General features: G+C 44.9%; 3 protein-coding genes and 2 pseudogenes across 3 annotated transcripts in view; 2 read left to right on the top strand and 3 right to left on the bottom strand.

Annotated features, from left to right (window-relative positions):
- The window catches only part of LOC123162847 (benzyl alcohol O-benzoyltransferase), a 1,815-nt gene extending 1,282 nt beyond the window's left edge, over nucleotides 1–533 (top strand). The window contains exon 2 of the mRNA XM_044580603.1: nucleotides 1–533. This exon is cut by the window's left edge and continues 676 nt beyond it. Coding sequence (XP_044436538.1) covers nucleotides 1–227 — 227 coding nt within the window. The 3' untranslated portion in view covers nucleotides 228–533.
- Nucleotides 534–3,292: 2,759 nt separating this feature from the next.
- Nucleotides 3,293–5,361, bottom strand: LOC123162837 (uncharacterized). Its single transcript, XM_044580594.1, has 3 exons — nucleotides 5,055–5,361; nucleotides 4,421–4,632; nucleotides 3,293–4,190 (listed from the first exon to the last, which is right to left on the bottom strand). The coding sequence occupies exons 1-3, from the start codon at nucleotides 5,296–5,298 to the stop codon at nucleotides 3,588–3,590; spliced, it is 1,059 nt and encodes a 352-aa protein (XP_044436529.1). The 5' UTR covers nucleotides 5,299–5,361; the 3' UTR covers nucleotides 3,293–3,587.
- An 82,450-nt stretch (nucleotides 5,362–87,811) lies between these two features.
- Nucleotides 87,812–98,128, bottom strand: LOC123179910 (uncharacterized). Its single transcript, XM_044591819.1, has 3 exons — nucleotides 97,745–98,128; nucleotides 96,970–97,181; nucleotides 87,812–88,707 (listed from the first exon to the last, which is right to left on the bottom strand). Exons 1-3 carry the CDS (start codon nucleotides 98,019–98,021, stop codon nucleotides 88,108–88,110), a joined length of 1,089 nt encoding a protein of 362 aa, XP_044447754.1. The 5' UTR covers nucleotides 98,022–98,128; the 3' UTR covers nucleotides 87,812–88,107.
- A 24,952-nt stretch (nucleotides 98,129–123,080) lies between these two features.
- On the bottom strand, nucleotides 123,081–126,582 carry LOC123162831 (elongation factor 2-like; annotated as a pseudogene).
- Nucleotides 126,583–130,586: 4,004 nt separating this feature from the next.
- On the top strand, nucleotides 130,587–134,524 carry LOC123156960 (uncharacterized; annotated as a pseudogene).
- The last annotated feature ends 9,655 nt before the right edge of the window (nucleotides 134,525–144,179 follow it).

The following is a 144,179-nucleotide window of genomic DNA, read 5'->3' as shown; positions in this document are numbered from 1 at the left end:
TGAGCCATGCCGGGTTCAAGAGCATCGACGTGGGGTGGGGGGAGGCTGTGTACGCCGGGCCGGTCAAGATAGGCGAAGGCCCCATCCTCGGCTTGAGCACATATTTCCTCCGCTCCACCAACGGCAAGGGGGAAGAGGCCACCGTGGTGCCTGTCTGCCTGCCCAAGGACGCCATGGACAAGTTCCGGCTCGAGGTCGAAGGTCTCACCGGCGGCGCCCAGCTCTAGCTATGCCCGGCCGGGGCAATCCGTTCGTCATATATGATGCTATGTATACGTCACCTACATGTGTTTCCTCCGTTCCATAATTCTTCTGGTGGTTTTTGGTTTAGTTTAAATTTAAATTAAATCCAAATCCAAGACTTAGGACCGGAAGGAAGTAGTGTACGGCACAGTAAGTATGTGTACCTTATTTAATTTTTATTTTGAGAAATTGTGTATCTTATAATATATTTGGCGATATTTTATTGTCACAACAGGGCTGTAATTATGGACTTTTTTTGAGGGAGTAATTACGGATATTTTAATATTGTATTTCATTGTTATTCTAATTTTCAATGCTCAGAGAGCAAAACTTGATTATTATTAGTAGCATATATGCCTGTGCGCTATAATGGGAGAGATGTCTTGCCCGTGAACCAACATATTCTCTTTTATTGGCACGTGCAATCTATCATCGGCAAGAATTTATGGAGTACCTCATTCCACTCATGATTCTCGAGACAACTTCCTTATTTTCAGACAACCACTTTATTTCTAGACAAAGGCGACCTATCTCAGTTCATCCTCCTTAGGAATTGGATGAGACGTCGCAAGTTCGATTCCTTACGGCTGCAAAATGTTTTTGCCTCCCTCGATGAGGGTCGATGGGCGAATGCGGAGAAGGCCCAGTAGGGATTGCGAATGAGGCCCAATACTACCTAAGCGACAGAGCAATTGTTTTTGCCTTTTCCTGTTCGAGTGCTCCTAGCCACTTGAACAAATGTGTCCTACTAACCAATGGCCAACATGAATATTTAACAACATACTGCAGCATTCAAATTGAAGCATTTATTGATTTTTTTTTGAACTTTTCAACAAAAAAATTATGAATTGCCGAATATTCTAGAAATGTTATTTTATTAAAAAAATACGAAATTGTTTTTAGAAAATTCCATATATTTTTCAAAAAACACAAACAAAATTTGAAACATGAATATTCTTTGAAATTTGCATAAAGTTGTCAAAACATGATCCTTTTATAAAAACACGAATACTTTTTGAATTTGTCAATTTTTTTGAAAACGAGAACAAGTTTTGAACATTCAGAAAAACATTAGACTATTATTTAATAAATTCGAAAATTATTTTGAATTTGTAAGCATTTCACTAAAACCAGAGTATTTTCTGAATATGGAACATTTTTTTAAATTAATCTTTTAAAATCTCGAATAACTTTAGAAAAGACAAACATTTTTTGAAAAATGGGAACATATTTCTAATTTATTTTCTAATGAGAAAAATGTTAATGTTCCGAATATTTTTCAAATTTGGAACAAATTTTTTAAATTTTTACTATCTTTCGACAATTTGTACAAAAACTGAAATTCTATTTTATTAAAATATTGAATTTATGAAAAGTAGGAAAAATAAAAATAAACTTGGAATGAAGAAATTAAAAAAACAGGAAAAAAAGGAGAAAGGAACAAAAACGTTAAAAGAGAAACAAAAAATAAGAAACGCAAATGGGTGGCCCAATTTTGGGAGCCCCATGCAAAGCTCCGAATATTTCTTGCGTGAAGCGGCAAATAAGATTTTTCCAACTGCTTGGGCAGGAAAATAAGTAGGCTGGTTTCACTGGGCACAGTGCGCATCGCAGGTATGAAATTCTGGACAAACCGGTTTTACTTTTCTGGTAGATGGACGCACAAAAATTTAGTACGACCTCGGATAGGAAAAAAAACTATAATGGTCATGCTCTAAATTATAGAAAGTGAGGCAAAAATTTCTAATCATCATAATTAAATTGAAAATTATATACAATTTTCCATGAGGCACTTCAAATCATTCAAACAAAATTTGCATGGGGATAATTATTTACAAATTTTCAATAAGTTTTATTTTCGAAAATATTGTTTCGTGTACAAACACATTTTTTTTGGAAGTTGCCAAGTGTATAAATTTAGCATTGCGCATGGAAAAAAAAGGAATTGTCATGTTATGTATAATGAACTTGCCATATTGTTGATTGTAGATTTATTCATAACAGCCCTCAAGGTGTGCAAGAACAAAGGACAGCATGAGCCTTTGTTTTTGTGCTGTTTAAATAATGATTCACAGAAAATTGATCAAGTGTTGAACATTTATTAAATTATTTTAAGGAGAAGTATGCCTCTTGATGCTCATCAATGCGTTCAGAACAGCCAGTTAGGCCAAACAATCGAGAGTGTTGCAATTAACTGTTTTTAGAGGTCGAGATGGCGATCATTCAGAAGTTCGGATTGAAGTGGCAAATATTACAACATACTGACCTTTATCCGCTCATCGTGCTAAATCCATATACCCAAGTCAGCAATTCCAACATTTTCCTTCTTCTTTTTTGTGGTAATTCCAACATTTTCCAGTGCACTTCTCATCACCACCAACTTCACGCACTAGCATATTTAGAACAAGAAATTACACTCATGCATAACTTAAGAGCAAAATCATATGCTGTAAAAATCATGAGTTGTTTGTCTTTGGGCTAATGACATTCACGTATGTGATAGGAAAGGCACTAGGTAATATACTTGATTTAGTGGGAAAATAAACGTATGCCCTAGGTTATATTCTTGATTTAGGAGAAAAATCATCACAGATGTCGTAAATTAGCATATCCACATATGTATATGTAGAGGCATTGCCAGAATCCCAGAACCAACACCATTTATAAAAGAGAACATGGGAAGAAAAGGTACCTCTGGTGGCATGGTGTCTGGAAGATCGTTTCCTTTGTAAAGATCCTCAAATTTATTATGTACCACCAAACTTTTGTCTCTTGAACAGGCAACATGGATCTAAAAATGAAGTCACATTTGGGAAGGAGACGCCTTCTCAACAAACATGTGGTTCAGAACTGAGAACATACAGGTGCCTCCTGCCTCCTAGTTGAACCATCTTCCTAGTTGTGCATCAGAAGTTAGTTCAGAATAACAGCAACAAAATGCAATGCAAAGCCACCTTCCAAATAATTTAATTTTCAGGATATTTAGGTAACACAGAAGTTACCATGAGCAATCAATACAAACCATAGAAAAATATGATAGAAAAGTCCCTTAAAGTGACATATATATGTTCATATTTCCGCCTAATACAGGTCTAACAAAACGCCAAGTGCACTAATCTGCTTTAATTATGCAAAGAAATTAAACCAACAAATTCAGTATAACACTCCACCATAATACGTAATAACTTAGTTTGCTACTCATTACTTATAAATTATAATTCATCAATTTACTTAATAACAATAACATAACTTAGTGGACCACATCACTACATCACGACTAACTTAGTTCACTACATCATTGCATCACTCCATTACATCAGAACTAAGTTGACTAAGTCACAGGATTACAGCCTAAAGTCCATCAAGGACCAGACAACCCTGAATCCGAACTTCCCAGCACCACACGTAATTTCCTCTTCATCTGCACCAGTGCGGTGTGGAGTAAAATCAATGGTTCGTTCAGCACAAACACCAGCAGCCACATTATTGATTTGAAACACCACCGTTCTTTCCAGACAGATAGTAATGACACTTCGCCCGAGTTTGATAACTCCACTTTCATCACTTGTAACCACGCCATCTGTCTTGCTATCATGAATCACAATTGTTTGTTCAGTGTCCAGATTGCGAACTTTATCTGAGATGCCAACTATTATATTTCCTTTGAAACAGCCCTCAAGAAGCTTGATTTCAATGGTGCACTCGACTGCATTAAGAACAGTTGCGAATCTCACTTCCGTAGTGCTGAGCCAGCTCTCAAGGGTTTCACTTCTAACCACGACATCTTCCTCTCTAGACAGTACTCGGCCATCAATACTTATTAGACCCTTGCTAAATGGCCTGTCTAGAGACACTCCATCTTCCCTGATTTTAAGATCTATCTCTAGATAGATGAAATCAACCAGGACTAGACCTCGGCTTGGGCCAGTTAAAATCAGCATTCCATCCTATGAAAAGAATTGCACGAGAGATTAGAGTATGCTCATCCAAACACTGCTCAAAATGAAGATTGGAAGCATGCCATAAAAGCTATTCCATTCATATGCAGATGACTATCTGGATCGACAACCACCAGCACAAAGATGACTCTGTTTAGATGTCTATTAACAGTTGATATTAAATGCATCATCGAATAAAACGAAACCTGATTGGAACGAACTTAGAAACAAGGATGTACCTTGTTGAGACGCTGGCAATCATCTCTATTGCGGTGAAAGAGATAAATGCACTTGTAGTCAATGCTGTCTCTGGCAATGACACGGCCGTAGACATTTACTGGGAAGCCTACATCTGAGGAGACTATGCTGACCGAGAGGATGTTCGCAGAGTCTTCTAGCCCAAATTCATCTTCGTAGATACTATCAGTGTATCGCATTGGAGGGACAGACGCTGCAATGAATAAGCAAAATAAATCTATCAAATTATTTTATCACAATAAACAGCCCTTCTTCCCATTTCTATCCAAGTGAGTTAAACCTTCTAATATTCTTATTTCACCTACGAGTTAAATTCGAGAGTAAACTATCGTCCCGCAATTTGTACAAAGTTGACATCAATTTTAGCAAAATACAGTGATCCCTATTGTGAAGTGATACATATGAATCAAAATCCAAATAAATGAATCCAGATTCGTTGTTTACTGCTATGCATTGATATTTAATGATGAGCATGGCATGTCAGAGCATTCTCATGCAGACGATTATACAGGTGAGCCGTACATACTACTTACTGTAACTTAATTCAGTTCGCATACTTCGGAAATTTACAAATATCAGCCAAGGAAAAAACGGAGAAATATAGAGGCTGCTTACACTCTTCGTTGATGTCAAAGACGGAGAAATCTCTAAGAAAGAATCGGGTGTAGACGTCGCGCTCGACCTTGGGATCATACTCGATGATGGAGTCCATGACCGCATGGTGTGCCTCGCGTCTCCGCCGGTTCTCCTCCGTCTTCCGCGCCTTCTCCTCTTCCTCCCGCCGACGCCTCTCCTCCTCCTTCTCCTTGTCCGCCTCCATCTCCGCCCAGTCCTCCTCGTCAAGGAAGAGAAACTCCATGTACACGACCTCCTCCTCCTGTGCAGAATCCCAACTCGCCGCCGCCGCTGCCCGCAGAGCCAATCGTGCTAACCCTACAGCGCAGCTCTCGACCCCTTTCCTCTTTGTTGATTCTTTGGGCTGGGCCAATGGTCCAACTGAAGTGTCAGCCCTTAATTAAGAGAGTTCGAGGGCCCGGGGCAAAACTAGAATCAGGGGCGCTTAGCGTAGAGCATAAAATAATATACAAAAAGGATCTTGTATTCTTCGCTGAACGCAATACAATAATTTTTAGGGGACTGCTACGCATCGGCCGTTGGATCTTTTAAAAAGATCCGCCGCCTAGTGAGCCGTCGGATTTGATAAATCGAGCGGATGCACGTCTTTCTTTACTTCGCAACAGAGACTTTGTTGTACAAACACTTGTAAGACAGATTATCTTGTGGATTTTTTTTGTAACATAGGTTGTGTTGTGAGAATTTTTTGCAACATAGCTCGTGTTGCAGAATTTCTTTTTTGTCTTCATTTTTTTGCAACAAAGGTATTGTTGCTGAAAAACTTTGCAACTGAGGTGATGTTGCAGATTCTTTGTCTTCACCTTTATATGGTGGTACGAAAAAAAGTTTTGCAACATGACTAATGTTGCAGAAATCTTCCTTGCAACAAAATGGAATGTTGCAAAAAAACACCATTGTTGTTCGCCACGAGCTCTCGTCGAACGGTGGTGAGGGGGAGCAGCGCCGCCCATCCTTGCCATCGCGTCGCCGTGAGTTAATTGCCCAAAACCACCAGATTTGTGGCTAGGGTACTCCAAAACCACCAACTTGGTCGAAAATAACGAACAACCACCACTTCTGTGGCAAGTGAATAACATATAGTACTAAAAACGCTGTGACCCGCGGCTAAGTGCGAATCTGACATGCCTGGCCCGCCTGTCGGGACCACGTGGCCAGGGCTAACGGCGGAGGCCAGACGGCCGTTTCCCCCGCTCGTCAACTCTGTTGGCTCGCCCTCTTCGCTGTCCCTCGCTCTCATCCCCCCGTTTCCCATCTTGCACGCGACAATGGCGTCTGCCCCAAACACCGGTGATGTGGACGGTGTGGCGACCACGATGGTGGCGACGTTCTTGGCTTCGACTTCGCGTCGCCCTCGTCAGCTGCTGGCGGCCCGCCGTCGCCGTGTCGCGCGCGCACGGCCTGGTCGGACCCGGCGGCGGCCACGATGGTGGCGCCCGCTGCAACGGGTGGATCCAGATCCGTGGACGACGAAGGCGCCAAAGCCGGATCCGAGGGGGAAGAGCCACCATCTCCCTGCCGTGCGCAGAAGGAGTTTGCGCAACGGGCTGCGCGGGCGCGGGCTGATTCACCAGCCGGCCGTCGTAGTAACACCGGCGACGAGTACGACCTCTATGTGACCTCTCTGTCATTTGATTTACTTGCTGGCGTATTAGGTTAATTTATGGTTTCATTTAGCCTCACAATGTAGTAGTTGTAATTTATTTGCTAGCGTATTAGGTTGATTTAGGGTTTCATTTGATTCAGCATATTTAGTTCAACAAGACAGCTAGAACAAGATAGCTTATATTTACATTTACTTCATTTTGGTATTGTATTAGGTTGAGGTATGAGCAGTGGGACGTTCACATTGATTTTCAAGGGTCCAAATATCTGAAGACTAAGATGCATAGGAAAGACATAAGACATTTCTATTTTATGGCCTTGCTGATTGAGAATGGCTACAGTGAATCAGACTATATGTATTATCTGAGTATTGATGGCATAGGATTGGATGGTTTTAAACTTCTAGACGATCAGATTAAGGTGGATGAAATGCTGAGGGAATACGAGGACAGCAAGTCAATCAGATTGACAGTTATTAAGGGCAAGAGGCAGCAAGCAATTGTACCAGCACCAGCATTAGCAGCAGCAACAACAACAACAGTACCAACAGATATGTACGATGAAGATGAAGAATACAACATTGTTCCTCCTGTACTGTTTGCAGTCAATGAAGAAGGTGTGGCACATAAGGATTTTGTTGATCACATTGGCTATAGTTTGTCAGGCCCAGATGAGTGCTTACTGATGGGCACACAGTAGAGTGTAAACTATGAGCCTATCAAAACAATGCCACCTCCCCAGCTAGAAAAATATAACATTCAGAAAGAAGACAGTGGCAATTATTCAGACATGGAACTGGATTCAGAAACTGAAGATAGTGGAGAGTATGTAGATGCTATAGAAAGTACAGATGATAGCTCTTGTGAAGATGGAGGTGATGCAGATATGAAGAAGACAGCAGCAGTGCATTGTGAGGGTGACACTGAACCAGAGGACATTTATGATGTTCCACATGTTCAAGAGGAGGAAGACCAGACTGAAGAAGATGCAACTGAAGATGAAGAACAACATTTGACTCAAGTGCTACCTGTTCTGAAAATTGCAAAGAGAGTAGGACCAACATCAAACTCACACTCATCAGCAAATGATCCAATTGAGCCAGACTGGTTTCCTTCAGATGATGAAGATTCAAATCTGGGTTTATTGGATTCAGAGGATGATGATGGCAATGAGCCTATGTATTTCATTATTCCCTCAGGAAGGAAAACAAGAGCAGAGAGGAAAAAGGAAAGAATTTGGTATGATGAAGGCAGACTCAATCCAGAGCAGCAATTCTGTTTGAAGCTCTGTTTCAAAGATGTCTACCACTTTAGGTCTGCTCTTGTTAACTTTCATTTCAAGCAACTCAGGTCTTTCAGATATCATAGGAACTGCAAGGACAGGGTCATTGCCTGGTGTGATTACAAAGAAAATGGATGTCCTTTTTTCATTGTTGCTTCTCAGATCAAGCATGAGAAAACATTCTGTATTAAGAAGTTTAGAGCAGAACATACTTGTCCAACCAGTGACAGTCATAGCAAAGTGAGTTCAAAGTGGCTAGGAGACACTTTCCTAGAGACTATTAGATCAGACCCAAACACAACTGTGCCAGCATTGGTAGTCAAGGCAAAGAGGAAATTTGGAATTGAAGTTCCCAAGATGATGGCATGGAGAGCTAAGAAGAAAGCAAAGCTAATTGTTTTAAGAAACAATATCACAGGTTGTCTGATTACATTGAAACTGTTAAGTTATGCAATCCAGGCTCAAGATGCATTGTGAGAACTGTGACTCCAAAAAGAACAAATGAAAACCCACATCCTGGTCCTAGATTCCATGGTCTTTTCTTTTGTCTGAATGCACCTAGGGAGGGTTTTCTAAATGGATGTAGGCCTTTCATTGGTTTGGATGGTTGCTTCATTAAGCTTACTACTGGAGCACAAATCCTAGCAGCTACTGGTAGGGATGCCAACAACAACATGTATCCTATTGCCTTTGGAATTGTAGGAGTGGAGGACACACCAAACTGGAGCTGGTTTCTCACTCAACTCAAATATGCTCTAGGAGGCACAGAGGGAAAATTTGGCAAATACACCATCATGTCAGATAGGCAGAAGGTTAGTGATATGTTATCTTTGCTCTTGTTTAATGTGTACCTTTGCTCTGCTAGTAAGATTTAGGTATACTGTTTAGCTTTGCTCTGCTAGTAACATTTAGGTTTATTGTGTAAGCAGGGACTACTTAAAGCTATCAATGTTGTATTTCCAAACTGCCCACAAAGATTTTGTTCAAGACACATTTATGCAAATTTCCAAAGAGCTGGCTTTAGGGGTGAAGATTTGAAAAAATGCATGGACAGTGCTAGCTATGCATACAAAAAACATGGTTTTGATGTTGCCATGGCCAATTTGAAGAATGAGTGTGAGGATGCTTGGAGGTGGTTATCTGGTATTCCAGTACACACATGGTAGGCATGAAATGGACACAAACTGCAAAACTGACCTAGTGGTTAACAACATTAGTGAGGTTTTCAATAAATATATCCTAGATGTTAGAAACAAACCAATTGTGACAATGATAAATGGAATCAAAGACAAGTTCCTAGTCAGGTTTGATGGAAAGAGAGAAGGTGCAGAAAATTCCAGATGGGAAATAGCTCCAACTTATGCAGGGATGCTGGAGCTCAGCAAGAAGTATGCTAGAGATTGCAAAGCAATTAGGGCAGGTCCAAACTTGTGGCAGGTCACCAGTGGCCCACAGACATATGATGTCAACCTTCTTGACCACACTTGTGGATGCAGGAAGTGGGACATGTCAGGGTGCCCATGCAACCATGCTTGCAGTGCTATTTCCAAAGGCAAGATGCAACCTGAGGATTTTGTCAGTCCATTCTTCAAGAAAGCAATGTTCCTTGAGTCATATAAACCTATAGTGTATCCAGTTCCAGGAGAAGGTGCTTGGGTCAAGACAGAGCAACCTGATATTGATCCTCCTATTTTCCATAAAGAGGACCAGAGTGGAAGAAAAGAAGAAAAAAGGAAGAAGGGCAGGTTTGAAGTGCCTAAACCAAAAGATACTTCTAGGATGGCTACAATCAAATGTGGCAACTGCAAGTTAATGGGCCATAGGTTTACTGACTGTTCACAACCTTTGAGGGCTGACCTCCAGTTAAGGAAGAATAGAAACATGGTAACATCATCAGCTTTGTCACTTTTTTAACTTAATTACCTACCCATGTTTCAATGTGTCTTTTTCTTTGATTGTTAAACTGCAGGAAAAGAGAAGGCAGAAGGCAGAAGCCTACATTCCACCTGATGCTGCTCCTAGGGCACCAACTGGAGAAGCACCAAGGGCTCCACCTAGGGCTGCTTTCACAGCACCAAGGCCAGCAACAAGGGCTACAGCTGGTAGTTCATCTTCTGGTACTTCATCTACATCTACTTCTGCTTTTGCCACAAAGATGAGATCAGTGAGAGGTGGAAGAGTTGGAGGAGTTTCAACAGCTGGAACAGGTAGAAAGAAGAAAGCTCAGAAATATGCAATACTGAAGAGCTACTTCACTGCCAGTGGAAATGTTTGAAATTTGATGTGTGCCTCCTATTTCAAACTTTTGGGAATGCCACCCATGTATATGTCATGTGAACCTGTGTTTCATTAGAGTCATGTGAACCTGTGTTCCATTTGGGTGCTATGAACTGTGAACCTATGTAGTATTTGAGTCATGTGAACCTCTGTTTCATTTGGGTGCTATGAACTATGAACCTATGTACTATTTGAGTCCTATGATACTATGTCAACCTGTGTTTCATTTGATTATGTCAACCTGTGTTTCATTTTATTATGTCATTCTGTGTGTCATTTGAACCCACCCGAAAGTAGGGTTGTCGACCCCTCGACAACTACACAACCATAACGAACCCACCCAAAAGTAGGGTTGTCGAGCCCTCGACAACTACGCAACCATAAAGAACCCACCCAAAAGTAGGGTTGTCGACCCCTCGACAACTACGCAACCATATAGAACCCACCCAAAAGTAGGGTTGTCGAGCCCTCGACAACTACGCAACCATATAGAACCCACCCAAAAGTAGGGTTGTCGAGCCTTCGACAACTACCCAACCATAAAGAACCCACCCAAAAGTAGGGTTGTCGACCCCTCGACAACTACGCAACCATATAGAACCCACCCAAAAGTAGGGTTGTCGAGCCTTCGACAACTACCCAACCATAAAGAACCCACCCGAAAGTAGGGTTGTCGACCCCTCGACAACTACACAACCATAAAGAACCCACCCAAAAGTAGGGTTGTCGACCCCTCGACAACTACCCAACCATATAGAACACACCCAAAAGTAGGGTCATCGACCCCTAGACAACTACCCAACCATATAGAACACACCCAAAAGTAGGGTTATCGACCCCTCGACAACTACCCAACCATACACCCAAAAGTAGGGTTATCGAGCCATCGACAACTACCCAACCATAATTATATTACTCAGAACATGACTAATATGGAACTTTCATCAAACACAAAACAGGCACAAATAAGTCATTAATAGCATAATCCAGTAGCACAATTGGATTCACCAGAAGCACAATTTCAGCACAAATGTCTTGAGATGTCTAGTGATACAAATAGCAGATACTAGTACAACAACATGAATTCATTCATCAACTATCTCCTTGATCTTCCTGATCTTCCCCTTGGTGGCCTCCTTCTCCTTGAATAGATCACCTATGGTGTACTCCAGGTGCCTTTTCTCTTGCTTGAACTTCTCCCTCTGCTCTAACAACATGTCCCTCTCCTGCTTGATCTGGTCCATCTCCTGCAGCAGCTTCAACTTCTCTAACTTCTATTGGTCTCTCTCTTTCTCTGCTTTGGCCCTTAGCACCTGATGGATGTTAGTGTCTGCTTTGACAACCAAGTTCTTTTTCTCAAGCTCTTCCTTCAGGTCACTAAGAGCTATTCGTGCATTGCCTAACTGGGCAATTGCATCCTCTTTGTCAGCCACCATTTTGGCAAAGTCAACTTTAAAGAACCTCAGGTCATTTTCCATCTTTCTCTTCTCTTCAACTACCTTGTAGACTTCTTCAGCATTAAGTACGTTCTGTCTCAACCTGTCAGTCAACTCCTTCTCATACATAGACCAGATCTTATTTAAAGCTGTCTTCAATGGGATTGGCCACTCAGAATCAATCCATTCCACATATGGGCACTTGGGTCCATCCTAAGAATGTGTGAAAAAAATAATTTAATTTATAACCAATGCAGAACCAACTGTTAACAATGCAAAACCACTGAGCTCAAATTTTCTGATAACAATGCAAAACAACCGAGCTCAAATTTTCTGATAACAATGCAAAACCACTGAGCTCAAACCAATGATATGTACCTATTAAATTGTGCTAATGTTCTACTTGTAATAGACAGCAAAAATAATGATATGTACTAAATAGCTCAAATTATTATGAACAAAACTCATGGCACACTTATAAGAAAATAACAATGTTCTACTTGTGCTAATGTTCTACTTGTAACATCCTATTTGCAGACCTAATTCTATCAGTCATCTAAGAAAATAACAATTCACATATTTCACAAAATCAGTACAACAGCCAAGCAATGAAATGTGTACAGTATAACACCTAATTGCACTGCTAATTTACCTTCTGTGCACAGCCTAGAAACCTCCTGCCGCTATCAGTGGATTCAAACGCAACCAACTTCTCACTGGGGAATCGATGCTCACAACGTGCAGGATGATTCAGAGCAAGGCCGCACCATTCCGTGCACTCGATGGTCGTAGGTGCCTAAACATAAGGAAAAAGTGTTCAATTTCTAGAGGGAACAGATATTCCCCTTTCTACCTAGAACCCTAACCCTAGATGCACATGAGCAGAAGCTTACCTTGCTAACTTCATCGTCAGACGACGAGGACGAGCCAGAACCATCAGACCAAGACACCATGACTCCCTCCCATCGGCGGTGCGGCGGCGGCGATGGGTGCGGCGCCAGAGGGGAAGGAGCAAAGGAGAGAACGAGCAGAGGAGAGAAATGCCCTGTCGCGCGCTAGCCAACAGAGTTGACGAGCGGGGGAAACGGCCGTCTGGCCTCTGCCGTTAGCCCTGGCCACGTGGTCCCGACAGGCGGGCCAGGCATGTCAGATTCGCACTTAGCCGCGGGTCACAGCGTTTTTAGTGCTATATGTTATTCACTTGCCACAGAAGTGGTGGTTGTTCGTTATTTTCGACCAAGTTGGTGGTTTTGGAGTACCCTAGCCACAAATCTGGTGGTTTTGGGCAATTAACTCCGTCGCCGTCGACGTGCACCCGACGGGTGGTGGTGAGGGAGGAGAGTCGCCACCCGTCCCCCCATCGCGCCGCCCTCGACGAGTGACAGACCTCCGGCCGCGTGCTTCGTCACCATCCTCCTCACCGGCTAGATGTACGCCATTGATAGGCACTTGTATACAGGGGAGACAGGTTGAAAAGGAGATAAGATGACGGAGAGAGACTAACAGATAAGTTGTGGGTGGCCACATGTCAAGCAAAGGGGCCGACAGATGGTCTGCAACCTAGCATTTGTTGCGGTTTACTTTATGAAATAGGTGACCAGTTGCAGGGATGGAAGTAGCTACAGAAACAGATTACTGATCAACGTACCGCAGAAATAAGGATGAAGGAGAGATGCGGTGTATGGGCCTAATGAAGACGCGTGGCAAACATAGGACGCGGCAGACGCAAAAGAAAAGATCGGTCGGTTGAACACCAGCTTTTCCCTAATTTTTATTTTATACAAGTCTCTTCATTGGGTAATCTTAAATGATAAAGCTACTGGACATAATAGTTTATTCGCTGATAATCATGGGAATTTAGCCGATAGTTACTCATATTTTTATTATCAATGTTGATGTCAGCATCATATAATGTAAAATCCTTGTCTTCTAAAACTATATTACTCTATTCCTCCACAAGATGGCTATCTCCGGCGGTCCGGCCATCCTCCGACACATGCTTCTCTGAAGCCGCCATTCCTACCTCTTGAGCACTGCGTTGGTTTTCCCTTGAAGAGAAAAGGGTGATGCAGCAAAGTAGCGTAAGTATTTCCCTCAGTTTTTGAGAACCATGGTATCAATCCAGTAGGAGGCTACACGCAAGTCCCTTGCACCTACACATACAAATAAATCCTCACAACCAACGAGATAAGGGGTTGTCAATCCCTACACGGTCACTTACGAGAGCGAGATCTGATAGATATGATAAGATAATATTTTTGGTATTTTTATGATAAAGATGCAAAGTAAAGTAAACTGAATAAAAGGCAACGGAAATAACTAAGTGTTGGAAGATTAATATGATGGAAGATAGACCCGGGGGCCATAGGTTTCACTAGTGGCTTCTCTCAAGAGCATAAGTATTTTACGGTGGGTGAACAAATTACTGTTGAGCAATTGACAGAATTGAGCATAGTTATGAGAATATCTAGGTATGATCATGTATATAGGCATCACGTCCGAGACAAGTAGACCGACTCCTGCCTGCATCTACTACTATTACTCCACACATCGACCGCTATCCAGCATGCATCTAGAGTATTAAGTTCATAAGAACAGAGTAACGCTTTAAGCAAGATGACATGATGTAGAGGGATAAATTCATGCAATATGATAAAAACCCCATCTTGTTATCCTCGATGGAAACAATACAATACGTGCCTTGCTGCCCCTACTGTCACTGGGAAAGGACACCGCAAGATTGAACCCAAAGCTAAGCACTTCTCCTATTGCAAGAAAGATCAATCTAGTAGGCCAAACCAAACTGATAATTCGAAGAGACTTGCAAAGATAACCAATCATACATAAAAGAATTCAGAAGATTCAAATATTATTCATAGATAAACTTGATCATAAACCCACAATTCATCGGTCTCAAAAAACACACCGCAAAAGAAGATTACATCGAATAGATCTCCACAAGAGAGGGGGAGAACATTGTATTGAGATCCAAAAAGAGAGAAGAGGCCATCTAGCTAATAACTATGGACCCGAAGGTCTGAGGTAAACTACTCACACTTCATCGGAGAGGCTATAGTGTTGATGTAGAAGCCCTCCCTGATCGATGCCCCCTCCGGCGGAGCTCCGGAACAAGCCCCAAGATGGGATCTCGTGGGTACAGAAGGTTGCGGCGGTGGAATTAGGTTTTTGGCTCCGTATCTGATCATTTGGGGGTACGTAGGTATATATAGGAGGAAGGAGTACGTCGGTGGAGCAACATGGGGCCCACGAGGGTGGAGGGCGCACGCCCCCTACCTCGTGGCTTCCTGGTGGCTTTCTTGACGTAGGGTCCAAGTCCTCTGGATCATGTTCGTTCCGAAAATCACGTTCCCGAAGGTTTCATTCCGTTTGGACTCCGTTTGATATTCTTTTTCTGCGAAACTCTAAAATAGGCAAAAAACAGCAATTCTTGGCTGGGCCTCCGGTTAATAGGTTAGTCCCAAAAATAACAAAAAAGTGAATAATAAAGCCCAATAATGTCCAAAACAGAAGATAATATAGCATGGAGCAATAAAAAATTATAGATACGTTGGAGACGTATCAAGCATCCCCAAGCTTAATTCCTGCTCGTCCTCGAGTAGGTAAATGATAAAAACAGAATTTTTGATGTGGAATGCTACTTGGCATAATTTCAATGTAATTCTTCTTAATTGTGGTATGAATATTCAGATCCGAAAGATTCAAGACAAAATTTTAATATTGACATAAAAATAATAATACTTCAAGCATACTAACTAAGCAATTATGTCTTCTCAAAATAACATGGCCAAAGAAAGTTATCCCTACAAAATCATATAGTCTGTCTATGCTCTATATTCACCACACAAAATATTTATATCATGCACAACCCCGATGACAAGCCAAGCAATTGTTTCATACTTTTGACGTTCTCAAACTTTTTCAATCTTCACGCAATACATGAGCGTGAGCCATGGACATAGCACTATATGTGGAATAGAATGGTGGTTGTGGAGAAGACAAAAAGAAGAAGATAGTCTCACATCAACTAGGCGTATCAACGGGCTATGGAGATGCCCATCAATAGATATCAATGTGAGTGAGCAGGGATTGCCATGCAACGGATGCACTAGAGCTATAAGTATATGAAAGCTCAACAAAAGACACTAAGTGGGTGTGCATCCAACTCGCTTGCTCACGAAGACCTAGGGCATTTTGAGGAAGCCCATCATTGGAATATACAAGCCAAGTTCTATAATGAAAAATTCCCACTATTATATGAAAGTGATATCATAGGAGACTCTCTATCATGAAGATCATGGTGAACTTTGAAGCACAAGTGTGGTAAAAGGATAGTAACATTGTCCCTTCTCTCTTTTTCTCTCATATTTTTTGTTTGGCCTTTTTTCTCTTTTTTTATGGCCTCTTTTTTTCGTCCGGAGTCTCATCCCGACTTGTGGGGGAATCATAGTATCCATCATCCTTTCCTCACTTGGGACAATGCTCTAAAAATGATGATCATCACACTTTTATTTTCTTACAACTCAACAATTACAACTCGATACTTAGAACAAAATATGACTCTATATGAATGATTCCGGTGGTGTACCGGGATATGCAATGAATCAAGAGTGACATGTATGAAAGAATTATGAACAGTGGCTTTGCCACAAATACAATGTCAACTACATGATCATGCAAAGCAATATGACAATGATGGAGCGTGTCATAGTATACGGAACGGTGGTAAGTTGCATGGCAATATATCTCGGAATGGCTATGGAAATGCCATGATAGGTAGGTATGGTGGCTGTTTTGAGGAAGGTATATGGTGGGTGTATGATACCGGCGAAAAGTGCGCGGTATTAGAGAGGCTAGCAATGGTGGAAGGAAGAAGGGTGTGTATAATCCATGGACTCAACATTAGTCATAAAGAACTCATATACTTATTGCAAAAATCTACAAGTTATCAAAGCAAAGTATTACGCGCATGCTCCTAGGGGGATAGATTGGTAGGAAAAGACCATCGCTCGTCCCCGACCGCCACTCATAAGGAAGACAATCAATAAATAAATCATGCTCCGACTTCATCACATAACGGTTCACCATACGTGCATGCTACAGGAATCACAAACTTTAACACAAGTATTTCTCAAATTCAAAACTACTCAACTAGCATGACTCTAATATCACCATCTTCATATCTCAAAACAATTATCAAGCATCAAACTTCTCATAGTATTCAACACACTCATAAGAATTTTTCTTTTACTAATCTTGTATGCCTATTATTGTTAAAGCAAACTACCATGCTGTTTTGTAGGACTCTCAAAATAATCTAAGTGAAGCATGAGAGAACAATAGTTTCTATAAAACAAAATCACCACCGTGCTCTAAAAGATATAAGTGAAGCACTAGAGCAAAAACTATATAACTCAAAAGATATAATGGAAGCACATAGAGTATTCTAATAATTTCCGAATCATGTGTGTCTCTCTCAAAAGGTGTGTACAGCAAGGATGATTGTGGTAAACTAAAAAGCAAAGACTCAAATCATACAAGACGCTCCAAGCAAAACACATATCATGTGGTGAATAAAAATATAGCTCCAAGTAAAGTTACCGATGGAAATAGACGAAAGAGGGGATGCCTTCCGGGGCATCCCCAAGCTTTGGCTTTTTGGTGTCCTTAGATTATCTTGGGGGCGCCATGGGCATCCCCAAGCTTAGGCTCTTGCCACTCCTTGTTCCATAATCCATCAAATCTTTCACCCAAAACTTGAAAACTTCACAACACAAAACTCAGCAGAAAATCTCGTGAGCTCCGTTAGCGAAAGAAAACAAAATACCACTTCAAGGTACTGTGATGAACTCATTCTTTATTTATATTGGTGTTAAACCTACTGTATTCCAACTTCTCTATGGTTTATAAACTATTTTACTAGCCATAGATTCATCAAAATAAGCAAACAACACACGAAAAACAGAATCTGTCAAAAACAGAACAGTCTGTAGTAATCTGTAACTAACGCAAACTTCTGGAACTCCAAAAAATCAGCCAAAATAGGACGACCTAGACAATTTGTTTATTGATCAGCAGCAATTGGAATCAATATTTTATCACGTTCTGGTGATTTTTAACAATTATTTTCGTGAGCAGAAAGTTTCTGGAAATTACAGCAAGATCAAATAACTATCATCCAAGAAGATCCTATAGGTTTAACTTGGCACAAACACTAACTAAAACATAAAAACACATCTAACCACAGGCTAGAACAAATATTTATTCCTAAACAGAAGCAAAAAGCAAAAAAAACTAAAAATAAAATTGGGTTGCCTCCCAACAAGCGCTATCGTTTAACGCCCCTAGCTAGGCATAAAAGCAAGGATAGATCTAGGTAGTGCCATAGTAATAGGATAGATCATTAAAACTCATTTCATATTCTCTATGTTCAGAAGCAAGTTTCCTTTGAGGCAAGCAAAAGTAATCAAAAGGGCTAAATTTAATGGGACAAAAGTCCCCAAGATCAATTTTAGGAGGTACAGGTTCCTCCTTCAGCCCTTCGTATTGCACAACCAATTCATCATTATAAGCATTCTTTTCACAGAACTTTGTGAGCCTATATTCGAGAGAATATCCTAGCTCATTATTTCGAATAGCAAAATCATCATTAAGTTCAGAAATTCTATCAACTAGAATATTGGTAGGAACCTTTTTTCTAAGGTTTTCATTAAAAGCAACATAATCTAGAGATTGAAAACGCATTATTTCCTCTTGATCAAATAAGATAGTTTCTATGGGAGGACGTCCAGCGTCCACCCTATAATGCGCAAAGATTTCTTTGGCCTCTTTATAATAAATCTGAATTCATGAGCCAAAAAGATAGTAGCGGCACGCTTAACAGAAGAATGCTCAATGTTAGAAAATTCTAGGAAAATCCTCTGTATGCAGGGATGCATGTGCATAAATTGTCTTTCAAGTTCAACTACAAGCATGGCAATAGCGTCCGCAAGACTACTAGTTCTATGTAGAATGGAACTGTCCATAGAAGGCAAAGCACCGGCACAAGTAATGAAATCTTGAATAACACCTTTTCCAATAATATTACCACTACCAATTCGAAATTTTTTTGTATGCAAGGTAGGGGGTTCTTCAGCAGGAGCATCAAAATTTTCCATGATATTATTATTGTCCATATCGATAGTAATTTCCCCAATTTCAGACATAACAGCAGAGAGAGCGAGGGGCAAAAAGGAAAGAGAAAAGCGAACGGAAGAGAGAGGGCGAATAAAACGGCAACGGTGAAGTGGCGGAGAGGAAAACGAGAGGCAAATGGCAAATAATGTAATGCGGGAGATAAGGGTTTGTGATGGGTACTTGGTATGTTGACTTTTGTGTAGACCTCCCCGGCAACGGGGCCAGAAATCCTTCTTGCTACCTCTTGAGCACTGCGTTGGTTTTTCCATGAAGAGGAAAGGGTGATGCAGCAAAGTAGCGTAAGTATTTCCCTCAGTTTTTGAGAACCAAGGTATCAATCCAGTAGGAGGCTACACGCAAGTCCCTTGCACCTACACAAACAAATAAATCCTCGCAACCAACGCGATAAGGGGTTGTCAATCCCTACACGGTCACTTACAAGAGTGAGATCTGATAGATATGATAAGATAATATTTTTGGTATTTTTATGATAAAGATGCAAAGTAAAGTAAAGAAAATAAAAGGCAACAGAAATAACTAAGTGTTGGAAGATTAATATGATGGAAGATAGACCCGGGGGCCATAGGTTTCACTAGTGGCTTCTCTCAAGAGCATAAGTATTTTACGGTGGGTGAACAAATTACTGTTGAGCAATTGACAGAATTGAGCATAGTTATGAGAATATCTAGGTATGATCATGTATATAGGCATCACGTCCGAGACAATTAGACCGACTCCTGCCTGCATCTACTACTATTACTCCACACATCGACCGCTATCCAGCATGCATCTAGAGTATTAAGTTCATAAGAACAGAGTAACGCTTTAAGCAAGATGACATGATGTAGAGGGATAAATTCATGCAATATGATAAAAACCCCATCTTGTTATCCTCGATGGCAACAATACAATACGTGCCTTGCTGCCCCTACTGTCACTGGGAAAGGACACCGCAAGATTGAACCCAAAGCTAAGCACTTCTCCCATTGCAAGAAAGATCAATCTAGTAGGCCAAACCAAACTGATAATTCAAAGAGACTTGCAAAGATAACCAATCATACATAAAAGAATTCAGAAGATTCAAATATTGTTCATAGATAAACTTGATCATAAACCCACAATTCATCGGTCTCAAAAAACACACCGCAAAAGAAGATTACATCGAATAGATCTCCACAAGAGAGGGGGAGAACATTGTATTGAGATCCAAAAAGAGAGAAGAAGCCATCTAGCTAATAACTATGGACCCGAAGGTCTGAGGTAAACTACTCACACTTCATCGGAGAGGCTATGGTGTTGATGTAGAAGCCCTCCGTGATCGATGCCCCCTCCGGCGGAGCTCCGGAATAGGCCCCAAGATGGAATCTCGTGGGTACAGAAGGTTGCGGCGGTGGAATTAGGTTTTTGGCTCCGTATCTGATCGTTTGGGGGTACATAGGTATATATAGGAGGAAGGAGTACGTCGGTGGAGCAACGTGGGGCCCATGAGGATGGAGGGCACGCGGGGGGGGGGGGGGTAGGCGCGCCCCCTACCTCGTGGCTTCCTGGTGGCTTTCTTGATATAGGGTCCAAGTCCTCTGGATCATGTTCGTTCCGAAAATCATGTTCCCGAAGGTTTCATTCCGTTTGGACTCCGTTTGATATTCTTTTTCTGCGAAACTCTGAAATAGGCAAAAAAAGCAATTCTGGGCCGGGCCTCCAGTTAATAGGTTAGTCTCAAAAGTAATATAAAAGTGAATAAAAAAGCCCAATAATGTCCAAAACAGAAGATAATATAGCATGGAGCAATCAAAAATTATAAATACGTTGGAGACGTATCAGCCATGCACACAGAGGAGAGATGGATATCAAGTGTCACGCTACTACCGTAGGCGGTGATTTATTCTCTCAACTCTTAGCTGCGCTTCTACCGTACACGGGCTTCTCCCGTTTGTCATGTCCCTTTTTTTAAGGATCCAGTTGACCTGACTGTATACATAGTTACTCCGAAAATTGGGAACACACGAAATGAATTGGGCGCACAATTTTCAGCTGGTAAATTAAGGAACGGAATCAAGAGCATTTTTTTTTCATAACTACCCATATCGCATGCAATAACAGATTACTCCACAATCATAGCTAGTAGGAAGGAAATTGTGGAAAATGATATACACACTCAGTTTTCGCGGAGAGAGTACGCGATACTTCGGCATTGGAACAAGATGTTAAACCCATACAAGAGCAAAACACGTACGTGGGGGCCCCTTGGCATCGGGGCGCCCGAGGCAGCCCCCCCCCCCCCCCCCCTCTCTTAGGGCCAGGCCTGAATACACTTTTTTTATGGTTTCCCTTTCCTCCACCTTATTAGTACTTATCCAACGTGGCACTCCTAAGATAGCACCATTGTACATGCTCTAAGAGAAGCATGTCTTGATATCTTCGTAAGATGGAGGATATAACAGTAGAACAGTTGACCAGTTGCCTCACTAAAATTCATTCGTTATTTTTTCCTATGTAGTGGAGTCTCATGAGTACCACCTTCCGTGAGAGCGTCCCAACTGCCGCCACAAACAACCTATGGTGGGACTCTGGTCCTGCTCAAAGAAAAGGTTGACTTCATTTACATGAACAGTGATACTTAGACAGGCCTCGTAGGGGTGAGCATATTGACCAAGAAGCAAAGTTCCGAACCGAAAGAACTAGGATCGAATCCAATAGACCAGAACAACATGTTCCAATTCCTAATTCAGTTATCATTTTCTGAGAACCTAATTTAGTTCGGGACATTCGGCTCTTGCCATAGTAAGTAAAGGAACCAAAAAGACAAAAGGGACCCTAATCCTTATGATGAGGATGCTATAGCTATTACTATTGCAGCAAAGCATCAAAGTAATATTTGAACATTCCAAACTACACACATGATTTTTGAAATCATTGAAACTTTTTGATACAAATAGATATAAAATTTGCCTCATTTTGTCAAGGAATGAAAAATATACAAACAAATCAAAACAAGAGGGTGTTATGTATTTTTTGAAATAAACATCATTTTAATTTGTTCAGATTTAAAAAATAGTATACTAGCAAATTCCTTTCCATATTCTGACAGAAACACATATGAAGTTTGTCAAAATCGATGCAAGTATGAATTAGTTGTGATTTTTATAAAGTATAACGACCTATTTGCAGAAGTACATGAGGCTACATTTTAAACATTTTTAGAAACATAAACAGAGTGTATATTCATTCTCTATGAAAATTTCTGCCCCAAACTGATATATAATTTCTATATGTTTCATTTTAGCTAGCTCACATTCAACCCTTTCCTTAAAAGAAAAGAGAAAAGAAATAAAAGTATTTCTGCCGTCGGCCGCCGTTAGGGCTGTCGGCAAAGCTTTGACGGCGGTAGCCTTCCGTTAGTCAAAAGCTCGTATGCCGACGTTTAGTCTATGCTGACAATGACCGTCGGTGTATATTGGAGATATGCCGAAGGGTAATCTGTGCCGACGGTAACCATAGGCGTATGTAGGAGATATGCCTACGACAGATGTATGCCGACGGGCCCCGTCGGCATAGCTCTGAATTTGGCGACGACCATTGTATAACGACTGTATCGGTTAGGCCGTCAGCTTATATCGATGTATGCCGATGGGGCCCGTCGGCATATTACTATTTCCTATAGTGCTATTACTATTTTGCTATTATAAAAAATTGGAGGGAAACAAGGGATGAGTTGTCGGGTTTTTTAACTTATGTTACTTGTTGTGTACTAGTCTACTTCGGTTCTATACGGTTAAAACCAAGAACTGGAACAAAATTTAGGTTCAAAAAATTGATTGTTAATTTGTGCAAAAAAGATTCATACATAAATTTGAAAGACTGGTTCTTAAAAAAACAAAGAATTGGTCAAATTGGTTTGGTCTCGATGCCTCTTGGTTGAAGTTGTGATACGTGGATTTGATGGTTGGGAACTGAGAACCTCGGTTGTGCTTAAGAACTTAGTTCAGAATAATGTTTGGCTTCAGGTGTGCGTCGAGTTAACCAAATGCAATATATATCTATCTTCCAGTTATTTGGTTTTTCAGTATATTTAGATAACAGAGACGGGATGGTAAGCAATCAATACATACCATTAATAAATATATGGCAGCAAAAACTTCCTCAAAATACATAAAAAGAAAATGCCAAGTGTATCAATCTGCTCTATTTTTTTTTTCAGAAACTCGAGTATATGGAATCTGCTCTAGTTATGCCAAAAGGCAGAACCGGTAAATAGATATAACTCTCCACGATAATACATAGTAATAACTTAGTTTACTATGTGATTACTTAATTCTCTACATCACTAACTAACGACATAGAGTAGTTCACTACATCATTACATCACAGCTTAAGTTAGTTTATCGCATCGATCATGGTATATATAACTCAGATCACTACATGATTATTTGATAAGTTAAATCTACTGACTCACGCTATATCTTAGTTCACTATATCATTGCATCACTTCATTACATCATAACTAGCTTACCAAGCCCCCGAGTCCATCAAGGACCAGACTACGCTGAATTGGAATTTCCCTGCACCACACAAAATTTTTGCTTGATTATTTCACCAGGATTACCACCAGCCTTATTATCAATGTGAATCACCAGGATGCTTTCCAGACAGAGAGTCGTGACATGACGCTGCAGTTTGATAACTCCACTTTCATCACATGTCACCACCCCATCTACCTCGCTATCATGGATCACAATCGGTTGTTCGATGCCCAAGATGCCAACTGTAATATTTCCACAGAAATGGCCCTCGAGGAGCTTGATTTCAAAGGTGCCCTCGAGTGCATTTAGAACAGTTGCAATTTTCACTACTATGGTGCGGAGCCAGCTCTCAAGAGTTTCACTTCTAACCGCCACATCTTTCTCTCTAGACAGTACTCTACCATCAATATCAATTAGACCCTTGCTAAATTGCCTATCTGGATAGACTCCATCCTCCTTGATCTTAAGATCTATCTCTAGATAGATGAAATCAACCAACGTATGCGCATGCCCGCTTAATTTATACTATCAACATTTCAACCAACATACTCTAATCTCTTCAAGCACATGCCCGCTTAATTTATACATGCAAACGTATGCGCATGCAGCTTCTACTGGATCTTGTTAGACATTAAAGTTCACGAAGGAAAAGTTGAAGTACTGGACTCACTACTTAAAAAAAATAGTGACTACAGCATCGTGAAGGGGATAGTCGACAGGTTATTTCAATCATTATTAACTATATCTCGGCCTATTTAGTTCGTCATTTCCTGATATGAACTATTTTTAATAACCCCTTTATTAATTTTCTTTGCCGGCGGGCAGGGCTTGGGCAAAGTACATCAAGGTGACTCCAGGAAAATGGCGACAAAAGCTATGTTGGTATCGACCCAAGGTAAGTAATTAAGTAGTACTAGCTAGCTAGCTACCATCTCTTTAATTCTTGTTTCAATACCATTAATTAATTAACATGCTTGATTAATTATTATCTGATTAAATTCTATTGTCGTAAAGGCCCTGAAGCAGGCGCCGGGGACTGAAGTGTGTGCATACTACGTTTGCGAGAACATTCGCATGATGGCGTCCGAAAGGAGCAGATCTGATAGACAGGACTGGGTACGTTTGCCAGAACACTATTCACAAATCTTACATGATTGTCGATATCTAGTCACACAACTAATACACATGCATATTGATCTCCTTAACAGTTCAAAGAGGTGCGGGACAAGCTCCTATCAGAGGAGCACATACGAGCACTTCAAGAGGAAATAGCGGGATTTTTGCTCGACCAGGTCATAGATCCCAAAGGAGAATACTATTACCCGCTACCGCCCCATGAACCACTTGTCATCGTGCTCCGAAGGCACCAAGGCAACATGTAGGATAAATTATATATATATATATATATACATGTGTATGTGTGAATAATTAATGGTGGTTGTGAGACATTCGATTATATATATATATGATCAGTTCTGCGAGAAAATCTATTTATATATATGCATAACATGTACAATATGTAGTATCGTAAAATACCAGCAAACAAAAAAGAATTAAATGGAAAACACAAAATTAATGGAAAAATAAAAATTAAAACCAAAACCCCCCCAAACATTTAGTACCGGTTGGTGCTACCAACCGGTACTAATGGTCTACCAGCACCCGGGCCTGGCTCGTGCCACGTGGTGGCACTTTAGCGCCGGTTCGTGCCGAACCGGTACTAAAGGGGGGCCTTTAGTCTCCACTCCATAGTGCCGGTTGCAGAACCGGCACTACAGGCCCTTACGAACCGGTGATAAAGGCCTGTTCTGCACTAGTATTCGCAAGGAGACGAGTACTGAGAGAGCTGCTTCTAGAGAGGAGGCTAAGCTGGAGCAACTGGTGGTAGACTCGAACACTCCATTGTATGATGGTTGTAATCCTGAGGTGACCCGCTTGTGTTTCACGCTCCAACTCCTGAAGACGAAGGCTAAAAACAAATGGACCGACACTAGCCTCGATGAGCATCTCAAGTACCTAAAGGATGTTCTTCTCGCGGGGAATCTATGTCCTACTAGTGTTGATGAGGCCAAGAAGATCGTGTGCCCTCTTGATCTGCCGCACGTTAGATACCATGCATGCATCAACGATTGCATAATTTATCGGAAGGAGCACGCGGAAAAAACAAGTTGTCCGGTGTGCAATGCTTCTCGATACAAGAAGGCCGGGAAGAAATGTCCCCAAAAAGTTGTATGGTACTTACCGATCACTCCCCGTCTCCAGCGGTATTTCGTAGATCCCAAGGAAGCAAAGCTAATGCGCTGGCATGCGGAGAGGAAGAAGCCCGACTATGGAGATGATCCGAAGCTGAGACACGTCAAGGATGGAAGCCAGTGGAGAGCGTTGAACAACTTCTATCAGTATTTCAAATGTGATGCAAGGAACATCGTGCTCGGCGCGTGTACCGATGGCATGAATCCGTTTGGCAACCAGAACACCAACCATAGCACATGGCCCGTGTTTGTATGGATGTACAACCTCCCCCCTGGTTGTGCATGAATTCGAAGTACATTCACATGAGCATGCTTATTCAAGGGCCAAAACAACCAGGGAATAATATTAATTTGTATCTAGGGCTACTTCAAGAGGAGTTAGACACGTTATGGAAAACACCGGCCAAGACATGGGACGCTAGCAAAGGCGAGTATTTCTACATGAGAGCCGCGCTGATCATGACGGTGCACGACTATCTCGGTTACGGATATGTCGCAGGCCAGGTGTGCCATGGATATTGTGGATGCACGCGGTGCATGGATTATACGACGTCTCAGCACCTAACGTCAAGGAAAGATGGCGGGTCTGGGAAAATCGTGTACATGGGGCATCGAAGATGGCTCGAACAGGACGACCCGTGGAGAAACCGTGGAGATCTATTCAATGGTCACGTTGAGCATCAAGGACCTCCACGTAAGAGGAGCGGCGCCGAAATTGATGAGCTGTTGAAAAACTGGAAGGAGTGCCCCGCGCTGGGAAAGATGATGAAAAAGGCGCCGGAGCTGCTGCTGAAGGTATGGAAGACGAGGTCTGTGTTCTGGGACTTGGAGTACTGGCACAAACTCGATACACCTCATTGCCTTGATCAAATGCATATCTATAAGAATGTCCTTGAGAGCTTGCTCGCGACACTGATGAACATGCCTAAGACCAAGGATGGGCCGAAGGCAAGAAAAGACTTGCAAGATTTGAATATCAGGGAAGATCTGCACATGCCGCCCCGTAAAAAGTCAGACGAGACAGAGACGGAGACATGCACGGGAGAAGAAGGGCAAGAAAATAAAGAAAGAGGATTATTGCGCCCCTTCTTGTTTCACCTTAAGTCAGGCTGAGATCGATCAATTCTTTAAGTGCCTTACCGGAGTCAAAGTTAGTTCTGGTTACTGTGGCAAGATAAGCAGATATCTAGACACGGACAAGAAAAGGTTCAGCAGGATGAAGTCCCATGACTGTCATGTGATGATGATGCAGATACTACCTGTTGCCCCTAGAGGGATAATGGACAAGCACGTCCGTGACACGCTTATTGGTCTCTGCAACTTTTTCGACGTCATCTCTCGAAAGTCGATCAGTGTGAAGCAGCTTTGAAGGCTACAGGAAGAGATCGTTGTGATACTGAATGAGCTTGAGATGTACTTCCCGCCCGCGTTCTTTGACGTGATGGTGCATCTGTGTGTACGTATTGTGGACGACATAATAGACCTGGGGCCGTCATTTCTGCACAACATGATGCCGTTTGAGAGGATGAATGGGATCATCAAAGGATTCGTTCGTAACATGTCCCGTCCGGATGGAAGCATCGTCCAGGGCTATCTGACATAAGAGTGCATCTCTTAATGCGAGAATTTTCTATATGGCGCAGACCAGACGCCTGGTGTTAGTGTTGGTTTGCCCGTTAACAAGCACGATGGGAGGCTCGAAGGAGAAGGTCACTCCAACGATCGCAGGGAACTGCACGTGGCATACTCAGATCGACGCAGCGACTTTGACAGAGCAAACTTGGTAGTGCTACAACACCTAGATGAGGTAGATCCTTTCGTGGCACTGCACAAAGAAATTATCGCAAAAGAAGTATCATGACCGAGGGGTATGCAGGACGGACGCTGAAGTTACTAGAGAGCACAACTCCACTTTCCTGCATTGGTTCAAAGAGCATATTATTGCTAATCCCCCGGAGGAGGGCTCTAAGGACGGATTGCTCATATACGCCTTAGCACGTGGCCCCTCGCCCAACCTCGTAACCTATCAGGCATACGATATCAACGGATACACGTTCTACACGGAGGCCAAAGATATGGACAGTGATGATCAGAACTCAGGGGTGACGATGGAATGCATGACCGGCAGCAACAACGGCGCAACTGAAAGATTTTACAGAAGGGTCGAGGAGATCTGGGAGCTTGACTACTCTGGACTGCACAACACGATGATGTTCCGTGTCAGATGGGCTAAGAATGTCGAAAGAGAAAACCGGAATTTCACTACCATGACTATACCCGACGCCAAGAGCGCTACCATGAACGCTATCGCAAAAAACGAGCCATGGGTACACGCTAAGCACGTGACACAATGCTTCTTCATAACCGACCGGCGCAATCCCAGCCGTGTTGTCGTGAGGAGAAGCAAAAGGCACATCATTGGAATGGATGGTGTCGCCAACGAGGAAGACTACGATCAGTACGGCAACCCAATGAGGGAAGATGACGATGATGATGAAGTATACGTCAAAAGAAGAATCAATACTAGATTACCTAAGAAAAATCGTACTCCATGGAAAAGGAAAAGTCACAATGAGGGGCTCAATTATTCTTCAGCGAACAAGAAGGGAAAGAAGCTGACTCAAAAACGAAAACGTCAACGCTGAGGAACCGTATGTTATTGATCAAATGATGTAATATATATGTTCCTAGTTTGTATACACACTTAGCCATTATTATGCATGGGTCCAATGATGTAATATATATGTTCCTATTTTGTATACACACTTGGCCCTTATTATGCATGGGTCCAATGATGTAATATATATGTTCCTATTTTGTATACATATTTAACCATCAAATGATGCAATATATATCGCCTTCCCTTCATTCACTGCTCTCGGAAAAAAAGAAAAGAAAAGTGAGAGAAAATAAAGGAAAGAAAATAGAAGGAAACAAACAGGAAAACTGTTATATAGGTACTGGTTATAGCAGCAGCGCTTTTGTGAGAAAAGAGCTACAGCTAGTCAAGATAGCAGTAGCAGTTTCTACACGAAACCGCTATAGCTACCTGCAGTAGCTATAGCGCGTTTTTTCCTAAACGCGCTACTGCTATGCCCACTTAACCCCCAAAATCCCCACTCCTCTCTTCATACCGCCTCTTTTCCCCCAAATCCCCACACTCTCTCTTCCCCCGTCGCGCCGCCGGAGCCCTGCCCTCGCCGCGCCTCTGCGCTCGCCCCCGACCCCGACCGACCCCGGCGCCGGCTCCGTCCCCGGCCCCCGACCCTGACCCCGACCGACCCTGACCCTGACCCCGGCTCCGGCCCCAGCGCTCGCCCACGGCCCCGGCCTCGACCCCGACCCGGCTCCGGCCCCGGCGCTGTACCCCGACCCCGATCCCTCCCAACCTCGGCCCTCGTCGGGCCTGCACCCTCTGTAAGCCTCCCACCGCTCCTCCTCTCTCTGGTAGTTAGTTTTTTGGTTAATTTACTTAGGTTTTAGTTAGGGCAGATGGTTAATTAGGTTATATATTTAGTTATGAATTTAGCTAGGTTTTTTCTTCAAGTTCTATATTTTTCTTACTTTTATATGCAAATTTGAAGTGGACATGTGATGTTTTGGACATGTCATAATTGGAATTTGGACATGTCATTTGGACATGATGATTATGTGCAGGGTTAATGATCCGAGTGGCCTATGTTACGCCGGAATGTTGATTCATTTCTGTTCCGGTGAATTTCACGCGCTCGATATGTCCATTTTTTAGCAAAGGTCATGCCGAAATTTTCCGTGAATTTTGGCATGATTTGTGCTGGATAGTAGGCATATCGAGTGCTGGGAGTTGCCGGGAAACGACATTCCGGCAAACATAGATTTCTTTTTTATGTCATTTCTCATTTTTTTCATAGTTTTAGAATTAAACGAGGAGACTTAATCATAGGAAACATGTCGAACAAGCATGTGCGGAGACCACCACCCCGCCTACACAATTACCAGCTCCTGTAGTGCCGGGTGAGAGTGGCGGACGACGTGATGAAGGGGGTGCAATAGTACTGGCTGATGTAATTGGTCCTGTAGAACAGAGAATGGATGATGAGACGGAGGTCGACCCAATGGGTTTCCTCAATACAAATGCGTATGACTGTGACTTAGATATGATGAGTCAACCATATGATGAATCGGGCTATCAGCATGCTAATGAGGATATGGATGATCCGCCCGGGCAGGAAGGTCGTAGCAGGGATTGCAAAAAGTCTCTCTTCATGAAATCCTCACAGGACATGCCTGAAGATGCCGCCTCAACACAGGCTCAACTAGCCGGGGTCGTACGGTGCTTAGCCCGGGAACACTAGGGCAGGGGTTAAGGAAGGGTCTGGAAGGTGTGCCCAAGAAAAAGGAGAGGAAGAGATCAGGGAAGATAGCTGCCTCCAAACAAGCCAGAGCACATAGCAGCCAGACGATGGATTCTGAAGAGCGTGTACCCATGAAAGGTGCGGCCATGTTCCATCTCACGGGTGAGCCGATGCTACCGCCGAAACCGCTGGAGGCACTATCAGGGGATCTCAGGAGACTGCACGACCATGCGCTGTCGATTGAGAAAATCCTACTAGCCTCGAAGGATCCAGGATATCCGACATACACGGCTCGTGTGCCTGAGGGGAAGTGCTACGTTGACACATGGCCCGCGGAGGTGTTCTTCCTGCGGTTTGACCATATCTTTGAGATGTTTCTGACAAGGCGGCTCGATTTTACAATCGTCCGCCTTTTTGCGCTACATATGAGCTCCGTCATGAAGACAGAAGAAGTCTCGCAAATCTGTGTGGCGGATCCGTACTACATGAACGAGTCTTTCTTGAGTCTCGGCGACTTTGAGCGTGAAACTGCTAGGGACTACCTCCAAAACTTCATGGTACAGAATAAGGACCAGGAAATTGTCCTCCTGCCTTATCATCCAAAGTAAGTCAGTTCCGGACAACCCTTTCGTACATTTCAATCATTCCTTCTCGCTCATATGGAGAATAATTTGAGGTGTCTTTTCCCTGCAACAACGGGCGTGCCGTCCTTATCGTTCTTTACCCGCGAGTCTCCCACGCCGTGTATTTCGACCCTTCCAGATACTACCAGAAGAAGGACTACACCCACATAATGAATATTCTAGATGATGCTCTCCAAGGCTTCAGCATTAGAGGTGGCCACATACAGATCAGGAAACAAAGGAACAAGAAGACGGGTTTCGCGCATAAAACTAACTTCTGTTGCATCCATGTCCCAAAACCAAGCAAGAAAGATGGATTCTACATCCTCCATCTCATGATTGAGTTCAACACGGATCACCAAAAGCTTCGCATGACAAGCAGAAATGATGATCATATCCACAAGTGGGTAGAATCTCATGGAGAAGCGGATTATAAACTTAGAGATGACTTCTTTTGCATCCAAAGGGACATTGCGACGATCATCATGAAAGAAGTCCTCGATGAGAAGGGGTTGTTCCACCACGGCCCTATATCACGAGCTGACGTCCGAACTCGCATAGGCATGCAACGTCATGATCTCACGCCGTTCAACAAGCTAGGGTCCATCCTCGATGATATGGAAGGATGGAACTTCTAGTGATTTACGATGCCGATGATGATGATATGTGTCGGTTGAACTTGTACACTTTCTGTAGCGATGAAACTTTGTGATGTCCACGGTCCCTGCCGAACTTGCGTAACGCTACTTTGTTAGTTTGGGTACGATGACCTGCGTACCTCTAATTAATTAGTTTGCGTACTGTATGTTGCATCTAGTTGCTAACCCTTTCTTTTTCGTGTTGCTCTAGTATATTTTGTTGCATATGATTGTACATCCTCTTGATGAAGCCGCATCTCTAATAAGTACCTAGTTTCTTGATGGCGAGATGGCAGTGCTATGTTGTGTACAAAGGGAAGGTTCCGGGGGTGTACAACGAGTGGCCTGAGTGTCAGGCGCAAGTGAATTGGGTCTCGGGCGCCAGCCATAAAGGCTTCAAAAGTAGACAAGAAGGAGAAGCTATTTACTTGAGGTTCACGCTAGCGTGAGAGAGGACTCATAATCGTCGCCTCATGTACTGCACAGTTCCGCTCTCACTCATAGTGATAGCTCTTCTCGCGTATACCATTGTTTAGATGGATGACGTTGTAGTTGAAAATATTCGAGACTTGCATGTATTGCTATTTTCGAGATGATGACGAGAGACCACTTTGTGTTGGATGATGATTATGATGATACTATTTGTATGTATATGCTACGAGTATATTTGTGGTGTCGCAGCCATTGGTATGTGTATCATGATGACATTTGTATCTGCTAAAGATTCTCGTATAAAGCCTGTTCAAATACAAAACAAATATGCAAAAAAAAATCAAAAAATACTAAAATTAGCAGTAGCGAGTGGAGAAAAGTTAGCAGCAGCGTGACAGTAGCAGTAGTGCGTCCAGCCAAAGCGTGCTAGAGCTATTAGCAGTAGCGAGCTTCCACGCAGCACACTGCTGCTACACTTGTATAGCAGTAGCACGGGCGTGCACGCGCTGCTGCTACGGGTTAGCTGTAGCACCTTATTAGTAGCGCCGGTTCCCGTGCTACTGATATACCTAGAACCCGCGCTGCTGCTAGGATTTTCCCTAGTAGTGGTACCTCGGTGTTCCTGGCAAACTCCAAGACATGTGTCAAAGGACCACATCTATACCTCTCGCCCATGAGGACCTTTTGGGTTCGCTGCAATGATGAGGGCAAGGTTAAGGCCGGGGAAGTAGGTCTTCAGCGTTACCCAAGCTTGGCGAGCTCCTCCCTGAGCAGTTGAGGCGAGCTCGTTCCCGAGCAGTTGAAGGTAAGGGCGAAGAAGTTGTCTGGGAGAGCTTCGTTGGGCCACAAAGTGAAGAATGAAGGAAATATGCCTTAGAGGCAATAATAAATTTGTTATTTATATTTCCTTATATACCATGATAAATGTTTATTATTCATGCTAGAGTTGTATTAACCGGAAACTTGATACATGTGTGAATACATAGACAAAACAAAGTGTCCCTAGTATGCCTCTACTTGACTAGCTCGTTAATCAAAGATGGTTAAGTTTCCTAACCATAGACATGTGTTGTTATTTGATGAACGGGATCACATCATTAGGAGAATGATGTGATGGATAAGAGCCATCCATTAGCTTAGCATAATGATCGTTAAGTTTTATTGCTATTGCTTTCTTCATGACTTATACATATTCCTTTGACTATGAGATTATGCAACTCCCGAATATCGGAGGAACACCTTGTGTGCTATCAAACGTCACAACGTAATTGGGTGATTATAAAGATGCTCTACAGGTGCCTCTGAAGGTGTTTGTTGGGTTGGCATAGATCGAGATTAGGATTTGTCCCTCAGAGTATCGAAGAGGTATCTCTGGGCCCTCTCGGTAATGCACATCATGATAAGCCTTGCAAGCAATGTGACTAATGAGTTAGTTGCGGGATGATGCATTACGGAACGAGTAAAGAGACTTTCCAGTAATGAGATTGAACTAGGTATGAGGATAGTGATGATCGAATCTCGGGCAAGTAACATATGATGACAAAGGGAATAACGTATGTTGTCATTACAGTTTGACCGATAAAGATCTTCGTAGAATATGTAGGAACCAATATGAGCATCTAGGTTCCGCTGTTGGTTATTGACCAAAGATGTGTCTCGGTCATGTCTACATAGTTCTCGAACCCGTAGGGTCCGCACGCTTAACGTTCGATGATGATTTGTATTATGAGTTATGTGTTCTTGGTGACCAAAGATTGTTCGGATTCCCGGATGAGATCACGGACATGACGTGGAGTCTCGAAATGGTCAAGAGGTAAATATTGATATATTGGACGGTTGTATTCAGACACCTGAATGGTTTCGGAGCGTTTTGGATATTTATCGGAGTACCGAGGGGTTACCGGAACCCCTCGGGGAAAGTATTGGGCCTCATGGGCCATAGGGGAGAGAGAGGGCAGCCCACAAGGGGGTGGCGCCGCCCAAGGGGAGTCCGAATAGGACAAGGGAAGGGGGCGCAGCCCCCCTTTCCTTCTCCCTCTCCTCTCCTTCCCCCATTCCCCCTTCGAAAGAAGGAAGGGGGGCGAGTAGGACTAGGAGTCCAAGTCGGTCCCCCCACTTGGCGCGCCCCTAGGACTGGCCTCCTCCCTCTCCTCCTTTATATACGGGGGCAGGGGAACCCCAAAGCAGATCAATTGTTTCTTAGCCGTGTGCGGTGCCCCCCTCCACCATTTACTCCTCGGGTCATATTGTCGTAGTGCTTAGGCGAAGCCCTGCGTGGATCACATCATCAACACCGTCACCACGCCGTCGCGCTGACGAAACTCTCCCTCGACACTTTGCTGGATCAAGAGTTCGAGGGACGTCATCGAGCTGAACGTGCGCTGAACTTGGAGGTGCCGTACGTTCGGTACTTGATCGGTTGGATCGCGAAGACATTCGACTACATCAACCGCGTTAAACTAACGCTTCCGCTTTCGGTCTACGAGAGTACGTGGACACACTCTCCCCCTCTCATTGCTATGCATCTCCTAGATAGATCTTGTGTGATCGTAGGATTTTTTTTGAAATTGCATGCTACATTCCCCAACAGTGGTATCAGAGCCAGGTCTATGCGTAGATGATATGCACGAGTAGAACACAAAGAGTTGTGGGCGATGATAGTCATACTGCTTACCACCAACGTCTTATTTTGATTCGGCGGTATTGTTGGATGAAGCGGCCCGGACCACCCTTACATGACCGCGTTCATGAGACCGGTTCCACCGACAGACATGCAACTTGTTTTGCATAAAGGTGGCTGGCGGGTGTCTGTTTCTCCAACTTTAATTGAATCGAATTTGACTATGGCCGGTCCTTGTTGAAGGTTAAAATAGCAAACTTGACGAAACATCGTTGTGGTTTTGATGCATAGGTAAGAACGGTTCTTGCTAGAAGCCCATAGCAGCCACGTAAAATTGCAACAGAAATGTAGAGGACCTCTAACTTGTTTTTGCAGGGCATGTTGTGATGTGATACGGTCAAGGCATGATGTGATATACGTTATTGTATGAGATGATCATGTTTTGTAAGTTATCGACAATCGGCAAGAGCCATATGGTTGTCTTCTTATTGTATGAATTGCGATCGCCATGTAATTGCTTTACTTTATCACTATGCGTTAGCGATAGTCGTAGAAGCAATAGTTGGCAAGACGACCACAACGCTACAATGGAGATCAATGTGTCAAGCCGGTGATACGTCTCCAACGTATCTATAATTTTTGATTGTTCCATGCTATTATATTATCTGTTTTGGATGTTTAATGGGCTTTAATATTCTCTTTTATATTATTTTTGGGACTAACCTATTAACCGAGGGCCCAGTGCCAGTTTCTGTTTTTTTGCCTATTTCAGTGTTTCACAGAAAAGGAATATCAAACGGAATCCAAACGGAATAAAACCTTCGCAAGGATCTTTCTTGGAACAAACGCAATCCAGAAGATTTGGAGTTGAAGTCTGGGACTCCGCGAGGAAGCCACGAAGCAGGAGGGCGTGCCCCCACCCTCGTGGGCCCCACGGAGCTCCACCGACCTATTTCTTTCTCCTATATATACCCTTGTACCCTACAACCATCAGGGGGAGCCACAAAACCACTTTTTCACCGCCGCAACCTTCTGTACCCGTGAGATCCCATCTTGGGGCCTTTTCCGGGGCTCCGCCGGAGGGGGAATCGATCACGGAGGGCTTCTACATCAACACCATAGCCTCTCCGATGAAGCGTGAGTAGTTTACCACAGACCTTCGGGTCCATGGTTATTAGCTAGATGGCTTCTTCTCTCTTTTTGGTTCTCAATACAAAGTTCTCCTCGATGTTCTTGGAGATCTATCCGATGTAATATTCTTTTGCGGTGTGTTTGCCGAGATCCGATGAATTGTGGGTTTATGATCAAGATTATCTAAGAACAATATTTGATTGTTCTCTGAATTCTTATATGCATGATTTGATATCATTGCAAGTCCCTCTGAATTATCGGTTTAGTTTGGCCTACTAGATTGATCTTTCTTGCAATGGGAGAAGTGCTTAGCTTTGGGTTCAATCTTGCGGTGTCCTTTCCCAGTGACAGCAGGGGCAGCAAGGCACGTATTGTATTGTTGCCATCGAGGATAAAAATGAGGTTTATATCATATTGCTTGAGTTTATCCTTCTACATCATGTCATCTTGCTTAATGCGTTACTCTGTTCTTATGAACTTAATAATCTAGATGCAGGAAGGAGTCGGTCGATGTGTGGAGTAATAGTAGTAGATGCAGAATCGTTTCGGTCTACTTGACACGGACGTGATGCCTATGTTCATGATCATGCCTAGATATTCTCATAACTATGCGCTTTTCTATCAATTGCTTGGCAGTAATTTGTTCACCCACCGTAATCTATGCTGTCTTGAGAGAAGCCACTAGTGAAACCTATGGCCCCCGGGTCGACTTTACATCATATAAGTTTCCGATCTATAATTCTAGTTTACTTTGCAATCTTTAGTTTTCAATCTATACAACAAAAATACCAAAAATATTTATCTTATTATCTCTATCGGATCTCACTTTTGCAAGTGGCCGTGAAGGGATTGACAACCCCTTTATCGCGTTGGTTGCAAGGTTCTTGATTGTTTGTGCAGGTACTAGGCGATTTGGGTGTAGTCTCCTACTGGATTGATACCTTGGTTCTCAAACACTGAGGGAAATACTTACGCTACTTTGTTGCATCACCCTTTCCTCTTCAAGGGAAAACCAACACATGCTCAAGAGGTAGCAAGAAGGATTTTTGGCGCCGTTGCCAGGGAGATCTACGCCAAGTCAAGACATACAAAGTACTCATCACAAACTCTTCTCCCTCGCATTACATTATTTGCCATTTGCCTCTCATTTTCCTCTCCCCCACTTCTAAAATAATTTTCGAAAACCTTTGCCTTTTCTTTGCCCTTCTTCAGTTCAATCTTTTGTTTGCTTGTGTTACCATGTACCTTCTTTTTGCTTGCATCTTCGCTTGCTAAAAGTTTATGGATCCTCATCCACTTTCTAATCTTTTTAAGATATCCAATTATGATGAACCTATTGCTAGTGAGTTGAGTGCACTAGATTATCTATATGAGGTTTTGCTTGAAATTCGTGAATCTGAAAATTGTGATGAAGTACTTTATGAAGCGATTCACGAAAGATCTTTGAATAAAAAGCATGATTGCAATGATGTTATTATAAATTCTCTTAATGCCAATTGTGTTAATAATATGCAAAACCCTAAGCTTGGGGATGCTAGTTTTTCTATGTCTACTATTTGTTGCAATGATCATGATTGGGGTGATTCTTTTTATGATCTTGAAAATTTATTTAAGCCCCATGATGAATATGAGATTGATATTAGTGTTTGCAATAGTATTGAAAGTAGGTTTGGAAGAGTGTCAACTTTAGACCCCACATATTTGGAGAATGTTCAATCTTATGAAATTTTTGATAAAAGTGGGTTTGGAGAGGTCATGACTTTAGTTAATATTAATCCCACTATTTTGGAAGAGTGTCAACTTCGCATGCATGTGGATCGTGTTGAAAATATTTTATGTGATAGCTACTTTGTTGAATTTTCTTATGACCCCACATGTAATTATTATGAGAGAGGAAAATATGGTTGTAGAAATTATCATGTTACTAAATTACCTCTCGTTATGATGAGATTGCTATTGTTTCTTTCCACTTCCTTGCATATGCTAGTTTTTGCTTGCTATGATAATTTGTTTGCCTATAAGATGCCTATGCATAGGAAGTATGTTAGACTTAGATGTGTTTGTCACGTGTTTCATGATGCTCTCTTTGCGCTTCAATTCTTGTCTTTCATGTGAGCATCATCGAAATATTTATGCCTAGCTAGGGGCGTTAAACGATAGGCAACCCAATTTTATTTTTGTTCTTTGCTTTTTGCTCCTGTTTAGTAATAAATAATTCATCTAGATTCTTTTTAGATGTGGTTTTATGTTTTAATTAGTGTTTGTGCCAAGTAGAACCTTTGGGACGACTTGGGTGAAGTCTTTGCGATCTTGCAGTAAAAAACAGAAACTTTTGCGGTCACGAGATTAGCTGTTTTTTTGCTGGAGAGTGCTTTTAGGTTGATTCTTTTTGCAGATGATTAATAGACAAATTCCTCACGTCCACCAATTTTTTTCAGAATTTTAAGAGTTACAGAAGTATTCGAAAGTTACAGATTGCTACAGACTGTTCTGTTTTTGACAGATTATGTTTTTTTGTGTTGTTTGCTTATTTTGATGAATCTATGGCTAGTATCGGGGGGTATGAACCATAGAGAAGTTGGAATACAGTAGGTTTAACACCAATATATAAAGAATGAGTTCATTACAGTACCTTAAAGTGGTGGTTTATTTTCTTATACTAACGGAGCTCACGAGATTTTCTGTTTAAGTTTTGTGTTGTGAAGTTTTCAAGTTTTTGGGTAAAGATTTGATGGATTTAGGAATAAGGAGTGGAAAGAGCCTAAGCTTGGGGATGCCCAAGGCACCCCAAGGTAAAATTCAAGTACAACCAAAAGCCTAAGCTTGGGGATGCCCCAGAAGGCATCCCCTCTTTCGTCTTCTTCTATCGGTAACTTTACTTGAGGCTATATTTTTATTCACCACATGATATGTGTTTTGCTTGGAGCGTCTTGTATGATTAGAGTCTTTGCTTTTTAGTTTACCACAATCATCCTTGCTGTACACACCTTTTGGGAGAGACATGCTTGAATCGGAATTTATTAGAATACTCTATGTGCTTCACTTAGATCTTTTGAGCTAGATAGTTTTGTTCTAGTGCTTCACTTATATCCTTCTTGAGCACACCGGTGGTTTTATTTTATAGAAATTATTGATCTCTCATGCTTCACTTATATCATTTTGAGAGTCTTTTAGAAAAGCATGGTAATTTTCTTTGGTTATAAAACTAGTCCTAATATGATGGGCATCCAAGATGGGTATAATAAAAACTTCCATAAAAAGTGCGTTGAATACTATGATAAGTTTGATACTTGATGATTGTTTTGAGATATGAAGATGGTAATATTAGAGTTGTGATAGTTGAGTAATTGTGAATTTGAGAAATACTTGTGTTGAGGTTTGCAAGTCCCGTAGCATGCACGTATGGTAACCGTTGTGTAACAAATTTGAAGCATAAGGTATTTCTTTGATTGTCATCCTTTGTGTGGAGGTCGGGATCGCGCGATGGTTAACTCCTACCAACCATCCCCCTAGGAGCATGCGTGTAGTGCTTGGTTTTGATGACTTGTAGATTTTTGCAATAAGTATGTGAGTTCTTTATGACTAATGTTGAGTCCATGGATTATACGCACTCTCACCTTTCCACCATTGCTAGCCTCTCTAGTATCGCTTAACTTTCGCCGATACCATACACCCACTACGTACCTTCCTCAAAACAGCCACCATATACCTTCCTCAAAACAGCCACCATACCTACCTATTATGGCATTTCCATAGCCATTCCAAGATATATTGCCATGCAACTTTCCACCGTTCCGCTTATTATGACACGCTTCATCATTGTCATATTGCTTCGCATGATCATGTAGTTGGCATCGTATTTGTGGCAAAGCCACCGTTCATAATTTTTTCCTACATGTCACTCTTGATTCATTGCATATCCCGGTACACCGCCGGAGGCATTCATATAGAGTCATATTTTAATCTAAGTATCGAGTTGTAATTCTTGAGTTGTAAGTAAATAAAAGTGTGATGATCTTCATTATTAGAGCATTGTCCCGTGTGAGGAAAAAAAAAAGGCCAATAAAAAAGAAGGCCCGAAAAAAGAGAGAAAAAGAGAGAAGGGACAATGCTACTATCATTTTTCCACACTTGTGCTTCAAAGTAGCACCATGGTCTTTATGATAGAGAGTCTCTTATTTTGTCAATTTCATATACTAGTGGGAATTTTTCATTATAGAACTTGGCTTCTATATTCCAACAATGGGCTTGCTCAAATGCCCTAGGTCTTCGTGAGCAAGCAAGTTGGATGCACACCCACTTAGTTTCTTTTGTTGAGCTTTCATACATTTATAGCTCTAGTGCATCCGTTGCATGGCAATCCCTACTCACTCACATTGATATCTATTGATGGGCATCTCCATAGCCCATCGATATGCCCAGTTGATGTGAGACCATCTTCTTCCTTTTTGTCTTCTCCACAACCACCACTCTATTCCACCTATAGTGCTATGTCCATGGCTCGCGCTCATGTATTGCGTGAAAGTTGAAAAAGTTTGAAAAGGCTAATGTGTGAGAAAATTGCTTGGCTGAAAAGGCTAAAGTATCGATATGGCTCACGCTCTAATCTCTTCGTCAACTTTAACACTAGACCTCGACCTGGGCCAGTTAAAATCACATTTCACCCTATGAAAAGAATAGCACAAGAGATTAGAGTATGTTCATCTAAATACTACCAAAATCAAAGACTGAGAGTATGTAAGAAAAGGTATTCCATTTGTATGCAGATGACTATCTGGATCAACAATGAACAGTACAGATATAACTCCATTTAGATGTCTATTACCATTTACGAGTAGATATTAAATGCATTATCGAATAAACGGGGTGTCTCTTCATCTTCATTATCGTTGATGTCGAAGACGGAGACGGAGAAGTCTCTGAGAAAAAACCGGGTGTAGACCTTGCGCCCGGCCTTGGGATCGTGATCGATGATGGAGTCCATGAACGCTTCGTGTGCCTCGCGTCTCCGCCGGTTCTCCTCCGTCGCCCGCGCCTTCTCCTCTTCCTCCCGCCGATGCCTCTCCACCTCCTCCTCCGCCCAGGCAACCCAATTCTCCCGGTCATATATAGAAGAAAGGCTCGAATCCCTCCAACTCCTCCTCCTCCTCCTCAAACTCCTGCACAGACGCCATGGGGAATGAATTCCTACTCGCCGCCGCCTCCGAGCAAACCCTTGAGCTCCGCTCCTTGCCGTCTCCTACTCGCCGCTCGCTGCGGCAAGGAGCGGCTCCTTCGCACAGGCCCGGCCCATTGGTGACGCGACCGAACAGCTCTAGCGAGCAGGAGACGGAGTTTTTGTTTTTGTTTATTTGAGAGCAGAGCAGGAGACCGAGTTGCTGTAATAAGAGCATCTCCAGCCGTTGTGCCCCCCAGGAGGCACATTTTCGGCATCCTGGGGGTGCCCCCGCGCTAACTTTGCTCTTGGGTGGAAAAAAATTCCAGTCGTCCCCCCAATTGCGGTGCTCTGTTTCCTACTCTGCATGGTCGGGCTGGCCATGGTCGAGCACTGCTCCCTGCTCCACAACACCTCCGCCTTCTCCGTCGACGGGCCGGCGGCCAAAGCATCGTGTGGTGGCCTCGAGAAGAAGTCGCTGCAGTCGCTGCCGACTGGGTCGTGGAGGCTGGAACAGAGGAAGGTGGACGAGGAGGAGGGGGAGCGGCCGGAGTGCGTCATCTGCCTGGCGGAGTTCGCGCGCGGCGACTTGGTGCCCCGGACCCCGTGCCGGAGCTCCGCCCCGGCCACGCACAGGTGGGCGCAGGCGAGCGCCGCCCCGGCGGACGGGCGGCGAGCCGGTCAACGGACGGGGCCGGACCCGGCGCCACGGGCGGGGACGGCGGAGTCGAGGACGAGGCGGCGAGACGCTGCTAGAGTCGAGGCCCTCGGGTGCGCCGCGACGCAGCTTCTTGGGCTCCAGCAGGCGAGACGACGAGCCGTGGGTGGCCAAAAAGTGGTCTTGTGGCAGCTCCGCCACGCCCGGGCCGGCGCGGACGAGCAGGGCGGCGACGGCGGCGCGCGGTCAGCAGAGTGAGGCGGTGAGGAGGCAGAGGCCGGCGCGCGGCGAGGAGGCGGCCGCGACCAGCGGCGATGAGGAGGCAGAGGCCGATTGCCGGAGATGTCGAGCGCCCGGAGCGTGGCTTGCGGCAGCGCGGGCACCGGCCCCGTCGAGCAGCAGCGAGGTGAGGCGGTACGCGGGCGAGCTCCCGCGGGATCCGGTCGGAGAGGCGGCAAGCTCGGGTGGCGCGGTGGAGCCCAGGTCGCGCCCGCTCGAGCAGCAGCGAGGTGATGAGCCGCGGTACGCGGGCGAGCTTCCACGGGATCCGGCCGGTGGAGCCCTGACCGCGCCCGCTCGCTGGTCGCACTCGCTCGTCCGGAGGCCGTGCAGGCCGCGACGGCGGATGAGGGAAGGCGGGGAGGCGACGAGACGGGGAGGCGGCGAGCAAGGCGGGGAGGCGGGCCCACGCAGAGAAAAAGGGCGGAGAGAGAGGGAGTGGGAGGCTGAATGTGGGTCAAACGCATGCAAAATCTTCTCTCTCCACCCCCAAGTGCCTCCCGGTGGGCTGGGTTTCGCCTGGGACCGCCGGCTTTATTTTTAGCCAAATCCGGCAAAAACTGAGCTCTTGGGGTCTCGGCTGGGAGAAAAATTAGGCGCCGGCGTCCAAAAAGTGCTCGTGGGGGCATCCTGGGGGGCGGCTGGAGATGCTCTAAGGCGGCACTGTAACATTTTTGACAAAAAAAGTCCCGTTTTTATTTTTCTGAAATTGTGAACAAATTTGGAGAATTTCTTCCGTTTTATAAAAATGGAAACTTTTTTAAATATTTTTAGAAAATGCGAACAATTTGTTAAAATTTTCACAAACACGAACACATTTTTAAAATTCCAAATGTTTTTTCAGTAAACATGAAAATTCTGAAAACTTCAAAAAATCCAAAATCGGGACACATTATAAAATTCTGAACATGTTTTGAAATTCTGAACATTTTTTAAACGCCTAAACAAAATTTTGAATTCCAAAAAATTGGAATTCTGATAGGTTTTTGGAAAAGTGAACTTTTTTGTAATTCCGAAGAATTTTTGCAATTCTAATATTTATTTGAAGATTTTGAAAAAAAATGAGATTTAGTATTTTAAGTAAATAAAAAAGGAAAAGTAAGTAAAATAAATCGGAAACCAGAAATACTTGGGAAGGAATAAAACTGGTTCCAGAACCTTCTAGAAGGTTCCTAAAACCGGTAAAATCTTGAGCTGGAAGCTTTCTTTTTTTGAGGGTGGAGAAACAACTTTATTCAAACTGAAATTGTGTATGGAATACAAGTAATGTGAGGAGTTCCTAGGAGCCAAACATAGCGACTAGGATCTTATGAACTAGCCGCCTTAGCCAGATCATGTGATTCATAGTTGCACTCCCTCTTCTCATGCACTATTGAAATATTGCCAAAGCCCTCATTCTTTTCTATGATATCTTGAATAAAAACCGAGCTAGCTCCCCTATACTGCTCGGCCATATGTTTGAATGTAGCAGTGCAATCAGTGGCGACATGCACGTTTTGAAGATATAGGTCTGCTGCTAGGTTCAGACCTTCACCGCATGCTAGCGCCTCTAGTGTCACCGGCTCGATCAGGCTTCTCATGACTACCGCTGATGCACCCAGATAGTTGCCTCTTTCATCTCTTCAAATAGTAGCAAAAGATCATTTTTGCTCGAGCTGGAACCTTCTGGAGCTCTGTCGATCTGTGCGTTGCAAGGACAATTTGCCGCAACGAGCAGTACATAGGATTTGTTGTCCACTCCTTTTCCTCTTTGTTATTCTTATTATGTCATTGCTGCTTTTGGTTGGGCCAAGTCCAACTGACTTATCAGCCTACGAAGCCCCAAGGCAAAACAACCTCCCTCATCTCTATGGCCTAAAAAAACCTCCCTCGTCTCTATACTACTTTAAAAACTAGAGATGATTATCCTGAAGAAAAACAAGATATAATACTCTATGCTTGCTGCGGGAATTGATTGCAGTTATTTCAATGATATTTGGTTGTACGAAATATTAGTATTTGTATTAATAATATGATAATTATAACTAAAATATATGTAATTTATTGTGTTCGATTATTGTATGCTTGTAGAATATTTATTGAATAAAAGTAGCATGCATGGTTCATGTTGCGTGTTAAGATAGGTCCTCCCATGCATAATGATGATGAGTTGGCATAGTTGCATGGTATTAGAGTTAGTTGTGATTAATTATTAGATTTGGTTCACTACTAGGAAAAGGTCTACTAGTGGCGCACCAGTTTTGCCTACTAATGGCGCACTACTGGTGCGCCACTAGTACCACGCCACTAGTATTTTTTACTAATGGCGCACCACTGGTGTGCCATTAGTATTTGGTATACTAATGGCGCACCAGGCAGTGCGCCATTAGAATAGACCACGGTGCGCCATTAGTATGCCTCCCAGGGGGCCATATTTACCCATGTGCCTAGCCATACTAATGGCGCACCGCGGGGTGATGCGCCATTAGTATCCTTTGGCATACTAATGGCGCACTGCGGGGTGATGCACCATTAGTATCCTTTGGCATACTAATGGCGCACTGCGGTGTGATGCGCCATTAGTATCCTTTGGCATACTAATGGCGCACGTTGGGGTGATGCGCCATTAGTATGTATATTAGGGATTTTTTTTCTTTTCTGATTTTTGCACAGATTATAAAATATATTATTGGACAGAATATAAGCAGCACCATACAGCAACAGCAGATTCATCGAATACAATAGAAGATTAGTCTCCGAATACAATTCATCATATTAGTCTCCGAATTCAAAAGACCGAACGAAGATAGAACATTACAAGTCTCGAGACCGCGAGTAGCGAGTTTGTCTTTACATTACAAGTCGATATCGATCATCTAAACTACCATCACATAGAAGAGAGCTGCGGTCATCACGATGAGCATCATCGCGATGAAACTGGTCTTCATCCGGTTCCTCCAACGCTCCCTCCTCTCTCCCGCTAGATAGCGCGCGTATCTAGATTCCGCCTCCGCCCTAGTGGTGTACCCTTTGTAGCTGTTATCGCTGAAACGGTGAACCTGTCTCCGACACTCCTCCCAGTCGTCGTAGACTCCGGGAACCTTACCCTTGTACACGACATACGACGGCATCTCTATGCACTAGCCAAACAACAGACAATACATAAGCAATATATAAGTATGCAACAAAAGGATCGGAAGAGAAAAGCAAGACAATAATAGCACGATTCATGGTCCTACTAATAAATAGCATCGATTACATCTAAGTTGAACGACTGTCCAAACCAAAGAGACATACAAGTTCATTAATGTTTAATTACAACATGAGCTAATCAATGTTTCAGAACTACACATAGCATCACTACTTTCGACTCGACTCATGGGACCGGAGCGTGGATGAAGCCGCCGTCTGTCGTGATGGTCATGAAGTCGCGGGCGTTGTCAACCTGCATTTGTAGCGTTGTGTCTATCTCACTGTTGGACGGTTGAAATTTGAGGTAGAACTGCCCGAGGTACGCAGGACATCTTGATGGATGATTTCTGCAAACTCCGACTGGATGCGAAAGAATTCTTGTCGGATGTCCGCGTCCTGGATTGCCGCCAAGCTTGCGGCCCAATCTTTGAGATTATTTGGTAGCAGAAGGTGATTATGGTCCCGTACGATCGACCGCATGTGATGGAGGGCGTAGTAGGCATCCTTCTGACCGCCAGGCGGCTGCTTGACGCAGGGGAACGTCGTATTGTGGGTGAACACGTGCCTGCCGTACCTACGAGATGGCCTCTTAAAGGTGCCTCCAGATGCGGCGTAGCCGGGGAGAGCATCATCAAGAACTTTCTTGATATTTGTGTAGTCTATCTTGGAGTCACGGTCCGGGTCGAAATACGTGGCCATGGAATATTTCGGGCTTAAGAGGATGAGTGTGCAATGTGTGTCACTGCACAGAACACAGAATGTTAGAAAAAAAAAGAACGATCGAAATCTAAGAAATCCTATGTTACGGGGCGGTTAGGAGATGACTTACTCGGGAAAGTAAGGCACGAGGAAGTTATCCTTATCTGGGTTTGCTAGAATGACGCCTTCGAGGTGTGAACTCGCGACTTGCCAGTCCCCAGCGCTGCCTAAGATCTTGGCACGCATGTAGAAGGGGTCGACTATCACAATGTCCGGGGTCTTGTCTCTAATGATCCGCATCTCCATACTCAGCGAAAATAGCCGAACGAAGGTGTAGTGCAGCGGATGAAGGTTAAGCATAGCAAAGATGTCATCAAACCGCAGGACGATCGTACCCCCGACGGCGCTATCCACAAAGCCCTTGCCCTCTGGCACCTTGGCCACGAAAACCGGGTATGCCACATCATTCTCTCTGAGACGCCGCTTCTCCAAAGAAAGAACACTATCATGGAGACTCCGCATAGCACCGGTTGCAGCATTGAGCATATTTGTCGGTAGCATCGGCCTACCCGCCACATGCACCCTCCTCGAGATATCCTTAGGTGAAGGTGGCCCATCCTGAGCACGGATCGTACTCGGTGCCGGCTGGCTCGCACTGGCGCCCTTGTTAGTCTTTCGTTTCCGTCCCTTCTTCCTGATCTGCTGTAATGGGATCGAGTTATGCTCACAGACCGCCTTCTTGAGCGTGTTGGGGCTGATAATATTTGGCACCTCAGCTATCTGAGGCTCGGTGAATGCAGCAGCTGGAGGCATCTACTGAGAACTGAACGCCAGACGACGCCTGTTGCAATTGGGTTTCTCCGCCGTACCAGCTAGATCGCGGTCGTCTTTTTCAGGGTTGGGTTCTTGAGAAGGAGGTCCGCAGAACTCGTCACCGTACCCATGTTCGGCAAAGTACTTATCGACGTTGGAAAATGTACCGCCGTCGTTGTCGTCGTCGTCCGGATCCTGTGCCATATGCATGTCCGGATCCTGTGCCATAGGGATGTCCGGCATGTCCGGTAGCGTTGCGGCGTTCTTGCCATGGCTTGGCGCTGGCACGACTGGCGGTCTTGTCTGTGGGGTGGTGTCCCCCGCCCCCAAACGAATCTGGCTCTTCGGCCAAAGCAGGGGCCAGCTTACACAGGCGCTGAGGGTCATCACATCATCTTCGTCGGCCCCAGCGGGTCGAATCGGAGGTAACAACTCATCGCGGCCTGGCAGCACCCGAACCAGTTCAACCCTATACAAGGTGGGTGGCATCGGATTACCGTGGAACACGCGGTTGCCTGGTTGAACGATTCTGCCCTTGGCGACATCGACCAACTCGCCGCCCACGAAGTGCAGGAGAGTGCAAGGAACATCGGTGGCGCCCTGCGAAAACATGTAGGGCGTCAGGGATGCCTAGTCAAAGGCAAGGAGATGAAGTCATCGGCCGAGAGGCTTAGTTACCGTGATGCCGTCGAGCTCGGCTAATGTCGAGGCACCGCCAACGGCGGGCGTGCGCGTGCAACTGACGGAGGGGCCGCTTGCTGGCGAGGTGCCGACCGGCGTACACCCGGGTGCATTAAGCTCCAATGCCCGTGTCGGCGCCGGAGACACGAATACCGCCTCCGCCGGAGACACCAATGGCGCCGCCTGCGCGTTGTGCGAGTTGCTGGCCGTGAAGCTGGGAACCAGGGGAGGCCCCTGTTGGCCGCCCGCAATCCACGTCGTCAGCCCCTGAATCAAGGTAGGCACAATGGCGGTGAGCGTCGTTCCCAGTTGTTGTTGCACTTGCTCTTGGACAATCTCCGGAATCCGCGCCACTTGTGCCTTGAGTTCTTGAACCTCGCGCGACTGGCTTTCCGAGCTGGTCTTTTTCTCCTTTCGCCCACCAGCGGTATAGTATGACGACCATTTTGTGGACAAGCCTTTGCCGGCCACACGACCAGCTGACGACGGCTTACTGAGCTTATCCTTGTTTTTCATTACGTTCAACGCCCTATTTAAAGGGGTGTCAAAAGGGGAGCTCTGAGACGACCCCGCGCTACTGCTTTCAGCCTCCTGCGGAAGGAATGTGAACCATTTAGAAATTTGGCTTCATTAATTAGAATGCAACCATATGGAGCTAATTACGCGGGGGTGTATTCCTTACCAGAACAAGCTCAAGCGCCCTGGTCTTCGGATCCGTGGTAAGCTCCTTTGTTACCGGGTCCTCCTTGTACCGGGCCCTGACAAAGTTCCTGGGCTGCTTGTCACGTAATTTCTCGAAGCGGGGCGGTAGGCCTTGCTCGGCACGCTCCGCGTCCTCCTTGTCCCATATAGGCTCCGCCACTCTGTAACCGCCGGGACCGAGTTGGTGGACCCCTAAGTTCAACTCCCGCATTTATTTCCCCCACTGACTTGATTCGGAGGTTGCGCTGCTCTCGCACTTGATCTTGAACTCCTTGTAGTCATCTTCGCTCATCAAAGGATATTTCGCCTTGATCTTCTCATAACTATCACCTTTTTCAATCATTGCCTTCACCGTGCTTCTCCATGTAGACAGGGCCGTGCTCATCCTCGTGAGGGCGGCACTGTTCACTTTATTCCCTGAGAGGCGTGTGTTTGCAAACTCAGCGGGGAACTTGTATCGTTCGTGCAGCTTCGTGAAGAGGAGGCTGCGCAAATTCCCTCGGTCCTTATGCCTTAGGTTCTCGGTGTTGATCGAGACGGTGCTCCGGAGAATGCACCCGAGCTGAACCGAGTACCCCTTGACTACATGTTTGGGCGCCGTTGGATGCTCGTCGGAGTTCACTTCAGTAAATTCCTCCTTGACGGTGCCGAGCACGTTCGGGCGCCGGTCCTTCCGTTGCCTCTTCGGTTGGCTGCCATCTGTGCATGCGCTGCCATCATCAGTGGTGGCATCCTCGGCGGCACCATCAGTGGTGTCATCCCCGACACCACTAGGGGTTGTGTAGTCAGGATCGGTGTCTTCCGCGGCGGCGTCCTCATAGCGGTGAGGTTCTTCCTCCATCTCCTGGGACAGCTCCCAGAATTGCTTGCCGCCCGAACCGCCGGCCTCATCATTGTGGGCCATGTTTCGCTCTAAATAGGAAAAAAGTTTGGTCAAAAAGTTGGTTATTGTCAAGGAACAAGATCATGGTCTCATCATTTAGGGTTTGTCGACACCGAGGCATCCTAAAAGCTAAGCTTTTATCATTTAGGGTTTGTCGACGCCGAGGCACCCTAAAAGCCTAAGCGTACATCATTTAGGTGAAAAATTCAGAAGATCACATAGGAAAAAATTTCAGCATGACCTTTGCTGAAAATAGGACATATGGAGTACCCGAATTTGCCGGAACAGAAGTTAATCGACATTCCGGCATACTCAAGGGCCTCTCGGGGTACCTGCAAAATCATTATCCCCGCGTAATGAAGTCGCCAATGGGTCATTTCAGAAGATCACAAGTAGCATCATCACAAGTACAACATCATCTATAGCTTTATATTAACAAAGCATCAGCACATATACAAAAGACCACTTATGCCAACAGTATGGTTTATATCAGATTCAGAGTTAGAAACAGGAAAAACTGGTGCTTCAAAGCCTACTGGACACAATTTACATCTATCAGTACAGGATGTCCTGACTAATTTCAAGTGTTCACAGGTGAACTTGTACCATGGATGAGCCTAGTGCTTCATTAGTCACCCTGTGCATGAAATGTATCGTGTATCAAACCATCAATTAACTGCTGAAAAACAAAAACCTTCAGGACAGAGTGAAAATAGTTACCGAACTCAATGACTAAAGATATGTAAAATGTATGACACAGAAAATAAAGAAATCATGTTGATGAATAGTATTGTGTCAAGTTCAGTTTGAAAATTCAGTTACTGCTTGAGTGATTTGACACCAAAAATTACTCCCAAAAATTACAATGACTGTATATTGACTGCATATGCTTGTTTTGATTGTAACTTGGTGAAGTAGTCACTACTGTACTACTAGTGTGCAGCGATTGGGGAGAAAAGCTCATCGATTAGATTGTAACTTGGTGCACTTGCATTCAGTCACCACCACCAAATCCTAGTGCAGCTGTGGTTCTAAAATCCTAGTGCACTTGCACTTGGTGCACTTGGAGAACATGATTGGGCATTCTAAAACATAATTGCTCTAGTGCAGCTGTGGTTCCAATTGAGGTGTGCCCTATGGTCTTATACATAAGCCAAACAAACTAATTAGGGTTCAGCAGCAAGCAGCTGCACAATTGCATCACTCCCTGTCTCCCTCCCTTCAGATACAGCGGCTCAAAAGTCAAGTAAACTGAAGATTAATCTAACAAGCCTGACAGTAGCTAACTGTACCTGACTGTACCTAACTGATGCTAACTGTACCTAACTGAATTTTTTGACAGTAGCTAACTGTATTTAGTAATTTTTCTGTAACAGTCTTGCCCCTATTTGAAGGACAAGCAAATAGATACCTAAAATCCACTAGTATTGCCTCCAAAAAAGCCTAACTGGATTTTTCTATAACTGTACCTAACTGAATTTTTTTGTACCTAACTGAACTGTAAGGAGTTAACTAAAATTCACTAGTATTGCCTCTAAAAAAGCCTAAAGTCCACTATTATCTACTTTAGGCACAATTATACACAATTCTGACTGTACTGTAACAATTGTACTCTATCAAAATGTTGAAATTTTGACATTCGGAGGGTCACCTGCGTGGTGGTGCCCTGCACAGCGGTCGTTGAGCTCGCGCGGTGTGGTGAGCTTGCCGGAGATGGACGGGCCTGCACGGCGGTCGAGACTCAGAGCAGAGGTTGAGGGCAAGAGGAAGAAGAAGAAGAAGTGGAGGGCAGGAGCTCACCTGCAGTCGAGGGCGTACACGGCGCCGGCCGGCTATAGTGGTGGGGGCGCGGGGGTGCGGGGGCGGCGGGGGTGGAGTCCGGCGGGGGAGAATCACGCCGGCGACGGGGTCGTTGCGGTCGCCACTCCTTGTCGCCGCCGAGCTCACGCCGGGGGGGTGAAGAAGAGGAAGATGGCGGCGGTCCTCCTGGGCAGGCCGCGCGGTGTTGGACGGCGAGCACGAGGTTGACGCAGGTGGGGCCGCGGGAGGAGAGAGGACGGCGAGGGCGCGGGCGCGGGCGGAGGGGGCGGTTGGGCGGGAGGACATCGAGGGCGCGGGCGCGGGCGGAGGGGGGACGGCGAGGGAGGCGGCGCTCGGCTCGGGGAGGGGGCGTTGGGGGCGGTGGTGGTCGGGTGCGGCGGGGGCAGCGAGCACGGCCGGGGACGGCGAGCACGGGGGCGGTGGTGGTCGATCGTGGTCGGGCGCGGGTGAGATGAGGCAGGGGAGGGATTAGAGAGAAATGTGAGAGATTGGGGATTTTAGTGTGGGGGGAAGCTTACTAATGGCGCACCACGAAGCGGTGCGCCATTAGAATGTTTTTTTATATAGCAATAGCGCACCCACGATCGGTGCGCCATTAGTAAACTTTTTTTTATATAGCAATGGTGCACCAGCCAGAGGTGCGCCATTAGTAATATTTTTTTTATTATTTTTTTGTTGCATCTAATAATTTTTTAGAAAATGAATATGAATATGAAACAGTAATAATTTTTTATAAAAACATTAATAATATTTATGAATATGAAAAAAATCATCAAATTTATTATTTGAAAATATAATCAAATTTGTTTTTTTTGCAATTTTAGTTGCATTCATTTGTGACGGTGGAGCGGGGCGGGGAGGGTGCGGGGGGTCGTCGGCGGCGGTGGAGCGCGGGAGGGTGCGGGGGGTCGGCGACGGCGGCCGGTGGAGCGGGGTAGAGGGTGTGGGGGGTGCTCGGCGGCGAGGGGGACCGGATCTGGCGAGGTGGGATAGCGATCGAGATGGAGGGGGATCGAGATCGAGTGTCCATGAAATTTAAAAATATTCATGAGTTCAAAAAGTGCCCATGAAATACAATCGAGAAGTGAAGGCTACAATTTAAATACAATCGATCTTAGCTAGCTATCTGTTCACAATCTTCTTGCCCTTATTTTTCGTAAATGGAGTTCTTCTCTTGAACGGACATCCTTTAGGTAGGGTGGTCCTGCTTCTTCTTGTGGTGTATGCTGATACTTCATCGTCGTCGTCATGTTCCATCTTCGGGTCGCCGTACTTGTCGAAGTCTTGCTCATTGGCAACTCCATCCATTCCGATGATCTTCCTTTTGCCTCTCCTCACGACAACACGACTGGGCTTTGACGGGTCGGTAATGAAGAAGCATTGGTCCACTTGGGAAGCCAGTACCCATGGCTCATTTTTTGCGGTGACGTTCGCGCCTGCGGTCTTGGATTTGGCTTCGAGTATAACCATGGTGGTGAAATACCGGTCTTCTTTTATGACGCTCTTGGCCCATCTGACACGGAACATCGGGACCTTCTCTCTGTTGGGGATCGTAGCAGAATTTTAATATTTCCTACGCATCACCAAGATCCATCTATGGAGTATACTAGCAACGAGGGGAAAGGAGTGCATCTACATACCCTTGTAGATCGCGAGCGGAAGCGTTCTAATGAACGGGGTTGATGGAGTCGTACTCGCGATGATCCAAATCACCGATGACCCAGTGCCGAACGGACGGCACCTCCGCGTTCAACACACGTACGGAGCAGCGACGTCTCCTCCTTCTTGATCCAGCAAGGGGGAAGGAGAGGTTGATGGAGATCCAGCAGCAAGACGACGTGGTGGTGGAAGTAGCGGGATCCCGGCAGGGCTTCGCCAAGCGCAAGCGGGAGGGAGAGGTGTTGCAGGGGGAGAGGGAGGCGCCAAGGGCTAGGGTGCAGCAGCCCTCCCTCCCCCCCTTTATATAGGCCCCCTGGAGGGGGGGCCGGCCCTGGAACCCATCTACAAGGGGGGGGGGGCGGCCAGGGGGGAAACTTCCCCCCCCCCCCAAGTCAAGTGGGGCGCCCCCCACCCCTAGGGTTTCCAACCCTAGGCGCAGGGGGAGGCCCAAGGGGGCCGCCCTAGCCCACTAAGGGCTGGTTCCCTTCCCACTTCAGCCCATGGGGCCCTCCGGGATAGATGGCCCCACCCGGTGGACCCCCGGGACCCTTCCGGTGGTCCCGGTACAATACCGATAACCCCCGAAACTTTCCCGGTGGCCGAAACTGGACTTCCTATATATAATTCTTCACCTCCGGACCATTCCGGAACTCCTCGTGATGTCCGGGATCTCATCCGGGACTCCGAACAACTTTCGGGTTTCTGCATACTAATATCTCTACAACCCTAGCGTCACCGAACCTTAAGTGTGTAGACCCTACGGGTTCGGGAGACATGCAGACATGACCGAGACGCCTCTCCGGTCAATTACCAACAGCAGGATCTGGATACCCATGTTGGCTCCCACATGTTCCACGATGATCTCATCGGATGAACCATGATGTCGAGGATTCAATCAATCCCGTATACAATTCCCTTTGTCAATCGGTACGTTACTTGCCCGAGATTCGATCGTCGGTATCCCAATACCTTGTTCAATCTCATTACCGGCAAGTCACTTTACTCGTACCGTAATGCATGATCCCGTGGCTCACTCCTTAGTCACATTGAGCTCATTATGATGATGCATTACCGAGTGGGCCCAGAGATACCTCTCCGTCATACGGAGTGACAAATCCCAGTCTCGATCCGTGTCAACCCAACAGACACTTTCAGAGATACCCATAGTGTACCTTTATAGTCACCCAGTTACATTGTGACGTTGGGTACACCCAAAGCACTCCTACGGCATCCGGGAGTTACACGATCTCATGGTCTAAGGAAAAGATACTTGACATTGGAAAAGATCTAGCAAACGAACTACACGATCTTTTATGCTATGCTTAGGATTGGGTCTTGTCCATCACATCATTCTCCTAATGATGTGATCCCGTTATCAATGACATCCAATGTCCATAGTCAGGAAACCATGACTATCTGTTGATCAACGAGCTAGTCAACTAGAGGCTTACTAGGGACACGTTGTGGTCTATGTATTCACACATGTATTATGATTTCCGGATAACACAATTATAGCATGAACAATAGACAATTATCATGAACAAATAAATATAATAATAACCATTTATTATTGCCTCTAGGGCATATTTCCAACAGTCTCCCACTTGCACTAGAGTCAATAATCTAGTAACATTGTGATGAATCGAAAACCCATAGCGTTCTGGTGTTGATCATGTTTTGCTCTAGGGAGAGGTATAGTCAACGGATCTGCTACATTCAGGTCCGTATGTACTTTACAAATATCTATGTCTCCATTTTGAACACTTTCTCGAATGGAGTTGAAGCGACGCTTGATATGCCTGGTCTTCCTGTGAAATCTGGGCTCCTTCGCAAGGGCAATAGCTCCAGTGTTGTCACAGAAGAGAGTCATCGGGCCCGACGCATTGGGAATCACCCCTAGGTCGGTAATGAACTCCTTCATCCAGATTGCTTCTTGCGCTGCCTCTGAGGCTGCCATGTACTCCGCTTCACATGTAGATCCTGCCACGACGCTTTGCTTGCAACTGCACCAGCTTACTGCCCCTCCATTCAAAATATACACGTATCCGGTTTGTGACTTCGAGTCATCCAGATCTGTGTCGAAGCTAGCATCGACGTAACCCTTTACGACGAGCTCTTCGTCACCTCCATAAACGAGAAACATATCCTTAGTCCTCTTCAGGTACTTCAGGATATTCTTGACCGTTGTCCAGTGTTCCATGCCGGGATTACTTTGGTACCTTCCTACCAAACTTACGGCAAGGTTTACATCAGGTCTGGTACACAGCATGGCATACATAATAGACCCTATGGCCGAGGCATAGGGGATGACACTCATCTTTTCTCTATCTTCTGCCGTGGTCGGGCATTGAGCTGTGCTCAATTGCACACCTTGCAATACAGGCAAGAACCCCTTCTTGGACTGATCCATATTGAACTTCTTCAATATCTTGTCAAGGTATGTACTCTGTGAAAGACCAATGAGGCGTTTTGATCTATCTCTATAAATCTTGATGCCTAATATATAAGCAGCTTCTCCAAGGTCCTTCATTGAAAAACACTTATTCAAATAGGCCTTTATACTTTCCCAGAATTCTATATCATTTTCCATCAATAGTATGTCATCCACATATAATATGAGAAATGCTACAGAGCTCCCACTCACTTTCTTGTAAACACAGGCTTCTCCATAAGTCTGTGTAAACCCAAACGCTTTGATCATCTCATCAAAGCGAATGTTCCAACTCCGAGATGCTTGCACCAGCCCATAGATTGAGCGCTGGAGCTTGCATACTTTGTCAGCATTCTTAGGATCGACAAAACCTTCCAGCTGCATCATATACAATTCTTCCTTAAGGAAGCCGTTAAGGAATGCCGTTTTGACGTCCATCTGCCATATCTCATAATCATAGTATGCGGCAATTGCTATCATGATTCAGATGGACTTCAGCTTCGCTACGGGTGAGAAAGTCTCATCGTAGTCAACCCCTTGAACTTGTCGATAACCCTTAGCGACAAGTCGAGCCTTATAGATGGTCACATTACCATCCGCGTCTGTCTTCTTCTTAAAGATCCATTTGTTTTCTATGGCTCGCCGATCATCGGGCAAGTCAGTCAAAGTCCATACTTTGTTTTCATACATTGATCCTATCTCGGATTGCATGGCTTCAAGCCATTTGTTGGAATCCGTGTTGGGGAACGCAGCAGAAATTCAAATATTTCTACGCATCACCAAGATCAATCTATGGAGTTTACTAGCAACGAGAGGGAAGGAGTGCATCTACATACCCTTGTAGATCGCGAGCGGAAGCGTTCAAGAGAACGTGGTTGATGGAGTCGTACTCGTCGTGATCCAAATCAGCGATGATCCTAGCGCCGAACGGACGGCACCTCCGCGTTCAACACACGTACGGAGCAGCGACGTCTCCTCCTTCTTGATCTAGCAAGGGGGAGGATAGGTTGATGGAGATCCAGCAGCACGACGGCGTGGTGGTGGAAGTAGCGGGATTCCAATAGGGCTTCGCCAAGCGCTGCGGGAGGAGGGAGATGTGTCACGGGAGGGAGAGGGAGGCGCCAGGGCTTAGGTATTGTTGCCCTCCCTCCCCCCCCCACTATATATAGGGCCAAGGGAGAGGGGGGCGCAGCCTTGGCCCTTCCTCCAATGAAGGGTGTGGCCAGGGAGGAGTCCATCCTCCCCAAGGCACCTCGGAGGTGCCTTCCCCCTTTAGGACTCTCCCTTTCCCTTATCTCTTGGCGCATGGGCCTCTTGGGGCTGGTGCCCTTGGCCCATATAGGCCAAGGCGCACACCCCTACAGCCCATGTGGCCCCCCGGGGCTGGTGGACCCCCTTGGTGGACCCCCGGACCCCTTTCGGCACTCCCGGTACAATACCGATAATGCGCGAAACTTTTCCGGCGACCAAAATAAGACTTCCCATATATAAATCTTTACCTCCGGGCCATTCTGGAACTCCTCGTGACGTCCGGGATCTCATCCGGGACTCCGAACAACTTTCGGGTTACCGCATACTAAAATATCTCTACAACCCTAGCGTCACCGAACCTTAAGTGTGTAGACCCTACGGGTTCGGGAGAGACGCAGACATGACCGAGACGACTCTCCGGTCAATAACCAACAACAGGATCTGGATACCCATGTTGGATCCCACATGCTCCTCGATGATCTCATCAGATGAACCACGATGTCGAGGATTCAATCAATCCCGTATACAATTCCCTTTGTCTAGCGGCATAGTACTTGCCCGAGATTCGATCGTCGGTATCCCGATACCTTGTTCAATCTCGTTACCGTCAAGTCTCTTTACTCGTTCCGTAACACATCATCCCGTGATCAACTCCTTGGTCACATTGTGCACATTATGATGATGTCCTACCGAGTGGGCCCAGAGATACCTCTCCGTTTACACGGAGTGACAAATCCCAGTCTCGATTCGTGCCAACCCAACAGACACTTTCGGAGATACCTGTAGTGCACCTTTATAGCCACCCAGTTACGTTGTGACGTTTGGTACACCCAAAGCATTCCTACGGTATCCGGGAGTTGCACAATCTCATGGTCTAAGGAAATGATACTTGACATTAGAAAAGCTCTTAGCAAACGAACTACACGATCTTGTGCTAGGCTTAGGATTGGGTCTTGTCCATCACATCATTCTCCTAATGATGTGATCCCGTTATCAACGACATCCAATGTCCATGGTCAGGAAACCGTAACCATCTATTGATCAACGAGCTAGTCAACTAGAGGCTTACTAGGGACATGGTGTTGTCTATGTATCCACACATGTATCTGAGTTTCCTATCAATACAATTCTAGCATGGATAATAAACGATTATCATGAACAAGGAAATATAATAATAACCAATTTATTATTGCCTCTAGGGCATATTTCCAACAGTCTCCCACTTGCACTAGAGTCAATAATCTAGTTCACATCACCATGTGATTAACACTCACAGGTCACATCACCATGTGACCAACATCCAAAGAGTTTACTAGAGTCAACAATCTAGTTCACATTACTATGTGATTAACACTCAATGAGTTCTGGTTTGATCATGTTATGCTTGTGAGAGAGGTTATTAGTCAACGGGTCTAAACCTTTCAGATCCGTGTGTGCTTTACGAATATCTATGTCATCTTGTGGATGCTAACACGCGCTACTTGGAGCCATTTCAAATAACTGCTCTACTATACGAATCCGGTCTACAACTCAGAGTCATCCGGATTAGTGTCGAAGTTCGCATCGACGTAACCCTTTACGACGAACTCCTTTTCACCTCCATAATCGAGAAAATCCTTAGTCCACTAGATACTAAGGATAAGTTCGACCGCTGTCATGTGATCCATTCCTGGATCACTATTGTACCCCTTGACCAACTCAATGCAAGGCACACTTCATGTGCGGTACACAGCATAGCATACTGTAGAGCCTACATCTAAAGCATAGGGGACGACCTTCGTCCTTTCTCTCTCTCTTCTGCTGTGGTCAGGTCTTGAGTCTTACTCAATACTCACACCTTGTAACACAGCCAAGAATTCCTTCTTTGCTGATCTATTTTGAACTCTTTCAAAATCATGTCAAGGTGTGCGTTCTTTGAAAGTATCATCAGGCGTCTTGATCTATCTCTATAGATCTTGATGCCCAATATGTAAGCAGCTTTATCCAGGTCTTCCTTTGAAAAACTCCTTTCAAACAACCCTTTATGCTTTCCAGAAATTTTACATCATTTCGGATCAACAATATGTCATTCACATATACTTATCAGAAATGTTATAGCGCTCCCACTCACTTTATTCTAAATACAAGTTTCTAACAAACTTTGTATAAACCCAAAAACTTTGATCACTCCATCAAAGCGTATATTCTGACTCCGAGATGCTTGCTCTAATCCATGGAAGGATTGCTGGAGCTAGCATACCTTTCAGCATCCTTAGGATCGACAAAACCTTTCTGATTATATCACATACAACCTTTCCTTACAAAAACTGGTAAGGAAACTTGTTTTGACATCCATCTGCCAGATTTCATAAATGCAGCTAATGCTAACATGATTCTGACGGACTTAAGCATCGCTACGGATGAGAAAATCTCATCGTAGTCAACTCCTTGAACTTGTGAAAATACTCTTTGCCACAAGTCAAGCTTCATAGATGGTAACATTACCGTCCACGTCCGTCTTCTTCTTAAAGATCCATTTATCTCAATGGCTTGCCGATCATCAGGCAAGTTCACCAAAGTCCATGCTTTGTTCTGATACATGGATCCTATCTCGGATTTCATGGCTTCTAACCATTTGTCGGAATATGGGCCCACCATCGCTTCTCCATAGCTCGTAGGTTCATTGTTGTCTAGCAACATGACTTCCAAGACAGGATCACGTACTACTCTGAAGTAGCACGCATTCTCGTCGTCCTACGAGGTTTGGTAGTGACTTGATCTGAAGTTTCATGATCACTATCATAAGCTTCCACTTCAATTGGTGTAGGTGCCACAGGAACAACTTCCTGTGCCCTGCTACACACTAGTTGAAGTGATGGTTCAATAACCTCATCAAGTCTCCACCATCCTCCCACTCAATTCTTTCGAGAGAAACTTTTCCTCGAGAAAGGACCCGTTTCTAGAAACAATCACTTTTGCTTCCAGATCTGAAATAGGAGGTATACCCAACTGTTTTGGGTATTCTATGAAGATGCATTTATCCGCTTTGGGTTCGAGCTTACCAGCTTGAAACTTTTTCACATAAGCATCACAATCCCAAACTTTCAAGAAACGACAACTTAGGTTTCTCTAAACGGTGTCGTCTCAATGGAATTGCGTGGTGCCCCTTTTAAAGTGAATGCGGTTATCTCTAATGCCTAACCCATAAACGATAGTGGTAATTCGATAAGAGACATCATGGCATGCACCATATCCAATAGGGTGCAGTTATGATGTTCGGACACACCATCACACTGTGGTGTTCCAGGCGGTATTAATTGTGAAACACTTTCCACAATGTCCTAATTGTGTGCCAAACTCGTAACTCAGATACTCATCTCTATGATCATATCACAGACATTTTATCCTCTTGTCACGACGATCTTCAACTTCACTCTGAAATTACTTGAACCTTTCAATAATTCAGACTTGTGTTTCATCAAGTAAATACACTCAGCATCTACTCAAATCATCTGTGAAGTAAGAACATAACGATATCCACTGCATGCCTCAGCACTCATTGGACTGCATACATCAAAATGTATTACTTCCAATAAGTTGCTCTCTTGTTCCATCTTACTGAAAACGAGGCCTTTCAGTCATCTTGCCCATGTGGTATGATTTGCATGTCTCAAGTGATTCAAAATCAAGTGAGTCCAAACGATCCATCTGCATGGAGTTTCTTCATGCATATATACCAATAGACATGGTTCGCATGTCTCAATCTTTTCAAAAACGAGTGAGTCCAAAGATCCATCTACATGGAGCTTCTTCATGCGTTCTATACCAATATGACTCAAATGGCAGTGCCACAAGTATGTGGTACTATCATTACTATTTTATATCTTTTGGCATGAACATGTGTATCACTGCGATCGAGATTCATTTTAGGTGCAAGACCATTGAAGGTATTATTCAAATAAACAGAGTAACCATTATTCTCCTTAAATGAATAACCGTATTGCGATAAACATAATCCAATCATGTTTATGCTCAACCAAATAACAATTATTTAGGTTTAACACCAATCTCGATGGTAGAGGGAGCATGCGATGCTTGATCACATCAACCTTGGAAACACTTCCAACACATATCGTCATCTCACCTTTAGCTAGTCTCCGTTTATTCCGCAGCTTTTATTTCGAGTTACTAACACTTAGCAACCGAACCGGTATCTAATACCCTGGTGCTGCTAGGAGTACTAGTAAAGTACACATTCATATAATGTATATCCAATATACTTCTGTCGACCTTGCCTGCCTTCTCATCTACCAAGTATCTAGGGTAGTTCTGCTTCAGTGACCGTTCCCCTCATTACAGAAGCACTTAGTCTCGGGTTTGGGTTCAACCTTGGGATTCTCCACTAGAGCAGCAAATGATTTGCTGTTTCATGAAGTATCCCTTCTTGCCCTTGCCCTTCTAGAAACTAGTGGTTTTACTAACCATCAACAATTGATGCTCCTTCTTGATTTCTACTTTCGCGGTGTCAAACATCGCGAGTTGCTCAAGGATCATCATATCTATCCCTGATATGTTATAGTTCATCACGAAGCTCTAATAGCTTGGTGGCAGTGACTATGGAGAACCATCACTATCTCATCTGGAAGATTAACTCCCACTCGATTCAAGCGATTGTAGTACTCAGACAATCTGAGCACATGCTCAACGATTGAGCTTTTCTCCCTTAGTTTGCAGGCTTAAGAAACTTGTCAGAGGTCTCATACCTCTTGACGTGGGCACTAGTCTGAAATCCCAATTTCAGTCTTCGGAACATCTCATATGTTCTGCGACGTTTCAAAACGTCTTTGGTGCCACAATTCTAAACCGTTAGCATTACGCACTGAACTATCACGTAGTCATCAAAACGTGTATGTCAGATGTTTCGCAACATCTACAGACGACGCTGAGGTTCAGCACACCGAGCGGTGCATTAAGGACATAAGCCTTCTGTGCAGCAATGAGGACAATCCTCAGTTTACGGACCCAGTCCGCATAATTGCTACTATCAACTTTCAACTAAATTTTCTCTAGGAACATATCTTAAACAGTAGAACTAAAGCGTAAGCTATGACATAATTTGCAAAGACCTTTTGACTATGTTCATGATAATGAAGTTCATCTGATTATTTAATGAACTCCCACTCAGATAGACATCCCTCTAGTCATCTAAGTGATACATGATTCGAGTCAAACTAGGCCGTGTCCGATCATCACGTGAGACGGACTAGTCATCATCGGTGAACATCTCCATGTTGATCGCATCTACTATACGACTCATGTTCGACCTTTCGATCTCTTGTGTTCCGAGGCCATGTCTGTACATGCTAGGCTCGTCAAGTCAACCTAAGTGTTTCGCATGTGTTCTGAGGCCATGTCTGTACATGCTAGGCTCATCAACACCCGTTGTATTTGAACGTTAGACTCTATCACACCCGATCATCATGTGGTGCTTCGAAACAACGAACTTTCACAATGGTGCACAGTTAGGGGGAACACGTCTCTTGAAATTTTAGTGAGGGATCATCTTATTTATGCTACCGTCGTTCTAAGCAAATAAGATGTAAACATGATAAACATCACATGCAGATCATAAAGTGACGTGATATGGCCAATATCATCTTGCGCCTTTTGATCTCCATCTTCGAGGCGCGGCATGATCACCTTCGTCACCGGCATGACACCATGATCTCCATCATCATGATCTCCATCATCATGACCGCCATCATCGTGTCTTCATGAAGTTGTCTTGCCAACCATTACTTCTACTACTATGGCTAACGATTAGGAATAAAGTAAAGTAATTACATGGCGTTTTCATTGACACGCAGGTCATACAACAAATTAAGAACTCTCCTATGGCTCCTGCCGGTTGTCATACTCATCGACATGCAAGTCGTGATTCCTATTACAAGAACATGATCAATCTCATACATCACATATATCATTCATCACATCCTTTTGGCCATATCACATCACATAGCATACCCTGCAAAAACAAGTTAGACGTCCTCTAATTGTTGTTGCATGTTTTACGTGGCTGCTATGGGATTCTGGCAAGAACGTTTCTTACCTACGCAAAAGCCACAACGTGATATGCCAATTTCTATTTACCCTTCATAAGGACCCTTTTCATCGAATCCGATCCGACTAAAGTGGGAGAGACAGACACCCGCTAGCCACCTTATGCAACTAGTGCATGTCAGTCGGTGGAACCTGTCTCACGTAAGTGTACGTGTAAGGTCGGTCCGGGCCGCTTCATCCCACGATGCCGCCGAATCAAGATAAGACTAGTAACGGCAAGTAAATTGACAAAATCGACGCCCACAACTACTTTGTGTTCTACTCGTGCATAGAAACTACGCATAGACCTAGCTCATGATGCCACTGTTGGGGAACGTAGCAGAAATTCAAAATTTTCTACGCATCACCAAGATCAATCTATGGAGTTTACTAGCAACGAGGGGAAGGAGTGCATCTACATACCCTTGTAGATCGCGAGCGGAAGCGTTCAAGAGAACGGGGTTGATGGAGTCGTACTCGTCGTGATCCAAATCACCGATGATCCTAGCGCCGAACGGACGGCACCTCCGCGTTCAACACACGTACGGAGCAGCGACGTCTCCTCCTTCTTGATCCAGCAAGGGGGAGGAGAGGTTGATGGAGATCCAGCAGCACGACGGCGTGGTGGTGGAAGTAGCGGGATTCCAACAGGGCTTCGCCAAGCGCTGCGGGAGGAGGGAGATGTGTCACGGGAGGGAGAGGGAGGCGCCAGGGCTTAGGTATTGCTGCCCTCCCTCCCCCCCACTATATATAGGGCCAAGGGAGAGGGGGGCGCAGCCTTGGCCCTTCCTCCAAGGAAGGGTGCGGCCAGGGAGGAGTCCATCCTCCCCAAGGCACCTCGGAGGTGCCTTCCCCCTTTAGGACTCTCCCTTTCCCTTATCTCTTGGCGCATGGGCCTCTTGGGGCTGGTGCCCTTGGCCCATATAGGCCAAGGCGCACACCCCTACAGCCCATGTGGCCCCCCGGGGCTGGTGGACCCCTTGGTGGACCCCCGGACCCCTTTCGGCACTCCCGGTACAATACCGATAATGCGCGAAACTTTTCCGGCGACCAAAATAAGACTTCCCATATATAAATCTTTACCTCCGGACCATTCCGGAACTCCTCGTGACGTCCGGGATCTCATCCGGGACTCCGAACAACTTTCGGGTTACCGCATACTAATATCTCTACAACCCTAGCGTCACCGAACCTTAAGTGTGTAGACCCTACGGGTTCGGGAGACACGCAGACATGACCGAGACGACTCTCCGGTCAATAACCAACAGCGGGATCTGGATACCCATGTTGGCTCCCACATGCTCCTCGATGATCTCATCGGATGAACCACGATGTCGAGGATTCAATCAATCCCGTATACAATTCCCTTTGTCTATCGGTATGTACTTGCCCGAGATTCGATCGTCGGTATCCCGATACCTTGTTCAATCTCGTTACCGGCAAGTCTCTTTACTCGTTCCGTAACACATCATCCCGTGATCAACTCCTTGGTCACATTGTGCACATTATGATGATGTCCTACCGAGTGGGCCCAGAGATACCTCTCCGTTTACACGGAGTGACAAATCCCAGTCTCGATTCGTGCCAACCCAACAGACACTTTCGGAGATACCTGTAGTGCACCTTTATAGCCACCCAGTTACGTTGTGACGTTTGGTACACCCAAAGCATTCCTACGGTATCCGGGAGTTGCACAATCTCATGGTCTAAGGAAATGATACTTGACATTAGAAAAGCTCTTAGCAAACGAACTACACGATCTTGTGCTAGGCTTAGGATTGGGTCTTGTCCATCACATCATTCTCCTAATGATGTGATCCCGTTATCAACGACATCCAATGTCCATGGTCAGGAAACCGTAACCATCTATTGATCAACGAGCTAGTCAACTAGAGGCTTACTAGGGACATGGTGTTGTCTATGTATCCACACATGTATCTGAGTTTCCTATCAATACAATTCTAGCATGGATAATAAACGATTATCATGAACAAGGAAATATAATAATAACCAAATTATTATTGCCTCTAGGGCATATTTCCAACAATCCGGGCCCGCCATCGCTTCTTCATAGTTCGAAGGTTCACCGTTGTCTAACAACATGATTTCCAGGACAGGGTTGCCGTACCACTCTGGTGCGGAATGTGTCCTTGTGGACCTACGAAGTTCAGCAGTAACTTGATCCGAAGCTTCATGATCATCATCATTAACTTCCTCCCCAGTCGGTGTAGGCACCACAGGAACATCTTCCCGCGCTGCGCTACTTTCCGGTTCGGAAGGGGTGACTATCACCTCATCAAGTTCCACTTTCCTCCCACTCAATTCTTTTGAGAGAAACTCTTTCTCCAGAAAGGACCCGTTCTTGGCAACAAAGATATTGCCTTCGGATCTGAGGTAGAAGGTATACCCAATGGTTTCCTTAGGGTATCCTATGAAGACGCATTTTTCCGACTTGGGTTCGAGCTTTTCAGGTTGAAGTTTCTTGACATAAGCATCGCATCCCCAAACTTTTAGAAACGACAGCTTAGGTTTCTTCCCAAACCATAATTCATACGGTGTCATCTCAACGGATTTCGACGGAGCCCTATTTAAAGTGAATGAGGCAGTCTCTAAAGCATAGCCCCAAAAAGAGAGCGGTAGATCGATAAGAGACATCATAGATCGCACCATATCCAATAGAGTGCGATTACGACGTTCGGACACACCGTTTCGTTGAGGTGTTCTAGGCGGCGTGAGTTGTGAAACGATTCCACATTTCTTTAAGTGCGTACCAAATTCGTGACTTCAATATTCTCCACCACGATCTGATCGTAAGAACTTTATTTTCCTGTCACGTTGATTCTCAACCTCACTCTGAAATTCCTTGAACTTTTCAAAGGTTTCAGACCTGTGTTTCATTAGGTAGACATACCCATATCGACTTAAGTCATCAGTGAGAGTGAGAACATAACGATATCCTCCGCGAGCCTCAACACTCATTGGACCGCACACATCGGTATGTATGATTTCCAATAAGTTGGTTGCTCGCTCCATTGTTCCGGAGAACGGAGTCTTGGTCATCTTACCCATGAGGCATGGTTCGCACGTGTCAAATGATTCATAATCAAGAGACTCCAAAAGTCCATCTGCATGGAGCTTCTTCATGCGTCTGACACCAATGTGACCAAGGCGGCAGTGCCACAAGTATGTGGGACTATCGTTATCAACTTTACATCTTTTGGTATTCACACTATGAGTATGTGTAACATCACGTTCGAGATTCATCAAGAATAAACCATTGACCAGCGGGGCATGACCATAAAACATATCTCTCATATAAATAGAACAACCATTATTCTCGGATTTGAAATGAGTAGCCATCTCGAATTAAACGAGATCTAGATACAATGTTCATGCTCAAAGCTGGCACTAAATAACAATTATTGAGGTTTAAAACTAATCCCGTAGGTAAATGCAGAGGTAGCGTGCCGACGGCGATCACATCGACCTTGGAACCATTCCCGACGCGCATTGTCACCTCGTCCTTTGCCAGTCTCCGCTTATTCCGCAGTTCCTGTTTTGAGTTACAAATATGAGCAACCGCACCGGTATCAAATACCCAGGAGCTACTACGAGTACTGGTAAGGTACACATCAATTACATGTATATCACATATACCTTTGGTGTTGCCGGCCTTCTTGTCCGCTAAGTATTTGGGGCAGTTCCGCTTCCAGTGACCACTTCCCTTGCAATAAAAGCACTCAGTCTCAGGCTTGGGTCCATTCCTTGACTTCTTCCCAGCAACTGGCTTACCGGGCGCGGCAACTCCCTTGCCATCCTTCTTGAAGTTCTTCTTACCCTTGCCTTTCTTGAACTTAGTGGTTTTATTCACCATCAACACTTGATGTTCCTTTCTGATCTCCACCTCCGCTGATTTCAGCATTGAATATACCTAAGGAGTGGTCTTTTCCATCCCCTGCATATTGAAGTTCATCACAAAGCTCTTGTAGCTTGGTGGAAGCGACTGAAGGATTCTGTCAATTACCGCGTCATCCGGGAGATTAACTCCCAGCTGAGACAAGCGGTTGTGTAACCCAGACATTCTGAGTATGTGCTCACTGACAGAACTATTTTCCTCCATTTTACAGCTGAAGAACTTGTCGGAGACTTCATATCTCTCGACCCGGGCATGAGCTTGGAAAACCATTTTCAGCTCTTCGAACATCTCATATGCTCCATGTTTCTCAAAACGCTTTTGGAGACCTAGTTCTAAGCTGTAAAGCATGCCGCACTGAACGAGGGAGTAATCATCAGCACGTGATTGCCAAGCGTTCATAACGTCTTGGTTCTCTGGGATTGGTGCTTCACCTAGCGGTGCTTCTAGGACATAATCTTTCTTGGCAGCTATGAGGATGATCCTCAGGTTCCGGACCCAGTCCGTATAGTTGCTGCCATCATCTTTCAGCTTGGTTTTCTCTAGGAACGCGTTGAAGTTGAGGACAACGTGGGCCATTTGATCTACAAGACATATTGTAAAGATTTTAGACTAAGTTCATGATAATTAAGTTCATCTAATCAAATTATTCAATGAACTCCCACTCAGATAGACATCCCTCTAGTCATCTAAGTGAAACATGATCCGAGTTAACTAGGCCGTGTCCGATCATCACGTGAGACGGACTAGTCAAGATCGGTGAACATCTCCATGTTGATCGTATCTTCTATACGACTCATGCTCGACCTTTCGGTCTTCCGTGTTCCGAGGCCATGTCTGTACATGCTAGGCTCGTCAAGTCAACCTAAGTGTATTGCGTGTGTTCCGAGGCCATGTCTGTACATGCTAGGCTCGTCAACACCCGTTGTATGCGAACGTTAGAATCTATCACACCCGATCATCACGTGGTGCTTCGAAACAACGAACCTTCGCAACGGTGCACAGTTAGGGGGAACACTTTCTTGAAATTATTATAAGGGATCATCTTACTTACTACCGTCGTTCTAAGCAAATAAGATGCAAAACATGATAAACATCACATGCAATCAAATAGTGACATGATATGGCCAATATCATTCTGCTCCTTTGATCTCCATCTTCGGGGCGTCATGATCATCTTCGTCACCGGCATGACACCATGATCTCCATCATTGTGTCTTCATGAAGTTGTCACGCCAACGATTACTTCTACTTCTATGGCTAACGCGTTTAGCAATAAAGTAAAGTAATTTACATGGCGTTATTCAATGACACGCAGGTCATACAAAAAATAAAGACAACTCCTATGGCTCCTGCCGGTTGTCATACTCATCGACATGCAAGTCGTGATTCCTATTACAAGAATATGATCAATCTCATACATCACATATATCATTCATCACATCTTCTGGCCATATCACATCACAAGGCACATGCTGCAAAAACAAGTTAGACGTCCTCTAATTGTTGTTGCAAGTTTTTACGTGGCTTGTATAGGTTTCTAGCAAGAACGTTTCTTACCTACGTAAAACCACAACGTGATATGCCAATTTCTATTTACCCTTCATAAGGACCCTTTTCATCGAATCCGTTCCGACTAAAGTGGGAGAGACAGACACCCGCTAGCCACCTTATGCAACTAGTGCATGTCAGTCGGTGGAACCTGTCTCACGTAAGCGTACGTGTAAGGTCGGTCCGGGCCGCTTCATCCCACAATACCGCCGAAACAAGATAAGACTAGTAGCGGCAAGAAGAATTGGCAACATCTACGCCCACAACTGCTTTGTGTTCTACTCGTGCATAGTAACTACGCATAGGCCTGGCTCATGATGCCACTGTTGGGGATCGTAGCAGAATTTTAAAATTTCCTACGCATCACCAAGATCCATCTATGGAGTATACTAGCAACGAGGGGAAAGGAGTGCATCTACATACCCTTGTAGATCGCGAGCGGAAGCGTTCTAATGAACGGGGTTGATGGAGTCGTACTCGCCGTGATCCAAATCACCGATGACCGAGTGCCGAACGGACGGCACCTCCGCGTTCAACACACGTACGGAGCAGCGACGTCTCCTCCTTCTTGATCGAGCAAGGGGGAAGGAGAGGTTGATGGAGATCCAGCAGCACGACGGCGTGGTGGTGGATGTAGCGGGATCCCGGCAGGGCTTCGCCAAGCGCAAGCGGGAGGGAGAGGTGTTGCAGGGGGAGAGGGAGGCGCCAAGGGCTAGGGTGCAGCATCCCTCCCTCCCCCCTTTATATAGGCCCCCTGGAGGGGGGCGCCGGCCCTGGAACCCATCTACAAGGGGGGGCGGCGGCCAGGGGGGGAAACTTCCCCCCAAGTCAAGTGGGGCGCCCCCCACCCCTAGGGTTTCCAACCCTAGGCGCAGGGGGAGGCCCAAGGGGAGCGCCCCAGCCCACTAAGGGCTGGTTCCCTTCCCACTTCAGCCCATGAGGCCCTCCGGGATAGGTGGCCCCACCCGGTGGATCCCCGGGACCCTTCCGGTGGTCCCGGTACAATACCAATAACCCCCGAAACTTTCCTGGTGGCCGAAACTGGACTTCCTATATATAATTCTTCACCTCCGGACCATTCCGGAACTCCTCGTGACGTCCGGGATCTCATCCGGGACTCCGAACAACTTTCGGGTTTCCGCATACTAATATCTCTACAACCCTAGCGTCACCGAACCTTAAGTGTGTAGACCCTACGGGTTCGGGAGACATGCAGACATGACCGAGACGCCTCTCCGGTCAATAACCAACAGCGGGATCTGGATACCCATGTTGGCTCCCACATGTTCCACGATGATCTCATCGGATGAACCACGATGTCGAGGATTCAATCAATCCCGTATACAATTCCCTTTGTCAATCGGTACGTTACTTGCCCGAGATTCGATCGTCGGTATCCCAATACCTTGTTCAATCTCGTTACCGGCAAGTCACTTTACTCGTACCGTAATGCATGATCCCGTGGCTAACTCCTTAGTCACATTGAGCTCATTATGATGATGCATTACCGAGTGGGCCCAGAGATACCTCTCCGTCATACGGAGTGACAAATCCCAGTCTCGATCCGTGTCAACCCAACAGACACTTTCAGAGATACCCGTAGTGTACCTTTATAGTCACCCAGTTACGTTGTGACGTTGGGTACACCCAAAGCACTCCTACGGCATCCGGGAGTTACACGATCTCATGGTCTAAGGAAAAGATACTTGACATTGGAAAAGCTCTAGCAAACGAACTACACGATCTTTTATGCTATGCTTAGGATTGGGTCTTGTCCATCACATCATTCTCCTAATGATGTGATCCCGTTATCAATGACATCCAATGTCCATAGTCAGGAAACCATGACTATCTGTTGATCAACGAGCTAGTCAACTAGAGGCTTACTAGGGACACGTTGTGGTCTATGTATTCACACATGTATTACGATTTCCGGATAACACAATTATAGCATGAACAATAGACAATTATCATGAACAAAGAAATATAATAATAACCATTTATTATTGCCTCTAGGGCATATTTCCAACACTCTCCAGCGCAGCTCAGCTCCTAGATCTCCTCGATCCTTCCGTAGTATCTGTCCTTGTCGTTACCGGTGTAGGATTCCATCGTTACCCCGGAGTTCTGATAACCATCGCTCTTCATGTCCTTGTCCTCGGTGTAGAATGTGTAGCCGTTGATATCGTACGCCTCATACGTCAACAGGTTGTGCTCGGCGCCCTGTGACAAGGTGAATATGAGTTGTTCTTCCGCGGAAGAATCCTCATGCAAAGGGTACGACAGAAGCTTCTGCTTGAACCAACGCGTGAAACATGAGTTGTGCTCTTTGATTATATCTCCGTCCTGTTAGGGAACGTAGTAGAAATTCAAAATTTTCCTACGTGTCACCAAGATCAATCTAGGAGATGCTAGCAACGAGAGGGGAGGAGTGCATCTACATACCCTTGTAGATCGCGAGCAGAAGCGTTCAAGAGAACGGGGTTGATGGAGTCGTACTCGTCGTGATCCAAATCACCGATGATCCTAGCGCCGAACGGATGGCACCTCCGCGTTCAACACACGTACGGAGCAGCGACGTCTCCTCCTTCTTGATCCAGCAAGGGGGGATGCGAGGTTGATGGAGATCTAGCAGCACGACGGCGTGGTGGTGGAAGTAGCGGGATCCCGGCAGGACTTCGCCAAGCGCAAGCGGGAAGGAAGAGGTGTCACGGGAGGGAGGGAGGCGCCAGGGCTTGGGGTGCTGCTCCCATGCGCCTCCCCACTATATATAGGGGTGGAGGGGGCTAGTTTCTTGCCCTCCAAGTCCATTGGGGCGTTGGCAAAGGTGGGGGAAAGAAATCCCATCATTTCCCTTCCCCACCGATTGTTATCCCCCTTTTTTAGGGATCTTGATCTTATCCCTTCGGGATATGATCTTATTCCTTCTAAGGTGGGATCTTGGTGCGCCTTGACCAGGGGTGTGGGGCCTTGCCCCCACTACCCACGTTCATGTGGGTCCCCCCATGCAGGTGGGCCCCACTTCGGAACCTTCTAGAACCTTCCCGGTACAATACCGAAAAATCCCGAACATTTTCCGGTGGCCAAAATCGGACTTCCCATATATAAATCTTTACCTCCGGACCATTCCGGAACTCCTCGTGACGTCCGAGATGTCATCCGGGACTCCGAGCAACTTTCGGTTAACCGCATACTAATATCTCTACAACCCTAGCGTCACCGAACCTTAAGTGTGTAGACCCTACGGGTTCGGGAGACATGCAGACATGACCGAGACGACTCTCCGGTCAATAACCAACAGCGGGATCTGGATACCCATGTTGGCTCCCATATGTTCCACGATGATCATATCGGATGAACCACGATGTCGAGGATTCAATCAATCCCGTATACAATTCCCTTTGTCAATCGGTACGTTACTTGCCCGAGATTCGATCGTCGGTATCCCAATACCTTGTTCAATCTCGTTACCGGCAAGTCACTTTACTCGTACCGTAATGCATGATCCCATGACCAAACACTTGGTCACATTGAGCTCATTATGATGATGCATTACCGAGTGGGCCCAGAGATACCTCTCCGTCATACGGAGTGACAAATCCCAGTCTCGATTCGTGCCAACCCAACAGACACTTTCGAAGATACCTGTAGTGCACCTTTATAGCCACCCAGTTACGTTGTGACGTTTGGTACACCCAAAGCATTCCTACGGTATCCGGGAGTTGCACAATCTCATGGTCTAAGGAAATGATACTTGACATTAGAAAAGCTCTAGCAAACGAACTACACGATCTTGTGCTATGCTTAGGATTGGGTCTTGTCCATCACATCATTCTCCTAATGATGTGATCCCGTTATCAATGGCATCCAATGTCCATGGTCAGGAAACCATAACCATCTATTGATCAACGAGCTAGTTAACTAGAGGCTTACTAGGGACATGTTGTGGTCTATGTATTCACACATGTATTACGGTTTCCAGTTAATACAATTATAGCATGAACAACAGACAATTATCATGAACAAGGTAATACAATAATAACCATTTTATTATTGCCTCTAGGGCATATTTCCAACAGTCTCCCACTTGCACTAGAGTCAATAATCTTGTTCACATCACCATGTGATTAACACTCAAAGTTCACTAGAGTCAATAATCTAGTCCACATCACCATGTGATTAACACTCAATGAGTTCTAGGGTTTGATCATGTTATGCTTACGAGAGAGGTTTTAGTCAACGGGTCTGCAACATTCAGATCCGTGTGTGCTTTACAAATCTCTATGTCATCTTGTAGATGTAGCTACCACGCGCTACTTGGAGCTATTCCAAATAACTGCTCTACTATACGAATCCGGTTTACTACTCAGAGTCATCCGGATTAGTGTCAACGTTTGCATCGACGTAACCCTTTATGATGAACTGTTTTACCACCTCCATAATCAAGAAAATTCCTTAGTCCACTAGATACTAAGGATAAGTTCGACCGCTGTCATGTGATCCATTCCCGGATCACTATTGTACCCCTTGACTAACTCATGGCAAGGCACACTTCAGGTGCGGTACACAGCATAGCATACTGTAGAGCCTACGTCTAAAGCATAGGGGACGACCTTCGTCCTTTCTCTCTCTTCTGCCGTGGTTAGGTCTTGATCTTACTCAATACTCACACCTTGTAACACAGCCAAGAAATCCTTCTTTGCTGATCTATTTTGAACTCCTTCAAAATCTTGTCACGGTATGTATTCATTTGAAAGTACTATTAAGCGTTTTTTATCTATCCTTATAGATCTTGATGCTCAATGTTCAAGTAGCTTAATCCAGGTTTTCCATTAAAAACACTTTTCAAATAACCCTGGATGCTTTCCAGAAATTCTCCATCATTTCTGATCAACAATATGTTAACAACATCTACTCATCAAAAATTCTATAGTGCTCCCACTCACTTCTTTGGAAATACAAGTTTCTCATGAACCTTGTATAAACCCAAAATCTTTGATCATCTCATCAAAGCGTTCATTCCAACTCCGAGATGCTTACTCCAATCCTTAGAAGGATTGCTGGAGCTTTGCATACTTGTTAGCATCTTTCAGGATTGACAAAACCTTCTGGTTGTATCACATACAAACTTTCCTCAAGAAAATCGTCGAGGAAACAATGTTTTGAGATCCTATCTGCAAGATTTCATAAATAATGTAGCTAATATAATTCTAACAGACTCTTGGCATCGCTACAAGTGAGAAAGTCTCATCGCAGTCAACTCCTTGAACTTGCCGGAAAACATCTTAACGACAAGTCGAGCTTTCTTAATGGTGACACTTACCATCATTGTCTGTCTTCCCTTTAAAATCCATCTGTACCCAACAGCCTTACGACCATCAAGTAGTTCTTTCAAAGTCTATACTTTGTTTTCATACATGGATCCTCTCGGATTTTATGGCCTCGAGCCATTCGTCGGAATCCGGGCCCACCATCGCTTCTCCATAGCTCGGAGGTTCATTGTTGTCTAGCAACATGACTTCCAAGACAGGATTACGTACCACTCTGAAGTAGTACGCATCCTTGTCGTCCTATGAGGTTTGGTAGTGACTTGATCTGAAGTTTCATGATCACTATCATAAGCTTCCACTTCAATTGGTGTAGGTGCCACAGGAACAACTTCCTGTGCCCTGCTACACATTAGTTGAAGTGACGGTTCAATGACCTCAAGTCTCCACCATCCTCCCACTCAATTCTTTCGAGAGAAACTTTTCCTCGAGAAAGGACCCGTTTCTAGAAACAATCACTTTTGCTTCCAGATCTGAAATAGGAGGTATACCCAACTGTTTTGGGTATTCTATGAAGATGCATTTATCCGCTTTGGGTTCGAGCTTATCAGCCTGAAACTTTTTCACATAAGCGTCGCAGCCCCAAACTTTTAAGAGAACGACAGCTTAGGTTTCTCTAAACCATAGTTCATACGGTGTCGTCTCAACGGAATTGCGTGGTGCCCTATTTAAATTGAATGCGGTTGTCTCTAATGCCTAACCCATAAACGATAGTGTAATTCGATAAGAGACATCATGGTATGCACCATATCCAATAGGGTGCAGTTATGATGTTCGGACACACCATCACACTATGGTGTTCCAGGCGGTATTAGTTGTGAAACAATTTCCACAATGTCTTAATTGTGTGCCAAACTCGTAACTCAGATATTCATCTCTATGATCATATCATAGACATTTTATCCTCTTGTCACGACGATCTTCAACTTCACTCTGAAATTACTTGAACCTTTCAATAATTCAGACTTGTGTTTCATCAAGTAAATATTCTCAGCATCTACTCAAATCATCTGTGAAGTAAGAACATAACGATATCCACTACGTGCCTCAGCACTCATTGGACTGCACACATCAAAATGTATTACTTCCAACAAGTTGCTCTCTTGTTCCATCTTACTGAAAACGAGGCCTTTCAGTCATCTTGCCCATGTGGTATGATTTGCATGTCTCAAGTGATTCAAAATCAAGTGAGTCCAAATGATCCATCTGTATGGACTTTCTTCATGCATATATACTAATAGACATGGTTCGCATGTCTCAATCTTTTCAAAAACGAGTGAGTCCAAAGATCCATCAACATGGAGCTTCTTCATGCGTTTTATACCAATATGACTCAAGTGGCAGTGCCACAAGTATGTGGTACTATCATTATATCTTATATCTTTTGGCATGAACATGTGTATCACTACGATCGAGATTCAATAAACCATTCATTTTAGGTGCAAGACCATTGAAGGTATTATTCAAATAGACAGAGTAACCATTATTCTCCTTAAATGAATAACCGTATTGCGATAAACATAATCCAATCATGTCTATGCTCAACGCAAACACCAAATAACAATTATTTAGGTTTAACACCAATCTCGATGGTAGAGGGAGCATGCGATGCTTGATCACATCAACCTTGGAAACACTTCCAACACATATCGTCATCTCACCTTTAGCTAGTCTCCGTTTATTCCGTAGCCTTTTATTTCGAGTTACCAACACTTAGCAACCGAACCGGTATCTAATACCCTGGTGCTACTAGGAGTACTAGTAAAGTACACATTAATATAATGTATATCCAATATACTTCTGTCGACCTTGCCTACCTTCTCATCTACCAAGTATCTAGGGTAGTTCTGCTTCAGTGACCGTTCCCCTCATTACAGAAGCACTTAGTTTCGGGTTTGGGTTCAACCTTGGATTTCTTCACTAGAGCAGCAACTGATTTGCTGTTTCATGAAGTATCCCTTCTTTCCCTTGCCCTTCTTGAAACTAGTGGTTTTACTAACCTTCAACAATTGATGCTCCTACTTGATTTCTACTTTTGCGGTGTCAAACATCGCGAGTTGCTCAAGGATCATCATGTCTATCCCTGATATGTTATAGTTCATCACGAAGCTCTAATAGCTTGATGTCAGTGACTATGGAGAACCATCACTATCTCATCTGGAAGATTAACCACCACTCGATTCAAGCGATTGTAGTACTTAGACAATCTGAGCACATGCTCAACGATTGAGCTTTTCTCCCTTAGTTTGCAGGCTTAAGAAACTTGTCAGAGGTCTCATACCTCTTGACGTGGGCACTAGTCTGAAATCCCAATTTCAGTCTTTGGAACATCTCATATGTTCTACGGCGTTTCAAAAACGTCTTTGGTGCCTCAATTCTAAACCGTTAGCATTACGCACTGAACTATCACGTAGTCATCAAAACGTGTATGTCAGATGTTCGCAACATCCACAGACGACGCTCGAGGTTCAGCACACCGAGCGGTGCATTAAGGACATAAGCCTTCTGCGCAGCAATGCGGATAATCCTCAGTTTACGGACCCAGTCCGCATAATTTCTACTATCAACTTTCAACTAAATTTTCTTTAGGAACATATCTTAAACAGTAGAACTAAAGCGTAAGCTACGACATAATTTGCAAAGACCTTTTGACTATGTTCATGATAATTAAGTTCATCTAATTATTTAATGAACTCCCACTTAGATAGACATCCCTGTAGTCATCTAAGTGATACATGATCCGAGTCAACTAGGCCGTGTCCGATCATCACGTGAGACGGACTAGTCATCATCGGTGAACATCTCCATGTTGATCGTATCTACTATACGACTCATGTTCGACCTTTCGGTCTCTTGTGTTCCGAGGCCATGTCTGTACATGCTAGGCTCGTCAAGTCAACCTAAGTGTTTCGCATGTGTAAATCTGGCTTACACCCGTTGTATGCGAACGTTAGAATCTATCACACCCGATCATCACGTGGTGCTTCAAAACAACGAACCTTCGCAACGGTGCACAGTTAGGGGGAACACGTCTCTTGAAATTTTAGTGAGGGATCATCTTATTTATGCTACCGTCGTTCTAAGCAAATAAGATGTAAACATGACAAACATCACATGCAAATCATAAAGTGACATGATATGGCCAATATCATCTTGCGCCTTTGATCTCCATCTTCAAGGCGCGGCATGATCACCTTCGTCACCGGCATGACACCATGATCTCCATCATCGTGTCTTCATGAAGTTGTCTCGCCAACTATTACTTCTACTACTATAAAGTAAAGTAATTACATGGCGTTTTCATTGACACGCAGGTCATACAATAAATTAAGACAACTCCTATGGCTCCTGCCAGTTGTCATACTCATCGACATGCAAGTCGTGATTCCTATTACAAGAACATGATCAATCTCATACATCACATATATAATTCATCACATCCTTTTGGCCATATCACATCACATAGCATACCCTGCAAAAACAAGTTAGACGTCCTCTAATTGTTGTTGCATGTTTTACGTGGCTGCTATGGGTTTCTAGCAAGAATGTTTCTTACCTACGCAAAAGCCACAACGGTGATATGACAATTGCTATTTACCCTTCATAAGGACCCTCTTCATCGAATCCGATCCAACTAAAGTGGGAGAGACAGACACCCGCTAGCCACCTTATGCATCAAGTGCATGTCAGTCGGTGGAACCTGTCTCACGTAAGAGTACGTGTAAGGTCGGTCCGGGCCGCTTCATCCCACAATGCCGTCGAATCAAGATAAGACTAGTAACGGTAAGCAAATTGAACAAATCATCGCCCACAACTAATTTGTGTTCATCTCGTGCATAGAATCTACGCATAAACCTGGCTCATGATGCCACTGTTGGGGAACGTAGCAGAAATTCAAAATTTTCCTACGTGTCACCAAGATCAATCTAGGAGATGCTAGCAACGAGAGGGGAGGAGTGCATCTACATACCCTTGTAGATCGCGAGCGGAAGCGTTCAAGAGAACGGGGTTGATGGAGTCGTACTCGTCATGATCCAAATCACCGATGATCCTAGCGCCGAACGGACGGCACCTCCGCGTTCAACACACGTACGGAGCAGCGACGTCTCCTCCTTCTTGATCCAGCAAGGGGGGATGAGAGGTTGATGGAGATCCAGCAGCACGACGGCGTGGTGGTGGAAGTAGCGGGATCCCGGCAGGGCTTCGCCAAACGCAAGCGGGGAGGAAGAGGTGTCACGGGAGGGAGGGAGGCGCCAGGGCTTGGGGTGCTGCTCCCATGCGCCTCCCCACTATATATAGGGGTGGAGGGGGCTGGTTTCTTGCCCTCCAAGTCCATTGGGGCATTGGCAAAGGTGGGGGAAAGAAATCCCATCATTTCCCTTCCCCACCGATTGTTATCCCCCTTTTTTAGGGATCTTGATCTTATCCCTTCGGGATATGATCTTATTCCTTCTAAGGTGGGATCTTGGTGCGCCTTGACCAGGGGTGTGGGGCCTTGCCCCCACTACCCACGTTCATGTGGGTCCCCCCATGCAGGTGGGCCCCACTTCGGAACCTTCTAGAACCTTCCCGGTACAATACCGAAAAATCCCGAACATTTTCCGGTGGCCAAAATAGGAGTTCCCAAATATAAATCTTTACCTCCGGACCATTCCGGAACTCCTCGTGACGTCCGGGATCTCATCCGGGACTCCGAACAACTTTCGGTTAACCGCATACTAATATCTCTACAACCCTAGCGTCACCGAACCTTAAGTGTGTAGACCCTACGGGTTCGGGAGACATGCAGACATGACCGAGACGACTCTCCGGTCAATAACCAACAGCGGGATCTGGATACCCATGTTGGCTCCCACATGTTCCATGATGATCTCATCGGATGAACCACGATGTCGAGGATTCAATCAATCCCGTATACAATTCCCTTTGTCAATCGATACGTTACTTGCCCGAGATTCGATCGTCGGTATCCCAATACCTTGTTCAATCTCGTTACCGGCAAGTCACTTTACTCATACCGTAATGCATGATCCCGTGACCAAACACTTCGTCACATTGAGCTCATTATGATGATGCATTACCGAGTGGGCCCAGAGATACCTCTCCGTTATACGGAGTGACAAATCCCAGTCTCGATTCGTGCCAACCCAACAGACACTTTCGGAGATACCTGTAGTGCACCTTTATAGCCACCCAGTTACGTTGTGACGTTTGGTACACCCAAAGCATTCCTACGGTATCCGGGAGTTGCACAATCTCATGGTCTAAGGAAATGATACTTGACATTAGAAAAGCTCTAGCAAACGAACTACACGATCTTGTGCTATGCTTAGGATTGGGTCTTGTCCATCACATCATTCTCCTAATGATGTGATCCCGTTATCAATGACATCCAATGTCCATGGTCAGGAAACCATAACCATCTATTGAGCAACGAGCTAGTTAACTAGAGGCTTACTAGGGACATGTTGTGGTCTATCTATTCACACATGTATTACGGTTTCCAGTTAATACAATTATAGCATGAACAACAGACAATTATCATGAACAAGGAAATACAATAATAACCATTTTATTATTACCTCTAGGGCATATTTCCAACACGTCCGTCCTCTGTTGGCCTCGGTCATTGTACGTCTTCTCAATAAACGTTTTGTGCTCTACCACCCAAGGATCGACCACGTCTATGTGTTGTAGCGCGACTAGGTTTGCTCTTTCAAAGTCGGCGAGTCAACCATCGAAGTCGACATGCATTTCGCGGCGACCCTCACGGTGACCCCATCCAGCGAGCCTACCGAGGTACCTGTTGACGGGCAGACCAACGGGGTTCTCGATGCCTAGATAATTCGTGCAGTAGGAGATGCACTCTTCGGTCAGAAAGCCCCTGGCTATGCTTCCCTCTGGACGTGACATGTTGCGAACGTATCCTTTGATGACACCATTCATCCTTTCGAACGGCATCATGCTGTGCAGGAACGTCGGCCCGAGTTGGATGATATCCTCCATGATATGGACCAGCAGATGCACCATAACGTCGAAGAATGCGGGCGGGAAGTACATCTCAAGCTCGCATAGTATCACCACGATCTCTTCCTGTAGCCTTCTGAGTTGCCTCACGCCAACCGACTTCTGAGAGATGACGTCGAAAAAGTTGCATAGGCCAAATAGCGTTTCACGGATGTGCGCGTCCATGATCCCACGGATTGCAACTGGAAGTATCTGCGTCATCAGCACGTGACAGTCGTGAGACTTCATCCCGCTGAACTTCTGCTTCGCTGAGTCTAGGTATCTGCTTATCTTCCCCGCGTAACCGTAAGGAAGTTTTACTCCTACGAGGCAGGTGAAAAACTGATCGATCCCCTCCTGACTTAGAGTGAAGCACGCGGGAGGGAAGTCATTTCCGGTCTTCTTGGCCTTTTTGCCTTTGCGACGACTTTCCGTGTCCTGCTTCGCCTCAGCATCATCATCATCATTAGCGTGAAGCTCCTCCCTGATGCCCATTGATTTCAAGTCTGCCCTTGCTTTCGGCCCATCTTTGGTCCTCTCTGGCATGTTGAGCAGGGTACCAAGCAAACTCTCGCACACGTTCTTCGTGATATGCATAACATCAAGGCTGTGAGGCACACGGTGGATCTTCTAGTACGGCAAGTCCTAGAAAACAGACCTCGTTTTCCATACCTTCAGCAGTGGCTCTGGCGCCTTTCGCTTCTTTCCCGGCTCTGGCGCCTTTTGCTTCTTTCCCGGCAGTGGGCAATCTTTCCAATTTTTCAACAGCTCGTCTATTTCCTCGCCGCTCCTCGTACGCGGGCGTCTTCGGGGTTCGGTTTCACCATCGAACAGATCCTTGCGTTTCCTCCACGAGTCATCGTCACGAAGCCACCTTCGATGTCCCATGAACACGGTTTTCGAAGACCCGGGATCTCTATCTAGCTGGCGATACGTTGTGTCATCCATGCACCTGACGCATCCAGAAAATCCGTGGACCACCTGCCCCGCGAGATATCCGTAACCGAGATAGTCGTGCACCGTCGTGAGCAGTGCGGCTCTCATAGGGAAATATTCTTTCTCTGCGGCGTCCCACGTATTGGCTGGCGTTTTCCACAGCGTGTCTAGCTCCTCTTTCAGCAGCCCCAGATACAGATTGATGTCATTCCCTGGTTGTTTCGGCCCTTCAATTAGCATACTCATGTGAATGTACTTCCTCTTCATGCACAACCAGGGGGGAAGGTTGTACATCCACACAAACACAGGCCAGGTGCTATGTGTGCTTCTCTGGCTGCCAAACGGATTGACTCCATCGGTGCTCGCGCCCAGCACGATGTTCCTTGGATCGTTCCCAAATTCTGGGTGTTCGAAGTTCAACGCTTGCCACTGGCTCCCATCCTTAGGGTGACTCAGCATCTTGTCTTTTTTATTTATCTCCGGATCATTTGCGTCATCTTCTCGCTTCTTCTCCTCCCTATCCGCGTGCCAACGCAGGAGCTTTGCTACCTTAGGGTCCGTGAAATACCGCTGCAGACGAGGAGTGATCGAAAAGTACCACACCACTTTTCGAGGAGCTTTCTTCCTCTTCTTGTATCGAGTGACGCCGCACACCGGACATATGGTAGACTCTGCGTGCTCGTCCCGATAAATGATGCAATTGTTCATGCACACATGGTATTTCACGTGCGGTAAATCCAGAGGACACACGATTTTCTTCGCCTCCTCGAAACTGGTCGGGCACTTGTTCCCCTTGGGAAGACGTCCGTGCCAGAATGACATGTTCTCGTCGAAGCATGCGTCGGTCATTTTGTGTTTTACCTTCATCTCCAGAGCCATGAGCGTTACTTTCAGGCGGGTATCCTCGGGCCTGCATCCTTCATACAATGGAGTAACCGCGTCTATCTCCAGTTGATCCAGCTTGGCTTTCTCTCGGGCGGCAGCTCTTGCGTTATCCGTCTGCTTGAGAAGCAGCTCTTGAATATGAGGGTCCTGCACCCAGCCCATCGATGGTCCATCGTCGTCTGCTCCGCTGACATCTTCATCTTCATGATCATGCCCTTCGTCTGCTCCCGCATCTTCCTCATCATCATGTCCGGCATCTTCTACATGATGACTGTGTATAGCATCACCGTCGTGATCATGTCCTGGAGATTCTTCGTCTTCTCGCCCGCCCGAGCCGCGGTGGTTGTCTTGCTGCCCATCCTCATTTCTTGCCCGACCCCCATGGACGACTTCATAGTCATCTTCATCACCTTGCCACCGATAGCCATCCATGAAACCACGCAAGAGCAGGTGGTCCCGCACCTGCCCGGAATCCGGGTCCGCAATAAGGCTCTTCAGCTTGCATCTTCGACACGGACATCTTATCTCCGTCTTGTTCTTTTCAAGCATCTCGGCCTTCGCGGAGCTCAAAAACCTATTCACGATGCCTTCGGTCATCGTGCGGACCATGGTCGCCTGTGGGGTAGAGCAAAACGATATTGTAGAACCAAGAAAAAATTTGGCATGACTTTCCCTAAAAATAGGACCAAAAAGAATGCATAGTGCCAAAATTCTCGCCGAAACGTAAATGAATCAACATTCCGGCAAAATATTGGCAACTATCGCATTTCAAATACCGGTACCTGCAAACACAAACATATATGCAACACCACAAACATATGCAACACCACTAACATACATAGATCTAGCTAGGCCATAAAAAGTGCATGTGCACGTTGTTCGAGAGGGAGAACAACATAAAGATAGCTTCCCCTTACTTACCTATCAAAAAAAGGTAATTTAACCACTTAATTTGGATGAATTTATGGTGCAAATGAGGTGAGGAGGAGGAGGCAGCCGAGACAAGCTTGGAGGAGGAGGTGGAGAGAATGAAGTGGGGAAAGTGAGTGGGTAGGTGTGGCTGTCCAAAATATCTAGCTCGTCCCAGGTTACTAATGGCGCACCATCACCTAATATGCCATTAGTAACCCTGGTTACTAATGGCGCACCTGCTGGTGGTGCGCCATTAGTAGTTTTGCAAAAAAAAAAGACACTAATGATGCACTGTTCTTTGGTGCGCCATTAGTAGTTTTGCAAAAAAATAAAAAAAAAATATAGTAGTGGTGCACTATGTGGCTGGTGCGCCATTACTAGTTAGAACTAGTAATGGCGCACTGTGCCATGGTGCGCCATTAGTATGTTTGGAAAAATAAAAAAAATTGTTACTAATGGCGCACCGTGTGTCTGGTGCGCCATTAGTGTCTTTCACACTAATGGTGCACCAGCACATGGTGCACCACTGCTATATAGCAATGGCGCACCACATGTCTGGTGCGCCATTAGTGGCCATTCCATCTATAGCCCTTTTCCTAGTAGTGGTTATATGAGACATTACTGTTTGGGTCAGTACTATTATAATGAAAAATACATATAATTTATTGTATTTTATTATTGTATAGTTGTAGAATATTTCTTGAATATTAGTAGCGTGTATGATGCATGGTACATGTTAAGATGGGTTTCTTCCCATGAATGATGGGTGACTAGTGGTTGGGGTGCCACTTGTGGCGCCGCTTGAGAGGAAACTGTGCGTATGTTTCCATTTTAAAAAAATACATAGAGTCCTCGCCTCCGTCTAAAAAACATCTCAAAAAAAACCTCACCTTCATCTAAAAAATAAGTAAAAAAGAAAAAAATAATCACCACGGCCTACCAACGAACGCCACTTTGCATAACCCTCCATCTAAAAAATACCAAAGGTCCCCACCTCCATCTAAAAATATACATTTTAAAAATAATCCGCACCTTCATCTAAAAAAATTCCAAAAGATTTGTCACCGTGGCAAACCAGCTTGCGCCACGTGGCATAGCTGGTTGGTCGCCCTTCACGCGATACTTAATGGGTTTAATGAGTTGGTTAACAAGTGGATTTTGTGTCACTTTTTAGAATTCATTTGTTGCTAGTCAACAACCATGCTACCACCGGTAAATTGGTAGTACTCCATGGTCCTCCACTTTGGATTTGTCTTATCCCCTGGATCCATTGATTCCTCCTCGACAAAGTTCTCGAGTCCTTTTCTCTCCAAAATCAGCAACGTACCGGTTCGATAGAGTTTGTTTCTCGCGCTCGTCACATTTTCAGCCCCGAACGGGCCTGTAGCCTGGCCAACCTCCCCTTAATTAGCATGGGCCACAAAATAGATTATTGGGCTTTCAGCCAAACTCACGAAGCAGAGTGGAGCGAGCGAGGTGAACGGTTTTTCTGGCTCTCACGATCGATCGAAGAGCTGGAATTCACTCCGAGGAGCGGAGCGCAGGATTTTGCGGAGCCGGCGGACTACCAAACAGGGCCTATATATTTTGATGAAATTGTAACATGAATGTTTGATTATTGTATAGACGATGTAAAATATGTATATAATATATGTACTATGACAGTTTTCACAAGCACAGCTGCATGTTGTTGTAGATCTTTTCTCATGCATGATAGCACATGAGTTGACTATTTTGCCCCTACATTGCTGCATGTTAAGGTGGCATAGTTAAATGTTGAGATAAATAAAAGTAGTGGAAATCAGTCTCCTAGATATATAGAAATTCCTAGAGTGGTTTGGATCGGAGTACTACTTTGACTTATAGGGGGGAGGTAGGGACTACTCCCGGTCTCTATTTCTTGAGCAGCACAAATACCGGGGATTACATAACAGTTTATACATCACTAGTGGTTGGGGGCCCGCCACTGCGGGCCGCTTGAGTGGAAGTTGTGCGCACCTCATCTTCATCTCGAAATTAAGAAAAACATTCTCACGTCACGTGGACATCACATCCATCTCAAAAAGAAAAACTAAAATGTTAGAAAAACTTTTCTGGAAAAGAAAAAGAAAAAAGTCTCACTGCCATTCAAAAAAACTCAACAAATTAAAAACTTTCTCACCGTGACAAACCAGCATGCACCACATGGCGTAGCTGGTTGGCCACCATTCTATCGCGTCTTAATGGGTTTACTATGATAGTTTTCACAAGCACAGCTAGATGTTGTTGTAGATCTTTTCTCATGCATGATAGCACGTGAGTTGACTATTTTGCCCCTGCATTGTTGCACGTTAAGGTGGCATAGTTGAATGCTGAGATAAATAAAAGTAGTGGAGATCGGTCTCTTAGATATATAAAAATTCCTAGAGTGGTTTGGATCGAAGTACTACTTTGACTTATCGGGGGGAGGTAGGGACAACTCCGGGTCTCTATTTCTTGAGCAACACAAATACCGGGGATTACACAACAGTTTATACATCACTAGTGGTCGGGGGTCCGCCACTGCGGGGCGCTTAAGAGGAAGCTGTGCACACCTCATCTTCATCTTGAAATTAAGAAAAACATTCTCACGTCACGTGGACATCACATCCATCTCGAAAAGACAAACTTTTCTGGAAAAGAAAAGAAAAAGTCTCACTGCCATTTAAAAAACTCAGCAAATTAAAAAAATTCTCACCATGACAGACCAACATGTGCCACATGGCGTAGCTGGTTGGTCACCATTCTATCACGCCTTAATGGGTTTAATGAGGAAAAGGTGGGAGCTGCCAAAGGTAGTTGTATAGCAGGATCCACTTGAAAGCACAAGCACTGGGGCGGATCCTATATGCACTTAAAAAAAGGCGTTTCCCTCGGGGGTAACCTGAGCAAACGACCGTTCCCCCAGCCAGGTAAGAACTGTAATGCTCCGACCTGAACTCATCGATTCCTACCCATCGCGCTTGCGATCTAAACTGGTCTTACATACCAACTCTAGACTTTTATGCGCATTTTTTCGCTACTCGTGGGCACACTCAACTTTGATGTTCTTTTCGGATGGGCTCCCGGAAAAGAAGATGCACCTTGTTGATGTGAGTAGTCTATCATTCCTATTAAGTAGGGATGTCACATACCCCCCCCCCCCCTCCCCCAAAGGAATCGGCGTCGTTGTCGGCCCAGCAGGAACATACCCTCTTTGGCACACTTTGTGTGTGCCACTGCAGACATCCATATGTGCCCCATGTATGCATCACTGACCCGCACATGCTCGTGTAGCTGCGAGGGCCGATTCTGATGCCAATTGTAATGCCCCGACCAAATCCACTGGTTAGTGGCCGTTGCGACTAGAATCTAGTCTGGCCCCACATACCAACACTAGTCTTTCATGTGTGGTTCCTTTCTGATGGGTCCCAAAAAAGAAGGTTCACCTTGTTAATATGAGTAATCTATTATTCCTATTAACCTTGGATGTCACACGAACAAGTAAACGGTTTCGTTCACTAAAAAACACTCCCAACGAATGCTCAAAAATTGTGATGTTGTTGTATAAGGAGTTCCATGTTGTAAACTAAAAATTGCCATTTAAGATTTGCCATGCTAGTCGAATGAAATTGTCATGCTACATCAACAGAAAAAGGTGAGAATGTGTTCACTCAGATTGACATCCTGAGCGAACCAATTAGTGTTTAGTGTCGTCGTCTCGAAGTTTGCTCAAAAGATATATTAGTAGCAAACACTTTAGGATTCATGTGCGGGACCCAACGTACATGAGGTCGTTCTCAGAATTCTTAAATATCTGACATCAGCCTTTTAACATTTATAGGTTAAAAAAAGATAGCAGGAACATACAAGTGCTTGGCAAATGCATCAAATACAAATGAGCAGAAAAATTGTATATAATGCCTACCAAAATAGTGAAAAGTTAACATCATGTCTCTGCAACATAAACTAACATTTAAACAGAATGCAAGCCCAGAAGCAACCATGTAAATACTGGTCTCAGTCTTCCCTTCAAGCTCCATAAATGATTCAGAGGTTGGGGCGCGTCGCATGATACTTTTAACTTTTTATAGTTAAGACAATGCTCGAGCGACCGTCCTATGCCATGCTGAGACTGGAAGAGGAATGCTAGTTAATATAAGGACAAATGTATTGACTCTTTAGGAAAATTAAGCGCCATCATTCAAGATGAACATCTCTGCTTGCACTTGGATAATGCCTTGACTGAAACCTTCATTGATCACCTGCACGAGTAAAGGTGGGTTCAGATGTTTCCAAATTCAGTTGAACATGTCTCACTAGCAAACAAGTTTCAGACTTGGGGTCATCGGCAATGCTAAGCATCAAAGTTTGCTCTAAAGCATCAAATCAGTATTATTTTTGACGGGCAATAGCAGGTGCTCTGCTTTTTCATTTAGGGGGGAGGTGGGTGCAACATGATATACAACTCTCAGCCAGCCATGGCTTGGAGGATGCTACGAAGAAAAGGAAAGACTCGGACTATGAGCTTGGTGATGAAGCTGAACTGCTGAAGTGGGTTTCTGGACGGACTGTTGGTTGCTCCTGGCCTCTTTCAGGTTGCCAGAGGGTAGAATATTACTGTCAAAGAAGCTGTGGAAATAAATGGTTGGATGTGTGACCTCGTAAGGATGAATAGTGAAGATGAACTTGATCAGTTCATTGTTTTCTGGGGCAAAGTGTAGTCTGTTAAGTTGTCCACGGGCCCGGATAATATTCGATGGCTACTAACAGCGGATGGTCGCTTCGGCATATGGATTTGACTTTGCTGCAAACTCCCCTCAACCACTGTTGGATGGTGTTTGGAAAGTTATGGCTGAGCCCAAAATTAGATTTTACTTGTGGCTTCTATTGAAGAATGGCAATTGGACCACTGACAGACTCATGGCTCGAGGGTGGCCTCACTCTGACAAGTGCTCCCTATGTGATCAGGTTCCTGATGTTTAACTTCTCCTTCACTCGCCAACTGTGGCACCTCTTCCGTCCCTCTGACAATAAGGCGGCTACCATCGGATCTCATGCTGTCACAATAAGCAAGACACTACTGCCCTATTCTGAAAGAGGCCAGGAGCAACCAACAATCCGTCCAGAAACCCTCTTCAGCTTCATCACCAAGCTCAATGCGTGTGCAACAGTGCAAGCAGAGAACATAGCTTTATGCCTTTATCAATATTATCACAGGGGGTAGGGCTGCCAGACCAAGGTCTCTGTGGGTCATTCCAATCACGCAGGCGCAGCGCTCTACTAAAACAAGCAGTAGCTTTCCTATGATGTTCTGTTCTATACTATTTCAGGTCTTCAGTTCATGCTCAACGTACTACAATTCAGATGTTCTATAACATAAGCATTTATTTACTGGCCCTCAAGATCCCTGGGATCCTAGTCCATTTTATTTGTAGTTACCATCTTACCAGTCCACTGGTTTCATAACAGCCCACAAGGTGTGCAAGAACAACAGACAGTATGACCCTTTGTTTTGTGCTGTTTAAATAATGATTCACAGAAAATCAATCAAGTGCTGATCATTTCTTAAATTATGGTCAGGAGAAACATGCCTCTTGGAGCTCACGTTCAAAACAGACATTTAGGCCAAATCATCAAGAGTGTTACAACCAACTTTTTTTAGAGGTAGAGATGGCAATCATTCAGAAGTTCAGTTCGAACTTGAAGTGGCAAATATTAGCATACTCACCTTTAATCCTCTCATCGTGGTAAATCCATGTAGCCAAGTCAGCAATTCCAACATTTTACAGTGCACTTCTCATTACCACCAACTTCATGCACTACAATATTTAGAGCAAGAAATTACACTCATGCATAACTTAATAGCAAAATCATGTACTGTAAAAATCATGAGTTGTTCTTTGCTTTATATATAAAGCGGGGCGAAAGCCTTTTTCGGTTAAAATCATGAGTTGTTTGTTTGGGCTAATGACATTCACATATGACAGGAAAGGCACTAGGTAATATACTTGATTTAGTGGGAAAAAATAAACATATGCACTAGGTAATATACTTGATGTAGCAGAAAAATTATCATAGATGTCGTAAATTAGCATATCCACATATGCATATGTAGAGGCATTGCCAGAAGCCCAGAACCAGACATTTATAAAAGAGAACATGGGTAGAAAAAGTACCTCTGGCGGCATGGTGCCTTGAATATCGTTTCTTTTGTAAAGATCCTATGTACCAGCAAGTTTTTGTATTGGCTTGAACAGGCAACATGTATCTAAAATGAAACCACTTTCTCGGGAAGGACAAACATGTGGTTCAGAACTGAGAACACGCAGGTGCCTCCTGCCTTCCTCGTTGAACCCAGGTTGTGCTTCAGAAGTTAGTTCAGAATAACAGCAACCAAATGCAATGCAAAGCCATCTTCCAAATATTTAAATTATCAGGATATTTAGATAACACAGAAGTGACCATGAGCAATGAATACAAACCACGGTATAAATATGGTATTAAAGTCCCTTAACAGTGACAAATGTTCATCTTTCCGGCTAATACATGTCTAACAAAATGCCAAGTGCGCTAATCTGCTTTGATTATGCCAAAAAATTAAACCAACAAATTCGGTATAACACGCCACCATAATACATTATAATTTAGTTCGCTACATCATTACTTATAATCCATCAAGTTACCTAATAACAATAATATAACTTAGTGCACCACACCATTACATCACAATTAACTTAGTTCACTGCATTATTACACCACGATTAACTTAGTTCACTGCATCATTCCACCACGATATAACTCAGTCCACTACATCTACTTGATCCATTACATCACTGACTCGCGATATAACTTAGTTCAACTTGGTTTATAAAGGCACAAGATTACAGCCTAAAGTCCATCAAGGACCAGACGACCCTGAATCCGAACTTCCCAGCACCACACGTAATTTCCAATTCATCTGCACCAGTGCGCCGTGGACTTAAATCAAAGGTTCGTTCAGCACAAACACCAGCAGCCTCATTATTTATGCGAAACATCACATTTCTTTCCAGACAGATAGTAATGACACTTCGCCGGAGTTTGATAACTCCACTTTCATCACTTGTAACCACGCCATCTGCTGTGCTATCATGAATCACAATCGTTTGTTCATTGTCCAGCTTGCGAGCTTTATCCGCAATGCCAACTGTTATATTTCCTTTAAAAAGCCCCTCAATGAGCTTGATTTCAAAGGTGCATTCGACTGCGTTCAGGACAGTTGTGAATCTCACTTCTGTAGTGCTGAGCCAGCTCTCAAGGGTTTCACTTCTAACCATGACATCTTTCTCTCTAGACAGTACTCGGCCATCAATGCTTATTAGACCCTTGCTAAATGGCCTGTCTGGAACTCCTTCTTCCCTTATTTTAAGATCTATCTCTAGATAGATGAAATCAACCAGCACTAGACCTCGATATGGGCCAGTTAAAATCAGCATTCCATCCTATGAAAAGAATTGCACGAGAGGTTAGAGTATGCTCATCCAAACACTGCTCAAAATGAAGATTGGAAGCATGCCATAAAAGCTACTCCATTTATATGCAGATGACTGTCTGGATCGACAACCACCAGCACTAAGATGACTCCATTTAGATGCCAATTAACAGTTCATATTAAATGCATCACCTGATAAAACGAAACCCGATTGGAACGAACTTAGAAGCAAAGGATGTACCTCGTTGAGACGCTGGCAATCATCCCTATTGCGGTGAAAGAGATAAATGCACTTGTAGTCAATGCTATCTCTGGCAATGACGCGGCCATAGACATCGACTGGGAAGCCTACATCTGAGGAGATTATGCTAACGGAGAGGATGTTTGCAGAGTCTTCTAGCCCAAATTCATCTTGGTAGACACTATCAGAGTATCGCATTGGAGGGACAGACGCTGCAATGAATGAGCAAAATATCAAATTATTTCATCACAACAAACAGTCCCAGTTTGTGTTCTTCCCATTTACATCCCGCTGAGTTAAACCATCTAATATTCGTATTTCACTTACTGAGTTAACTTCAAGAGAAAGCTATCATCTCACCATTCGAACCAAGTTAATTTCAATTTTAGCGAAATCAGTGATTCCTGTTGTTAAGCGATAAACATATGAATCAAATCTATCTATATGAATTGAGATTCACTGTTAACTTCAAGAGAAAACTATCATCTCACCATCTGTACAAAGTTAATTTCTGGTTTAGCCAAATCAGCGAGTTCCTGTTGTCAATTGATACATCTGAATCCAATCCAGTAAACGGATTGAGATTCACTGTTCACTGCTATGCATCAATAATGAAGAGAACATGGCATGTCAGAGGATTCTCCTGATATATAGACAATTATACAGGTGAAACATCCTACTGTAACGTAATTCAGCTCCCATACATACCGTACATCAGAAATGTACACATAACAGCCAAAAAAAAAACAGTACTCCACCTTCATTGAGGATGAAGATAGAGGCAACTTACACTCCTCATCGATGTCGAAGACGGAGAAGTCTCTGAGGAAAAACCGGGTGTAGACGTCGCGCCCGGCCTTGGGATCGTGCTCGATGATGGAGTCCATGACCTTGTCGTGTGCCTCGCTTCTCCGCCGGTTCTCCTCCCGCTTCCGAGTCTTCTCCTCTTCCTCCCGCCGGGACCTCTCCTTCTCCTCCACCGCCCAGGCCACCCACTTCGCCCGGTCGTACAATAAAGGCTCTAAGCCCTCCACCTCCTCCTCCTCATCCTCCAACTCCTCTACAGATGCCATCGCCAATTCGCCAACCGCCGCCACCGCCACCGCCGCCGCCGCCGAGCTAATCGAGCAAACCCTAGAGCGCCGCCGAGCTGCTTTGGGCTGGGCCAAGGTCCAAGACTCTAAGTAACGTGTCAGCCTAGGCAGCCCCTGGGGTGTCCGTTAGCAATAAGAAAAAAAACAGTTTCAAAAAAAAAGCAGCAAGAAAAAAACGTTGCCAAAAATACATAAATTTCATTGGAGGATTTTTTTCTAATTTGCACACAATTTTTTAGGGGTGATTTAGTTGGTAAAATAATGTATTTCATTTAGAATAAGTATACTGCCAAAATTTGATTTTAAAATCAACATTCTATCTCCACTGATTTTAAAGATCTATCTCTACGGGGCTGTTTGGATCGATGCCTTGGAGTGCCCAACAGAAAAAAAAAATGTTGACTACACTTTAGACAACTATTTGGATGGACGCCAATTTTTTCAGCTTTGCTAGCATATTTAGGGCATCTCGAACGGTGTACATCAAAACATACATATCAAACTTTTGTGGACACGGATACGACAAACGGTCATCCAACCCTGTGTACCAAACGTTCGCCCCTGTCCGGGCTCCTCCATTTGAATCGATAGCATTTTTTGAGGATGTATCACAACCAAAAAACATCGGATGCATCACAAACAACAAAATGTCATATGCTCAATAGGCCTGATTGATATGAGCACCACAACATCAATTGATGATGTTACTCAATCTGAGATAGTTAAAGAATTAAGGCATGGAAAAGTTGCAGAAAATAATGACGTGCATGCAGCCATATTTCATCGAGGAAAAGATGATCGTGTGCGTCAGTTGTGTGGACCAAGAATAAATTCTGTAATTAACAGGCCAAAGATCAATTGCGTGGTGCACGCATTACATTCAAGAGATGTGATTGACAAGTTGATGCATGGTTGTATAGTACGAACAGATTTGGACTATAAAAAACCAGGACGCTGGGGTGGATTGAATCAGCAGTTAAAATCATATAGGCTAATGGATCTGCAGCAAAGGAGGAGACCAGAGATAAAATGAGAGCCTTTACGTGACAAGGTGGAGCCAAAGTTTCGTACGCCACCTGATTGGATACGGGTTGGCTCAATTGATCTTAGTTTGCATGGCAAGGGAATTATGTTGCATGCAAGTTAATTAGTTATTTTAGAGTCCAGGTCCAAATAAAAAAAGATATATTTCCTTTTGAGTTGTGCTAGTTTGTCACGTAATTTAGTCTCTGGATTTTTCTTAGCGTACGGGAGTTCGGCCACATAAAAGGCCAGGCTTTGGCCGATGTAAAATCAGTTTTTGAGTTTATTTGTGAGACAGGAATAACACAGTAAAACGTCCAGGTTTTGGGCGGCTATATCTTGTATATCATTTGAGATTTTCCCATCATGGAAATTTCCTAGTGACGAAGGGTTGATCATCAATATCGATGCCTACGTGCTGATCCGAGGGGATCATTATTTTTGTTCGTGTATTTTTGTACACGGGTGAAAATTATTCTTGGAGGTTGCGAGGAGGAACAGAGGGACGAACTGTTGATCAAGCATCGCCGTGAAAGATCGGGCCGTCTACACGCACAAATTAGCGTCTCGCTAGTCCGTGCCTCATCACTGATGGTACTATTGGGGAGTATAATTAAGGCACAACTCGCAACCAAGGGTTATACCCAAAACGAAGGTGAAGACTTCTTTGATACTTACTCACCTGTGGCTCGATTGACCACCACTATTCGAATACTACTTTCACTAGCCGTTCCTCAAATGGATGTTAAGATTGCTTTTCTAAATGGGGTGTTGGATGAGAAAATTTACATAGAACATCTAGATGGGTTTGTAGTGGACGGTCAGAAAAGAAAGGTGTGCAGATTGTTAAAGTCTTTCTATGGGCTTAAGCAAGCACCTATGAAGTGGCATGAGAAGTTTGAAAGAACTTTAACTGATGCAGGCTTTGTTATAAACAAAGATGACAAATGTGTGTACTATCGCCACGGTGGGGGTGAGGGAGTTATCCGTTGCTTGCATGTTGATGCCATATTGATTTTCGAGACAAATTTGAATGTTGTGACGAAGGTCAATGATTTTCCATCTCATTGTTTTGAGATGAAGGATTTAGGAGTAGCTGATGTTATTCCGACATCAATCTATTGAGAGATGGTGATGGTAGGATTACGTTGCTTCAACCTCACTATGTGGAAAAGATCTTGAGTCGCTTTGGCTATAGTGACGGTAAGCCCTCTCCAACACCATATGATGCTAGCGTGTTGCTTCGAAAGCATCAAAGGATTTCTGGAGATCAACTGAAATATTCTCAAATTATTGGCTTGCTTATGTATTTAGACAGCGCTACGAGACCTGGCATCTCTTTTGATGTTAGCAAACTGAGACTATTTGTTTCAACACTGGGAGATGATCATTGGAAAGCTCTAGAGATAGTAATGTGTTATCTAAAAGGCACTGCGAGTTATGAAATTCACTATACTAGGTACCCAATCGTACTTGAAGGGCATAGTGATTCAAACTGCATTTCGGATGCTGATGAGATAAAGACCACAAGTGGATATGTATTCACTCATGGAGTGGCGTTGTTTCTTGGAAGTCTTGCAAGCAGATCATCTTAACAAGGTTAACAATGGAAGCAGATGTCACACACTAGATACAACTATGGTCAAAGCAGATTGGCTTCGTCGGCTTTTGAATGACCTGCCGGTTGTTAAGAAACCTGTACTAGGTATCCTTATGAAATGCGACAATCAAATTATGATCGCCAAAGTGAGTAGCTTGAAGGATAACATGAAGTCATCAAGACATGTATAGAGAAGATTAAAGTCAGAAAATGAGAAACTCCGGAGTTACTGCGTTGGATTATATCCAAACATCTAAAAATCTGGTAGATCTATCACGTACTGTGATAGATAATGCATTGAAGGAAATGGGCATGAGACCCACAATATGAGTTGTTCACAATGGTAAACTACTCTATGTGATCAGAGATCCCTTGAATTAGAATTGGAAGACACGTTGTTGGTCAACCTAGAGGAGACTATCCTTACTATTGATAATACCACTCCACGAAGATGCAATACTCTCCTAATCTGCGTGGTAGCTTGATGTTTATCTTAATGTGTTTTGAGTGGCTTATTTCAGCAGAGATGTTGTCCTACAGAATATATTTTGAAGAACACACCTATATGAGTTTGATTGTTAAAAGTCGCAATCTATGAGAGTAGGGTGCTCTCTAGTAAACTCATGAAAGGCCACGGAGTATGACGCATAATCTCCACCTACGGGGAAGTCCCACAGTAGCGGCCTACTCCATCGTTCAAGTTGCTTACTAGTGTAGCATAGAGTTCTAGGTGGTAGTTCAACTTAACAATCTCCACTGTAGTACCGGTATATAAACAGTGTTTTGGAACCAAAGGCGAATTTTGTGTGCCTCTGGGATCTGGTGATTCAGTTGATTTTGGCCAGCCCGATAATCATTTTTAGAATTCCTAATAAATCCTAGAGGCCCACTTAGCCCATTCATGCAAGGCAAGATGTGGGACTAAAGTTTAGTCTCACATTGCTAGTTTAGTAGGAGTTGGACCTCCTTATAAGAAAGGTTATGTCCCCATATGTATGAGCATGAGAAGAAGAGAGACATACACGCTCTCCTTCGCTATCCGCCACGCCACGACGCGCGCCGTGTCTAAATTTTTGTCACGCATAATTGGTATATGAAAGGTCGCATGGGAGATGCAACATTTTTGTTGTAGTGGAGATTGAATACGAATGTTGCACCCTTCGGCTACTGTTTGTTCGTTTCATCTCCCATTTCTTCATTTCACCTCCTGTCACTGTCAGTTCGCCTCCTCCTCCTGTGCCTATAAAAAAGAGGCCACTCCACTCCAGAGAGACACACCAGAACAAAATCTGCCTCATGTCACCGAGTTGCAAGCAGTGAGCTACTGCTAGGTTCTTCCCCATCCCTGCTAGCGGCGTGTATCGCAGGTCGGGACAGTAGGCCTTTGAAACCCCACCACTTCTATTCCTATACGGGAGAAGGGTGATAAAGTTTTTGGGGAGCGCTGTGCGCGACTACTGAACTCTTCATCATGGACATCAAGGATCACTTTTCCAATGACGACTTCTTTCCCGACATTGACAACCTCTTTGACAATATGGGCGACAACATCAACACCAACGTGAATGGTCACTCTGTTGCATTCAAGATTATGGTAGAGTTTCTTGTTCTAGCTCTTGTTTTGGACATGTTCTGTTCAAATTGACAATTTGAGAAGCTATTCGCATATTCTTTATTAGACTGCGCGACTTGTTCTATCTCTGTCATTATAGTCATGTTTTATTTACTATTTCTATGAATTAAATCATTTCATAAATTGCTCATATTTTCAACAGCGTCTGGGATCTAGAATGGCCCCAGATACCAACACTAGTCTTTTTGGTGTGGTTCCTCGAATGGGTGCCCAAAAGAAGGTGCATCTTGTTGATATAAGTAATCTGTCATTTCTATTAAGTTTGGATGTCACACAAATGAGCAGACGTTTCCGTTCGCTACAAAAACACTCCCAAGGAATGCTCAAAAATTGTGATGTTGTATAAGGAGTTGCCATGTGGTAAACTAAAAATTGCCATGCTCAAGATTTGCCATGCTAGCTGAATGAAATCGTCATGCTACATCAACAGAAAAGGATGAGAATTGCCATGCTCTAAAAACAAAAATCATCATTCACGAATGTGTTCGCTCAGATTGACATCCTGAGCAAACAAATTAGTGGCATCACCTCATAATTCTCTCAAAGGATGTGTTTGCAGCAATCACTTTAGGATTCGTGCGCGGGACCTGACCTGCATGAGGTCGTTTGCTCGGAATCCTTAAAAATCTGATGCCAGCCTTTTAACATTCAGGTAAAAGAAAGATAGCAGCAACAGAAAACTGCGTGACAAATGCATCAAGTACAAAGGACAGAAAAATTGTATGATGCCTACCAAAATAGTGAAAGTTAACATCATGTCACTTCAACATAAACTAACATTTAAACAGAATGCAAACCCAGAAGCAACCATGTAATACTGGTCTCAGGCTTCCCTTCAAGCTCCATAAAAGATTCAGAGGTTGGGGCGTGTAGCATCATCCTTTTAACTTTTTATAGTTAGACAATTCTCGAGCGACCGTCCTATGTCATGCTGAGGCTGGAAGAGGGATGCTAGTTAATATAAGAACAATGTATTGACTGTTTAGGAAAATTAAGTGCCATCATTCAAGATGAACTTATCTGCTTGCACTTGTATAATTTCTTCACTAAAACCTTCATTGATCACCTGCATGAGTAAAGGTGGGTTTAGATGTTTCCAAATTCAGTTCAGCATGTTCAATGAGCAAATAAATTTCAGAAAAGACACATCAACACTGCTAAGCATCAAAGTTTGCTCTGAAGCATCAAATCGGTATTATTTTTGAACGGGCGATAGTAGGTGCTCTGCTTTTTCATTGAAGGACGGAGGGGGGATGCAACATGATATACAAAACTCAGCCAGCCATGGCGTTTTGTTGGATATGGTGGTGTGTTATATACTGAATTTGTTGGCTTAATTTTTTGGCATAATTAAAGTAGATTAGTGCACTTGGCGTTTTGTTGGACATGTATTAGGCAGAAATATGAACATATGTCACTGTTAAAGGACTTTTCTACCATATCTATCCATGGTCTGTATTGATTGCTCATGGTCACTTCTGTGTTATCTAAATATCCTCAAAATTAAAATATTTGCAAGATGGCTTTGCATACGCCAAGTGCACATTGTATTAGTATTGTATTGTATTGTATTATTGTATATAATACATAATAACTTACTTCGCTACATCATTACTTATAAGTCATCAAGTCAAGTTACTTAATAACAATAATGTAAAGTGCACCACATCATTACATCACAATAAACTTAGTTCACTACATCATTACACCACGATTAACTTAGTTCACTGCGTCATTACACCACGATATTTAACCCAGTCAACTACATCTACTTATCCATTACATCACTGACTCACGATATAACTTAGTTCAACTTAGTTTATAAAGGCAGAGGATTACAGCCTAAAGTCCATCAAGGACCAGACGACCCTGAATCCAAACTTTACAGCACCACACGTAATGACACTAAAATCAACGGTGCGGTGCGGTGCACCAGTGCGGCGCGGTGTTAAATCAACGGTTCGTTGATCACAACCACCACCAGCCTTATTATTCATCTGAAACACCATCATTCTTTCTAGACAGATAGTAATGACACTTCGCCGGAGTTTGATAACTCCACTTCGATCACTTGTCACCATGCCATCTGTCCTGCTATCATGAATCACAATTGTTTGTTCAGTGGCCAGATTGCGATCTTTATCTGATATGCCAGCTATTATATTTCCTTTGAAACGGCCCTCAAGAAGCTCGATTTCAATGGTGCACTCAACTGCTTTGAGAACAGTTGCGAATCTCACTTCCGTAGTGCTGAGCCAGCTCTCAAGGGTTTCCCTTCTAACCACGACATCTTCCTCTCTAGACAGTACTCGGCCATCAATACTTATTAGACCCTTGCTAAATGGCCTGTCTGGAAACACTCCATCTTCCCTGATTTTAAGATCTATCTCTAGATAGATGAAATCAACCAGCACTAGACCTCGACCTGGGCCGGTTAAAATCAGCATTCCATCCTATGAAAAGAATCACACGAGAGGTTAGCGTATGCTCATCCAAACACTGGTCAAAATGAAGATTAAGCAAGCCATAAAAGATGCCCCATTTATATGCAGATGACTATTTGGATCGACAACCACCAGCACTAAGATGACTCTATTTAGATGTACATTAACAGTTGATATTCAAGGCATCTTCAAATAAAACGAAACCCGATTAGAACGAACTTAGAAGGAAGGATGTACCTCGTTGAGACGCTGGCAATCATCTCTATTGCGGTGAAAGAGATAAATGCACTTGTAGTCAATGCTGTCTCTGGCAATGACACAGCCATAGACATTGACTGGGAAGCCTACATCTGAGGAGACTATGCTGACGGAGAGGATGTTTGCAGAGTCTTCTAGCCCAAATTCATCTTCGTAGATACTATCAGTGTATCGCATTGGAGGGACAGACGCTGCAATGAATAAGCATAATAAATCTATCAGATTATTTCATCACAATAAACAGCCCCAGTTTGTGTTTTTCCCGTTTATGTCCCACTGAGTTAAAAACCATCCAATATTCTTATTTGACTTACGAGTTAACTTCAAGAGAAAGCTATCATCTCACCATGTGTACCAAGTTAATTTCAGTTTTAGCAAAATCCGCGATTCCTGTTGTCAAGTGATACGGAGTACATATGAGCCAAATAAATGAATTCAGATTCGCTGTTCACTGCTAGTCATCAATAATGAACATGGCATGTCAGAGGAATCTCCTAATAGACGATTGTACAGGTGAGAGACATCCTACTGTTCCAATACATCAGAAATTTAGAAAGATATTAGTCAAATCCGCGATTTATGTCGTTAAGTGATTCAGACTGGCTGTTTACTGCTATCCATCAATAATGAACATGTCGACGATTATACAGGTGAGAGACATCCTACTGTAACGTAATTCAGTTTCCAGACATCAGAAATTTAGAAATGTTAAACAAGAAAAGAACAAGCAAGGATGGAGATGGAGGCCACTTACACTCTTCATCGATGTCAAAGACGGAGAAATCTCTGAGAAAGAACCGGGTGTAGACGTCGCGCTCAACCTTGGGATCGTGCTGGATGATGGAGTCCATGACCGCTTCGTGCGCCTCGCGTCTCCGCCGGTACTCCTTCTCCTTCCGCATCTTGTCCTCTTCCTCCCGCCGACACCTCTCTTCCTCCTCCTCCGCATCCGCCACCATCTTCGCGACGTACGCCTCACTAAAGAAGAGGGGCTCCATGTCCACGACCTCCTCCTCCTCTACGTGCGCCATGAATCCCAAGCCACCGTCGCCACGAGTAACCCAGTCGCCGCCGGCGCCGCCGCCGCGGAGGTCGATGAGGCTAACCCTAGTCGCCGCGCTCGAGACTTCTTGAGGGGAATAACTCCTTTCCTCTTTGTTCGTGCACCATATCGCTGCTGCTTTGGGCTGGGCTAAGGCCGGTGAACTTTAATTTAATTTAATATCGTTTCAGATTTGGGAGGGCCAAGGCCCAAGTTAAAAGGAGTTATCACGTTTTTCTTTTAGGCCTTTTTTCTCTTTTTTCTAAGAAAAGTCATCATGGCTAGTTTTATTGACCCCTAAAAAAAGCTTGTTTTATATTGAAATTAAAATAAGTTACATCATCTACGACCTCACTGACAACACAGTCAGAAAGCTCGTCCAACCAACAAAAAAATTTATTACAGTAATAAAATTTAGCTAGCACATGAGCCGCTTGCTTGCAAGAACGATAGCAATGCTTAAACATGACCTCTCCAATCATGTGTATCCGCACACACTGCTGAGTCGTACCATCTGTTTCGACCATTACAATAGCTGATAACATCAATTTTGTAGAAATTGTAAAGGATATGAATTTTGTAGGAAATAATCCTTTGGAGCCTTTGGTGTGTAGGAATGGATTCCAATTTGTATGCAGGATACGACTCAATCCTTCACATGTCAAAGGCAAAAAATTGACTAGACTCAATGAAAAAATACCTATCCTATGAATTAAATGACATCTTTTTTTATAAAAAAAATGAGATAAATGCCATCTCACTTCCTATGATTTTACTAATTTTTATCCTGTAAACCAAAGGATGCCTTAACCATAAAGATTCGGGGAAATCCTATCTTTCCGTACCAACAAATGATAGGGATAGTGGCTAAACACACAACCGGTGTTTTCCTCATGTGGCCCCTCTGGTGCAAAAAAGGGGGCGCCCTTCGCTCTATATAAAACTGGCTGGAAAAAACGACGATCAGAAGAGTTTGTTCAAAAAAAAAAGTTTACTAGTTGTACAAATATTCAAGAATTTAAAATATATACATAAAGTTCGCTACAATATAAATTTGTTCTTAAAAACAGAAGAAACCACTTAAAACATTGAGCACGTTTACCCAGTCAGAGCAACAAATGCGATTTATAAATTGTGTGGGTTCTTGCAGTTTTGGAAATCACTCTGCAGGCGGCGGGATAGATCAGCGGTTGACGAAGCTGACCAGGAAGTGCAAGGAGTTGGGGGCGATCATAGTTACTTATCCTCCTTGAGGATTGTATCTTTTTTTTGGACTTGTTGTGTTGTTGCCCACAGCTGGAACTTCTCTCTCTTTTGTGTATACTAGTAAGCGTGCACGTGTAGCACACGTAATCTTAGGATTTTTTTATGTTCTGATTATCTAAATCAATTTTTCGATCACAATAGTTTCCCAATAATATGTAATGTTTTAATACGATTGGTTTAAACTAAAATTTCACACAACAATATGAACTGAAATATTGGCAAGCGCCCTTCTCGGTAGCTAGCTAGGTACCTAGATGTATCCACGCCTGTCAACTCGCCATCTTGTCGCCCTACAAGTGTCCCTCCCACCACAGTTTGTTTCCCCTATGGTGGTCCCCTTTACGCCCCTTGCACCGCCTTGGATTTTCGGTGTGACAAAGAGATTTTATCCACCTCAATATAAGCACATGCCAGAGAGGCAAGGTTGAATTGGTGCTGGCTTTGGTCGTTTGAACACCACCTTGCCAACCTAGTTAGGTTCGGTCATGTGCAAAAAGGGCATAATAAATCTGCTCCTTTTTATCAATAATGGTTACATGTTCAAACGATGTCATCATAATCAACATGACAAAACATAGCGGAAAATAATGACATACTATCTTGAACTAAAAAGTTCTACGTGAGGCAATGCTCAGCTTCACCATTTGGTTTCCTATCATCCGTATTAAAGATTGAAAACATCATCGTTCCAACATATCATTCACTATTTTATAAAATATTACGGTAATCATAAGTACAATACATATGTAAAAAGCACTGAGCAGTTTGCACTGCAAGCCTCCACTCATTCGTCGTCACTTCGGCTACATGACAAAGGCATAAAACTAAAACATCAAGAAGGCGATAGTTATGTCTCCACATCATGCAAAATTGCTATTTTCCGTAGTATTCGATGATATCTAAGGGCATCTCCTCCAGGTTCCTCAATTTTGCCGAAAAAATCATAGACTGACTTTCAGAGAACTTGTCAACTTTTTTTATTGAATGAAGTATAATCTTTTTGTGAAATTTGTCAGGATAAAAAAGCAAAGTTTGAAACAAATCCTCTCAAGTCAAATCCAACAGCAGCGCCACCACCTGCCGTCGATGCTTGATGAGGATGTACGGAATTGTTATGGAAGGCCTAGGTCCACCGTGAGAGTAGACAGCAGCAGTACAGTAGGTAGATGGTAAGATTGCAAACGCGTCATCTACTAAATTGCATCGGGGAAATCGCCAATTGATTTACGTACGTTCTAATGAATACCTTTTATTTATCATATCATTTTTCTAAGTCAGGAAAGGACATCTACTGCAAGCATTTGACTCAGTCGGGCAGGAAAGGAGTGACATCAAACTGAACCGAACCAAGTTGTGTCCCGAACAATACATCCAGAGCAATCTAGATTTGATGAGATGAGATGTGCACGGGGGGTGGGAAGAGCTCACCACGTGAGGGGGCAGCCAGCCTACCTGCACACAAAAGAAACCAAGGAAGGAATCACGAGGAGAGGGAGATGAGAATCCGAGCAAGACAAGGGAAACGTCCGAACGCACACACTCACCATAGCCGGAGATCCGTCGCCGGAGATGGCCTGCAGCCCTTGAATGTTGAGGCGTCGGACCTCCACGGAGCGGGCGGGGCTAGGTAGGGTTCCGTCCGTCCATGGCTGCTGCCGGGCCGGGTCGGACCTCCGTCGAGGACGGACGCGGATCAGGTCGACGGCGGCGGCGTGGATCTGGGCGCTCCATGGCCGGCCTTCCCTTCCCTTTCCTCCCCTTGGGAGAGGAAGAGAAGGTCTTTCCCTTCCCTTCCCTTCCCTTGGGAGGGAGAGAAAGAGAAGGTGGGGGCCGGCGGCGCAGGGGAGGAGGAGATCGCCGGCGGCGGGGTTGGGATCGGGGGATCGGGGGAGAGGAGAGCGTCGGTGGGTGGGGAATGAATCGTGTCGTGTGCCCCGTGGTGTGTGCGAGCGGGCTGTTTTTGGCCTGGCTGTGGGGGTTTCCCTTTTCATTTGAAATCGAGACGCGCGCGCGGCCCCATAATTTTCGGCAGGGTTTAGGGTTTGCCCGACACATACTGACAGAGCCCTGAGATGCCATGGCGTCCTCTTTCGTTTTCGTTTGAAATCGAGACGCGCGCGTGGTTTTGGAAATCTCGACAGGGAGTCCCCCGCATTTTTATTGATCCCACAGATCGTCCCGCGCGACTCGATCGATCTTGGCCGCTCCTCTCTTGCAGTCCCGATGGCTCCTCACGCCTCTAGCATAATCAAGGTTATTGTTAATGGATGTCCGTCTTTCTTGATGAGGATGTCCAGTGGTTCGTATCACAACTACTCCGAATACGCTATATATGCTCGTATCGAGCCGCCGCACTAGGAAAAATAGAGCGCTCGTAGCCAGCCGCGCTAGGGTTCGTCATGCCTCCCGTCGGCACGGACGCCGACGCCGGCCTACCTCGCCTCATGTGGTCTTAGGGGTCATGGAGGGGTGGTGGATGGATTTCGGCTCTTGCCGGCGGGACGTGTCGAATCCGTTTTGGGGAATGAATCGTGTCGTGTGCGTGCGGACGGACGGGCTGGCTGGTTTTGGTCTGGGCCGCCCGGCTTGTGGGGGTTTTGCTTTTCGTTTGAAATCTAGGCGCGCGACCCCACAATTTTCATTTTCGTCGGGAGGGAGAGACGAGCGCGGGCGGGATAGTATTTTGAGAGAGCCCCGAGATGCGGTGGCTTTCGACTTTCGTTTGAAATTGAGGCGCGCGACTTGAGAATTTTCGACACGCTGTTTTATTTTGAAAAGAGATAGCGTGCGTTTTTTATTGGTCCCACGCGACGCGACCCGACCCAATTGATCTTGGCCGCTTCCGCTCTTCCAGATCCCCCATGCCTCTGGCATAAGGTTACTGATTTTTTTTCCAACCGGGCTCACACCCCTTTCCATTAATCGCTTAACAGAAATATTTACAGTCTAGTTGTTTTCAAACCAAAGCACCCTGAACTACCCGAGACCGACTAAGCAAAAGGAGACCGAAAGGGGAGAGCGAGTTGGGGCATCAACAGGAAACCCGCAACAAATGACTCTAAAACGAGTCATCCACCACGGGGCAAAAACCTGTTGACACCTACCATCCCAACCTCGAAACGAACAGCACGGCGACCACTTCACGCAATCAGGACTAAAGTACGGGACACCACCACCAAAAGGAGCCACAAAACATCTCAGCGGGCATCAAACCCCAGTGAGATCAAAGACATCACAGACTACTGTCCAGAACAGCTTCAAGCCCCCACGCCATTCCCCAGCATGAGCCTTCCCCTGGGAGTAGAACGGTCCACCAAAGACGCAGCCACGCGCACCATCTTCTGTACTCCAGCCTGGACTCTTTCCTTGTCAATCCCTTTCAGAAGACCTGACCAATACATCAAAAAGGAACATACAGTGAAAACAGCCTCAAACAGAGAGCGAATGATACAGTTATCGAAGGTTGCCTTGTTACGGGTGCACCAAATACACCGACATATAGCAGCAACCATAGTCATGTAATGCTTTTTGCCCCAGGAAGATATTTATAGAGCCATGCCCAGCTCTGCCAAATAGTTTTAGGAGTACAGGATGTTCCCAAAGCAGCCCCAATCACCCCCCAAACAGAACGGGCAAACACACACCCAAAGAAAAGGTGATCAGCAGTTTCAATATCATGGCAGAACGAACAAATTGGATTCCCTGGCCATTTTCTTTTACGCAGGTTGTCCCTGATAGGGATGGCATTTTGAAAAGTTGCCAAAGGAAGATTTTGATCTTCAGAGGAATCTTAGCTTTCCAGATCCACTTGTAATCAGGTCCTGATAAATCTTTTTCTAACCACTCGTAAACAGATTTTGTTGTAAAATCTCCTTTGCTATTAAACTTCCAAACAACTTGATCAGGTGAATCATTCAAAGGTAGCTTTTTAGCCCCATCCACCACATTAGCCCACTGATCAGATAACTCAGCAAAGAGATTACGCCGGAATCCCATCACAAAGTTATTAGCAGCAAAATTCGCTAAGGTGCATTCTTGCTCTTGACAAATATCATATAGAGCAGGATAGCATTCTTTCAAAGGATTCTCAGAAGTCCAGGGATCGTGCCAGACCCTGGCCAGATCACCCATATTAATGCGGATCCCTCTGCCCTCCATATACACCTTTTTAACTTTCATAATAGCTTTCCAACAAGGGGAGTCATTAAATCTAATCTGTACATTAGCCACCGTTTTGCGCTTAAAGTATCGAGCCCGCACGATCTTTTGCCACAGTCCATCACCTGACTCCAACTTCCACCACCATTTAACTAGGAGACTAATATTCTGTTTATGCAGATCCTTAATACCCAATCCCCCTTTATTCTTCGAGCGACAGACTCTGGACCACTTAACCCAGTGATAGGCCCGCTTATCTTTTTTCCTCCTCCAAAAGAAGCGCCTACGATGTTTATTCATCTTCTCAATAAACGTTTTGTTAAGGAGGAACATAGACATGAAGTAAGAAGGAATCCCATCTAGGCTAGAGTTAACCAAGGTTAATCTAGCACCAGACGAAGCAACATAACTAATCCAGGCAGCCAATCTCTTTAGAAGCTTAGCATCTAAGAAGTCCCAGTCCACAGTTTTAAGCATGGCATACGTCACTGGGACCCCCAAATATCTCATAGGAAACTTGCCAATCTGGCACCCAAACATCCCAGCATAAAATTGATCAATATCATTATCCCCACCGATCGAAAAAACCTCGCTTTTATCAAAATTAATTTTAAGCCCAGACATCAATTCAAACAAATAGAGAAGCAGCTTAACATTTACTGCCTTATCCACATCATGAGAGAAGCAGATAACTGTATCATCTGCATACTGCAATATCCCCACTCCCCCCTTAACAAGATCAGACGCGAGCCCCTCGAACAACTTATTTTTTTGGGCAGCCAGAACCATCTTGGTCCACTCAGCAGCCATATTGAACAAAAAAGGGGAATGAGGGTCACCCTGACGCACCCCTTTGGCACTTTGAATATAGGGCCCGAGCTCGTCATTGATCTTGACACTAACCGTGCCATCACGAAGAATCTGGGACACCCACCCACACCACTTAGAATTAAAGCCTCTCTTACTATGACAATCAAGAAGGAAATCCCAATTGACCTTGTCGTAGGCTTTCCCGAAGTCAAGTTTAAGGACAATCCCCGTCCTTTTTTTCACATGGGTATAATGAATGACTTCATGAAGCGACAGGATCCCGTCCATAATGTCCCTCCTTTTTATGAAGGCATTCTGCTGTATACTAAACAGTTTGGGGGCATATACACTCGCTCTCCTGTCCATGACCTTGGTGATCAGCTTATAAGGGCATCGCAACAAGCAAATAGGTCTGTACTGCTGAATTCTATTGGCCTCCGAGGTTTTAGGCAAAAGGGTGATAATGCCATAATTCAAGCGTTGCACATCTAGCCTGCCCTCGTGAAACCACTCAAAAAGCCTAAGGAGATCCATGCAAACAACATCCCAGCAGTGCTGGTAGAAATCAGCAGGTACACTATCAGGGCCAGGTGCACGATTAGGCTCCATAGCAAAGAGAGCAGCTTTAATCTCCTCAAGGGAAAAGGGTTTAGTTAACTCATCATTATCACTCAAGGATATATTCTCCTCACTAGACCACAAGGATGCGTCAACACTACACATATTACCAGGTGCAGGTCCAAACAATTCCTTATAAAAGTCAGTAGCATGGGCTAGTAAATTCTTGGTCCCCTCAATAGTAACAGAACCACATTCAAGAGAACGCATCATATTTTTCCTGCGTCTCCCATTGGCCACTTTATGGAAGAAATCGGTGTTATTATCACCTTTCAATAGCCACCTTTTGGTAGATTTTTGATGCCAGGATGATTCCTCTTCAAGGTATATACTATTAAGTTCCACCAGGATATTTAACTTCCTCGTATACGCCTCCCCGCACAGATCATATTGTTCTTCTAACAGCTCCAACTCCTGAAGCTCCAATCTAAGTAGATTCTTCTTAATCCTACATTTGCCAAAGTTATTTGAGCCCCACCCTTTAAAAAATTTCTTCATCCTCTTCAACTTAATGTTCAACACATCAATAGGATCATCCGTGTACACAGGCCTAGCCCAGATTTCAGAAACAAGCGGTAAGAACTCTGATTGCTCAACCAGGCGTTATCGAATTTAAAACATCTATTGCCGGGGGCCCTGGATGAAGTCACCCCCCATCCAGCAGCAAAGGGTTATGATCAGATAAATCCTTGACTATTTTAGTAACCGACGCCAACGGATATAGGTCTTCCCAATCGGAGGACATCAAGACCCTATCAAGTTTTTCCAAAGTGCGGTGTTCTTGTTTGTTAGACCATGTGAAGCACCCACCGCCCATAAAAATCTCCCTCAGGCCTAGTAGATGGATGACAGCATTAAAGACATCCGAGAAATGGGATAAAGGGGTCTTTTTATTTTTTTTCCCGCAGTGTCTAATGATGTTAAAATCACCACCCACCAAATAAGGAGTTTTAATCCTATGACAGAAGGAAGACAATTCAGCCAAAAATTCAGGTTTATTCTCATCGTGGGCTACACCATACACCACCAACAGAGCCCATTCACATCTCTTAACTTTGTCAAAGAGATTAATCTGCAATATATATTTACCACGCACAACATCTATAACCTCAAGTGTTTCTAGTCTCAATCCACATAATATCCCACCAGACTTCCCAATCGATGGGATCCATTCCCATCTAAAATCCGAATGGGGGTCAAATCTCCTAAAAAAGGAGGGCTTATAATCCCTTTTCATGGTCTCTTGCAAACCAATGAAGTCCACTTTATTGGTATTAATGATATCCGTGAGGTAGGAAGCCATACCACCTTTTCCTGCCCCCCTACAATTCCAAAAAACCCCTATCATTTATAACATCCAGGTTTATCTCTCACCCTGGTAGGCCTACTAGGATTCAGAGTAGACCTACTCTCAGCCTCTTTTTTCTGTTTTCGAGTCACGGGTCTAATTGTGATGTTAGGAGACGAAACCACAACTTTATCTTTCTTAGGGGATTTTTTTTCTTTTTTCTCCTGGAATACACAGGAATAAATGGGGCATCATCTTCCATGTCCTGATCATCCCAGGTTAAGGAGAGAGGAACAGCATTGCCTAAGCCATCTTTGATGGTGATATCCCTAGGACTAGTTACTTTCTCATGCAACACTTGCCTAGATATTTCAAGTTCACGAAGGATATTAACAGTATTGAAATTATCATCAGGTATATTAACCCCCATAAGCGAGGCACGGGTCATGATGGCTGTGTCAGACAGAACAGAGAATTGGTTACCAGCAGGGGGTGAGGAAGTACCTTCAGAGTTGCGCTTCTTCATGCGATCCGTTGCCCTCTCCTCCACCCTAGCGAGCTTTTGATACTGATTGCGACCCTCAGGTCCAGATGACACATGCAACTTTTCATGTATAGGAGATCCAGTAGGAGACTCAACGGTATACAGACTGCGAGTCTCGCTACCTTCCTTCGATCCCTCCTCCAGCTCAACAACCCGAGGCATATTAGGCCATGCCACATAGTCTGACAAACGAGGAATAGTACTCACATCATCTTTTCCATCATAACACAAAAAGGCAGGTGAGGGAGGGATAGGAGTCAAAGCCCAAGCACCTGAGTTCAGCTTCTCCGCATGCCTGGGTGAGCCATCCAAGGATTCATTATCATTCCTGACAGGGTTGCTCTCAGTGCTCACATCATTCTGTCCAGAGGAGTCCAACGCTTCATGCTCTTCAGCCATGGTATGAATCAGAAGCTCGGTATGATTTCCTTCATCACTCTCTTCTTCCTCTTCATTCTCAGAAACGACAGACAGCCGAGTGGTAGCAGAATAGTTCTGGCAAAAGGAATCCCCAGCAGCAGAAGCACTTGTCCCTCCTTGCTCGTATGATGTAGAAGCCTGGAAATTAAATCTAGCCTTTTTCTGGACAGACGTTCAACTTCATAGTAGAAATCATAAAATTGTTCTCCCAACATTCCCTCAGCAGACGGTGGGATTTTATCCACTTCCCTGCACCCCAGAAGTATACGAGCATATTCAGGTTTATGCAGAGTAGCTTTATCCACCTCCAAAGTGACCCCCACCAGCGCCCCAGCATATGAAACATGTTGCACACATCGTTTCTCCAAGGGGACATTGCGAACACGAACCCAAGCTTTCTGCAGATCAGCTTTGGCACCCACTGATGCAGACCAAGGAGAAATAGACACCACGACTGAATCATTCAGAATAGGAAGTCTCCTACCATAGCAGCAAGCTCTTTCAACTTCATGAGCATTAGGAAATCTCATCACAAACTGCGTGGGACTGATTTGGCGTGCAGTGCATCGCCATTTTTTAGGTTTTTGAGCAAAAAAGCCATTGAACTCAGTCTCAATTTCTTTCACAGATGCCACACCCTCCACCAAGGTAATCACCACAGTATTAGTTTTCTCATTGGCTTGTTTATCCGCACAACAATCAGGGATGAAGAAGAAGCCCTGCCCAGGGGACTGGAAACCGCACATGAATGGAACACATTCCCAAGACTGAGGAATCTGACATAACTGCGCCATGTGCCCAAGTTTACCGCATTTCTCACATCGAATGGTAGGACAGCGAGGAGCAAAATGACCTGGAAGGTTGCAGTTGAGGCAGCGCTCCTCCCCGCCCTTGCTGACAGGAGCAGGCGGAGCTGGTGGGGGAGCCAGATCCCCGTCCTTCGCCGCCGTCTTGCCCGTGTGGGTAGGCCACTGGTCTCTGGAGCCCCCGCCTTGCATCTTCGCCGCCGCATCCCATCTGCTCCCCGACGCCGCACCTCCAGATCTGGCACCACCGGGCGGCGGCGGGAGGTTCGTGCGCTGCCACACCAGGTTGCGCCCCTGGTTGGATGGGGCTTGGGCGCTCCCCCCTCTGATGCTTCCACGGCCCGCGCCCTCGCGACCCCCGAACTTGCTGCCGCCCCGATCCGCCATCTTGTCGGCTTGAGACGCAGTCGAGCCGCCCGCCACCTGTGCGAAGGACCGCGCGTCCCCGGCGACCTTCCCTGGCCACCACTGGAACGAATCAGAAGGTGGAATGGGGCAAACCCTAGATCTGGACCAGAGGTGGGAGAAGAGATGTTGAAGATGCGAATCGCCCGCTCCCTGGGATGGGGGATCCGCACGCGGCCTCTTATCCTCCCCGTGCCCACCGCTGGGTCCCTCATGGCGGTCAGATGTCCATGGATCTGGCCCTCTCTCCCCCGCACTCTTGCCAGGTGGAGCGCACCGAGAGGCGATCTGCCGCCATGCCCCACACCCATGCAAACTGGACCCAGGAGCAGTCGAGGGCATGCATGGCTGTGGAAGCCGCAGGTCAACCCTGACCAGGTGACATGGAAAGGAAAGGGCATCGCCGTCGTACATGCCCTCCCCTTCCCGGAGGGCCCGCGCATCCACCGTCCGCCCGCCGGCGTCGAGCAGCACCAGACGAAGCGCCTCGTGTCGGAGGAGCAGGATCCCTGACTGGAATGAGATCGAACGACGGGATCGAAAATCCGGGGCAAACGAGACCTCCCATCTCGTGTCGTCGGGATCACCCGAGTCGCCCTCCCTCCTCGATGGGCGCTCGCTACGCGCGCCGAAACCCACACTCGCCGCCGCGCCGCGCACGGTGCCCGCGGTCGCCGTCGCGCTCGCCACGCCAGGCGCCATCCTGGCATAGATTACTACAAGACCTGGGCCCATAAGGTTACTGATAATGGAAATGGATGCGCGTGTTCCTTTCTATGTCTGTCTGGTGGTTCGCATCGCAACTACTCCGAAGACACGCTATGCTTGTATCGGGGCGCCGCACTAGGAAAAGGGCGCTCGTAGCCAGCTGCACTAGGGTTCCTCTTGTCTCCTGCTGGCGCCAGTCTAATACCCTCGTCTCCCTCCTGTGGTCATCTTAGGGGTCATAGAGGGGTAGTGGATGGATCTCGGCCCTTGCCGGAGGAAGGGCTTTGTATGTGGGTTTTTTTTTATAAATGCGTTTTTAAGCTTTCTTATTATCTTATGGTTTGTGTCTTGGTCGGAGAGATGAGGCGACGGCTCTGTGAAGATCCCCGTCCCGGTAGTGCTTCTAGCGACATCGGAGGGCGTTTGTGATGAATGAACGAATGGCAGTGTGGATAAATTCCCGGGCGGGAGAGATTTGTGCGGCGGAGCCAGGAACCGGCGTGCAGCCCGTGTGTATCCTTGTAATAACAGTCGAATGGAAATTGATTGAGAAAAAAAAAACGGAATTCGTTTTGGCTGGCTGGTCAACGCGGAATCCATGCATGCGTGCGCGAGCGCGGAATGTGCACGCGCGAGCAGCGGCACGTGGATTGTCAACTGATGGCGCAAATTAAGGCAGGGGTCAGTGGCGGCATGTGTGAGCATTGGGCCTTTCCTCAATCACCTGTTGCATGCTGGGGGGTATCATTCACAGGTTAATCATCACAGAATCATTTCCGGGCAAATCATAGAGTAACCGGTCGTGCACAGGAACATACGGGTAGGGTTTAGCTGATTATTACCTCCAGCCGTGCCCGTGAGGGCCTTGGGGAAGGCAGCGGACGTGGAACAGGAGGAGGTCAGGAGGCGGGCGTCCAACAGGACGCCAGGAGCAGGTGGCCGGTCGGACTTGGCGCCCGTCGGACGTGCCCGCGACGAGGCCGGCGGCGTGGTCGGAGTCGAGCGGGGCCGTCGTGGAACTCGAGCAGGGTATGAAATACAGGTACCAAGCTAGAAACGGGTACAAGGCTGTGAGGATCACTCTTGCTAGCTATGGATCTGAGAATTTCATGGGGATTCGAGCTAATATGTTTGAATTTCGGATGAGGATTCCTCCCAGCCACCCGCACCTCTATCCGTTCAACCGAGCCGCGGCCGCAGCCGTCCAATTCCTAGCCAACCCTAACAAATATCCCGGATCGGTTTATATACTTTTACACCCGCTTAACGGGCCCAGTTTGGGCTAGCAAGCCACTGGGGTGGTCTCTTGACCCGTGTAGACTTGGGCCTCTGGTCCTTGACGCGCTCTGGATCGCTGCTGCCGGCAACCGCTGCATCAGCTACAGGGCTTGGCGCTCCTCCTGCAGGGACATGGGCTACAGGGCTGCTGACATCCCCCTCCATTGAGAGACGGCTTGCCCCCAAGCCGTAGCTCGAGGAAATTGCTGGCGCAGAGAGTCCAGGTCCTCCCAGGTTGCTTCCTCTGGCGAAGAGCCACTCCACTGGATCAAACCTTGAGCGATCGTACGTTTGCCATGCTGCCGGACTCGTTGCTGGAGCACGCGGAGTGGTACCTGAAGAGAAGCAAAAGAGGATGGCAGTTTGCGAAGAACGGTGCAATTGGGCAGCACTACCTTCTTAAGCTGAGACACATGGAAAACCGGATGAATTCTGCTATCCGGAGGCAATTCCAATTTGTAAGCCACTTCCCCAATCTTGTCCAGGATGGTGTAAGGTCCAAAGTATTTGAAAGCCAGCTTGTGGTTTGCTCTATGCACAACTGAAGATTGAACATACGGTTGCAGTTTCAAGAAAACTTGTTCTCCAACGTTGAAAGATCTCTCAGTCCTGTTTTTATCAGCCATGTGCTTCATTCTCTGTTGAGCTCGGAGCAGATGTTGTTTAACAGAAGCTACCACAACCTCCCTGTCTTGTAGCCACTGAGTAATATCCACAGGTGCAACAGTATCACTGGCAGCAATCCCAAAGTATCTAGGCGAGTGCCCATAAAGTACCTCAAAGGGAGACTTGCCCACAGCTGAATGCCAATTTGTATTATACCAAAACTCACACATGGACAACCATTTGCTCCATTTGGAGGGGTGAGCACTAATAAAACTTCTGAGGTAGCATTCAATCTGCTGGTTGACTCTCTCAGTCTGACCATCAGTAGCAGGGTGATATGCAGTACTCATGTTAAGCTGAGTCCCAGTCCTGTGAACAAGAATTTGCCAAAATTTGCTTGTGAACACCGGATCTCTGTCAGATACAATGTACTCTGGCATGCCATGCAGTTTGTATATATTGTCCAAGAACACTTCAGCAACCTTTTGTGCAAAAAAGGGATGTTTGAGGGCCATGAAATGCCCATATTTTGTAAACTTGTCAATGACCACAAATATGCAATCAAACTGATAGGAAGGAGGTAATCCAGTAATAAAATCCATGGTCACAGTTTCCCATGCCTTGCTTGCAACTGGTAAAGGAGAAAGCAGCCCTGGATACTTAACTCTTTCAGGTTTAGCTTGCTGACAAACTAAACAAGACTGTACCCTGTCCTTAATAAATTTCTTCATGCCCATCCATTTGAATAAGGAGTGAATTCGATGGTATGTGACCGGAAAACCAGAATGTCCTCCCAGGGGGCTATCATGAAAGGCAGAAAAAAATTTCTCCTGCAACTCCAGATTGTTGCCAACCCAAATACAGCCTTTGTACCTCAGCAATCCTTGCACTAATTGATACTGAGAATTAGCAGGTGGTTTGACCGCAAGCTCTTGCAACAACTCTTTAGCTCTGTCATCTTGAGAATAACTGGCTATAATTTCTTCCATCCATACAGGTTGCGATTTGGAGATGTGAAACAACTGGAAATGTGATGGTCTTCTAGATAGAGCATCAGCAGCAGAATTTTCTGCTCCCTTTTTGTAAACTATAGTATAGTTCAAACCCATAAGTTTAGTTAGAGCTTTCTGTTGCCACACCGTGTGTAGTTTTTGATCTTGCAGATGTACCAAACTCTTCTGATCAGTCCTAATGGTAAACTGCTGGAACTGTATGTAAGGTCTCCACTGATCCACGGCTAGCAAAATAGCTAGGTACTCCTTTTCATAAACTGAGAGGGCCCTATTCTTGGGCCCCAAGGCCTTGCTAACATAAGCTATAGGATGACCTTCTTGCATGAGTACAGCCCCAATTCCTGAATCACAGGCATCAGTTTCAATGACAAAAGGCTTGTCAAATTGTGGCAAAGCTAAAATTGGGGCTTCTACTAGGGCCTTCTTGAGAGTTGTGAATGCAGTTTCAGTCACTGTAGTCCAGACAAATGGCACTCCTTTCTTAAGCAGCTCAGTGAGAGGTTTACTGATCAGACCATAATGCTTTATGAACTTCCTGTAGTAACCACTTAATCCAAGGAAGCCTCTCACCTCTTTTACACTGGTTGGGGTAGGTCACTGTTCCACTGTCTGAATTTTACTAGAATCAGTAGAAACTCCTGCAGAGCTGATGGTGTGGCCTAAATACCCAATTTGTTGTTGAGCAAAAGCACATTTGGACATTTTCACTTTCCACTGATCATCTCTGAGTAAGGCCAACACTTCTCTAACATGTTGTAAGTGCTCCTGATAAGATTTGCTGAAAATCAATATGTCATCAAAGAAGACTAAAGCATTTTTCCTGTTAACTGAAGACAGTGTGGTGTTCATTGCTCCTTGGAAAGTGCCTGGAGCTTCACTGAGTCCCATGGCCACTACTAAAAATTCATAATGCCCTAAGTGAGTTTGAAATGCAGTTTTATACTCCTCCCCAGCAGCCAACCTGATTTGATGGTATCCTGCTCTGAGATCTAACTTAGTGAACCAAGCAGCTCCAGCAAGTTCATCTAGAAGCTCATCAATCACTGGCACTGGAAATTTCCCTTTTACAGTGATAGCATTTAACATCCTGTAATCAACCACTAGCCTCCATTCTCCTCCTTTTTTCTTTACTAGCAACACAGGAGATGAAAAAGGACTTTTGCTGGGTCTAATTATACCTGACTTCAGTAACTCTGCAATTTGTTTTTCAAGTTCATCCTTTAACTGAGGAACTATTCGATATGGCCTGACAGCAACTGGCCTTGCTCCTGGAATTAGAGGGATTTTGTGGTCACAACTCCTCCTGGGAGGTAACTGAGTAGGAGTTTCAAAAACATCAGCAAATTCATCTAGAATGGACTGAATTTCTGGAGGAATTTCATTTTTCTCATCCATGTGCACTGCAGATATGGCTATGCAAGTGTAAGTGCAGTCCTCAGCTCCAAACCCATGCAAAGTAATTGTTTGTCCTGCCTTAGTGAAAGAGAGCCATTTTTCCACCCAGTCGATGTACATGGGGCTGTGTTGGGCAAGCCAATCTAGGCCTAAAATCCCATCATAAGTATGCAGGGGCAACAACTTGAAGTTAGAAGAAAATGTGGTTCCATTGCATTCCCAGAGACATTATTCAATTTGTTGCTGGCAGTGTATTGTTGTACCTCCAGCTACTGTGACAGTGAGAGCCTTGATTGGGGTGACCCCTTCGAAGTGCTTGTACTGTGCGTCCAGGAACGAATGGGTGCTGCCAGAGTCAACAAGGAACTGTAGTTTGTGCCCTTGTAGTTCAATTTCCAATTGCAGAACAGGAGCTTCAGGTTCCTTCCCCATTGCAGCAGCTGATAACTTGATAGAATGGACTGAAGATTGGGTTTGCTGTTCACTGTCAGAGTCTGAACTTTCAACCGACTGGGTTTGTAATTGATCAATCAACTCCTGGACGAAATGAAGTTGGACAGTGGATTTGCACACATGGTCTTTGGCCCACTTTTCTCCACACACAAAACATAAACCCTTGGATTTCCTATAGTTTCTCAGAGCCGTCCATTTGTCCTCTTGGCTGGTACTACTGACAGATTCTGCTCTCCTCACTTCTGGTTTCGGTGGCTTGGAATTTGTAATTCCTGTGGAAGGTGTTGTTCTTCTGGTAGTTGCGAAGCTGGTTGGATTGTACACTTCCCCTAGCTCCTCATGGAGCAGGGCTAACTCATAAGCTGCATCGAGATCTTTGGGTTTCTGCAAGGCCACTGCCATTCGAACTCCAGGCTTCAGCCCATCCAAAAATCGAGTGATATAATGCAAGGAATTCGGCGCTTCTTCATATGCTGTCAGTTGGTCGTACAATTCCACAAACCGTTCAACATAGTCTTCGACAGTCGTAGTCTGGGCAATCCTGAACAACCTTCTGAGCAGTGTTTGATGCTGATTTCGGCCAAAACGACTCTGCAAAGCTTCACAAAATTCAGTCCAGCTGGAGTTGGGCATGCGCCTCTGAATCGACTCAAGCCAACGCGCTGCGGCTCCCTCAAACTGAGCAGTTGCCAGAGACAACCAGCGGCTAACGGGCGTGCCCCAGAGTTTGAATTGATCCTCGCAGCGATTTTGCCATAGTCGCGGATTTGTTCCATCAAATTTGGGAAGTTCCAAATGCAGAGAAAACGAATTGTGCTCAGCAGAATCAACTGACGAATAATCCTGAGGGGAAAAATTTCTAGGGGAGAAACCAGAATCGCGCGCACCTCTGACCGGAGGAGGGACATAAATATTATGCTCCTTCCCCCGGTGATCGTTGTCGAAGCCAAGGGTGCCGGTCGCGGCGGCGCCACGACCCAGCCCAGCGTTGCGCGAAGACGTGGCGGCGATGAGCTTGGGTTCGTGCTCCTGGGACTCCGTCTTGTACAGGTCGGATCTGATTTGCTCGATGTCGATGGCGAGCTCTTCCCGGATGCCGTCAGTCCTTGCCGACATCAGCCCATCGAGCGTCGTGTTGTTCCTCTCCATCATTTTGCTCATCGATTTGAGAAGCGACTCACCATGCGTTCGAAGCTTGTCATCCAAGTCGTTGGCGAATTCATGGCGAAGGATCTCGTAGACGGAGCGGCCCTCGTCGCTCCGCCCTTCCATCGCTTGACGTCGCCGCCGGTCGCCGAGACGCGTCGGGTAGCGGTGAGGGGGCAGCTCCAGGACGAAGGCTCTGATTACCAGATGTGAGGATCACTCTTGCTAGCTATGGATCTGAGAATTTCATGGGGATTCGAGCTAATATGTTTGAATTTCGGATGAGGATTCCTCCCAGCCACCCGCACCTCTATCCGTTCAACCGAGCCGCGGCCGCAGCCGTCCAATTCCTAGCCAACCCTAACAAATATCCCGGATCGGTTTATATACTTCTACACCCGCTTAACGGGCCCAGTTTGGGCTAGCAAGCCACTGGGGTGGTCTCTTGACCCGTGTAGACTTGGGCCTCTGGTCCTTGACGCGCTCTGGATCGCTGCTGCCGGCAACCGCTGGATCAGCTACAGGGCTTGGCGCTCCTCCTGCAGGGACATGGGCTACAGGGCTGCTGACAAAGGCAAATGGTAATGCATACATATGGGCATCTCCAACGAGGACCCTCAAACCTCCCGCATGCGGTACCCCATCTGGCCTAGGACTGTCAACTGTCGCTTGCCAGTCACCACTACAAACACATTGTTCCATGAAGTTTTCATGGTAAATTAGTTTCCACGTGGTACTTTCTCACTTTATAACACAAGAATGCATGAGGTGAACATAAGCATTAAACAAATCAAAGAAGCTACAGTTAATTAATAGACAAATGACGGAAACAAGCTAAACAATGTGTACACTTAACCACACAACATAGGCAATTAATACACTGGTACAACAGATAGAAAATCGGCTTTCACATTTCGGCATAATTAAAGGTACACACTAGCATAGTAGAGATGCAATATCTGAACGAGATGAGCCTAGTAAGGATTTGATCGAGAAAGAGCAATGATATGGATGATAATTAAGGTAATAAGGAAAATTTAGATTTGTTACCCATTGGAAAAGGTGTGCAACTTCTTCACATTCCGGAGGGTGAATCAAATCCTAGTAGGGAACTCTTGCAACTGCTTTTCAAGATCTCAGTAGTTCACCAGGTTTTCTGTTCTCAAATAAGACGGATAAAACATAAAGGTAACATGTGTAGTCCATAAAAACACCTAAAGAATGGCAGTCCATTCATACTTGTTTTCAATGCAAATAGCCACAAAATTTTCATATGTTAACCAGAAATACATGAATCAGAAATATTTGTTGAAAACTGAGTTACCTTTGATTTCCTTAAAGGCTTTCCGTAACTATATCTCATAGGGCCAAATAAGAACAAGTTTACTTGTGACAAACAGAGTCTGTAAATAAATATACGAATAATAAGGCATTTCTTAACATATGATGGAAAGCCAAAAAAAAAGTCAGGAAGCGTTTTTCAATATTTTGGCATACAAAATTTATTAGTCCACTCCATAGAGGTGGCACCGAATATTTATAGAAAAACAGCACAAGGTTAAACAAGTGAAAAACAGAGGGCACCAGAAAGACAATATGAACAATATTGTGTTTATTAACACCCGAGCATGCAACATTACATGCACCAAATATTATCTATATAAAAAACAGAAACTAAAAACAAGATGATTTTGTAGCACCATGAATATGGACAATGCGTGACACACAACGTTGCAAAACAAATTTGCAAAATAAAAGTAGCTTGGCCAAGACTACAATTGATTTATAGTAAACATAATCAATTTCAAATGTAGGGAAATATTAGATATCCGCGCTAGCTTCTTTTTTCCATCTGACCCTTTACCCTTTTTTTCCATCTGACTTTGTTTTTCTCTGATCAAATGAAAGAAGGGCTGCCTTTTTTCTCAAAAAAGGAAAGGAAGAACATGAATGTTTATTGATCCTTCCTATGGTCCGATGCCAAAGTCTCCTCTCCTGCATCAAAAGGGTGAGGTGGAAAACATGGACGAACAGCGTTACTCCCGTCCATCGCCGTCAGGTCGCCGGTAAACCTGCCACGGCCGCCATGGCACGTCAGCACGTGTCGCCCGTTTATATATAACTGCAACGTACAAGTACATGCATATAGATCGGCTTGCCGATGGACCGAACGTGGATGAAACTAGTTGTAAGAACAATATTATATACCTGCAGATTAAGGTCGAGCTTGCCTGTTGCCGGCGAGATCAATCGATCGAGAAGACTTCGTCCTAACGATTGGCATAATTTGATCCCCGTTGGCGAGGCACGGCGCCGATCCATGGATCGTCGACCGATCGGATACGTGCATCCATGGATCGGCGACGTGCCGGCGCGGGGGCCTGGCTTCACGAGAAGCCACGGCGCGGCCTGCCGGCCGGCGACGAGAACGGTAGGGCGGAGGCGAAGACGGCGCCCGCACGGGGGTGGGAACGGTGCTGTTGGAACCCTAAGACCCCGTTCCGTCCAACATTTGCTATACTTCGCTGGGTCACTTGGGCCTACATGACGGGACAAAAAAAAAGTTATTCTCGGGGAAGGGCGGCACTCGGAATATTAAATAAAACATTTCATCTAAAAACGTATGTATCCCTTAAAAAATAATTCTAAAAACACACTCCCTCCATAAACTAATATAAGAGTGTTTAGATCACTATTTTAGTAATCTAAACGCTCTTATATTAGTTTACAGAGGGAGTATGTGACAAAAAAACGTATGTTTTCTCAAAATAATAATTTAAAAGCATACTTCCTCCGTTCCAAATTACTCACGACGAGTAATTTGGAACGGAGGGAGTACATTTTTAGCTCTAAACTGCATAGAATTTATATATATCCGACAATATCTTTTAATTAACCAAGACCAATGTTGTGTACTCCCCGCGAGCCATATAACTTGTAGTAGTTCCAGTACAACTTTAATACAAAGTTGTACTAAAGTTGCGACAAGAGTAATATGGATCAAAGGGAGTACATACTTTTTGAAAAAATTATTTAAATTTTGCATAAACTTGACTCGAACAATTATGGAAGTTTACAAAACCATTCTTTTATGTGACTCCAGTTTCATATGAGGTACGATTCAAAGCTTTTGATTTTCACTCGGATTGTGATGAGAAATACGTACGAAACATATGTGACATTTCTGTGTTTTTTGTACAGCTTCGACAGTTGATGAATGGATCGAAAGTTTTACTGCAAAAACAAACAAAAAAACATACGTGAGACATGTGCAATACACATGTCTCGTTGAGGAATGTGTATGAAACCAATGTGAAATCTTTGTAAATATCAACCAACTTTTAGAAATACTGGGGGGGTTTGCAGCATTCTGGGGAAATATAGCTATTTCCTTTGTGACAAAGGAATGAATACAACGTGAACAAACATTTATCAAACTTGTTCCAAACATTCTGATTTCCAATTGGAAAACAAACATTATCAAGAAAATGGACGAAGATGGAATGAGGTTCTCCTGGTCCAATCCGCGTCCAGGCTATGCGATGATTGTTGTTTTGGTGCGCTGGTTTTGGGGGGCCTTGGCACGACGACTTTCCAACTGTCTACTACAACAACTTTTGCTCAACTCCGATGAGGGAGGGGCGATGACGGCACCTTCGACTCGCTCCAGGGCTTGTCGTCATCACTATATGATCTATGTACATGGATGTAATTTTGGTCATGTCTCGTGTTCTTTATCCTGTCGTGACAGTTGGTGAATAGATCAAAAGTTTTCCCCCAAAAAGTAAAAATGAAAACAATTGAGTATTTTTTTTAACTATATGATGAAAATCCATCCATTATTGGGACTCTCGGTAAAATGGTTCACAAATGTTGTGTTTTATGTGCCAGTTTAGTTACTTGTAAGTCACATGTAAATTATATCCGGGTTAGTCGATTTTTGCTAGAAGGAAGCAGCCGCCGGAGGGAAGGAAGGAGTAGCCATTGGCGCGCGGAGGATAAGACGGCGCCAGCCCGCACGGAGGTGGGAACGGTGCTGTTGGAACCCTAAGACGACCCCGTTCCGTCCAATATTTGAGTTTATGCAAAATTTAAATAAAAACTTCAAAAAATATATACGAGGTGTGAGTTTCCCTGGGAGATGAGAAATATGTATGAAACATATGTGACTTTTCAGTGTTCTTTGTACTGCTTTGATAGTTTATGAATGGATCGGAAGTTTTCCTGCTAAAACAAAAAAAACATATGTGAAACTTGTGCAATACACATGTCTCACTTAGGAACGTGCATGAAACATATGTGAAATCTTTATAAATGTTAACCAAATTTTAGAAATACTCAGGGGCTTGCAGCATTCTTGCAAATTATAGCTATTTCCTTCGTGAAAAAAGAATGAAGACAACATGAACAAACATTTATCAAACTTGTTCGGAACATTCTGATTTTTAATTGGAAAATAAACATGATCAAAAAATGAAGGGGATGAAGATGGAATAAGATTCTCCCAGACCAACCGCCGTCTCGGTGATGCGATGGTTGTTGTTCTGGTGCATTGGTTTTGTGGAGCCTTGGCACAACGACTTTCTGACTGTCTACAACAACAACGTTTGCTCAACTTTGATGAGGAAGGGGCGATGACTGTGAAGCGCCTTCAGCTCGCTCCAGGACTTGTAGTCATCACTATGATCTATGGACATGGATGTAATTTTGATTACGTCCGGTGTTCTTCATCTTACCATGACAATCGATGAATAGATCAAAAGTTTTCCCCTAAAAAGTGAAAATAAAAACAATGAATAATTTTTACTAAAGCCATCCATTGTTGGGAATTTCAGTAAAATGGTTCACTAGGAATCCCATCCATGATGAGGGATGGCTTCACTGCAAAATGTTGTGGTTTATATGCCCGTTTAGCTACTTGTAAGTCGCTTGTAAATTATATCTGGGTTAGTCCATTTTTGCTAGAAGGAAGCAGCCACCGGAGGGAAGGAAGGAAGGAGCAGCTGTTGGCTCGCCCGAGAAGCCCTTTGGGTCTATCTTAGGGTGGTAGGCAACCCCGGTATCTATCTTAGAGTGGCAGGTGATCCCATTATCTATCTTAGGGGTGTGGTGGGAGGTGCAGGTTCACTGGAAAAAAATGGTCATCGTAGGGGTTAGAGGGATGGCCCGGGGTGGTGGCAGCATGGTAGTGGGAGGCGGTTGAGGGGAAGGGGCTGGAGGCTGGCACGGGAGTGCCGCCAGCCATGGGCGGCGAAGGTCGGTGGTATGTGGGGCGGTTTTCCGCAAAGAGGATGAACATGAGGTTGGGCTGGAGTTGAAGAAGTTTGTCTGACCATCCATCTTGCATTTGATGCCTCATAACGACTTGACTTACCCAAAGTGAATTTTCAGCCACGTGACACCTGCCAGTCCCTTATATTGCGGCGTCCTACAATATTCTTTTCTTCTTCTTTTTATTGATGAAAAGTGGTCCCCTCCGCCCCATGCATTTTCACAGGGTCTCTTTTTTTTCCAGAGAGTTCTACAATGTTCCTCTTCCGTCGATCGCCCCAAGAAGAGAAATGACGTGCCTGACATACGAGGATGATTAGCCATGTCGAAAACTGCCCCCAAACTCCATGGGTGTAGTTTGGAAGAACAAAATTCCAAGGGTGTAGAGGCAGCTATGTATGTGCCCATGTATGTGCCCATGGTGTTGATTACATACAAAACCTCAGATCTTATTTTGCGGGAACAAATCCTACATAGCTTATCGCATGGGCACATACATGGCTTATCGAGGTGGAGGCGCCTTGTTGGGTGCGTGGCCCTGGTCAGTCGGTGACACACACGCCGGGCTACGCGACTCGGTGCTCCAGCGTGTGCATGGTCTACCTTGCGAGCAAGGTGACCGTGAGCCCACCTCCAGCCCTTGTGGCGCACGCGCTCCAGCCACTGACGGCGTCTCGCGCGCCACGTCCACCATCACGCCTGCACGGACAACTCCACGTCCACCATACGATTATTTTTTCTTCTTCTGAAAACCAAGCGAATTCGTGCGAAATGTATAATCGTTGGAACGTTTGCGCAAAACTATATATGTTGAAACATGTTTGAAATCGTGGATAGGCTTTCACGAACAAGCACCAAGGTTGCGAAACGGCTGGAAATGGACTGTGATTTTTACCGCTCTCGCCTCTTCTCTCTTACGCATGTGGTTTCTATTTATCTCATACCTTTTCCCTGTTAAAATCTTCACAAATTATGAATTTTTAAGTTTCAAAAGTTCAAGATGTTGGGAGCTTATAAAAGTTTTTGAAACGTTACATTCTGAAATTTCAAAAAAGTAAGTCTTGAACCCTCATTTTCTCGGAACTTTCCAAAAGTTGAAACTCTTGAAAGATTGATTTCCCGAAAGTTCAGGTTAAAATTTCCAAGAAAAGTTGAAATCCCAAAGGTCGGGTCTGCATATCTGTGAAAGTTAGACACGCATTTGTTCAAAAGTTGCCAATTTCCAAGAAAAGTTGAAATCCCAAAGGTCGGGTCTGCATTTCTATGAAAGTTAGACACGCATTTGTTCAAAAATTGCCAAAAAAGGGAACTGCTAAAAATGAAATAAAAACAGGTCCGAATTGACCAGCCCAGCCTAGCCGCGCGAAATAAGCCGCCCCCATTGCTATGATACGTACTATTGTGAACCGGTTCCCGCGGTAGACACAGCAAGCTTTTATAAAAGCTAGGCCCCTTTTTGGAGGGTGTTTTCTTCTCTCTAAAAATGTATTTAAATAAAATCTCATGAATTCTGCTTGAAATCATTTGAATATCTGTGACCTAAATTTTATGAAAACAAACAAGAACTATTCGGATATCTGTGGGCTGCAGTCAAGCATTTTAGTATAAGTCCTCTCCCGTTTACCACGTGTCATAGCATGGTGAGCAATCAAAACTTGACGAAAAGAAAAAAGTTCTCCCAAATTTTGTGAAGGTGGAACGAGAAAACTAGAATGGGAAAAAAACAAGGGTGTGCAGAAAACATACTAGGAGATAAGCACGCATCTTGAAGGACGTTGGACGGTGGGCGGATGCATCCGCGATCGAAGGAAGAGTAAACACTACAGACAGACTCCATCCACTGAGATCGATTCTACTACTACATGGCATGACTGGCCAAAGTCGGAACCAAACATTCAGCAAAAAGTAGGGCAGTCCACCAGGAGAGAAGTAGAGCAGCATGCAAGATCCTCTACAGCCAGCACTTGCTGAGCAAAGACGCGACATCAGGTACATTGACACCAATTAAGTTCCTTGTCAACACTTGCGGCGGCGACGACACTAAACAGTTCAGCTCAGTGCGAAAGTCAGTTCCACTAAACCTACCTAGCTGTGGGGTGATAGATGTCGTTGACGATCGATCAAGTGAAGCGAACCCCGGCACTGCATCCTAGCAAGGCGAAGAGCGCACTGCAAGGGGGAAACCACAGAATCCGAATCAGGCACGACATCATATCACATACAGAACCATGGATGAGCTGCAATGCACCACAAAACATAACTGCAGTTGCACCACAAAACATAATTGCAGTGAGAACAGCACTGAAGAAAGTGCACACACACAGAGATACATACATATACCACAGTGAATAACTGAATAACCCTGCACTTTCTGGCAGCGATGTTATTATGCTCCTGCTAGCACAGCAGGCTGGACACTGTTTTTCACAATGACCTCTAGTACTAGATGAACAACAGCAAGCTGCCGGCCTCACTAATCAACCGAGCTGTCTTGTTCTGCCAGCAAAGCTGGCTTCGAGCAGTAGCACTAAACAGTTTGCTAGTGCACATCTGTGACTGGAACTATCAGTCATGCTTTATCTCAAGGGATTGCATGCTTGGGCGGGAAAAACTCAAGGCATGAGGGCATTGTGGCATCAACACCATTTCATCAATCAAATGTCCAAAGGAACATGACAATTTGAAAACATGTGCGATCTAATCATGATAAATGGAACATCTGCGGTAGAACAAGACCAATTTGCTTTTCTGACATTATCTGAAGCTAAATCAGGACAAAAAGATGCATTTCTCTATTTGGTTCGGTGCAATAAAAACAACCAAAGTTCCTAACAGAGTATGAAGTCCAAACAAGAGAAAAAAAAACCCAGATCTGACTATTGATTCCCCTACTTTGCATAGAAAACCTGAAAAATCCCTTGAAGCCACCACCAAATCAGGAGATATGTCTCCCAAACAAATTCTGTGACAAAGCTAACTAGGATTATGTGTTTACTTGCAACACAAAATCTAAGCTAGGCAGGCATATCTACAAGAAAATTGTGCCCGCTTGACCTGAAGATGCAAATTTCAGAATGTTGCTAAACCTCAGCATACATTACGGCATCAAAGAACCACGAGTATCATATCAAAAGTATTAATACCATATCCAGGAGCAATATTAAGTAATTCAACATCAATTAGTAGATAATATACCTCGGAAGATGTCAGATAACAACAACATACACTGAAGCAAGGAAAGCCAGGGCTACTTCTGGAAAGAGGGCCTGCCCATCTTCTTCCTCTCGCGGATATCCAAGACCATTTGCCCAGCTGGCGCATTTGCCTGGAAAGGATCAGAGCACATGTCGCTCCAATATCCAAAAATACACTGCGGGGTGACCAGCTTAGATGTTGCAGCACTGATTGCCTTGGAGAGGCCAAAGGAATCATAAACTGGAACGTAAGCCTTCAGGATGTGTAGCATCGTGCCTTCTCTCACAAACTCCTCATACACAGCACCATTCCTCTGGTGGAGAATTCCGTAGATAGTGCTGAGGGCACTCTTAGGGCACTGGATCGCCACAGTGTAGGTGGGTTCGAGAAGCCTTGGCTTGGCAGCGAGCTGAGACTCAATAAGTGCTGTCCTAACCATCTCATTGAGCTGAGCAGTTGTACCTCTCAATGCTTCATCAGCATGTATAATAACATTATGAACCTCAAAGCATATGCCATGCATCCTTTCTTTTGCCAATGCGCCTTCTTTTGCCACCACCTCGAAGCCAGCCACGATAACTTTCTTCGCTAACTCCAGATTCTGTATTACCTTGCACCTATTAACAATCACATTGGGGCCAACAGCATCAGGACCAAAGCACCAAATCTTATCGCCAAGATCCTTATCCCAACCATGCTTAGCAAGGATCTCAGATCGTACCGCATGGTCAGTACGTGGACCCAAGCGACCATCCTCAATAGCCTCGACTACTTTTTCATCCAAGGGGCGGGCTACCACAGACAAGCTGTATCGAATTTGATTGTTTCTGAACTTTTTCTCAACAGGATCACAAGACTTGCGGACAGTCTCACGGAAGGAAACAACAGGCGGACTGGAAACAGCAACTTCAACACCATCCATAAAGTTTTCCTGTAGATCTTTCAAGCAAATTTCCAGATGAAGCTCTCCCACTCCAGCAACCGTATAGGTACCAGGCTCTACCTGGCTGCACAGAACCACGGGGTCAGACATCGCCAGACGCTTCAAACCTTGTACAAGTTTGGGAACATCGGTCGGAACCTTGCAGTTAACTGTAACAAACATCAGAGGGCATACAGAGAACTTCATCGCTCTGATTGGGCGTGCAACAACCTCCTTTTCGCTTGTCAGGGTAGCACTCTTTATTATACATGCATCCAGACCAATCAAACCAACAGTGTTACCGCAAGGAACATCCGGAACGTCACATTGCTTCTTTCCCATCCATATAATGGTACGCTGGACAGACTCCACGTTCAAATCAGTTCCCATGCCGGGGACATAGGAAGGCCCCATGACCCGGACCTTCATGCCAGTTGCAATCCTTCCAGAGAAGACACGACCAAACGCAAAAAATCTGCCCACGTCAGATGCTGGGACCATCTTGGAAACGTACAGCATAAGAGGACCTTCAGGGTCACATTTTTTAATAGCTTCTGCGTATTTATCATCAAGGGGGCCCTCATACAGGTTCTCCACACGATATTTCTGTGCTTCTAACGGAGAGGGGAGGTGGCAGATCATCATCTCAAGCAGAGCAGTACTGGCTGGGAGCCAAGTTTTCATGACACACTTCACAAGAGCCATGCCTGTTAGGTTCTTCTCATCATCCATCAAGTTCACCCCAACCTTCTGCAACATTCTCCGCAATTCATCTTTCTGGTTCTCCATGCAGGCTTGGATCACTCTTTCGATTTGATCATAGATGAACATGACAAATCCTCTTTTACAAGTTTTGGAACGGGTCTTCTCCTTGGTCCATTTCCTTGTGGTGTGGTCATAAAAGTTGTCGCCCCAAAGCTTCTTAACCATATAAGATTCTTCCACACCCACCTTCGGAGCATACACCTTAGCAAAGCTAGTCAGTGTAAAAGCCCAGCCGTGTAATCCAGCAGAGAATGCCACATTTCCCTTCTCCGGGTAGAACTGGACATCTCCAAGGCGGGCATCTCCATGTGTTGCCATAGTGGCATTGGCATTCTGAATGACATTGTTCAGAATCTGGTATGTTTGCTCACCTGTAAATTTATGCTTCACAACTTCACCTTGAAGCCCAGGAAATAATTCATCCATCTTATTCAGACACAGTACAGGCCTAACCATCTCACCAAGAGCTTGGCAGAGCACACTTTCAGTTTGCACAGACACCCTCGATAGAATCAATTACCACCAGAGCACCATCAGAAATACGAAGAGCAGCTGTGACTTCAGAAGAAAAATCAACGTGCCCAGGTGAATCAATAAGGTTAATCAAGTATTTGTTCCCATCTCTCTCACCCTTGTGAGCCTTGAGTGACTCGTCATTCATTTCATACAAAAGAGAGATTCCGGTGGCTTTGATGGAAATACGACGCTCTGCTTCATCTACACGAGTATCAGTCATGGGAACATCACCAGCCTCCTGTCTAATAATCCCAGCAGCTATGACAAGAGAATCTATAAGTGTGGACTTGCCTGCAATGAGTAAATAAAATTGCAGCAGGTCATATATTGCACAATTAGAGAACACATTCGAAAAGACAGCATACATATCTTAGAAACTTTCAGGGAGTAACAAAAAAAAGGAGTTAACAAACTGGTTGATGAACATACATAAACAGGAACTAAACTGCATAATGCCACATACTTATATACAGTAATGCAAGGTAAAAAGGTGACGTATTGATTATTGAAATAATCGCACCCATTTACTTCAGAACAACAACCAAGTACATTTTGAATTCTAAAATAATCTGACCTGCTAACTGAAAGGAACAAACAAGTTAGCAACTCCTGAATTGCATTTTACTTTTCTTTGAAAATCATGTTAAAGACAATAATAAGCTAATAAGAATTCCACGTTGCCAAATTCAGACCAACTGGTATTTTAAGAGATAAAATTATGATCTAGCAAAAAGAAAAAGGTGTAAACATGCTATGCTGCGCAATAAAATATCACACCAACCCAAAGTAAGCAACAATTGTTAAAAAACAACATAAAGTATGGACAAGCTATAGAAGACCGGACCACATAATCAAAACATCGGTATGCAGACATACCATGGTTCACATGAGCAATCACAGACATGTTACGAATGTTATTTTTCTTGTCCATAACTTGGCGGAGGTCTGCTGCTGCGAACTGCACCATCTTGACTGCTTCTGAATGTCACGCTTGAATCTAAATTCATGTTTTGGAAGGAGCGAATTAGTTAGAAACGGATGAGAATCCAGTAGATGGATGTTTTACATGTTGAATGCTGTGTTGGAGAAGTCAGTTTCAACAATGAAACTGGGAGCTGTGAGGCCCTTTGACAAAACAAAATTCTCTCTCCAAATACAACACAAGTGGGGTAAAAACAGTGAATCACAAACTTGAAACAAGGAAAGAAAATGTATTCGACAGAACAAAGACAATTGCAGACTATATATATATAACGCTGAACATTGTTATTTAAAGTGCCAGAGAGCATCAATCAGACTATATGTAGATAACAAAAGACATGGAGAAAAGAAAGAGCTAAAGTTGTTGCAGAAGCATGTAAACCGTCAGGAAATTCACGCTGCGAACTAACAAAGCTCATCTGTCAATACAATCAAGCACAGAGAATCATCCAATGCCAAAATAATACATACACGCTGAACAATATAATGTCGCAAAGTTTAGAAACCCATAAGAGGATACTCTGTACGTGGTCCTACTCCTAACCAACAGATGATAAGCCTTTTGAACAAAACATGGTTGTAAAGGACGCATAGAAAAGATGGCAATGCAGGAACAATAATATCTGAAACCACAATGCCACGCACAGAAGTAGAGTAGCGTAGTGAACTGGGGAAAACCGACAGTGAATAGATGTTATGTTCTCGTGTCAGCTACAGTTCCAAGGCGTTTGTTATATATTTTAAAATCAACACTGCCACGAAACTCCATTGGAATCATTTTGTGACTTTGTTGTTGTATTTTTTTTCCTTTTTTATAAGAACCTGCCTGCAGGGATCATTTATTAAGAAGGTACAGTGCTAATTAGTGGCCATTCTATTTTATTTTGCGGGGTGAAATCAGCTGGACAGAGTAATAACTACCAAATCCAAAATCTGCCGTCAAAAAAAAAAAAACCCAAAATCACCGCTATTTCGCGGATGGTTGGCCTGCGACGGAGCATACTTACCGACTTATCAGCGGCGCGCGCGGTCGCTGGAGACGCAGTTGGATTTTACCTTTTTTTTTTTTTTGAGGTGATGAAGTTGGATTTTACCTGCGTGTCTAGGGTTGGTTCCCTCCACGCAACTGGGCCTTAAGCTTGCTGTGCTGGGCCCCCTCGCCGTCTTCCGCGCGTCCGTCGAAGGCAACTGCAAAAGCGCGACGGCCGGCATTAGGAGCGCGCACCACCGCATAGGCGGAGAGGAAGAGGGTGGCAGATGAATCAAAGAGGGATCCGAGATGCGGAGAGCAAACGAAACCTTCCTTTTGACCGCGCACGCACCGGTGCCGTACGTCGCCGGAGGGGCGCCGCGATTGCCCGGCCGCCGGCGGCGTCGCGTCGCGTGCTCCTTTCTTTCCTTCCTTCCTTCCTTCCCCTGGAAGCCTGAGTGAGGGTGGAGATGGTTTGCGACTGGTCTATGAGTCCACCCATCGGTCCTCTACCTACTGACATCGGTGGCCCACGGGAGGCACGCTCCACTGGACGCTCGACACGTGTGCGCCAAGGACGAGCCAAAGGCTGCATTTTGCCTTTAGCAAATCTCCGCCCTTGAATTTTGAAACAAGGGGCTAGATGCGGCGCCACAGTGCCATTACGCGGGTAACGAGTTTTATTTCCCTCTTTTTTTTTGAGACATTTTTTTTCCTTTACAGCAAGGTCAAGTGTTTGCCGAGTTCATTTATATTGGGATAATAATTTCTTTTCAGCTTTTTATTTATTAATAGGACATTCGACAAAGACTTCGGCAAAAGCACTTGGACTCCTCAGTGCCGCATCAAAGTATACCTGGCCATGGGACGGGCCGGGCCTAAAAAAGCCCATGGCAGAAAACTGAGGCCCAGGCCCTACCATCGGGCCTACTTTTCAAGTCCAAGCCCGGCCCATCTGGTAAAAAGCCCTTAGGGCTTAAGGCCATGGGCCGGACCTCTTCCTTAAAATGCCAATATGCCAAGCCCAAGCCCGTCCAGGCCCTGCTGGTGGGCTCAAAACTCAGGCCCAAGCCCGGCCCACGGGCAAGCCCATCGGGCCTAGGCCCTGGATTTTAGGGCCGGGCCTGCGTGGGCCGACAGGGCCAGGCCGGAGATGGCCAGGACTACATCAAAGGGAAACTCGGCAAAATCATCCAATAGGTGATGAAAATGAAGCGTCTAGTGGGCGGCCGGCTGCCCACTAGTGCAACCAAGCGGCCGGCTGAAAAAGGAAACCCCCTGTTCCCCACGAAACAGAAAAGAAAGGGACCACCATCCCGACCGATCGAGCGGCCACCAAATCGACCGATCGAGCGGCCACCAAACAGAATCCCCCCCCACCCACGTGGCCAGCTGTCCCCAGCTCGCCCCCACGCCCCAGCCCCTCCCACGCTGCCTTGTTCTTCTTCTGCACGCCAGAAGGGGATCCAACAGAAGCCAACAGAAATCGCCCCCAGCCCTTCTTCCTCCTCCTACACAGCCACCATGGGAGCCCCAAAGTAGAAGAAGGAGCTGCTTCAAAAAAGAAGATCTAAGGACAGGGTGGTCAGAGCCATACCAGGCAGCAGCATCAAGTAGGTAAGCCCCCTCTGCCCCTCTTCACTTCCCCCTTTCTTCTACTGCATATATGTAGGCACATGTAAACCCCCTTCTCCATGGATCTAGGACAAAATCCATGGAGAAGCTGCTTCAAAAAAAGAGGTGAATCTGGCACATCACACCAGCCTACTTGATGTTACTGCTGGATGTGTTGAACAAGCCAAAAACTACTTGATGCATGCCAAACAAGTTTCTCCCACCTGGATGTGTTAAAACAAGCCAACTAAAAACCAGTTCTCTGGCCAATTAAAACATGATTAAAGCCAACTCAACAAGCATTGTAGCCAAAAAAATAAACATGCATTCTACCAACTTGTAGTTATTGTTTGCAAATGAACAAATTGACTGTCCAATAGATATGTGCAACAAAAAATTCATAAATGTGCAACTGAACATGCATCCCAACCAACTGCACCTATATTTTGGCAACTCGGCATGCATGCTAGCCAAAACTGTAGTATATGTGCAAATAAAAACATGTTTTCTGGCCAACTAAACATGCATGTTGGCCAGAAACTGAGAAAATGTATCTTGGCCAACTGAGACATCTATTCTAGCCAACTGAATACATTAACTGTCCAACTGAACATGCATGTTGGCCAAAAACTGAAATAAATGCAACCTGGCCAACTGAGACATCTATTCTAGCCAACTAAAAACATTGAATGTCCAACTGAATATGTATGCTGGCCAAGTGGAAAAATGCATCCTGGCAATTGAGACGTCTATTCTAGCGAAACCAGAAATCTGTAGTGCGACAGCAAAAACACAAGAACTTTTGTCCATGGCTAATGAAGCCACAAACCATATTAACATATTCACGCATATAATCTTGTCCCACACATATATTCTGGTCCCACACCTATTGCAAAGCTATAGTGTAAAAATATGTTCAATATACCGGAACTAAAAACATAACGGCGATGAAAATATATAACTATAATCTGTCCTCCAATTCTTCTTTCTTCTTTCACCTGGATTTTTCGTCTCAAATGTAACATCAAATTATGTGCAGAAAAATCTGAAACGGCTCCTTGCCAACACAGAAAACCTACAAATCATTGAAACAAAACAAAGAGAAAAAGTCAGAAAACTCTGTAGTAAAAAGAAGTCATGCTCTTGCCAGCTATTTACTGCAAACTGTGCAACTAACATAACAACTCTGTGCAAACAAAAAAATCATAACTGTTATAATAAAGATTATGCTACGGTCATGTTGCTTTTGGAACTAAAATTGTCACAAAATGGTGTGCAACTGCCTATTTACTAAGTTTTTAGGTTGTTTGAAACACTCTTTTCTGTGGTTACCAACAGATGACATCAATTTCTACTTTTTTATATGTGCAGGGAGTGTGTGGCGGCATCCAAAAACAGGAAAAAAAATGCTTGATCTCAATGAGTTGCCTCCTGATCTCAATGAGCTTCCTCATGATACGGATCAGCAGCAACCCAGCATACAACAAGGAAAATGGACAGAAAATGGTCGATCTGTTTACTACACGCAGGCAAGTCATGATGGTAACCCTATGGGCCATGACAATGTGGCAGGCCAGTCATCAGACCGTGGTGCCCCTGTAGTGGTGTCTTTGCAGTCAGAGAGCCATACTCTAGATGACACAGGAACCGAGGCAAATGTTCCTGGTCCAACCAGGACTGAGCTAGGAGCTGGGCCTGTTGACGGAGCTGTGCAAGGAGAAAAAGGAGAGGATGAGGCTGGTTCTCAACCTATGGAACCCTATATTGGCATGAGGTTTGACAGCCTTCAAATTGCTAAGGATCACTACAACAGCTACGCACTACGGATGGGTTTCTCTATCAAGATGAACACATCTAGACGGACACCCCGCACCAATGAATTGATAAAACAACAGTTTTGCTGCAATAAGTTTAAGAAGCCCAAAGCTGATGATGGAGGAGCTGAGGCTCCTCCTGTCCTGGACCCTATTCCAGATCCAAAATCTGTTGACAGGGATGAGGAGACGGAAGAAGAACCTCCAATATTTGCTGAAGAGGAGGCTGGTACTAGTAAGAAGAAGAAGAAGCGCAAACGCGAGACAATAAAGCAGACTCAGTGCAAAGCGAAAATGTCGGTGAAGCTAATAGATGGGCGATGGGAGGTGACGCACTTTGTTCGTGACCACAATCATCCGCTCGTGAACAAACCTTCATTGTCCAAATACTTGAGATCCCACCAAGGCATCTCACCTGATGAAAAGGAGTTTCTGCGCATCTTGTATAACTGCAACTTGACTATAGGTGTGGTGTTTTTTCTATATCCCTTAAAGAATTAAGTTTTTCTCTAGGCAGTCCAGTGTGCAACTGTTATGGTACTACTGTGCAACTGAAATGACTTAACTGTGCAACTGGTGTCCAACTTCCCATGCTGTTTGTATATCACTTTGGGTGCTTGTTGTGCAACTAGATTGTCTTTACTGTGCAACTACACAATGTCATGTATGCAAAAAGTGCAAAAGTGTTTTTAAAAAGGTGCAGCTAGGTGTCCATTTCCTGCGATTATCTTCTGTGCCAACACATGTCCTATTACTGTGCAGCTGGATGTGCGCATTCGTGCAACTAAAAAAAGGATATACTGTTTGTTTTTGTATTATATATGCAGGACGTATGATGCATGTAATAGCAGAGTTCTATGGATCTGAGATGATGGTGCCATTCGGACCAAAGGCAATAACAAATCTTTGTACAAGTTTCCGTAGAGATGACACAAAGGAGGGTGATCTGATTGAGACAATTGCGCACTTCAAGGATATACAAAAAACCGATCCAGACTTCTTCTATAAGGTGAAATATGATGAAGAGGACAGAGTTGTCAACATATTTTGGGTGGATGGCTTAGCTCGAAAAGCTTATGCGGAGGCGTACCACGATTGCATATCGTTTGACACCACCTACATGACCAACATGTACAATATGCCGTTCGCGCCCTTCATAGGAACAAACCGACATGGCCAATCTTTCATGCTGGGTTGCGCGTTTGTGAGGCAGGAGTTGGCATCGAGCTTTGATTGGGTCTTTGGAGCATTCCTAGAAGCTATGGATGGCAAACCTCCTGACAACTTCATCACCGATCAGGATGGTGCAATGAGGCAGTCAATACAGAGCATCTTTCCAACCACCGTGCACCGCTGTTGTCGATGGCACATCATGAAAAAGGCTCAGGAAAAAGTTGGTTGGCTGCTGTGCCGGAATCCAGGACTCTCTGATGATTTCAACAAGTGTGTTGACTTCAGCTTCACTATAGACGAGTTTGAGCAGAATTGGGCTGGGTTAATGATGAAGTACGAGGCTATGACACACACACACACACTTTGAGAAGTTGTACGAATACATGTCAACTTGGGTGCCGTGCTACTTCAAACACAGGTTCTTCCCGTTCCTACAGTCTACACAGCGTAGTGAGGGGTTCAACGCCGTCCTGAAAAGATATGTGAACCCACAACTCAATGCTGAACTTCGTCAAGCAATATGAAAAAATCCAGAACCACATCCTTGCCAAGGAAGGCTGCAATGATTACAGGACAGAACACCTTGAGATTGAGTTGTGGTCCAACTTCCCAATAGAGAAGCAAGCTTACAAAACCTATACTAGGGACCTTTACCGCAAGTTCAGAGAAGAGTTTGAGCTGATTGGACGTTATAATGCATTCCAAGTTGGTGTTGATATATTTGAGCTCAGACCGAACCAGGAATTTGTTGCCAAATATGGTTCTCGAAACTACTTGGTGCAGGCAAGGGTGGAGGAGGGTTCCTATTTGTGTGAGTGCTGTAAAATGGAGAAGGACGGCATCCTCTGTTGCCACATCCTCAAGGTGTTCACCCATATTGGAGTTGATGTCATACCGGAAAGGTACCTGCTAAGACGGTGGACACCTAGTGCGCCAGGGACTGGTTATGAGCAACCGGATGAAATGCCTCCTCAATCAAAGAAGCAGATAAGGGAGAGGAACATGATATACGATTTTCGGAAACTAGCAAAGTTTGCGAGTGGTTCTGATCCAGCACAAGCTATTGTATACAAGCATATGCGCGCAGCACGTACCGAGATCGGCCACCTGAACAAGTCCAAGAAAAATAAAAAACCAACTGCTGCCACGGGGCGATCAGATGATGGCAATCCTCGAGGACCTCCTCCACCTCCGGGCAGCAATCAGGGGGCTCATTATCCAGGTAATTACCTACCCCAACTCATGATCTAACTAGGTGTGTAACTTCAGTTGCACACATGATTGTGCCCAGTTGCACACATCATGGTGGCCAGTTGCACAGAACAGGCTGCCTAGTTGCGCATGCTGTGTTAGTTCAAGCATCAAGATAACACAACTAACTTGTTTTTCCTGTTCTGGATATAGGTGATGTCAACCCTCAAGGACCTCCTCCACCTCCTGGCTGTACACGGCATCCTCTGCCACCTCCTCCCCCGCGTGCTCCTCCCAATGGCCCTACTTGCAGCACTCAGGGGGCTCATCGTCCAGGTAATTACCTGCCCCAACTTCCCATCAAACTAGGTCTGTAACTCCAGTTGCACACATAATGGTGCTCAGTTGCACAGAAACAGGCTACCTAGTTGCACACGCTGTGTTAGTTCGAGCATCAAAGATAACACAGCTAACTTGTTTATCCTGTTCTGGCTATAGGTGATGCCAACCCTCAGAGACCTCCTCCCCCGCCTGGCCCAACTAGCAGTGCCCTGCATGCTACTCCCAATGGACCTACAGGCAGGACTCAAGGGGCTCATCACCCAGGTAAAATACCTTCCCCAACTCCCAACAAAACTAGGGTGTGTGACTTCAGTTGCACATATCATAGTGCCCAGTTGCACATAACATGCTGCCTAGTTGTGTGCGCTGTGTTAGTTTGAGGATCAAGCTAAAAATCTAACTTGTTTTTCCTGTTTTGCCCATAGGCGATTACAATCCAAGTACCATGATGGGCCGGGTTACTACAGGTGTTTTTTTCAACTTAACTTGCACACAGCAACCAGTTAGTTGCACAACATGGGCTGTGTGGTTGCAGAGAACATCAGTGCTGGTTGCATAACAAAAAAAATACTAAATTTTTATATGATTATTACACAGGTGATCGTGATGGTCCTACTGCCCCGTTGGAGGCTGCATCGCCTGCACAAGCTTTTGATGATTTTGTGCCCAGGGATCCTCCAAGGTCTACTACAAAGGGTAGGGCAAAGAGTCGACGGTACAAATTGGCGCTGGAGCTACACCCAAAGAAGAAAAACAAATGCAACCAGTGCCAATCTACAGAGCACACTGCTGGTGCTACTGTGATTCTGTTTCATCGTTTGTAACTTTGAGACAAAAAAGGAAAAGAATGATGTTTTTTTAGCAATGTTGGGACCAAGTGGACACATTCAGCATCTATGATTTCTCTTTATCTAATTTATGATCCTTGAATTAGTTCATGCACTGTGTAAAAAAAGTTGCTATTTGTGCCTTTGTTGGCAACTGGTTAAATATTTAGTTGTTGAACAATTGTATGTCCAGTGCTCCTAATGTATCAACAAAAGTGATGATATTCAGTTGCAAACGGAATTACTACTAGTGTACAACTACAAAATCTGCTTAAAAATTGTGCAAACCAGCAACTTCCTCCATGGAGCAGAGAAAGAAAAAGAGTACTGACCTAGTCCTTGTCGTATCTCAGCAACTTCCTCCATGGGGCGGTGTTGTGCACGCTGGTGACCCAATCATATGCCAGCTTCTTCCTGATGTTGAGTACTTCCTTGGGTTCGTAGTTGGGCAGTTGGCTACCGTTTCACTCGGTGGCGTTAAGCAGTGCGAACAGCCCACACTCATTACTGTGATGGGCAAGAAAGAAAATTTGTCACATAAAATTAAAACCAATAAAGATAATGCACTCTATGCAACTGCTTATGTTCTACTGTGCAACTGTTTATGTTCTACTGTGCAACTGCTTATGTGCCACTGTGCAACTGCTTATGTGCCAGTGTACAACTACTTATGTGCCACTCTGCAACTGGCTAGATAATACATTAGAAACTCATAAAAATGATAAACAGATTGCAGACTAGTACTGTGTCTTAAAAACTAAAGATTGCACATGTATAAAATTTTAAAAACTACAAAATGATGGTAAGAAATTGAGAAGAATGCCATGCTTATTGTCTTACTTGCCAAGCAGCTTCGGTACGTCAATGTCAATAATCTGGAAGTGCTCGATGCTGAACTTTGGGTAATGCTTCCTCCATAGCTGGCGTACTGCCCCCGCGATGGTAGAGGCGGTGGTCATCAGCTCAATGTTGTCCAGCGTCCTGTTTGAGTCAAGAACTTCGAAGCGTCCGTCCCTCAAGTTGACATTGAAGACCCAATAATGCCTCCCTCCCTCCTTATCGGTTACATCAGCGCACTCGAGCACTGGCAGCATGACCTGCAAGCGTGAACGATTTCAGACACAGATACAGGCTGTAGCTAAGAAAAACAGTAAAAGACTTGGTCAAGTTAAAAACAGGTTGCAACAATTATGTGCCAACTAACAGATGTGTCATGTGCAACTGAACATGCTGTAGGTGCCAACTAAAAGAGATGGATCATGTGGGCACAACACTCACCAAGTCTTTCTTGTCGAGACGGTTCTTGTAATCAAACTTCTTGTTTATCTCATTCACGTTGTGGATCCCTTGCTGTAAATTCATCTGCAGAGATTATAAAGCATGGCTCAAACTCCTTAGTAGATGAAAGGCCTCCCTCAATTGGTCAACAAAAAAGTGCTACAGAACAAAGATGAGGGTAAAGAAGGTTTTGGAAAAACTTACAGAAAACCTCAGTGGCATAACAACCTTCTTTGACCCTTCTGGTAAGTTATCCATGATGTGTAAGATTCCAGTCTCAATAACAATTTTTGACAGCCATTGAACCGGCTTCATCGAATCAACTAACTCCTTTAAAGAAATGTAGAAAGCACCAAACCTGATTATCTCAGGGCTGAATTTTTTTTGAAAGCAATAAAAAGACAAGTTAGCTTGAAGGGTCACAGCAGCAAAAAAATGTGCATGAAATTGAAAACAGATCAGTGTGCAACTAAAAGCCCTGTTCTGTGCAACATGCTATGCTTTCTGTGCAACTAAGTGGCTGGTCCTGTGCAACTGAAAAAAATATGTATGTAGGCTGTGGGGAGTTAGTTTACCTGGTAGCTTCATCATTTGCTCCTTCGTGATGCCTGGCCCAATACAAGAGGGCAGCGTAAAGCTTGTTCACTGCCTCATTGGAGCTGAAAGTCTTCTTCTTGTTGTAGTCAATGAATGGAGACCTTTGAGATGCTGCGGGCCTTATTACCCTCCTCTGTCTTCGTGCAATAGGTGGTCCCGAAGAACTGCTCGTGCCAGCTTCTGGTTCTGCGCATATCGGGGTGTGGCAATTCTCTGGTGATCCAACATCTAGCTCTTGAGCTATTGCCTTGCCAGCATCAGCAGCAGCGCATCCTTCATTCACAGCTGCTGGGTCCAACTCACACTCATCAATACAAATCACACCGGCTTCCGCTGTTTCTGCTGCTGGAGCAGGTGCTGGAGCATCACCATCTATGCCGAGGTCAAAAGATGGTGCATCGCAGAACCCGTCACCATGATAAGACTTTGATCTTCGTATGGGTTCAAGGACCAGGGCATCTCCTTGCGGCACAAACACAGGTGCATCGTTCACTGACTTGGTTCGCAAGAGTGTTGTAGTTGGCGGCCTTGGAGGTTTGCACCTACTTATAATGTTGAACACCTCCTCTTGTGTTAATGGTTGCTGAAAGTCAGCTCTTGGTGATGCAGGCTTGCTTGGCTGCTGTGTGCTGGCTCTTGGGGACGGCAATTTGGTAGTAGGATCACCTCCTTTTGTGTTTGGCATTGAAGCATCTCTATGAGTAGGCACCTTGGGGCTTGCAGTTGCAGTGGTGCCTTCCTGAGCAGCTGTGGTGGTTTTGACTGTGACCACGCTCCTAACTGACACATCAGTTGGCACACTGGTATCTGTAGTTGGCATCTTTCCAGTCTGAGTTGGCAGCAACCTAGCAGAACTTGGCACCCCTGCATCAATGGTTGCGGCTCGCAGTTCTCTCTCGTCTCTGAACCCCAAACCTTTTGTGGCCTGTTCCCCCTTTGTGCCCCTGGCAAACTTGACAATCTTTTGCTTCTTAGGTGGTTTTGGTGGGACTGTTGAAAGGGGAGTCTTCCCCTTGATCTGTTGAACTCCTGTGATGGTGGTTGGCTCTCTGCTCACTACAGTTGGCATATCAGTTTGAAGCACAGCTTCCTTGACCATATTTACTTCAGCATCTGCACTCACCATCTTCTCCTTGGTTTGAGGCAACTGCAGATTCTTCTTCATTAAAACTGCTTTACGCTTCTGGACCACGTGAGGGTTTGCCATGGATGCTGCCTTGCTCTTGCCAGAGCTTAGGTCTGGAAGCTGCTTCAAATATTCCTTGTATTTTTCCTTTGAATGAACCCAATCAAGACCCTTTCCTGCTTCCTCCATGTCAATTTGATTTTTTTTCAGCATCACTTGATAAGAACAGGCTCTTGTCAATGGCAAAGTTGATCTTCTCACACATATCTTGGTCGCTAAAATCTGGCACAGGAAAGGTGGTTGGCAAAGCTGGCTTCAAGTTGCAGAGCTTGAACATATCAATGCTGCCCTGAGACTCTGCTTCGTCATTTTTCTTTGACTTCGGCAAATCCTTGTCTTTCCAGCAAGTTTTGTCAATTAACATCTGTAGTGTGCTCTTGCTACTCAATGAATTGCTGCTGCTGGCAGGGGTGGCAGAAGTGCTAGTCCTCCTGGATGTGTTGCCGCCTGTACCACCAGAACCAGGGGCGTTGTCATCATCATCATCGCTGTTGTCGCTGCCTCCATTGGATCCCCCTTTATCATCACCATAACCATCCTCGTCTTCTTCATCGTCGTCTTCTTCCCTCTCGCTGCCATCAACTGTTGCGCCTTTGTCTTCTCCCCTCTCACTGCCATCAACTGTTGCACCTTTGTCCCCGTCCCCCTCTTTGGCCTCACCTTCTTCTTCCTCCTCCTCTGCCTCACTATCTTCTTCCTTGTCCTCCTCCTCTCCTTTGTCCTCTTCTTGTTTGTCCTCTTCCTCCTCCTCCTCCTCCTCCTCCTCTGCATCTTCTTCATTGTCATCCTCATCCTTGTCCTCCTCCTCTGATTCATCCGCATCTGTGTCCTCGTCATCGTCAACATCATCGTTGCTTCCATTTCCTCATCTTCTTCTGACTCATCCTCAACAAACTCTTCTTCTTCTTGTATAGTTGACCCCCGTCTCTTTCTTTTTGGAGCACGACGTGACGCCCCAGTTTGCATTGATGGCTGCTGTACGTAAGGATCAATATCCGGTTCCTCGTCATCGATCTTGGCAACTGCTTCAATGAAGGTGCCAACCTGTTCAGTTACAACCTTGCACAGGTCATTGACCACATTCGCAATCTTTGCCTTTTTCTGCATCAACACAAAAAAAAGATTCAGTACTGATTCAGTTAGAAAAAAAATAAAAAGTAAAATGTCTGTAACTGACCATGATGTGATAAGCAAAAACCGACTAATACACACTTTCTGGCCAACTAAAAACATGATTCTAGCCAACTACACATGCACTGTGGCACAAACTAAAAACATGCATTCTGCCAAGTTGATGTCAATGGTTGTAAACGAACACTTTGACTGTCCAAAAGAACATGTGCAACTACAGAAGCTTATATGTGCAACTGAACATACAACACAGCCAACTGAATCCTGTATTCTCGCAACTACAAAAGTTATACATGTCCAACTGAACATACATCCCAGCCAAAAGAAAATGTTGGTAAGTGGTACAAATTTCTGTATGCAAAACACTAACCTGCGGATTGTAGGTTATTGGTAACTTGGATGCCACGAATGTTTCAGCTTGCAAAATTCCACCGAACAGTGGTGTCTGCTCCGTGCCTCTATACTCCTCTTTAAGCTGATGTAGAAAAAGAGAAAAAGAAAAGAACAAGGTTATCAAAACAGATTTGTGTGTTGAACGAAACCAAATATTATAACCTGTGCAACTACAACAAGATACTGGGGTAGACAATTTGACTATACATATATGCAACTGAACAAAGACAAAAAAAACTGTGCAACCCACATGGTACCTAAAAAAAAGTTTCTACCAACTGATGCCACACATCTGTGCAACAAGATTAGTAAAACCGTGCAACTTAAAAAAGATGGTGTGCCAATTTAAAATAAACATGTGTGCAGATGCCAAACTTAAAGCTACAAGCTGTGCAACTACATGCATTGTTGTGCCAACTGATGACAGTTTTTTGTGCAATTTCCAAAAAAGTGACCAGACATCAAAAGAACGTAAAAAGAAGAAACTGTTGGAAAAAACCAAAGAGAACTCACTTGTAATTTGCCGAACACACCAGGAGAGATGGTATCCTTCTTGATCACCTTGGCAATTAGAGTACTATCCCATGCATTCGATCGTATCGCGCAGTTGCTTACTGGGATGTCATGGACAAGCGCATCAAGGTATAGTATCTTCACCGGACCCAACAAAAGAAAAGCCAAGTTCAGTTATTATTATGAGTATTTGAGCAAACTATAACTGCACAAAAAGAACAAGAACAGATGGAAGTGGTCGTTTTCACTAACCATCAAGTGATACAAGCAGCAGCAGACAGTTTGCTTCTCCTGGTCCATGTTCCGGAAAGCTTCATTAATGTGTTCTTCTACAAAGAGGCAGATGTTTGTGTTCTTGAGCATTTGATGATCTAGCACAAGTCCGTAGCACTTTGGCCTGAGCTTCAAGGCCGTGGTTGGTGCTAGAAAAGTGCTGAAGGCAACCGCAAGCCAGGCCATAAAGAATGTGTCATCCGTTCTTCCAGCCATATCCTGAATCATCTTGAGCCATGTAGTGATCTGGGGATGAGAATTTCCATTTATATTGAAAGCCTGTCTGAATCTCCTAGTGGCATCCTTGTCAACTAAATATCTGACTTTTTGACCCCTGTTTGGGAGATCAAATACCCTCTGAACACTGTCAGCATCGACACGGATCCTTCCCCTTCCTGGGAAAACCATTTCAGAGGTCTGTGGCTGGTAGGACTGCACCAGGAACTTAGTGAGGTCCGCTGGAAGTGTGTCTGATAAGTTCAATTGCCCCCCGAACAACCTCGAAACTAGCTCTGACTTCTGTAGTGGGGTTAGAGAGGCGTTGAAATTTGCAAACCGCGCGGGTGATGCCCTTATCCTGCCCGCTTGTGATGGTCGCTCCACATCTTCCCCTGCAGCCACCTCAACTCCTTCACCGCTGGCCTATTGATGAGAATATAGAAACATTAAGGAAACATTAAAAACAAGAGAAAAAACAAGAATGAAAAAAAATCTAGCAATCATCATTTGGATTCAGTATTGGAAAAAAGCTATATATTCATAAAATGGATCATGCCAACTAATATGATGTTTTTGTGCAACTAATAAAGATCATGAGTACAACTGAAGACTGCCAGTGTGCAACCTTCAAAAAAAACTAAGAAAATATACGATACCTGGCAACTACAAAAAGTTCTAGCGGATGTGCAACAATAAGAAATGATATTGCAACAAAGATAACAACAACTAGAAAAAAGGTTTGCAAGGAACTATTCAATAGCTCATAAACACACAAAAAAACCACATACCTCAGCATCTCTTGCGGAAGATGCGACAGCTCCTCCAGCAACTGTTGCCTGCACAAAAAAATGACCAGTGATGTCAACTATAAAGAAGCCAACTTGTCAACTAAAAGATGCCAACTAATGCCAACTAATTTCAACTATATTTAGATCAAGATGACTAGAGATGTCAACTACAAGGTTGTTATTGACAAACTAAAAACAAAAACAGTGGTGAGAACTGCTGCATAATTTCATCAGCGTCTAAAAAGCGAGAAACACTTATATTAGAGAATTTACTTACCCTAGAAGATGACTCAACTCCCTTTCCAAGTGCTGCACGTCTAGTCCTCTTTATAACACGGAACTGATCAGCATCCTAAGAAAAAATAAGAAACATGAGCATGGGAAAAAATAAAAAATGTTATATGACCCAAACAAAACCGAAAAATGGGCTTGTGTCATCAGCATGCCACTTACTTCAACATCCTCTCCCTGCTCAACACTCCGCGCAGGTCATGGTTGGCGATTAGCAGGACGCTTCGAGTTTCGGCGAAGCGACCGACTTCCAGAACGCTGATTAAGCAACCCAAAGAAAACATGAAAAAAGGACATTAGCATACGTGCATAAGTTGAAAACAACTCAAAAACACAGAAAAGGTAAAAAAAAAATACATCTTCTTCATTGCCATCCCCATCTCCTCCTATTATAACCATTTTTGCCCTGCGGGAGGAAATACAACAAAACAAAACATAGTTAGAAGATGCGGAAACAAACTAGAGAAATCATAGAAGGTTGCTTTGATCTGCAGACATCTACACATAAGCAGGACACAAAATGCAAAAAACCAAAAAGCATGTGGACAACCAACTACTACAATGATGCAGCCAACTGGGCAGTAAACCTTGTGCAAACTGGACATCATATAAGCCAACTAACTATTTTCTGCCTAGGTATTACTTGCCAACTGTGACAAGTAATAACTAGGCAGAAAATAGTTAACTAAAGGCAACACGCTCAGTAAGATAACTTGTGCAAACTGGAACAAGCAAAAAAATGCAAAGCAAAAAATCCAGCAAAACAATTGGGTATACTATATTGAAAAAATTAGCAACCATTAGTGCTAATTTGCAAAAAATAAGCGTCCCTAGTTGCACATGAGGGGGAACACATGAAAACAACCACATCCACAACAAAGACTTGCACATTGAGAAAAATTAAATTGGAAAATTGGCAAGCATTGGTACTAATTTGCACAATCAAGGGGCCCTAGTTGCACAAAGCAGGAGAAAACACATGAACCACCACAGCCACCACAAGGCTGGTGGATTGGGTAGACTGTATTGGAAAACGGGCAAGCATTGGTGCTAAATTGCACAAACAAAGAGTCCCTAGTTGCACACAGCAGAGGGGGAAACAACAAAGCCAACTAAGTACAGCAACTAGCACAAAGTGTATAACATATGAACAGCCAACTAGTAAAAAGTGATGCAGCCAACTGAGCAGGCAACTTGTGCAACTGAACACCGTATAGACAACCAACTAGTACAAACAGTGAGCCAACAGACCAAAAAAACTGCTGCAACTGCAGAGCATATGGACAGCCAAGTACTATATGGACGCAGCCAACTGAGGAGGATTTTGTGCAACTAACCACTTAAATTACTGAACACCAACTACAAAATCAGCCAATGCATTGCACACAACATTGAGCACATCTAATACAACTTGCAGAATGACTAAGAATCATGAACAGATCTCAAACCTCTGCAAAATTGAACCGAACATGAACTAAACAGCCAAAATCGCCCTAAAATCGCGCAACGGGCGCCGTGGACATGCATCCCTTCTACCTAACGACTACCGCGTACCCTGGCCAACTACACGTTGACCCTGGCCAGCCACCCCCGTGCCGTGAACTACGCCTCCTTGTAGATCCCGACCACCGTTGGGCGCGTGCTACGAGATAGGAGAAGGGAACTCAACGTGACCAAAATCGAGGATAAGCGGGGGTAGTTCGCGCCGTTCCCGAACCCTAGAGAGCATTCCCCTCACATTTCGGCACCATCCGCGCTCCGTGAGATAGAGAGAGAGTGAGGAGAAGCATGTAGAAGTGGAGGGCGAGCATACCTCCGACGGCGAGGAGCACCAGCGATTCCCCCAGAGGAGAACCACCCGCAAGCCGCCGCCAATCCGAGCACTCCGCCGCGACGCCCCGTTCGGTAGAGAGGATTACGAGGAGGAAGACGAAGACGGAATGGGGAGAGATCACGCTGCGGCGAGGGATTTCAGGCACACATTTCGAAAACCGCCGCCCACGACCCCCACTACTCCCCTCCTCTACCGCTTACAGGTGGGCCTGCCCACGTCCAGATATGGACAACCGCCCACGACCGCGGTGCGGGGCCAATCTAGACCAGGTGGCACCTGGCGGATCTGGGCGCGATCGCTGGCGCGATCGAACGGCCAGGAATCAGCCGCCCGTTTCTCTTAGTTGGTGGCCGGCCACTTTTTAGATTTTAGGATGAAAATTTTGGTCATGTCTGCAAAAACACAATTGGAGCTTTACACGAGTGACTTGTGCGGATCAAAAACGAGACGCCCGTGTCGCTTACCTCCTCCTTCTTATCGCCACCGACAGGCTAAACCTGCCGATGTGGCGATTCTCCCAATGCCTGTGGTGAGGAGGCTCATACCTTCGCGACCTGCGCGATGCGGTTTCTCCTGCGGCCTCCCTCGCGCGGTAAGGTGGTTCCCTAGGCAGCAATCTCCAACAAGCTGGTGGCTGCGGCGCCCCTCTGTTCGCTGGCAGAAAGGAGCTCGAGGCCTTTGTCCCACCAATTTTCCTCTTTTCTAGAGCGGTGGGGTGGCAGCCCACGCTCCGTGCCTGGTGGATGCGCGCCGGTGCACGAATGTTGGTTCCCCATTGGCGGCATAAGAGCATCTCCAGCCGTTGGCCCCTCAGGAGGCATAAAAATCGCCGCCTGGGGGCGAGCCGGCGGTATAATCGGCGTTGGGGCGGTTGGGCATCCAGCCGTCGCCCCCAGACGTTGATATTGGCCTAGTTTTCGGCCCACTTTCGGCGAATAAAGGCCCCATATGGACGAGAATCGACCCGTAGTCGGCGTCGTTCGTCGTGGTTCGGCGTTGAATTCTCAACATAAATATTTTTTTATCACATAGTTCATCACAGAAAATCAAATAGTTCAACAAAATAGTGCAACAACAAATAGTTCAATACAAATTATATAGTTCAACAAATAAAAACTCATCACACGTCGAGCTAGGCGTCGCCCTTGA

Source organism: Triticum aestivum, chromosome 1D (assembly GCF_018294505.1).
Source record: "Triticum aestivum cultivar Chinese Spring chromosome 1D, IWGSC CS RefSeq v2.1, whole genome shotgun sequence".
NCBI classification, from domain to species: Eukaryota; Viridiplantae; Streptophyta; class Magnoliopsida; order Poales; family Poaceae; genus Triticum; species Triticum aestivum.
This window is presented reverse-complemented; position numbering and strand designations above follow the sequence as displayed.

Excerpts from the sequence above, each read along its gene's own strand:
- LOC123162837 (XM_044580594.1), bottom strand. The coding sequence starts at position 5,298 with ATGGAGTTTCTCTTCCTTGACGAGGAGGACTGGGCGGAGATGGAGGCG. Across the intron at positions 4,633-5,054 it reads CTTTGACATCAACGAAGAGT|CGTCTGTCCCTCCAATGCGA; the intron begins GTAAGCAGCCTC and ends TATTCATTGCAG. Across the intron at positions 4,191-4,420 it reads ATTGCCAGCGTCTCAACAAG|GATGGAATGCTGATTTTAAC; the intron begins GTACATCCTTGT and ends TTCTTTTCATAG.
- LOC123179910 (XM_044591819.1), bottom strand. The coding sequence starts at position 98,021 with ATGGCGCACGTAGAGGAGGAGGAGGTCGTGGACATGGAGCCCCTCTTC. Across the intron at positions 97,182-97,744 it reads CTTTGACATCGATGAAGAGT|CGTCTGTCCCTCCAATGCGA; the intron begins GTAAGTGGCCTC and ends TATTCATTGCAG. Across the intron at positions 88,708-96,969 it reads ATTGCCAGCGTCTCAACGAG|GATGGAATGCTGATTTTAAC; the intron begins GTACATCCTTCC and ends TTCTTTTCATAG.